This window comes from Salmo salar, chromosome 14 (assembly GCF_965601325.2).
Source record: "Salmo salar chromosome 14, fSalSal1, whole genome shotgun sequence".
Lineage (NCBI taxonomy): Eukaryota > Metazoa > Chordata > Actinopteri > Salmoniformes > Salmonidae > Salmo > Salmo salar.
Genome location: NC_138304.1, coordinates 72,632,373 through 72,776,551, shown reverse-complemented (window position 1 = coordinate 72,776,551; position 144,179 = coordinate 72,632,373). Strand labels below are relative to the sequence as shown.

The 144,179-nt window shown below is 41.6% G+C and overlaps 6 protein-coding genes and 1 long non-coding RNA gene across 25 annotated transcripts; 1 reads left to right on the top strand and 6 right to left on the bottom strand.

The window, feature by feature from the left end:
- Positions 1–2,617: 2,617 nt before the first annotated feature.
- On the bottom strand, positions 2,618–39,978 carry LOC106569936 (H-2 class I histocompatibility antigen, Q10 alpha chain). Of its 17 annotated transcripts, none has more exons than XM_082961160.1 (16): positions 39,713–39,978; positions 37,991–38,263; positions 37,588–37,881; positions 37,200–37,484; positions 36,398–36,517; positions 36,117–36,170; positions 35,732–35,776; positions 30,505–30,549; positions 29,566–29,610; positions 28,518–28,562; positions 26,093–26,137; positions 19,801–19,839; positions 6,620–6,670; positions 5,777–5,815; positions 5,619–5,669; positions 2,618–3,105 (listed from the first exon to the last, which is right to left on the bottom strand). In XM_082961160.1, the coding sequence occupies exons 1-16, from the start codon at positions 39,774–39,776 to the stop codon at positions 3,092–3,094; spliced, it is 1,509 nt and encodes a 502-aa protein (XP_082817286.1). In that variant the 5' UTR covers positions 39,777–39,978; the 3' UTR covers positions 2,618–3,091. The 17 variants fall into 17 exon arrangements, with proteins under 17 accessions (XP_082817286.1, XP_013997179.3, XP_045550631.2 ...); XM_045694675.2 differs by lacking the exons at positions 2,618–3,105; positions 5,619–5,669; positions 5,777–5,815; positions 6,620–6,670 and adding exons at positions 16,077–16,397; positions 16,886–16,963; positions 17,144–17,182; positions 18,208–18,258; XM_045694676.2 differs by lacking the exons at positions 2,618–3,105; positions 5,619–5,669; positions 5,777–5,815; positions 6,620–6,670 and adding exons at positions 16,077–16,397; positions 16,886–16,963; positions 18,208–18,258.
- A 10,958-nt stretch (positions 39,979–50,936) lies between these two features.
- LOC145860389 (H-2 class I histocompatibility antigen, Q10 alpha chain) lies at positions 50,937–76,893 on the bottom strand. The gene is made up of 9 exons (XM_082961168.1): positions 76,677–76,893; positions 75,044–75,316; positions 74,646–74,939; positions 74,244–74,528; positions 66,656–66,709; positions 66,272–66,316; positions 52,885–52,923; positions 52,627–52,704; positions 50,937–52,140 (listed from the first exon to the last, which is right to left on the bottom strand). The coding sequence occupies exons 1-8, from the start codon at positions 76,738–76,740 to the stop codon at positions 52,628–52,630; spliced, it is 1,131 nt and encodes a 376-aa protein (XP_082817294.1). The 5' UTR covers positions 76,741–76,893; the 3' UTR covers positions 50,937–52,140; position 52,627.
- Positions 57,223–73,953, top strand: LOC106569941 (uncharacterized). The gene is made up of 2 exons (XR_014380418.1): positions 57,223–57,570; positions 62,887–73,953. It is a non-coding gene; the product is annotated as an uncharacterized LOC106569941 (long non-coding RNA).
- A 3,100-nt stretch (positions 76,894–79,993) lies between the features above and the next one.
- LOC106569937 (LIM/homeobox protein Awh) lies at positions 79,994–85,226 on the bottom strand. 2 transcript variants are annotated; one of them, XM_014141711.3, is made up of 7 exons: positions 84,702–85,226; positions 84,282–84,414; positions 83,208–83,410; positions 82,805–82,913; positions 81,668–81,797; positions 81,376–81,590; positions 79,994–81,190 (listed from the first exon to the last, which is right to left on the bottom strand). In XM_014141711.3, the coding sequence occupies exons 2-7, from the start codon at positions 84,405–84,407 to the stop codon at positions 80,819–80,821; spliced, it is 1,155 nt and encodes a 384-aa protein (XP_013997186.1). In that variant the 5' UTR covers positions 84,408–84,414; positions 84,702–85,226; the 3' UTR covers positions 79,994–80,818. The 2 variants fall into 2 exon arrangements, with proteins under 2 accessions (XP_013997186.1, XP_013997185.1); XM_014141710.3 differs by having other exon boundaries at positions 84,282–85,226.
- A 140-nt stretch (positions 85,227–85,366) lies between these two features.
- On the bottom strand, positions 85,367–90,367 carry LOC106569940 (histone H3-like centromeric protein A). 2 transcript variants are annotated; one of them, XM_082961169.1, is made up of 6 exons: positions 89,153–90,367; positions 88,040–88,145; positions 87,029–87,196; positions 86,732–86,862; positions 86,040–86,114; positions 85,367–85,810 (listed from the first exon to the last, which is right to left on the bottom strand). In XM_082961169.1, the coding sequence occupies exons 3-6, from the start codon at positions 87,153–87,155 to the stop codon at positions 85,682–85,684; spliced, it is 462 nt and encodes a 153-aa protein (XP_082817295.1). In that variant the 5' UTR covers positions 87,156–87,196; positions 88,040–88,145; positions 89,153–90,367; the 3' UTR covers positions 85,367–85,681. The 2 variants fall into 2 exon arrangements, with proteins under 2 accessions (XP_082817295.1, XP_013997189.1); XM_014141714.3 differs by lacking the exon at positions 88,040–88,145.
- A 259-nt stretch (positions 90,368–90,626) lies between these two features.
- LOC106569939 (proteasome subunit beta type-7) lies at positions 90,627–97,054 on the bottom strand. Its single transcript, XM_014141713.3, has 8 exons — positions 96,754–97,054; positions 92,538–92,631; positions 92,325–92,422; positions 92,018–92,158; positions 91,652–91,767; positions 91,343–91,401; positions 91,108–91,259; positions 90,627–90,984 (listed from the first exon to the last, which is right to left on the bottom strand). The coding sequence occupies exons 1-8, from the start codon at positions 96,816–96,818 to the stop codon at positions 90,873–90,875; spliced, it is 837 nt and encodes a 278-aa protein (XP_013997188.1). The 5' UTR covers positions 96,819–97,054; the 3' UTR covers positions 90,627–90,872.
- A 10,140-nt stretch (positions 97,055–107,194) lies between these two features.
- On the bottom strand, positions 107,195–134,281 carry LOC106569942 (tenascin-R). Its single transcript, XM_082961159.1, has 17 exons — positions 134,161–134,281; positions 130,799–131,423; positions 129,121–130,209; positions 128,536–128,651; positions 121,985–122,138; positions 121,587–121,865; positions 113,751–113,873; positions 113,508–113,651; positions 112,937–113,056; positions 112,505–112,657; positions 112,217–112,359; positions 111,967–112,099; positions 111,716–111,867; positions 109,773–109,869; positions 109,050–109,211; positions 108,690–108,853; positions 107,195–108,554 (listed from the first exon to the last, which is right to left on the bottom strand). Exons 2-17 carry the CDS (start codon positions 131,190–131,192, stop codon positions 108,456–108,458), a joined length of 3,522 nt encoding a protein of 1,173 aa, XP_082817285.1. The 5' UTR covers positions 131,193–131,423; positions 134,161–134,281; the 3' UTR covers positions 107,195–108,455.
- Positions 134,282–144,179: the final 9,898 nt, after the last annotated feature.

The window sequence follows — 144,179 nt, the reverse complement described above, 5'->3', positions numbered from 1 at the left end:
TAGAAGAACATGGAACGATACAAAACACGGGACATGTCTAAAATGGAAAACATAACAAATACTGCCTAAGGCATGAATACAATGGAGTGTAAATAAAGAAGGAGTAATCAGGGAAGTGATGAAGTCCAGGTGTGTCTGATGAGGCGCAGGAATGCGTAATGATGGTTGCCAGTACCGGTGAAAAGTAGACCGGCGGCGCTGAGAGCTGGAGACGGGGAGCGGGGGTAGATGTGACAGCATTTCTGGGATCTTTTATTTCATCTGATGAAATATGGGACCAACACTTTACATGTTGCGTTTATATTTTTGTTCAGTATATTTAAGACGCATACTTTTTCCGAACACACTTCACTCGCGCATAACAGAGGGTGGCTTGTGCTACCCAGTTCTGCACATGCGCAGATCAAATACACAGCTGGAAAAACAAATTAAGCCGTTTACATGTTCTAATAATTCGAAATATTGTTCAGAAAAACAGGTGTTTTAATTGTCGTGTGCTTACTTCGATTATGACCTTATGCCAATTAAGATGAGCAGAGTAATGTGTTTACATGACTAATGTCATAATCGGCAAACTGCCATTATGGAACTATTAGTGTGCATGTAAACGTACTCATTGTTTAATGTGTTGATGTAAGAACTAAGATTCACATGTTATCAAGTTTACCATGTGATTTGTTGAGGTAAAGAAAATGTCTTTGGAAAGTGCAAAGCATTATTAGACACTTTTTTAAACATGAACACTAAGGGCTCAATTCAATGATATACAGTGCATTCGAAAAGCATTCAGACCCCTTGACTTTTCCCCAAAATTTTATGTTACAGCCTTATTCTAAAATTCATTAAATCGTTTTTTTCCTTCATCAATCTACGCACAAAACCCCCAAATGCCAAAGCAAAAACAGGCCATAGAAATGTTTGCAAATATATTAAAAATAAAAACATTTACATACGTTTTCAGACTCTTTACTCAGTACTTTGTTGAAGCACCCTTTGCAGCGATTACAGCCTTGTGTCTTCTTGGATATGACACTACAAGCTTGGTACACCTGTATTTGGGGGGGTTTCTCCCATTCTTCTCTGCAGATCCTCTCAAGCTCTGTCAAGTTGGATGGGGACTGTCGCTGCATAGCTTTTTTCAGGTCTCTCCAGAGATGTTCAATCGGGTTCAAGTCTGGGCTCTGGCTGGGCCACTCAAGGACATTCAGAGACTTGTCCCGAAGCCACTCCTGCGTTGTCTTGGATGTGTGCTTAGGGTTGTTGTCCTGTTGGAAGGTGAAACTTTGCCCCAGTCTGAGGTCCTGGGCTTTCAACATGCATCATATGGGGATGATTTCTGTATTTTCAAAGTTACATATCTTGAAAACTTGATTGCTGACAAGCAAAACATTTTGAAACTATGTCAATGGAACAAATACCAAGTTTTCCTTTAATAATCCTTACATTTTTGTACACCACCTAGCCTGCAATGGTTATTGAAAGAGACCAAACTAAAACGGATCCTGGCTCAACGAAATTCGACTCTATAGGCTAGTCGCACCATAGCATCTCCAAACAATCAAACTGTCCTTTTATGTTTCCAGGTGAGATGGTTTTCACAGGTCTACAGTCAGGTACAGTCAATGGCACTTGGCAGCAACAGGTACAAAATAAACATTGTAGCCCAATTACCTTTACAGTTTTAAGAACTACATTGTAGTTACTAAGTAAATTGTCACACCCTGATCTGTCTCACCTGTCTTTGTGATTGTCTCCAACCCCCCCAGGTGTCTCCCATCTTCCCCATTATCCGCTGTGTATTTATACCTGTGTTCTTTGTTTGTCTGTTGCCAGTTCGTTTTGTTTCGTCAAGCCTACCAGCGGTTTTCCCTCTGCTCCTGTCTCTCGTTTGTTCCTGGTTTCCCGGTGTTGACCACTCTGCTGACCCTGAACCTGCCTGCTGTCCTGTACCTTTGCCCCACCTATCTGGATTACTGACCTCTGCCTGACCTTGACCTGTCTTTTGCCTACCCCTGCTGGATTAATAAACTGTTGTTACTTCGACGTTGTCTGCATCTGGGTCTTACCTGAAACGTGATATAAAATAACACATTCAGAATAATGGTATAATTCAACAGAATAATAAATAATTTAACAAAACATTCCATTTTCACATGACACAATTCAACATGAATCCATGAAATGTGCCTCTATAATAATAATAATTTCTCCAGATGAAAACAAAAAGAAAATGTAGCAACTTGGCCCAAACAACATTTTACTTTCACTTTTAGCAACAATAATGACAACAATAATAAGAATAATAGGGCTAGCTTAAATAAGGTCTGGGTCAAATTCCCCCGTGAGATGCAGTCCGACAACAGTGCAGCTTGGCTTTCTCTGTCAAGTGAACCCCCAGTCTTTCCGCATGGAACATGGTCAAACAAGTTTGGTTGGTTGTGTAAACTGTAATTGTAGCTAGGCCTACATCATGCAATATGCGCATAATCTTATCTTTATTCATTGGTATCTTTTATTATTATAATGACTCAAAAGCACAACAGGGGTCCAATAATTCTTGGAACAGTCAAATGTGGAATGTATTGTTGAACACACAAGTGCTACTGAGGCTTGCACATTGGTTCAAAGCAGTCCTTTATTAATTATTTATTTATTATACTTTCCATAAAAAACAAAAACAAAACATATTTTAAAAGCAGTTCAGTGTGTGTGTGTGTGTGTGTGTGTGTGTGTGTGTGTGTGTGTGTGTGTGTGTGTGTGTGTAAAAAAATATTATTTTAAACTAGAAACCAATAATTTCAATTTACAATAGAAATAGACTAAAGGTTCCAATACCAATAAATGAAAATGTTCAACATATTTATGGATTTACCAATCTATTTGTTGAAAAATCATTTGGTACATTTTATTCAAACAAGGAATTCCACTACGATATTCAAAAGATCAAAATGTTAATAAATACGTTTTTCATATCCAAGCCAATCTGATCAAAATTATTAATGCTTGGGAATGGCCACATCTAGATTGACAATATTTGTTGATTAACAAAACAAAATCACACGTTCTTTGCTGGATTTGAATGCGTTGTCAGTCACTCCCCAATGGCTGAAAGAATAGAGAGTGATAGTCATTATGGGAATGGGTGCTTGCTTTTTATACTCCGGCTACAGCTGCACTAACAGTATGAATGCTAATGACAATAATATACTGAACAAAAATATAAATGCAACATGCAACAATTTAAAAGATTTTGAAGTGTTAAAGTTCATATAAGAAAATTAGTCAGTTGAAATAAAAATAAATACATTTGGTCCTAATCTATGGATTTCCCATGACTGGGCAGGGAATGCCATACACGTGATCTGCGGTTGTGAGGCCGCTTGGACGTACTGACAAATTCTCTAAAACAACGTTGGAGGTGGCTTATGGTAAAGAAATTAACATTCAATTCTCTGACAACAGCTCTGGCGGACATTTCTGAAGTCAGCATGCCAATAGCATGCTCTCTCAAAACTTGAGACATCTGTGGCATTGTGTTGTGTGACAAAACTGCACATTTTAGAGTGGCTTTTTATTGTCCCCAGCACAAGGTCCACCTGTGAAATGATCATGTTGTTTCATCCGCTTCTTGATATGCCACACCTGTCAGGTGAATGGATTATCTTGACAAAGGATAAAATTCTCACTAACAGGGATGTAAGCACATTGTGCACAACATTTGAGAAAAATTATAATTTTGTGAGTAAGGAAAATGTCAGCTCATGAAACATGGGACCAGCACTTTACATGTTGCGTTTACAGTACATTTTTGTTCAGTGTACAATAATTTAGATAACTAAGAATTAGACCTAAGCAAATATATTAACGGAGCAGTTAGTATTACACAGTGGTGGAAAAAGTACCCAATCTTAATAGAAAATAACTAAAGTAAAAGTGAAAGTCACCCAGTAAAATCCTACTTGAGTAAAAGTCTAAAAGTATTTGGTTTTAAATATTGTGGTGTACAGCAGGTGGAGGGGGGAGACTTGTCAGGGGGGAAGGGGAGACTCGTTGAGGCCTGGTGATAGACGGAGTGTACATCACGAGGCGATGGCTCCATCTGCTGGACGTGCCAGGTCTCGACGGACTCTCTGCCCATGACTAATTGGGGAGTTGATGAGTGAGTAATCAAGGGCTGATTGCTCACCAGCTGTACAAGCCCCATAAAGCTGCCAGAAGGGCAGCACACAGGGGAGGACTGGGGAAGTAAGGTGATTTCCATGTAGTTGGAGACGGTGCCCGAGCTGAAACGAGGGAGTTTGAGTGCGAAACAGGATACAGCGGAGCCCAGGAGACGGTATCCAGGAGAGGGTCTCATGGGGGAGACTTATCCTTTTCTTTTGATTTATTATTTAATAAACACCCTTGAAACCGAGCTAGTCATACTGTGTCTGATCTGTGTAAACATCTTGACCAAACCCCCTGGTCTGCCACAATATACTTAAGTATCAAAAGTAAATGTAATTGCTAAAATATCCTTAAGGATCAAAAGTAAAAGTATAAATCATTTTAAATTCCTTATATTAACAAACCCACCAGGCACCATTTTTTTTTGTTTTTTTTTACGGATAGCCAGGGGCATGCTCCAACCCTCAAGTGAGTCTGCCAGATAAGAGGCAGTAGGGATGACCAGGGATGTTCTCTTGATAAGTGTGTGAATTAGACAATTTTCCTGTCCTGCTTAGCATTCATAATGTAACAAGTACTTTTGGGTGTCAGGGAAAATGTATGGAGTAAAAAGTACATTATTTTCTTTAGGAATGTAGTGGAGTAAAAGTATAAAGTTGTCAAATATAAATAGTGAAGTACAGATATCACAAAAAATGACTTAAGTAGTACTTTAAAGTATATTACATCACTGGTATTACATGTCCATGTAGTCTCATGATGCTGATATTTGTAAAAGGATGTTGGTTAATATATGGGTTGTACTTTCATTGGACATGTTAGTTAATATGGGTTGTACTGTCAATTAGCAGGCGCCAGTAGCCTAGTTGGATGCAGGGTGGTATGGCTGGAGGCACCAAATCTGTTAAGTGCTCAGATACATAATAATACACTCAACAACAATTAACACCAGAAAAAAAACTAACTTTCAAGAATGAGATTGTATTACATTATATATACAGTACCAGTCAAAAGTTTGTACACACCTACTCATTCAAGGGTGTTTCCTCAATTTTTACTATTTTCTACATTATAAAATAATAGTGAAGACATCAAAACTATGAAATAACACATATGGAATCATGTAGTAACCAAAAAGTGTTAACAAATCAACATTTATTTTAGATTTTAGATTCTTCAAAGTAGCCACCCTTTGCATTGATGACAGCTTTGCACACTCTTGGCATTCTCTCAACTAGCTTCATGAGGTAGTCACCTGGAATTGCTAATTTTTGGTTACTACATGATTCCATATGTGTTATCTCAGTTTTGATGTCTTCACTATTATTCTATAATGTAGAAAATAGTAAAAATTAAGTAAAACACTTGAATGAGTAGGTGTGTCCAAACTATTGACTGGTACTGTGTATATATATATATATATTATTTTTTTAAAGGACAAATTATATTACCTTCATTTGTCAGCATTGCCTCCCTCTCTAGACGTTCATTGCTGCCTTGACCTGGAACAGCAGAACTAACATCAGCACTTCCCTAGTTTCAGCTGCATTCACTGTCTATGTAAGTAATACACGATAAAATAACTGGCAATACATTTGAAGAACATTACCAGAGTCAGAGGAAGTGCTGCTAGCGCCATCCGTTGTCACTGGGAAAAGAGAATATAATCACTCTTTAGCTAGATGCAGATATACAGTTATCATCATTGGTCGTCTATAGGCATGCATATTCCCAATTGAAATTAGATTATTGAACTGAAAAATCCATCCTCATAACAAACAATGGGCTATTTCTAGTTCATAGGTTGAATTCACTTCCTGATTTGACTGAATTGAAAACTACCCTGGTAGATAGATGTGACTTCTAAAATATGTTCTATTTACTTTCCTACCTTTTTACATTTCACGTCAGTATCATAATATTCCTACTCAGTACAGATCATTCATTAGTTAGTTAGAATTCATTTGTCATGTTGTTTACAGTGTCTAACGGCTTTTAACTCCTTGAGAAGCCTGTTCTTGATTATGACTCACAGTCCTCCTCTCATGTTACAAGTGTATAATTATACCACATGATTTGTGATAAAGGTGATGAAAGCAACCTTTACACTGAAAAGTCAACATGACAGGCCTTGTTGTATTGTTCTTGCCTTCAGAAAACACCATGAAGACGTATTTTATATTAATGCCAGTAATTCATGTTATAATTCAAATGATGTTAGGGGATGTTGGTTAATATACTGTACGTGGTTTGTACTGTCAATGGGCAAGCGCCAGTAGTTGGATGCAGGATTGTATGGCTGCTGGCACCCAATCCGTTAAGTGCTCAGATATGTAATATTACATACAACAACAATTAACACCAGAAAAAACAGGAACTTTCAAGAATGTGATTGGGAGGCCATGATTGTTAGATCATTTAACGAAATGTCAAAAAGGATCAATTATATTACCTCCATTTGTCAGCATTGCCTCCCTCTCTAGACGTTCATTGCTGCCTTGACCTGGAACAGCAGAACTAACATCAGCACTTCCCTAGTTTCAGCTGTATTCACTGTCTATGTAAGTAATTGTCACGTCCTGACCAGTAAAAGGGGTTATTTGTTATTGTAGTTTGGTCAGGACGTGGCAGGGGGTATTTGTTTTATGTGGTTCGGGCTGGTTGTGTTAGTAGTTGGGTGTTCGATTTATTATTCCGGGTTTTGGGAACTGTTCTATGTTAATGTATTTCTATGTTTAGTCTAGTCATTTGTATTTCTATGTTAAGGTAATTGGGGGTTGGACTCTCAATTGGAGGCAGGTGTTTTCTAGTTGCCTCTGATTGAGGGTCCTATAAATAGGTATGTGTTTGTGTTAGTATTTTGTGGGAGATTGTTCTTGTTTAGCTATGTGTGCCTGACACGATTGTCAAGTTCGTTTTGTGTTTTGTATACGTTTTTCCCTTCTTCACTTAAATAAAAGAAGATGAGTGTACATTTTCCCGCTGCGTCTTGGTCACAACCCTATGACATCCGTGACAGTAATACAAGATAAAATAACTGGCAATACATTTGAAGAACATTACCAGAGTCAGAGGAAGTGCTGCTAGCGCTATCCATTGTCACTAAAATAGAATATAATCAATTAGTTAGATACAGATATACAGTATTCAGTGATGATCATTGGTCATCTATAGGCATGCATATTCCCAATCGAAATTAAAATAATTAACTTAAAAATCCTCATAGCACACAACGGGCAATTTAAAAAGTATGAATTTAATTCACTTCCTAATTTGACTGATTCGAAATATACCCGCCTAGTACATAGAAGATGTGACTTTAAATTTCATAATACTCCAATTCAGTACAGATTATTAATTAGTTAGTTAGAATTCATTTGTCATGTTGTTCCCCAAATTGTTCAGTGTCTAACTGCTAGTTGTTCTTTAGGTGTTCCCTTCCTTGAGAAACCTTTTATTGACTATGACTCACAGTCCTCATTTTACAAGTCTATATACCACATGACTTGTGATAAAGGTGATTAAAGCAACTTTTGCACCGAAAAGCAAACATGACAGGCCCTGTTGTATTGTTCCTTGTAAAACTCACCGTTAACTCCATGAAGGTATTTTTTTTTTTTACAATACCAGGAATCAATGTTCTCAGTCAGTTATTCTTAATTGTAATTATAATCTACACTCTGTTGTATGAAATAAATTGGAGCCTTAACTGTAAAATATAATATGACCAGTCTTACCAGGCATGCTCAAAATGGCCGCTCCATTTCCATTGCCTGAAAGTAACAGAGTCATGTGAACAGAATAACTCTGCAAGTCTATAGTTAAGTCTGTTTGATTAACATTTCGCTATATACTGATTGGCATTGTCCAAAACAACAAATAGACAATATGGGGCCACACTACTCATCAGTATGTGATTAATAAACATGATTGATGTGTAAAAATAAGGATTAGGGGGGCTGTCATTAGTCCTCACAAGACATAATTCAATCATTACAATTAACTCTCATAAGATGCCCCATCATTATACACATCCCTACCAGATCTTTGATATTGCTGTGCTACTGATATACAGTTGAAGTCGGAAGTTTACATACACCTTAGCGAAATACATTTAAACTCAGTTTTTCACAATTCCTGACATTTAATCCTAGTAAATATTCCCTGTTTTAGGTCAGTTAGGATCACCACTTTATTTTAAGAATGTGAAATGTCAGAATAATAGTGGAGAGAATGATTTATTTCAGCTTTTATTTCTTTCATCAGATTCCCAGTGGGTCAGAAGTTTACATACACTCAATTAGTATTTGGTAGCATTGCCTTAATTGTTTAACTTGGGTCAAACGTTTCGGTTAGCCTTCCACAAGCTTCCCACAATAAGTTGGGTGAATTTTGGTCCATTCCTCCTGACAGAGCTGGTGTAACTGAGTCAGGTTTGTAGGCCTCCTTGCTTGCACACACTTTTTCAGTTCTGCCCACAAAATATCTATGGGATTGAGGTCAGGGCTTAGTGATTGCCACTCCAATAGCTTGACTTTGTTGTCCTTAAGCAATTTTGCCACAACTTTGGAAGTATGTTTGGGGTCATTGTCCATTTGGAAGACCCATTTGCGATCAAGCTTTAACTTCCTGACTGATGTCTTGAGATGTTGCTTCAATATATCCACATCATTTTCCTACCTCATGATGCCATCTATTTTGTGAAGTGCACCAGTCCCTCCTGCAGCAAAGCACCCCCACAACATGATGCTGCCACCCGCGTGCTTCACGGTTGGGATGGTGTTCTTCGGCTTGCAAGCCTCCCCCTTTTTCCTCCAAACATAACAATGGTCATTATGGCCAAACAGTTCTATTTTTGTTTCATCAGACCAAAAGTACGATCTTTGTCCCCATGTGCAGTTGCAAACCGTAGTCTGGCTTTTTTTATGCCGGTTTTGGAGCAGTGGCTTCTTCCTTGCTGAGCGGCCTTTCAGGTTATGTCGATATAGGACTCGTTTTACTGTGGATATAGATACTTTTGTACCTGTTTCCTCCAGCATCTTCACAAGGTCCTTTGCTGCTGTTCTGGGATTGATTTGCACTTTTCGCACCAAAGTACGTTCATCTCTAGGAGACAGAACGCGTCTCCTTCCTAAGCGGTATGACATCTGGTCCCATGGTGTTTATACTTGGTACTATTGTTTGTACAGATGAACTTGGTACCTTCAGCCGTTTGGAAATTGCTCCCAAGGATGAACCAGACTCGTGGAGGTCTACAATTTTCTTTCTGAGGTCTTGGCTGATTACTTTGGATTTTCCCATGATGTCAAGCAAAGAGGCACTGAGTTTGAAGGTAGGCCTTGAAATCATTCCACAGGTACACCTCCAATTGACTCAAATTATGTCAATTAGCCTATCAGATGCTTCTAATGTCGACATAATTTTCTGGAATTTTCCAAGCTGTTTAAAGGTACAGTCAACTTAGTGTATGTAAACTTCTGACCCACTGGAATTGTGATACAGTTAATTATAACTTCAATAATCTGTCTGTAAACAATTGTTGGAAAAATGACTCGTGTCATGCACAAAGTAGATGTCCTAACTGACTTGCCAAAACTATAGTTTGTTAACAAGAAATTTGTGGAGTGGATGAAAAACGAGTTTTAATGACTCCAACTTAAATGTATGTAAACGTACAACTTCAACTGTACATGTAATTGTTAAAGAAAGGAAAATGACATTGTATCAACAGTACCATTTAGAGGGGCCTGGATCTCAGTAGGTGATAGAGCTCCTGTATTACCAGCACCTAATACAATGGAGCAAGGTGTTAATGCCAAATATAACAGGTTTTTATGAAATGAGTATCAGAAACACTGGGAAGAAACAGTGGAAACACGTGGGTACAATACTTAACTTTGTTTGACCTCCTGACTTGAGATTTAATTAAAGTAATGCCCTGATATCAAAAAAGGTTGCAACATGCCTACTCTCTTCAGAAATGACCATAATCGCTTCAGTTTATCTCACAGAACAATAATAATAAGAAAAATAACAGACTTGAAATTAATTCACAATGTGAGAAACTTACATATTTTGCCTTTCTTCCGAAGAACCAACAGTGAGGTAACCAAGGCTAACAGGAGGACCACCACAACAACAGCAACAATGACAACAACAATGACAACAACTTGGCTACAATCACAGCATTTTCCATCTGCATGGAAGACAAGACAAGAGTACATATTCACCATTAACAATAACATCTTATACAATGAGCTTGAAAAAACAGGAGTCACATTTTAATAATCTGCATTCATGACCTCATAAGAGACTCATAAACGTCTGATTTTACCACAATTGATAACAGCTAATAACGTGTTTGTTGAAAATATGTACAGCACCGGTATATTAAATATAAGGACTACTTTACCCCATTTGACCTCAATTGGCTCCTTCAACGTTCTATGGCTGACATAGCATTCATAAGTTTCCTTGTCAGCCTCTGGAATCTGCACACTCATCCTGATCTGGTAGCTCTCATCATCATTGGGTAAGACTCCATCAGACTGCACTCCATCTTGTTTGGTCAATTGGACGCCATTCTTCTTAATATGCATTAGTACATCTTTGGGATAGAAACCTGTGGCCATGCAGGTCAGTCGGATATGTCCTGCAGTTTTGGCTTTTTTAGCAAACGCATAGACCTTTGGAGGGGCTGAAGAGGGAAGAAAGAGTGTTTTATTTCTGATTTCACATGTACAAATATTCCTTTTCTGTAACCCACATTTACACTATTTGAAGTTCAGATCACCATTCAAATGCTAGCTTTTTTAAAATACTCACAGTGCTTATTAGCCTCTTTCATCAGTACTCACAGTCAGCTCTAATGAATTCTTTGTCCCCATATGCCATGAATTTGGACAGCCAGTCCACACACTCCTTCTCCAGGTAGCCCTTGGTGTACTGGTTGAGGATCTGCACCCCATCCCACTTCCTCTTAGTCGGCAGAGCTTGATCAACTGGTGCCACCCACTGCATAGTGACATCATCAAAGGCCAGGAAGTCGTCACCATCGTAGCTGTATTGATCAGTGCCCTTCATGAATTTCAATGTGCCGTCTGGCTGTGTGTCAACCTCACATCCATGCTTCCACTGAAGGATATGGACATCTGAGAGGAAAAACAAGTAGAACAGGAGAGGGAATGACTTACCTATGGTATGGTCAAGTCACGTCTTTTATTTATTTTTTGGCATTATACTTAGAAGTTAATCTACAGTAGGCTATGTAGAGTGATACAAATGCAAGTGTAGTTTCTCACCAGTGTTGTTGTGCCTCATGCGTTCCATCAGGATGTTGACGTTGACTTTGAACCACTGCTCCTTGCTCTTGCGTGACTGAGTGCCTTTTTCCCAGTAATCTGCTGGCAGCTTCTCCCTCATCCAGTCCTGTTTGGGAATCTTCTTTTTATCCACACTGTCATAGTAGTCGATCTGTTTGTCATTCATCAGACCCATGGCAGTGAACTCATGGATACCAGGCAATTCAACTGGCTTTGAGAGGGCAGTGTAGATGTAATTCAGCGAGTGGATCTCTAATGGTTACAAAGGGGAGCAAATGGGTTAGTCAGAACTCCTGAGTAGAGATGGAAAAGAATTGAGGAAGTGATGGGAATTCAAAACAAAAGGTAGGGGCATGGATCATAAAACCAGTCAGTATCTGGTGTGACCACCATTTGCCTCATGCAACGCGACACATGTCCTTTGCATAAAGTTGATCAAGCTGGTGATTGTGGCCTGTGGAATGTTGTCCCACTCCTCTTCAATGGCTGTGCAAAGTTGCAGGATATTGGCGGGAACTGCAACACGTTGTCGTACACGTCAATCCAGCGCATCCCAAACATGTCTGGTGAGTATGCAGGCTATGGAAGAACTGGGACATTTTCAGCTTCCAAGAATTGTGTACAGATCCTTGCAACATGGGGCTGTGCATTATCATGCTGAAACATGAGGTGATGGCAGCGGATGAATGGCACGACAATGGGCCTCAGGATCTCGTCACGGTATCTTTGTGCATTCAAATTGCCATCGATAAAATGCAATTGTGTTTGTTATCCGTAGCTTATGCCTGCCCATACCATAACCCCACCGCCCCCATGGGGCACTCTGTTCACAACATTGACATCAGCAGAACATCTCGCCCACACGATGCCATACACTGCTGATGCTCTAACCACTAGGCAACCTACCTGGGGCGGCATGTGCCTAGTGGTTAGAGCGTTGGGCCAGTAACCGAAAGCTTGCTAGATCAAATCCCTGAGCTGACAAGGTAAAAATCTGTCGTTCTGCCTCTGAACAAGGCAGTTAACCCTCTGTTCCTAGGCTGTCATTGTAAATAAGAATTTGTTCTTAACTGACTTGCCTAGTAAAATAAAAAATATATAATAATACACAGGGTCTGCGGTTGTGAGGCCGGTTGAACGTACTGTCATATTTTTCTAAAACGACGTTGGAGGCGGCTTTTGGTCGAGAAATTAACATGAAATTCTCTGGCAACAGCTCTGGTGGACAGTCCTGCAGTCTGCATGCCAATTGTACCCTCAAAACATGAGACATCTGTGGCATTGTGTTGTGTGACAAAGCTGCACATTGTAAAGTGGCCTTTTATTGTCCCCAGCACCAGGTGCACCTGTGTAATGATCATGCTGTTTAATCAGCTTCTAGATATGCCCGATCGGTCAGGTAGATGGATTATCTTGGCAAAGTAGAAATGCTCACTAACAGGGATGTAAACACATTTGTGTCAACATTTTTGAGAAATAACCTATTTGTGCATATTGAACTTTTCTGGGATCTTTTATTTCAGCTCATGAAACATGGGACTAAGACTTTACATGTTGTCTTTATATTTTTGTTGTGTGTGTATAGCCTTATCACCTGACACCTGGCAGTTCCAACCAATCAAACTGTCTTATCATGTTGCTGGGTAAAAAACATTTTCTCAGGTGTGCAATCAATGGAACTTGTCAGCGGCAACAAGGAAACATCACAATATAAGGGCTGACATAACTAGCCTACCATTAAACAAAAAGTTGGAGTCGTCATCAATAACATGAACATAACATTAAAAAATATATATATTTTGAAAGTTGTTGAATAATCCTTTTTTTTATATATTTAAGGAGGCAACATATCAAAACATCAACTTCAGTCCACCAACATAATAGGCTAGTCACTGAAATGTTCTTTTTAAGTTTATTATTGACTTGAAAAATAATTTAGGCTATATATGGCTCTGCCAAGAGCTTTTACTTTAACTTATGACACATTTTCTAGAAGTAAAATCATTCTTACCACTGTTCACCGTTGAAAGTGTCCCAAACAAGAGCAAAACTACGACAAAATACATTTCGAATCCTCATGTATTGTAAATTACCCAAAAATATACAAATATCCTAAATTCTGTGTCAAATTCAGAATCCCCCACAGTGCTACGACTGCGCGCTCTTAGCTTTTTCTAACAAGGAAACTCCTGTGTTGAGCCTGATCATAAAGTGGAACAGGTGTTGGTACAAAGTCCAAAGTCTTTTCTTTGATATGACTGTACTTCAAAAGCAATTGTCAGTCATATCCTTTACCTTTTCCACATTTTGTTACGTTATAGCCTTATTCTAAAATTGATTAAATCATTCCCCCATGACTCTACACACAACACTCGATAATGACAAAGTGAAATCGTTTTTTTTTTTATTCTTGCAAATGTATTAAACAGAAATATCTTATGTACGTAAGTATTCAGACCCTTTGCTATGAGACTCGAAATTAAGCTCATGTGCCATTGATCATCCTTGAGATGTTTCTACAACTTGATAGGAGTCCACCTGCAGTAAATTCAATTGATTGGACATGATTTGGAAAGGCACACACCTGTCTATATAAGGTCTCAATGTTGACAGTGCATGTCAGAGCAAAAACCAAGCTATGAGGTTGAAGGAATTGTCCGTAGAGCTCCGAGACAGGATTATGTCGAGGCACAAATTACATTTTTTATTTAACCTTTATTTAACTAGGCAAGTCAGTTAAGAGCAAATTCTTATTTACAATGACGGCCTACCACGGCCAAACCCGGACGATGCTGGGCCAATTGTGTGCCGCCTATTGGACTCCCAATCACGGCCAGATTGTGATACAGATCTGGGGAACGGTACCAAAACATTTCTGCAGCATTGAAGGTTCCCAATAACACAGTGGCCTCCATCGTTCTTAAATGGAAGAAGTTTGGAACCACCAATACTCTTCCTAGAGCTGGCCGCCCGGGCCAAACTGAGCAATCAGGGGAGAAGGGCACCAGAGTTCCTCTATGGAGATGGTAGAACCTTCCAGAAGGACAACCATCTCTGCAGCACTCCACCAATCAGGCCTTTATGGTAGAGTGGTCAGACAGAAGCTACTTCTCAGTAAAAGGCACATGACAGCCCACTTGGGAATTTGCCAAAAGGCACCTAAAGGCTAAAAGGCTTCGGGACAAGTCTCTGAATGTCTTTGAGTGGCCCAGCCAGACCCCAACTTGAACCCGATCGAGCATCTCTGGAGAGACCTGAAAATAGCTGTGCAGCGACAGAGCTTGAGAGGATCTGCAGAGAAGAATGGAAGAAACTCCCCAAATACAGGTGTGCCAAGTTTGTAGCATCATACCAAAGACTCGAGGCTGTAATCACTGCCAAAGGTGCTTCAACAAAGTACTGATTAAAGGGTCTGAATACTTATGTAAATGTGATATTTCAGTTTTTTATTTATAATACATTTTTGCTTCATCAGTATGGGGTATTGTGTGTAGATTGTTGAGGGGGAAAAAACTATTTAATCAATTTTAAAATAAGGCTGTAAAGTAACAAAATGTGGAAAAAGTGAAGGGGTCTGAATATTTTCTAAATCCACTGTACATATATATGGTAGACCCTATTTTGAATGATAGAATGTTCAAAAAACATCATTAAAAAAAATGTCATAAAAAAAAAATCATACAGGAGATTTCAGAAGCATGTACAGGTTATAACCATTGTGTGTGTGTGTGTTTCTGCGTGCATCCGTGGGCATGTAATAAGTGATGTAACATACTGGTCAGTACATAGTAACAGAGCAATGCCATGCAAAATTATTGAAATAAAACAAGAGCCCCTTTAAAAAAAAACGCTGACCAGGTTTCTGGGATAAGAGAAACTATTTAAATCCTGCGCTTCAAGACGACATGTTGGGATTATTTGTGTCCTCGATAAAACAATGTTTACAATGTGATATTAACAGAAATTCCACTACATATTAATTCAAGAGTGTAGCTTTGTCTTAGCTTAGCAACCCAGTGAAATGGTTGAAATAAACAATCTTAAAATATTATATTGCAAATACCAAAAGTATTAACAATACTCCACAATATTAAACATATTTTTTTATATATATTTGCAGGAACTTAAAACAAGATATACAATACAATACAATATGGTTCCCGTGTGGCTCAGTTGGTAGAGCATGGTGTTTGCAACGCCAGGGTTGTGGATTCGATTCCCACGGGGGACCAGTACGAAAAAGAAAAAAAAAGTATGAAATGTATGCATTTGCTACTGTAAATCGCTCTGGATAAGAGTGTCTGCTAAATGACTAAAATGTAAATGTAAAAACAGTCATGAAACACAGTAAATGTGTTGTACAGCTTTTTTGTTACTCAAAATTTTTCGCTAACTCTTTTGAAATGTTATTTAAAAGAAAGGTTTGTCACCGATTGGGCAGAGACCGGAGGAATGAAAACATACTAACATACAGTATACTTCTAGGCCTATATAACCCTGATCTAGTACAGGTCTAGTTACAATCCATGAAGACTGATACAAATACCGTAAAGATGCCTTTTCATTGTGTGTTAACCTCTCTCCATACAGTAACATCCAGTGTAACAGTAAAACATGAAATGTACGACAGAATAAATTCATTGAAGAGAAATGTACACATCGACCCGACCGGTACCTAACCACACACTATTGAGTGTATTTGGAAGTACAGAACCTTACTGAAGAACAGCAAACACTATTAAATGCAGTACTTTTCAGCACATACTAACTGTAACTATAAGTAACTATCATTTCCATCACAAACTTATAAGAATTTAGCAGTGTAACTGAATAACAAGCATTATCAATAGCCATAATATGAAATGAATTGACCGGTCCGGAAGTTAGGCCACCAAGTCATCTAGCCACCTGCACATAAATACACAACATGGAAAAGATGTGCATTATTAGATTGAACACATACATTACAGCGCAATGTTGTAAAACTTTTTCTTATGTATTACAATAAATGACATGAATAACAAGTGAGCTCTAATTACAAATAGATGGTGTCAAATACTGCCGATGGCTTGGCCTCACATGAACCAATCAGTTAGGATCTTTAACTTTCTCTTTTAGTGACAAAACATAAGTGTTGCCCGTTGACATTTTAAAACAAACCGATGTTCCTTATGTTCAAAACTGTCTATTTATCGAACATGCCAACTTTGTAGGATAAACAGAGGGAATACATTTTTTACATAAAAGTAACCACTTCTATGGAGGCAAACTAATGCAGCATTGAAATCCCTTCTTATTTTATGCTATCTTCATAATTACCTCAGTAAATCATTTCTGTATTAAACTGGGGTCAGTTGGAGAAGAGGTGAAAGAAGGGTTGATATCCATCGACTTACTTCAATTAAGCAGCATCGGCGTCTTAACTTCCTCCTCACTGGCTCCGTCTGAAGACCTTTCCTTCTGGCTGCCTTTACCTGAAATAGTGGCAGAGGGAAACTGTCTTTCTACAGTCTCAAAATCATTTGTAAACAAATACAATCTAAGTCTTTGATTGATATTATGTATGCACACGACTGACTGAATGTCACTTTGGATAAAAGCATGTCTGCTATTTTTATTCATTATTATTATGGGTCAAGGGAATATTAGATTACCAGAGTCTGATGAGTTGCTACTTCCACCATCTTCGCCTACTAAAAAGGAGAAAACACAGTCCCTAATTTCACTCTAAATATGACAATAATAAAAAATGTAAACAAAAGCTAACAAAAACAACCATAAACAAGATATGCCATTCTTCCATATTTTTGTTCATAGTGCCACATACAACATATTGTATGTGTGCCTTACATAGCATGTGATGTGTCTTTGTACTGTCTTATTTATTTTACAAACCTCTTCTCTGGCATACTGGCATACTGAAACTAACAGATCTGTTGCCCTGCATGTTTATTATCACAGTGCATCAGACACACAGCTCATAAAATAGACTACAATCACACTAAAAGGGCTTGTTTCTGAGAGTAAGGAAATAAACCTTTAGACCTTTGTGTTTGGTCCATGGTCTGATGTTATTCTATTCGATTCTCCCTGAGAATCTTGTCACTTGAACACTTATCGCACCGTTCTAATTTGTGTGCCGGCCGTGTGGGGAAAAATGTGAAGGTATCACGAGCTGGGACAAAAGCAACTTTCACATAACTGTGGATATATGTTGCCCTTACCGAGTTGTGCAAAGTGGTAGAATCTTATTCAGAATTATTCACATCTGTAATGGCTGCCAAAGGTGCTTCCAACAAGTATTAAATCAGAGGTGTGAAGACATAAGCAATCAAGACATCTTCGTTTTAAATGTTTAATTAATTAAGACCCCCCCAAAAAAATTACATTGAAAATGTGGAGTACCGCTAGGTTGTGTAGGAAATAAATCCAGTTTAATCCCTTTTTAGAATTAATTTAAGGCAAAAAAAAATGAAAACTGTGCAAGGGGTTTGTAAACTTTCACTAGACACTGTATATGGTTTGTACTGTCAATGGGCAGGCACCAGTAGCATAGCTGGATGCAGGGTGGTATGGCTACTGGCACCAAATCCGTTAAGTGCTTAGATGCATAATAATACACTCAACAACAATTAACACAAGAAAAACATGTAACTTTGAAGAATGAGACTGGGAGGACATGATTATATTAATACAAAAATAATATTGATTATATTACCTCCATTTGTCAGCATTGCCTCTCTCTCTAGATGTTCATTTATGCCTTGACCTGGAACAGCAGAACTAACATAAGTACTTCCATAGTTTCAGCTGCATTCAATGTCCATGTAAGTAATACAGTGCATTGAGAGAGTATTCAGACCCCTTGACTTGTTCCACATTTTGTTACAGCCTTATTCTAGAATTGATTAAATAAATGTTTTCCTCAATCTACACACAATACCCCATAATGACAAAGCGAAAATTGTTTTTTGTCTGCAAATGTATTGAAAATAAAAAAACAGAAATACCTTATTTACATAAGTATTCAGACTCTTTGTTAAGAGAATCAAAATTGAGCTCAGGTGAATCCTGTTTCCATTGATCACCCTGTGGTAAATTTAAATGATTGGACATGACTTGGAAAGGCACAAACCAGTCTATATATGGTCCCACAGTTGACAGCGCATGTCAGGGCAAAAACCAAGCCATGAGGTCGAAGGAATTGTCCGTAGAGCTCCGAGACAGGATTAAGTCAGAACACAGATCTGGGGAAGGGTACCAAAACATTTCTGCAGCATCGAAGGTCGTCAAGAACACAGTTCCATCATTCTTAAATAGAAGTTTGGAACCACCAAGACTCTTCTTAGAGCTGGCCACCCGGCCAAACTGAGCAATCGGGGGAGAAGGGCCTTGGTCAGGGAGGTGACCAAGAACCCAATGGTCACTTTGACAGAGTTCCAGACTTCCTCTGTGGAGATGGGAGAACCTTCCAGAAGGACAATCATCTCTGCAGCATTCCACCAATTAGGCCTTTATGGTTGAGTGGCCAGATGGAAGCCACTCCTGTGTAAAAGGCAAATGACAGCCAGGTTGGAGTTTGCCAAAAGGCACCCAAAGGACTCTCAGACCATGAGAAACAAGATTCTCTGGTCTGATGATAACAAGATTGAACTCTTTGGCCTGAATGCCAAGCGTCATGTCTGGAGCAAACCTGGCACCATCCCTACGGTGAAGCATGGTGGTGGCAGCATCATGCTGTTGGGATGTTTTTCAGCGGCAGGGACTGGGAGACTAGTCAAAATCGAGGGAAAGATGAATAGAGCAAAATACAGAGAAATCTTTGATGAAAACCTGCTCCATAGCGCTCAGGACCTCAGGCCAAGACAGCACAGGAGTGGCTTTGGGACAAAACTCTGAAAGTCCTTGAGTGGCCCAGCCAGAGCCCGGACTTGAACCCGATCTAACATCTCTGGAGAGACCTGAAAATAGCTGTGCAGCAACGCTCCCCATCCAACCTGACAGAGCTTGAGAACATCTTCAGAGAAGAATGGGAGAAACTCCCCAAATACAGGTAAAGGGTCTGAATAATGATGTAAATATGATATTTCTGGGGGTGGGGGTTACACATTTGCAAAAATTTCTAAAAACCTGTTTTTGCTCTGTCGTCATGGGGTATTGTGTGTATATTGATGAGGGGAAAAAACCTATTTAATCAATTTTAAAATAAGGCTGTAACGTAACAAAATGTGGAAAAAGTCAAGGGGTCTGAATAATTTCCGAATGCACTGTATAAGATAAAATAACTGGCAATATATTTGAAGAACATTACCAGAGTCAGAGGAAGTGCTGCTAGCGCCATCCATTGTCACTGGGAAAAGAGAATCAATCTTTAGTTAGATACAGTTATATAGTGATGATCATTGGTCCTCTATAGGCATGTATATTCCAAAATGAACTGAAAAATCCTTATAGCAAACAATGGCCAGTTTCCAGCTCATTAATTCCCTGTGGCTCAGTTGGTAGAGCATGGTGTTTGCAACGCCAGCATGGTGTGTGCAACGCCAGAGTTGTGGGTTCAATTCTCACGGGGGGCCAGTACAAAAATAAAAAAATAAAAAATGCATGAAATGAAATGTATGCATTCACTACTGTAAGTTGCTCTGGATAAGAGTGTCTGCTAAATGACTAATATGTAAAAAAGTAATTAAAATGAACTTCCTGAATGGGAAAGTACCATGTGACATCTGAAATGTTATATTTAGTTTTCCCCCTTTTGACATTTAACTTCAGTGTTATAATAATCATACTCAGTACAGATAATTTATTGGTTAGAATTCAGGTGTCATGTTGTTCCCCACTAGGTTGTTGAGTGTGTAAGGGCTTTTAACACTAGAACTGCCTGGCCTTTCAGCATATACAGTGGGGAGAACAAGTATTTGATACACTGCTGATTTTGCAGGTTATCCTACTTACAAAGCATGTAGAGGTCTGTAATTTTTATCATAGGTACACTTCAACTGTGAGAGACGGAATCTAAAACAAAAATCCAGAAAATCACGTTGTATGATTTTTAAGTAATTAATTTGCATTTTATTGCATGACAAGTATTTGATCACCTACCAACCAGTAAGAATTCCGTCTCTCACAGACCTGTTAGTATTTCTTTAAGAAGCCCTCCTGTTCTCCACTCATTACCTGTATTAACTGCACCTGTTTGAACTCGTTACCTGTATAAAAGACATCTGTCCACACACTCAATCAAACAGACTCCAAACTCTCCACAATGGCCAAGACCAGAGAGCTGTGTAAGGACATCAGGGATAAAATTGTAGACCTGCACAAGGCTGGAATGGGCTACAGGACAATAGGCAAGCAGCTTGGTGAGAAGGCAACAACTGTTGGCACAATTATTAGAAAATGGAAGAAGTTCAAGATGATGGTCAATCACCCTCGGTCTGGGGCTCCATGCAAGATCTCACCTTGTGGGGCATCAATGATCATGAGGAAGGTGAAGGATCAGCCCAGAACTACACGGCAGGACCTGGTCAATGACCTGAAGAGAGCTGGGACCACAGTCTCAAAGAAAACCATTGGGAACACACTACGCCGTCATGGATTAAAATCCTGCAGCGCACGCAAGCTCCCCCTGCTCAAGCCAGCGCATGTCCAGGCCCGTCTGAAGTTTGCCAATGACCATCTGGATGATCCAGAGGAGGAATGGGAAAAGGTCATGTGGTCTGATGAGACAAAAATAGAGCTTTTTGGTCTAAACTCCACTCACCGTGTTTGGAGGAAGATGAAGGATGAGTACAACCCCAAGAACACCATCCCAACCGTGAAGCATGGAGGTGGAAACATCATTCTTTGGGGATACTTTTTTGCAAAGGGGACAGGACGACTGCACCGTATTGAGGGGAGGATGGATGGGGCCATGTATCGCGAGATCTTGGCCAACAACCTCCTTCCCTCAGTAAGAGCATTGAAGATGGGTCGTGGCTGGGTCTTCCAGCATGACAACAACCCGAAACACACAGCCAGGGCAACTAAGGAGTGGCTCCGTAAGAAGCATCTCAAGGTCCTGGAGTGGCCTAGCCATTCTCCAGACCTGAACCCAATAGAAAATCTTTGGAGGGAGCTGAAAGTCCGTATTGCCCAGCGACAGCCCCGAAACCTGAAGGATCTGGAGAAGATCTGTATGGAGGAGTGGGCCAAAATCCCTGCTGCAGTGTGTGCAAACCTGGTCAAGAACTACAGGAAACGTATGATCTCTAATTGCAAACAAAGGTTTCTGTACCAAATATTAAATTCTGCTTTTCTGATGTACTTAAAAATCATACAATGAGATTTTCTGGATTTTTAGATTCCGTCTCTCACAGTTGAAGTGTACCTATGATAAAAAATTACAGACCTCTACATGCTTTGTAAGTAGGAAACACTGCCGATTTTGCAGGTTATCAAATACTTGTTCTCCCCACTGTAAGTACCCGATAGAGAACGTTGCCGGGAGTCCCATTTAGCATATGCATGAGATGCATTTCAACCTGCAAGGTGCGCAATCATGCTTGATAAATGGTGCATTAACTATTGTAAAGGATTAATTGCATGAAGAAGTATTCATGGAAATATATATTAAAAAAAGAACAGTAGTTTTGTTTGGGTAGAGTCAAGGATATATTTTGTATAAGTCATAGAAAAAAACGTAGGCCTATCGTTTCCCTTACAATAAAAACATTTGATCACCTTTACTTGTAGATTTGATTAGTAATAAAGACCAGTTACAGCTTCTTTTGACAAAGTAGAAACTAAAAATATGATAATAATATAACCAGCCAGGTGTGCAGGTGAATTATTTGCTGTATTTATAAACAAAAGCACCAGTGCATGAACAATAGTAAAGGATTAATTGCATAAATAAATATTAGTGGAAATATATTCATGACAAGATATAAAAACAGTAATTTGTTGATTGTATCAGACACTGTATTGGGCCCTTATATCTGTGCCTTTACACACAAATCAATCGTGTCTTCTCTTTATGCTTCGGGTCCACAGTCAGCACACAGCTTCGGGGCTTTGTGTGAGCAAGCCCCACAAACAAATCGGTTGCACTGCACAGTTTTCATGGGCCTTGTTTCGTGTGCATCTGCCGACTTGACATTGTGTCTTATTCTTCCCAAGTGGGAACTGTGGTGCTTGGGGGAAAGAGAGAGCAGGACTTGTTGCCTTGGCGGCCTGCTTGACTGCTGTAGCTTCTATCTTGCCGTTTATATGGTTCTCACGAAACTCACATGCCAGATCCAGTGGGATGCATGGTGCTGAGATGCATGGTGCTGAGGATGCAAACACTCTTATTACATCGTGTTGCTTTACCACTCTCCATCACAGATGTGGACTACAGCTCTGCTGGTATGTTGTTTTGCGCAGAGGGGGGCAGCTCCCGCCTTTGTTTGTTCACTGTTCCGAGCGGGCTAGTCTTCTTTGCAATCAACTTGTCTGCCAGGGAAATTGATGTGAACATGGTCACAGTTCTGCCTTTGCCCATGTTAAGGCTCCATGAGTCTCAAAACCACAGTCTCAGACAGTCGCTCACCCGCTAGCCTGGTTTCATCTTTCCTCAGATATGGAAAGCCATTGAGCAAGGCCTTGGTTTTGACATCGGTGGCTAACCAGAACTTAACGGAAGTCAAATGCACCATTATCACTTTCTATCGGGTTTCTATCACCCATTCACGACAGAATAGCATATTTTAATTGTATGTTTATTATGTTACTAGTTTTTGCTTAGTAGCCAGAGGAATGATGCCAGACAAGTGGTCATGTGCTGAATGCATGGACAGCACAGATAATCTTGGGAAAAGTATCATTTGGAAAAAGAGCTGCACCTCTTGAATTTTGAGTTATTTGAAAAAGGAAAGTGTCATAGAAACTGCAGAATATGCTCTTTCAGATACTTTATAAAAATCACAATGTTTTACCTGCATGTGACTCTGAAGGACAATTTGATAAAGCGATGCTCCATTCCCTGCATCTGTCAATTACAAGATGCGCCCATCTCTTCATGTACAATTTGATAGGCCTAATATTCTCTCTCCTCAAGATATTGTCAACTGAATCTTGTCCGTAGGCTAACTCTTATTATGTATGAAATTAGTTTTGGTATAGTTTAGGTGTAGTTTCGATGAGCCGGCTGTGTGGCATTGGCTGACTGGCATTGTTTGTTTCCCGCTCATCAACCTGGATAATAGTCAAGGATATGTTTTACATGTTGCAGTACGCCTTTAGAATAATGTAAGGGAAAGTAAAACATGCTACAATACATTTGATTAGTAATACAGTTATAGTAAATAAAACAGTCCCATAAGAGCGTATTTTTACAAAGTAAAATGTAAACGAGAATGGGATCAATTTAGGCCTAATTTGATTTCGATTGTGAAGTGACTTGTACAATTATCGCCAATTCATCCATTTGTCATTCATTCAGTGAGAAGAGAGAGACGCATTAGCACCTGGCTGGCTACAGCACATTGTCTTGGCGGATTTAGATAGGAATAGTTGTGAAAAAACAGGTAAAAAGGCTCTAAATACTTTTCTGTTTGTAATTTCAAAATTCTGACAAATGAGCAGTGTAAAATACAAACATTTAGGAAGAGTCAGGGAACGAGCAGGACATAGCTTTTTTGAGGGGCTGAATTTCTTTACTTACAAAATCAAACGTCAGTGGCCGTTGGCCTACGGCAGTTCTAGTGTTAAATCCTAGTTCTTGATTATGACTTATTATCCTCCCATTTTAGGTACACACTCTTGGAAAAAAAACTCTAGGGTCTAAAAGGGTTCATTGCCTGTCCCTATAGGAGAAGCTTTTGAAGAACCATGGTCTTCCTGTCTGGGTTGGCGCCCCCCCTTGGGTTGTGCCGTGGCGGAGATCTTTGTGGGCTATACTCGGCCTTGTCTCAGGATGGTAAGTTGGTGGTTGAGGATATCCCTCTAGTGGTGTGGGGGCTGTGCTTTGGCAAAGTGGGTGGGGTTATATCCTTCATGTTTGGCCCTGTCTGGGGGTATCATCGGATGGGGCCACAGTGTCTCCTGACCCCTCCTGTCTCAGCCTCCAGTATTTATGCAGCAGTAGTTTGTGTCGGGGGGGCTAGGGTCAGTCTGTTATATCTGGAGTATTTCTCCTGTCTTATCCGATGTCCTGTGGGAATTTATGTATGCTCTCTCTAATTCTCTCTTTCTCTCTCTCGGAGGACGTGAACCCTAGGACAATGCCTCAGGACTACCTGACATTATGACTCCTTGCTGTCCCCAGTCCACCTGGCCGTGTGCTGCTCCAGTTTCAACTGTTCTGCCTGTGGCTATGGAACCCTGACCTGTTCACCGGACGTGGTACCTGTCCCAGACCTGCTGTTTTCAACTCGCTAGACACAGCAGGAGCGGTAGAGATACTCTCAATGATCGGCTATGAAAAGCCAACTGACATTTACTCTTGAGGTGCTGACTTGTTCCACCCTCGACAACTACTGTGATTATTATTATTTGACCATGCTGGTCATTTATGAACATTTGAACATCTTGGCCATGTTCTGTTATAATCTGCACCCGGCACAGCCAGAAGAGGACTGGCCACCCCTCAAAGCCTGGTTCCTCTCTAGGTTTCTTCCTAGGTTTTGGCCTTTCTAGGGAGTTTTTCCTAGCCACCGTGCTTCTACACCTGCATTGCTTGCTGTTTGGGGTTTTAGGCTGGGTTTCTGTACAGCACTTTGAGATATCAGCTGATGTAAGAAGGGCTATATAAATACATTTGATTTGATTTGATTTTTGGTTCCATGTAGAACAATTTCCACAGAGGGTTCTACATGGAACTGATGGGTTCTGACCTATAAACTTCAAACATCCTTAATCATGTCAGAGAGGGAGAGAGGAAGGCAGGATGTGTAAATGCTGTTAGAACATGTTGTTGTTAGACATCAGGGATCCTATGCGAAGGAGGGGGGCCACAGACTTGTACAAGTCAACAGCACAGCTATGAGTGGGGAGAACTGACGAATGCGGGCTGAGGCAGGTGCAATGAAGTGAGAAAGAACAGTCATCACTGAAGTTCTGCCTAGCAACAAAGATGTATTGGCTGATCATATGTGTGAGGAGGAGACTCCACATAGGAAGGGTAAATACCAGTGCTTGTGTGACTTTGTTTTTTGTTTTATGCATCTGTGTGACCCAGAGGGTGAATACACTTGGTTGGAGCTTTACTAATCGTCCGTGAGTTTTACTCGGTTAATTTAGAACCTAAGAAACTCAAAAGGGTTCTATCTGGAACCAAAAAGGATTCTCCTATGGGGACAGTCGAATAACCCATTTTTCTAAGAATGTAATACATGATTTGTGATAAAGGTGATAAAAGCAAACATGACAGGCCTTATTGTATTGTTCCTTAACCCGCCTCTGGAAAACACCATGAAGCCATATTTGCTTAAATGCCAGGAATTCATGTTATAAGTCAATCATTCTTATTTGTAATCATAATCTTCTCAGAAAATAAAGAAATGGAACATTTTCTGCTTATAGCAACTATTATAACAGTAAAACATAATATGTCCTCTACAAGTATTGAAATAATGTCTTACTTGGTGTGGTGGTAATGTTCAAATTGGTCGCTCCATTCCCATTGCCTGAAAGTAACAGAGTCATGTGAACACAATAACTTTGCAAGTACATGGTTAAGTTTGATTCATTGATATTGTGCTATATACTGATCGGTATTGTCCAGAAAAGCATGTAGACAATATGGGGCTATTCATCAGTATGGGAACATGATAATGTGTAAAAAACATGGATTAGATGGGCTGTCATTAATTGAATCCTCACAAGACGTTATTAAATCAATGCAAATGACAATCATGAGATGGCCCATCATTACACACATCTCTACCAGATCATTGGTATTGCTGTGCTACTGCTATACATGTCAGACTTCTAGGGGTAAAACGCATGATATTGTATCAACAGTACCATTTACAGAGGCCTGGATCCCAGCAGGCGGTATAGCTTCTTGTCCCCATAGGATAACCCTTTGAAGAAACCTTCTTGGTTCCAGGTAGAACCCAATTGGATTCCAGGTAGAAACCTTTCCACATAGAGTTCTACACAGAACTCAAACGGGTTCTACATGTAACCAAAAAGGGTTCTACCTGGAACCAAAGAGGGTTCTCCTATGAGGGTTCTACACAAATAAAAAACGGTTCTACCTGGAACCAAAAAGGGTTCTCCTATGAGGGTTCTACACAAATAAAAAACGGTTCTACCTGGAACCAAAAAGGGTTCTCCTATGGGGACAGTTGAATAACCAATTTTTCTAAGAATGTAATACATGATTTGTGATAAAGGTGATAAAAGCAAACATGACAAGTCTTATTGTATTGTTCCTTAACCCGCCTCTGGAAAACACTGTCATGACGTTGGCCTCTTTTGGTACAGGGAGGACAGTTGACCCCCCTCCCTTTTGCAAAACCACCCCCTACCTTCCCCCCAATCCACCCTGTGTGTAAAGGGTCGTAAAAACTCTAAAATTCCAGGAGAGTCTCTGGCCACATGGCCCATAGAGAGACACAGGAAATTCTTCCAACTCATAGAATTGGAGAGCCAAGCGACATTTTGTGTTCTGGAGAAGGTATGGAAGATTGGTGAAGAATCCAGCTACGAACTGATCCGCTTGGTACAATTTTGTGATACTCAGAAGAGACAATATAGCCATATTACCATAAAACTGTTTATATAATAGCATCATAATGGTTGTATAGAATGTATTAATAAGGATAAAGCTTTTGTAAGACATTGAGATGCTATGTACTGATGTAATGTGATAGAATTGTATTTCTGTAACCAAATCTAACTCAGTCATAGGCACGCCCCCAGGGACCCATACAGGACCAGGCGTCATTTGACAAGCTGTTCTATGGGCACTATAAAACACCCCCTGATTTACATTTCTTCAGACCAGGCCTACACTCCGTTGGCTAATAGGTTTTACCTTCCAATTCCTCTACTGAAAGTGAACCATACCACGTGGTTAACTTTTAGACTATTGATACCGACAGAATAAGAACAAGTCTTTGATATTAATTATTAGTCTGCAGCTAAGTAAATTATATCATCGAACGCGAAGACCAACGAAACAACCATTCTATGACGACATTAATGAATGTCGCTCTGAAAGATCCATTCTAACCGAGAGAGAGAGAGAGAGAGAGAGAATGCGGACAAAACTCCCCAACAGAACAGAACTCTCGAACAAGGATCACGACGACACACTGAGCGTAAATATATATTGATTGCAATTGTTCCCGAATGAGTGAGCCTTCAATTGTCAATTGTTAATATTAATGAACTCTGTGCAACTTCTCAGCGGACCGTTTATGACCCATTGTTCAACAGGCCGACCTGCCTGTTTAGCCCACAAGGGCACATTCCTCTACCAATCCTTTGTGACGATAATTACTGTTTGTATGTTTTTCTGTTAATTACTTAGTGTAGTAAATAAATGATTTTAAGACAATTGATGTATGGATGATTTCAGTAAAGACTGGGTTCGTGCAGATACAACAATTTACGACGTTTGGAATGAGACTGGACTAGAGGTAAAATACACCATTTAAACAAGAAGATAATCGGCCTATACTATAATAGAATATAATATTATAGTACAGGAAAGTTATATTAGGAAAATTATAGCTTTGTAATCTGAATATTCTCCTTGGTGCCCCGATCCCCTAGTTAATTACAATTAAACGATTAATCAGTTTAATCGCGTGATAATAATTACAGGGAGCTAATTGATAAACATATCTTCAGTGTAATGGTACCCCAAAGACACGACAACACCATGAAGCCATATTTGCTTAAATGCCAGGAATTCATGTTATAAGTCAATCATTCTTATTTGTAATCATAATCTTCTCAGAAAATAAAGAAATGGAACCTTTTCTGCTTATAGCAACTATTATAACAGTAAAACATAATATGTCCTCTACAAGTATTGAAATAATGTCTTACTTGGTGTGTGGATCATGTTACAATTGGTCGCTCCATTCCCATTGCCTGAAAGTAACAGAGTCATGTGAACACAATAACTTTGCAAGTACATGGTTAAGTTTGATTCATTGATATTGTGCTATATACTGATCGGTATTGTCCAGAAAAGCATGTAGACAATATGGGGCTATTCATCAGTATGGGAACATGATAATGTGTAAAAACATGGATTAGATGGGCTGTCATTAATTTAATCCTCACAAGATGTTATTAAATCAATGCAAATGACAATCATGAGATGGCCCATCATTACACACATCTCTACCAGATCATTGGTATTGCTGTGCTACTGCTATACATGTCAGACTTCTAGGGGTAAAACGCATGATATTGTATCAACAGTACCATTTAGAGAGGCATGGATCCCAGCAGGCGGTATAGCTTCTTGTCCCCATAGGATAACCCTTTGAAGAAACCTTCTTGGTTCCAGGTAGAACCCAATTGGATTCCAGGTAGAAACCTTTCCACATAGAGTTCTACACAGAACTCAAACAGGTTCTACATGTAATCAAAAAGGGTTCTACCTGGAACCAAAGAGGGTTCTCCTATGAGGGTTCTACACAAATAAAAAACGGTTCTACCTGGAACCAAAAAGGGTTCTCCTATGAGGGTTCTACACAAATAAAAAACGGTTCTACCTGGAACCAAAAAGGGTTCTCCTATGAGGGTTCTACACAAATAAAAAAGGGTTCTACCTGGAACCAAAAAGGGTTCTCCTATGGGGACAGTCGAATAACCCATTTTTCTAAGAATGTAATACATGATTTGTGATAAAGGTGATAAAAGCAAACATGACAAGTCTTATTGTATTGTTCCTTAACCCGCCTCTGGAAAACACCTTGAAGCTGTATTTGCTTAAATGCCAGGAATTCATGTTATAAGTCAATCATTCTTATTTGTAATCATAATCTTCTCGGAAAATAAAGAAATGGAACCTTTTCTGCTTATAGCAACTATTATAACAGTAAAACATAATATGTCCTCTACAAATATTGAAATAATGTCTTACTTGGTGTGGTGGTCAAGTTAAAATTGGTCGTTCCATTCCCATTGCCTGAAAGTAACAGAGTCATGTGAACACAATAACTTTGCAAGTACATGGTTAAGTTTGATTCATTGATGTTGTGATATATACTGATCGGTATTGTCCAGAACAACATGTAGACAATATGGGGCTATTCATCAGTATGGGAACATGATTGATGTGTAAAAACATGGATTAGATGGGCTGTCATTAATTGAATCCTCACAAGACGTTATTAAATCAATGCAAATTACAATCATGAGATGGCCCATCATTACACACATCTCTACCAGATCATTGGTATTGCTGTGCTACTGCTATACATGTCAGACTTCTAGGGGTAAAACGCATGATATTGTATCAACAGTACCATTTAGAGAGGCCTGGATCCCAGCAGGCGGTATAGCTTCTTGTCCCCATAGGAGAGAGAACCCTTTGAAGAAACCTTCTTGGTTCCAGGTAGAACCCAATTGGATTCCAGGTAGAAACCTTTCCACATACAGTTCTACACAGAACTCAAACGGGTTCTACCTGTAACCAAAAAGGGTTCTACCTGGAACCAAAAAGGGTTCTCCTATGAGGGTTTTACATAAATAAAAAAGTGTTCTACCTGGAACCAAAAAGGGTTCTCCTATGGGGACAGTCGAATAACCCATTTTTCTAAGAATGTAATACATGATTTGTGATAAAGGCGATAAAAGCAAACATGACAGGCCTTATTGTATTGTTCCTTAACCTGCCTCTGGAAAACACCATGAAGCCATATTTGCTTAAATGCCAGGAATTCATGTTATAAGTCAATCATTATTATTTCTAATCATAATTTTCTCGGAAAATAAAGAAATTGAACCTTTTCTGCTTATAGCAACTATTATAACATTAAAACATAATATGTCCTCTACAAGTTTTGAAATAATGTCTTACTTGGTGTGTGGATCATGTTATAATTGGTCGCTCCATTCCCATTGCCTGAAAGTAACGGAGTCATGTGAACACAATAACTTTGCAAGTACATGGTTAAGTTTGATTCATTAATATTGTGCTACATACTGATCGGTATTGTCCAGAACAACATGTAGACAATATGGGGCTACTCATCAGTATGGGAACATGATAATGTGTAAAAACATGGATTAGATGGGCTGTCATTAATTTAATCCTCACAAGACGTTATTAAATCAATGCAAATGACCATCATGAGTTGGCCCATCATTACACACATCTCTACCAGATCAATGGTATTGCTGTGCTACTGATATACATGTCAGACTTCTAAGGGTAAAACGCATGATATTGTATCAACAGTACCATTTAGAGGGGCCTGGATCCCAGCAGGCGGTATAGCTTCTTGTCCCCATAGGAGAACCCTTTGAAGAAACCTTCTTGGTTCAAGGTAGAACCCTTTTGGTTCCAGGTTGAACCCAATTGGGTTCCATGTAGTAACATTTCCACAGAGTTCTAAAAAGGGTTCTCCTATGAGGGTTCTACACGGAATTCAAAAGGGGTCTAGATGGAACCAAAAAGGGTTCTCCCATGGGGACATTTTTCTAAGAGTGTAACACATGATTTGTGATAAAGGTGATAAAAGCAAACATGACAGGTCTTAATGTATTGTTCCATAACCTGTTAGGGCTAGGGGGCAGTATTTACACGGCCGGATAAAAAACGTACCCGATTTAATCTGTTTATTACTATTGCCCAGAAACTAGAATATGCATATAATTATTGGCTTTGGATAGAAAATACCCTAAAGTTTCTAAAACTGTTTGAATGGTGTCGGTGAGTATAACAGAACTCATATGGCAGGCAAAAACCTGAGAAGATTCTGTACAGGAAGTACCCTCTCTGACCATTCCTTGGGCTTCTTGGCTCTGTTTATTGAAAACTTAGGATCTTTGCTGTAACGTGACACTTCCTACGGCTCCCATAGGCTCTCAGAACCCGGGAAAAAGCTGAATGATGTAATTTCAGCCCCTGGCTGAAAAACATTAGCGCCTTTGGTAAGTGGTCTATCAGAGGACCATCAGACTGAGGCGCGTGCACAGGGCGACACCATATTTTTATTTTCTCTCTCTTTGTACTAAAACACGATTTCCCGGTCGGAATATTATCGCTTTTTTACGAGAAAAATGGCATAAAAATGTATTTTAAACAGCGGTTGACATGCTTCGAAGTACGGTATTGGAATATTTAGAATTTTTTTGTCACCCTTCTTTACCCTTTCGGATAGTGTCTTGAACGCACGAACAAAACGCCGCTATTTGGATATAACTATGGATTATTTTGAACCAAACCAACATTTGTTATTGAAGTAGAAGTCCTGGGAGTGCATTCTGACGAAGAACAGCAAAGGTAATAACATTTTTCTTATAGTAAATCTGACTTTGGTGAGGGCTAAACTTGTTGGGTGTCTAAATAGCTAGCCCTGTGATGCCGGGCTATCTACTTAGAATATTGCAAAATGTGCTTTCACCGAAAAGCTATTTTAAAATTGGACATAGCGAGTGCATAGAGGAGTTCTGTATCTATAATTCTTAAAATAATTGTTATGTTTTTTGTGAACGTTTATCGTGAGTAATTTAGTAAATTCACCGGAAGTTTGCGGGGGGTATGCTAGTTCTGAACGTCACATGCTAATGTAAAAAGCTGGTTTTTGATATAAATATGAACTTGATTGAACAAAACATGCATGTATTGTATAACATAATGTCCTAAGATTGTCATCTGATGAAGATCATCAAAGGTTAGTGCTGCATTTAGCTGTGATTTGGGTTTATGTGACATTATATGCTAGCTTGAAAAATGGGTGTCTGATTATTTCTGGCTGGGTACTCTGCTGACATAATCTAATGTTTTGCTTTCGTTGTAAAGCCTTTTTGAAATCGGACAGTGTGGTTAGATTAACGAGAGTCTTGTCTTTAAAATGGTGTAAAATAGTCATATGTTTGAGAAATTGAAGTAATAGCATTTATAAGGTATTTGAATAACGCGCCACGGGATTCCACTGGCTGTTACGTAGGTGGGACGAAATCGTCCCACTGGCCCTAGAGAAGTTAACTTCACTAGGGTAGGAGGCACTATTTTCACCTCCGGATGAAAAGCATGCCCAAAGTAAACTGCCTGCTACTCAGGCCCAGAAGCTAGGATATGCATATAATTGGTAGATTTGGATAGAAAACATTCTAAAGTTTCCAAAACTGTTAACATAACGTCTGTGAGTATAACAGAACTGATATGGCAGGCGAAAACCTGAGGAAAATCCATCCAGGAAGTGCTATTATTTTGAAATGGCTGTTTTTCCATTGAAAGCCTATCCGCCATACAAAGACTTATGACCCAGTTCACGATCCCTATGGCTTCCACTACATGTGGCCAGTCTTTCGGCATTGTTTCAGGCTTTTACTCTGAAAAATGAGGGAGAAACACCACTTTCAATGAGAGGACAGTTGAAATGTCCAGACATGAGTCCTGCGCGTGACCGGGAGCGTGCCTTTCTTGTTTTTCCTTTTCGATTGACGAAGCTATTGTCCGGTTGAAAGATGATCGATTATTTATGACAAAAACAACCTCAGGATTGATTATAAACATCGTTTGACATGTTTCTACGAACTTTTATGGTACTTTTTCATTTTTCGTCTGCCTGCTATGACCGCGCTTTGTTCCAATGAATTACTGAACAAAACGCACCAACAAAACTGAGGTTTTTGAATATAATGAGGGACTTTATCGAACAAAACAAACATTTATTATGTAACATGAAGTCTTGGGAGTGCAACCATATGAAGATTATCAAAGGTAAGTGATAAATGTTATCGCTATTTCTGACTTTTATTACTCCTCTACTTGGCTGGTTACTGTTCGTAATGATTTGTCTGCTGGGCGCTGTTCTCAGATAATCGCATGGTTTGCTTTCGCCGTAAAGCCTTTTTGAAATCTGACACAGCAGTTGGATTAACAAGAAGTTTATCTTTAAGCTGGTGTATAACATTTGTATCTTTTATGTATGTTTATTATGAGAATTTCTGTTTTGTTGAGTTTCACGCTCTGCAATTTCACCAGATGTTGTTTGAGACAGTGGATTACTGAACAAAACGCGCTAACAAAATGGAGGTTTTTGGATATAAAGAGGGACTTTATCGAACAAAACTAACGTTTATTGGGTAACTGGGAGTCTTGTGAGTGTAACCATATGAAGATCATCAGAGGTAAGTGATTAATTTTATCGCTATTTCTGACTTTTGTTACTCCTCTACTTGGCTGGTTACTGTTTGTAATGATTTGTCTGCTGGGCGCTGTTCTCATATAATTGCATTGTTTGCTTTCGCCGTGAAGTCTTTTTGAAATCTGACAAGGCGGCTGGATTAACCTCTTATGGCTAGGGGGCAGTATTTTCACGGCTGGATAAAAAACGTACCCGATTTAATCTGGTTACTAATCCTACCCAGTAACTAGAATATGCATATACTTATTATATATGGATAGAAAACACCCTAAGGTTTCTAAAACTGTTTGAATGGTGTCTGTGAGTATAACAGAACTCAAATGGCAGGTCAAAACCTGAGAGATTCCTTTACAGGAAGTGGCCTGTCTGACCATTTCTGGAACTTCTTTGCCATCTCTATCTTTTACTAAGGATCTCTGCTCTAACGTGACACTTCCTACGTCTTCCATAGGCGCTCAGAGCCCGGGAAAAACCTGAATGTCGTCATCCCAGCCCCAGGCTGAAACACATTATCGCCTTTCTCAAGTGGCCGATCAAGGGACTGTGGGCTTAGGCGCGTGACCTGGCCGCCCCCGTCTTTGTGATTTTTTCCTCTGTTTGCCGAAAAGGAGATTCCCGGTCGGAATATTATCGCTTTTCTACGAGAAAAATGGCATAAAAATTGATTTTAAACAGCGGTTGACATGCTTTGAAGTACGGTAATGGAATATTTAGAATTTTTTTGTCACGAATTGCGCCATGCGCACGACCCTTCTTTACCATTTCGGATAGTGTCTGGAACGCACGAACAAAACGCCGCTATTCGGATATAACGATGGATTATTTTGGACCAAACCAACATTTGTTATTGAAGTAGCAGTCCTGGGAGTGCATTCTGACGAAGACAACAAAGGTAATGAAACTTTTGTAATAGTAAATCGGAGTTTGATCAGGGCTAAACTTGGTCGGTGTCTAAATGGCTAGCCGTGATGGCTGGGCTATCTACTGAGAATATTGCAAAATGTGCTTTCACCGAAAAGCTATTTTAAAATCGGACATATCGAGTACATAGAGGAGTTCTGTATCTATAATTCTTAAAATAATTGTTATGTTTTTTGTGAACGTTTATCGTGAGTAATTTAGTAAATTCACCGGATGTTTGCGGGGGGTATGCTAGTTCTGAACGTCACATGCTAATGTAAAAAGCTGGTTTTTGATATAAATATGAACTTGATTGAACAAAACATGCATGCATTGTATAACATAATGTCCTAGGGTTGTCATCTGATGAAGATCATCAAAGGTTAGTGCTGCATTTAGCTGTGGTTTTGTTTTTTGTGACATTATATGCTAGCTTGAAAAATGGGTGTCTGATTATTTCTGGCTTGGTACTCTGCTGACATAATCTAATGTTTTGCTTTCGCTGTAAAGCCTTTTTGAAATCGGACAGTGTGGTTAGATAAAGGAGAGTCTTGTCTTTAAAATGCTGTGAAATAGTCATATGTTTGAAAAATTGAAGTTTTTGTATTTTTGAGGAATTTGTAATTCACGCCACGCCTATCATTGGATATTGGAGCAGGTGTTCCGCTAGCGGAACGTCTAGATGTAAGAGGTTAACAACAAGATAAGCTTTATTTTGATGTATTGCACTTGTGATTTTATGAAAGTTAAATATTTATAGTAATTGAATTTCAATTTGGCCCTCTGCAATTTCACCAGATGTTGGCCAGGTGGTAGCATCCCACACCCCTACAGAGGTTAACCGCCTTTGGAAAACACCTTGAAGCCGTATTTGCTTAAATGCCAGGAATTCATGTTATAAGTCAATCATTCTTATTTGTAATTAGAATCATCTCGGAAAATAAAGAAATTGAACGTTTTCTGCTTATAGCAACTGTTATAACAGTAAAACATAATATGTCCTCTACAAGTTTTGAAATAACGTCTTACTTGGTGTGTAGATCATGTTCAAATTGGTCGCTCCATTCCCATTGCCTGAAAGTAACAGAGTCATATGAGCAGAATAACTTTGCAAGTACATGGTTAAGTCTGATTCATTGATGTTGTGCTATATACTGATCGGTATTGTCCAGAAAAGCATGTAGACAATATGGGGCTATTCATCAGTATGGGAACATGATTGATGTGTAAAAACATGGATTGGATGGGCTGTCATTAATTGAATCCTCTTAAGACGTTATTAAATCAATGCAAATTACAATCATGAGATGGCCCATCATTACACACATCTCTACCAGATCATTGGTATTGCTGTGCTACTGCTATACATGTCAGACTTCTAGGGGTAAAACGCATGATATTGTATCAACAGTACCAATTAGAGAGGCCTGGATCCCAGTAGGTGGTGGAGCTCCTGTATTACCAGCACCTAATACAATGGAGCAAGGTGTTAAAACCAATTATGAGAGTGGACAAAATCAGTGGAAACACATGGGTAGGAAAAATAGTTATACAATACTTCACTTTGTTTGACCTCCTGACTTGAGATTTACTAAAGTCATGCACTAATGCCAAAAAGGGCACTGACAAACCGACTCTGTACAGAAATTACCATAATCGCTCCAGTTTCTCTCATACACAATATAAGAAACTTACATATTTTGCCCTTCTTCGAAAGAAACAGCACGATAATTATGCCAATGGCAACAGAACCACCAATGATGATGATAGCAATGATAGGAACTGTGGATTGGCTAAAATCACGGCATGTTCCATCTGTATGGAAGACAAGAGGACATATTAAGCATTCACTGGGTACAGAACACACCTTCAACATAGTAGTTTGAAGGATTTTATTGTAATGGAATGGGGGGTAGTTGATGTAGTGAAAATGGAGCGTGATGCTCGAGGTAGGTAGAGGTTTTTCTGTCCGTAGAAACAATAACATAGTGGTCACACCGCCTGTATTTTGGTAAAAAGCTGTGCGATGGGCTTGGAGAAATGTAACCACTCCCAAGTTCATAGACAGAGCTATGGATGCAAGGACCGACCATCCACGTTATACAAATTATAGTTTTAACCATGTTCTGAAGCCATACAGTGTTTGACATTACTTTACAAAACACTGGAATAAAACAAGCCTGTATCTTGGGTTCTGATGGAGTACGACAGTAGAACTAAGCTCATGAGGCATTCATAAGTTATATTCTTCAAGATGCAATGGGTATATATAATTCATTTAAGTCCAAAAATGGATGTAGCAACTGAGGATTCCAGCTCTAACAACAAAATCCTATACAATGAGCTTGAAACAACTGTTGATTCACATTTAAATCTGCATTCGTGACCTTGTAACAGACAAACATTTTACCTATTGATTTTACCATAATTGATAACCATGCAAATAACTGGTTTGTTGAAAATATATAAAGTATATTAAATACTAGGACAACCTTACCCCATTTTACCACAATTGGCTGCACCAACGTTATATGGCTAACAGAGCATTCATAGGTTTGCTTGTCTGCCTCTGGGATCTGCACACTAATCCTGATCTGGTAGGTGTCATCATTATTGGGTCGGGCTCCTGTCGACAGTACTCCATCGTCTTCGGTCAGTTGGACCCCATTCTTCTTAAAATGAATTATCACATCTTTGGGATAGAAACCTGTTGCCATGCAGGTCAGGTGGACATTTCCTGCAGTTTTGGCCTTATTAGCAAAAACATTGATATCTGGAGGGGCTAAAGAGGGAATAAACAGAGAACATTCATATTTCATTTCTGATCTCACAGGTTAATTGTTAAGCTACACTATTTAAGGAGATTAATATTCATAAGTACTCACAGTCAGCGCTACTGAAATGTTTCTCCCCATATTCCATGAATTTGGACAGCCAGTCCACACACTCCTTCTCCAGGTAGCCCTTGGTGTACTGGTTGAGGATCTGCACCCCGTCCCACTTCCTCTTAGTCGGCAGAGCTTGATCAACTGGTGCCACCCACTGCATAGTGACATCATCAAAGGCCAGGAAGTCGTCACCATCATAGCTGTATTGGTCAGTGCCCTTTATGAATTTCAATGTGCCGTCTGGCTGTTTGTCAACCTCACATCCATGCTTCCACTGAAGGATACGGACACCTGAAACAAAAAACTAATAATGAAAAAGAAAGTAGACAACTAACTTACACACAATTTAAGAAAAATATAAATGTTGAGCGTAGGACAAAATGCAAGTGTAGTTTCTCACCAGTGTTGTTGTGCCTCATGCGTTCCATCAGGATGTTGACGTTGACTTTGAACCACTGCTCCTTGCTCTTGCGTGACTGAGTGCCTTTTTCCCAGTAATCTGCTGGCAGCTTGTCCCTCATCCAGTCCTGTTTGGGAATCTTCTTTTTATCCACACTGTCATAGTAGTCGATCTGTCTGTTATTCATCAGACCCATGGCAGTGAACTCATGGATACCAGGCAATTCAACTGGCTTTGAGAGGGCAGTGTAGATGTAATTCAGAGAGTAGATCTCTGTAGGTCAAAAAATTAAGATTGGGATAATTTGTCTCAATTTGCCTTCTCTCCATGTTAATCAGCCATGCTGTAAAACATTCAAATTTCACTATGCATAAATAGCTCTGCCATTTCCTGGTTGCTAAAACTCTAATTGTTAACCTAATTTCAGTTTGTGCCAAAATAAGCTAGTATAGTGTGTAGAGAATCATTGTACCATCTAAACCGCTGTTAAATAAATTTTCCATAACCAAAAATATTTTATATTCAGCTTTCTGCCTTGTGTACAAAAACAAAAGTAAAAGAAGCAAAAACCAAACTTAAGAACAGGAAGCATAGAAATAGAGTACATTGAACATATCTACTGCTTCTTAGAAGTTATTTCAATTAGAATGATAGATCAATAACTCACATTTCTATGGGAATTTGGTCGTGTCGCCCAGAAAGTTACATATTGCCACTAGGAAATCACTGTCAAATACTTAGGTCTATCGTTTCTGTAAGGGGCCAACTAGTCAAAAAATAAATGTCTATGAAATATCATAGCAGAGAAGTCATACTATGGCCTTGCATCATGATGTCTAAATGGTAGGTTAGGTTACATTGATGTAGCCCTTATAGGCCTATTAAAATTCAAATCAAACTTAATTTGTCACATACAACAAGTGTAGACCTTACCGTGAAATGCTTACAAGTTAGGTCTACACCTGTTGTATTCGGAGCATGTGACAAATATAATTTCATTCAATTTTTAATAGGCCTATAAAGGACTGTAAGTCGCTCTGGATAAGAGCGTCTGCTAAATGACGTAAATGTAAATGACTACATCAATGTAACCTAAACTACCATTTGGACATCATGATGCAAGGCGTAGTATGATTTCTCTCTGCTATTACATTCATTGCCTATTGAAGTAGTGAAGTGGAACACATTCTGCAATTTATCAAAAACAAATGTATTAACCTAATCATTAATAAATGAACACTATTGATGAAGTTAAACTATTTTCGGAACTTGTTGATTAGGCATGAGTCGTACAACTATTAAGAAAACAATGCATTTCCTGTTTCCTGTGTGAGCGTTTCATATTTTTGTTAAACAGCAGAAGTAATTTAGCTACAATGTAAAATGTCAAACATACCAGCTAGCAATATGATCAGGCAGCAAATGTGTTTTACAAAAGGTTGATCATGGGGGCCTAAGCCTAAACAAAGTAACTGTATCATCTTGCCTTATGGCTGGCCTGTAAGTGCGCATTAGCGAGTAACGGTAATCAATAAAGTGGAATAACGCACATAAGGTTGACTACATACCCTATAAAACGCAATAAATCAAATATATTGTAGACTATGCTACAACAACAGAACGCTCATATCAGTTGGTAAACGATTTTTATTATGCGTTTTATTTTTATCCAGCAGTAAACTTTTACTTTCACCTTTGACATTCGAGTCGTATACAACTTACCGCTTTGGCTCTGAACAATACATTCCGTCGAGAAATAAAAAACAAATAACATAAACGTATACATCCTGTGAACTACGTGTTTTGCAGTTTCCTTGCGAGGTACAGTATATGTTGGAGCCCCAACCTCCACAAAGTCGGGTCTGCAACAACTAATTACTGCCGCGTTCAAGTACTATTCGGAAATGGGACATTTCTGCCTTGCTAACTGGTTGTAGTTAGTTATACGTGCCGTGTTCAATGTTAGCAAATTGGACATTTCAGTTTCCTAGTTCTCCAACTAGCGTGTGAACGCGGCATAATTCGTTGCCTAAAGTCCTTTTATTCATCCAATGATTTTTGAGGACGGAAAAACGTGACCTGTTATCAGGTAAAATAGACGAATATACGTTTCAGTGGCTGTGAAGCCTATTTGTGTCCCTTATTGGTGTCAAATCAAACTTTCTCACATGCGCCGAATATAACAAGTGTATACCATACCGTGAAATGCTTACTTACAAGCTCATAACCCACAGTGCAGTTCAAGAAAGAGTTAAGAAAAATATTTTCCAAATAAACTAAAGTAAAAAATTATAAAAAGTAACACAATAAAATAACAATAAGGAGGTAATATACAGGGGGTACCGGTACCGAGTCAATGTGCGCTCAGGGTACAGGTTAGTCGAGGTAATTTGTACGTGTAGATACGGGTGAAGTGACTGCATAGATAATAAACAGCGAGTAGCAACAGTGTTCAAAACCAACGGGGGTCAATGTAAATAGGTAGAAGCTGTTAAGGAGCCTTTTGGTCCTAGACTTGGTGCTCTGGTACCGCTTGCCGTGTGGTAGCAGAGAAAACAGTCTATGACTTGGGTGACTGGAGTCTGACAATCTTTTGGACTTTCCTCTGACACCGCCTAGTTTATAGGTCCTGGATGGCAGGAAGCTTGGCCCCAGTGATGTACTGAGCCCTACACACTACCCTCTGTAGTGCTGCATGTTCTATTCCTATTCATTAATTGTGCAGACCTGGAGAAAATATAAACACTATGACAATACTGTTTTCACTGTAGGCTTGCATTGATAAATTCAATCATAGACATGAAATACATCAGATTCATTCACATACCCTCAATAATTGTATTATGTAACAATTATGTTAGACTGGATTTTACATTTTGTTTAACTGTTTGGAAGTCTCTTTCATGATACATATCTAATCATAATCTCAAAATTGATTGCTCTGACAACTCATCCCTCTGCCTCACCCATTTCCTAGTTCCCCACCCTCACAATTCTTAGTCCCTCCTCCTTTTTTACTTCCTTCCAAACGGAACCCAAAGCCTCCCTTCTCTCTGCTGAAAGCCTCAGTTGTGCAGAGTGTCCATGGGGTGGCCGGGGAAGGGACCCAGGGGCCTCCTCTCCAGATCCCCCCTCTGGCCCCTCCTCATGCCCTCTTGTCTCCAGCTGTTCTCAGCCACCAGCTCCCTGAGCAAGCCGGGCGTGGGTCCTCTGGCCCAAACTCCAGAAGTGGACCCCTGGGGCGGAAGCCCGCCGCAGCTACAGCCCTCGGGGACATCCAGGGAGTCCTGGAGCTGGAGTAAGGCCGCCTCCAACTCAGGGTTATCCAACGTGGGCAGGATGGCAAGGGGGAAGTGGGGGTGCCCGTGTGCCCCCGGGATGGGAACCAGAAGAGCCAGGGAGAAAAGAGTGAGCATCGGCTGAGAGGCACAGAGAAGGAACGAGGATAATCTCATCTATAGGTTGTTGGAAATATAAAGTAGTTGTGAAATAAATCACAAAATGGAAAAATAGACTGTCAATGCATCAAAGATTGCCAATCTATCCAGATATTCACAAAGCCCTGATTCTTAGGGCCACATTCAAGAAAAAGGCTAAATTAACTGTGTGGAGCAACAAACAAGCATTCCTCCTTCCCACAAATACCCTGAAATAGCACCAAGTGGGTTAAGATAAGATAGGACATGGTGTCTAGCAGCACACCTAACATGTAGATTTCTACAGGTATATGGTTCTATTTACTATGTAAGTACTGAATCATATGTACCTGCTGTACACAGACAAACTGAATATCAACGTCCACACCTGATACCAAAAACATTAGCATTGATGGATCCATTGGCTTACCTTGTAGAATGTGTTTCTGCCTTGACCCTTTAAATACCCCCATAAATGTAAAGAGTTTCAGCTGACAGCATCGTGTCCTCTGTCCCCGATTGGTTAATCGGGCCCTTGACGCACATGTAATGCAACATCTAAATTCTTCTGACTTGGAAACAGGTCTCACTTAACTGATGGATTCGAAAGTGTCCAATTATTGTGAAGTGATTCTTTAGGACTTTCGAAGAAACCTTGTCAAGGTCTCAGTCATTATGATCATCTCACAGGGAGGAAACACACCTGAAGGAATTCCATTGTCCGATTTCCTGACATAATCATTATAGACATTCATAAATACTCTGGATCAGTCACTTTTCTCAATTGAACAATTCAAGTAAAAATGTAATTTAACCATAGACTTCTATAATGATCATACAACACCAACGATGGCTACAATTCCAACACAAAACAACTTATCTTCTGTTTTCTGTTTGCCATGTCAAGTCCTCATTTTATATAGGTAGTTGGATGCATTCGTTTTTTTTATGTTTTCTTATAGGTATATTGGTTTTCAAGTTGTTGGGTGTCTACAAAATATCCTGTATTTTGTGCAGTGGGTAATTGGGGACGTATTTGTGCATATAAATGGTTTGAGCTCACACTATAGATTAAATTAATTACTAAACAGAGCCGTCACCTTCATAGGGGACTGTTCTGTGTGCTTTGTAAATTTACATTTTAAGAGGATTGTAGCCTCGGCGTACACATCACAGACAAGCTGAAATGGTCCACTCACTCAGACAGTGTTGTGAAGAAGGCACAACCGCGCCTCTTCAACCTCAGGAGGCTGAAGAAATTTGGCTTGTCACCCAAAACCCTGACAAACTTTTACAAATGCACAATCGAGAGCATCCTGTCGGGCTGTATCACAGCCTGGTACGGCAACAGCACCACCCTCAACCGCAAGGCTCTCCAGGCGGGGCAAACTACCTGCCCTCCAAGACACCTACAGCACCCAATGTCACATTAAGGCCAAAAAGATCATCAAGGACATCAACCACACGAGCCACTGCCTGTTCACACCGCTACCATCCAGAAGGCGAGGTCAGTACAGGTGCATCAAAGCTGGGACCGAGAGACTGTAAAACAGCTTCTATCTCAAGGCCATCAGACTGCTAAACAGCAATCACTAACTCAGAGAGGCTGCTGCTTACATTGAGACCCAATCACTGGCCACTTTAACAAATGGATCACTAGTCACTTTATACAATGTCACTCTAAATAATGGCACTTTAATAATGTTTACATATCTTACATTTCTCATATCACATGCATATACTGTATTTTATACCATCTATTGCACCTTGTCTATGCCGCTCGGCCATCGCTCATCCATATACTTAAATGTACATATTCTCATTCACCCCTTTAGATTTGTGTGTATTAGGTAGTTGTTGGGGAATTGTTAGATTACTTGTTAGATATTACTGCACTGTAGGAACTAGAAGCATAAGCATTTCGCTACACTCGCATTAACATCTACTAACCATGTGTATGTGACAAATAAAATGACTTCCAGTTGTGAGTGCATACATTTTCAAACTGGTCCCCTGTGGGAATCGAACCCACAACCCTGGCATTGCAAGCACCATGTTCTACCAACTGAGCCACACAGGACCTCATCCTTAACCTGGTCTGTTAAAACCAATCTAGTAAGGTATGAATTATCCTTCTGATCGCTGAAGTATTGTATGCTCCTGTATTATCTGTTGAAAAATGCTTTTAGACAATGAGTTAACAGACAAACTATACTTCCATCAGTTAATACAGCCCATTTATTAAAGTACAAAGAGCTCATAGTCATTTGTGGTGGGATTCAGATACATGATCTTACACATTCCCTGGCACTCAGTGTGTACAATATCATAACAAACACAAGCATCTATACATCTCTAAACAACTTGCGCATATTGATACCATAACAGCCATGACAAACCGTGGAGCAAAACAAGTAGGAGCGAGGAATAATCATAAAATGCTTAATTTACCATAGTATTATTATAACTAAAAGTCTATCAGTTCACAGAGCTGTACCGTCAACATGCCTAACATTGACCACGTTTACATGCACACTAATATCCCTTTATTAAGATGGCGCCGGGGAAGAAGACAGACGTTTTACGTGCCCCAGCCAATTGTGTTTTTTTGTTTGTTTATTTGTGTTGTTTGTAACTTGTTTTTTTACTTATTTTGTACATAATGTTGCCGTTACCGTCTCTTATGTCCGAAAATAACTTCTAGACATCAGGACTGGATTACTCACCACGGACTAGCAGAATCCTTTTTTTCCTTACACGACTCTGACGAGCCTGATGCCAAGGATATCCTGCTTCCTCGGGAACAGGCCCCGATCCCCGTGATCTGCGTGAAGAGGAGGTGGAGAAAGAGGGGCCGAAGGGCGGGCTGCCTTCTGAGAATTTGTAGGCGATCGAATAAACCCCCACTTCCCTCCATTCTGCTAACAAATGTGCAATCTTTAGAGAATAAAAATCGACGAGTTACGCGGAAGATTAAACTACCAACGGGACATTAAAAACTATTACATCTTATGCTTCATGGAGTCATGGCTGAACGATGACAATATCAACATACAGCTGGCTGGTTATACGACGTACCGGCAGGATAGAACAGCGGCCTCTGGTAAGACAAGGGGCGGCGGACTATGTATTTTTGTAAATAACTGCTGGGGCACGATATCTAAGGAAGTCTCGAGCTATTGCTCACCTGAGGTAGAGTATCTCATGATAAGCTGTAGACCACACTGCCTACAGAGTTTTCATCTGTATTCTTTGTAGCTTACATACCACCACAGTCAGAAGCTGGCACTAAGACAGCATTGAATGAGCTGTATTCCGCCATAAGCAAACAAAAAAAACGCTCACCCAGAGGCAGCGCTCCTAGTAGCCGGGAGCTTTAATGCATGGAAACTTAAATAGGTTTTACCAAATTTCTATCAGCATGTTAAATGTGCAACCAGAGAGAAAAAAAAACTCTGGACCACCTTTACTCCACACAGAGAGATGCATACAAAGCTCTCCCTCGCCCTCCATTTGGCAAATCTGACCATAATTCTATCCTCCTGATTCCTGCTTACAAGCCAAAATTAAAGCAGAAAGCACCAGTGACTACATCAATAAATAAGTGGCCAGATGAAGCAGATGCTAAGCTACAGGACTGTTTTGCTAGCACAGACTGGAATATGATCCGGGATTCCTCCGATGGCATTGAAGAGTACACCACATCAGTCATTGGCTTCATCAATAAGTGCATCGATGACGTCGTCCCCAGAGTGACCGTATGTACATACCCCTACCAAAAGCCATGGATTACAGGCAGCATCCGCAGTGAGCTAAAGGCTAAAGCTGCCGCTTTCAAGGAGCAGGACTCTAACACGGAAGCTTATAAGAAATCCCGCTATGCCCTCCAACGAATCATCAAACAGGCAAAGTGTCAATACAGGACTAAGATCGAATCGTACTACACCGACTCTGATGCTCGGCGGATGTGGCAGGGCTTGCAAACCTTTACAGACTACAAAGGGAAGCACAGCCGAGAGCTGCCCAGTGACACAAGCCTACCAGATGAGCTAAACTACTTCTATGCTCGTTTTGAGGCAAATAACACTGAAACATGCATGAGAGCCCAAGCTGTTCCGGAAGACTGTGTGATCACGCTCTCCGCAGCTGATGTGAGTAAGACCTTTAAACAGGTCAACATTCACAAAGTCGCAGGGCCAGATGGATTACCAGGACGTGTACGGCGAGCATGCGCTGACCAACTGTCAAGTGTCTTCACTGACATTTTCAACCTCTCCCTGTCCGAGTCTGTAATACCAACATCTTTTAAGCAGACCACCATAGTGCTGGTGCCCAAGACCACTAAGGTAACCTGCCTAAATGACTACCGACCCGTACCACTCACGTCTGTAGCCATGAAGTGCTTTGAAAGGCTGGTATTGGCTCACATCAACACCATTATCCCAGAAAACATAGACCCACTCCAATTTGCATATCGCCATAACAGATCCACAGATGATGCACTCTATTGCACTCAACTCTGCCCTTTCCCACCTGGACAAAAGGAACACCTATATGAGAATGTTATTCATTGACGACAGCTCAACGTTCAACAACATAGTGCCCTTAAAGCTCATCAATAAGCTATGGACCCTGGGACTAAACACCTCCCTCTGCAACTGGATCCTGGACTTCCTGACGGGCAGTCCCCAGGTGGTAAGGGTAGGTAACAACATATCCGCCACACCGATCCTCAACACAGGGGCCCCTCAGCGGTGCGTGCTCAGTCCTCTCCTGTACTCCCTGTTCACTCATGACTACACGACCAGGCATGACTCCAACACCATAATTCAATTTGCAGATGACACAACAGTGGTAGGCCTGATCACCAACAATGATGAGACAGCCAATAGGGAGAAGGTCAGAGACCTGGCCGTGTGGTGCCAGGACAACAACCTCTCCCTCAGCGTGATCAAGACAAAGGAGATGATTGTGGACTACAAGAAAAAGAGGACCAAACACGCCCCCATTCTCATCGGCGGCGCTGCAGTGGAGCAGGTTGAGAGCTTCAAGTTCCTTGGTGTCCACATCACCAACAAACTAACATGGTCCAAGCACACCAAGACAGTCGTGAAGAGGGCACGACAAAACCTATTCCCCCTCAGGAGACTGAAAAGATTTAGCATGGGTCCTCAGATCCTCAAAAGGTTCTACAACTGCACCATCGAGAGCATCCTGACTGGTTGCATCACTGCCTGGTATGGCAACGCTCCGCCTCCGACCACAAGGCCTAGTACATCACTGGGGCCAAGCTTCCTGCCATCCCCAGGACCTCTATACCAGGCGGTGTCAAAGGAAGGTCCTAAAAATTGTCAAAGACACCGTAGTCATAGACTGTTCTCTCTGCTACCGCACGGCAAGCGGTACCGGAGTGCCAAATCTAGGTCCAAGAGGCTTCCAAACAACTTCTACCCCCAAGCCATAACACTCCTGAACATCTAGTCAAATGGCTACCCAGACAATTTGCATTGCCCCCCCTCTTTACACCACTGCTACTCTCTGTTGTCATCTATGCATAGTCACTATAATATCTCTACCCATAGGTACATACTACCTCAACTAACCGGTGCCCCTGCACATTGACTCTGTATCGGTACCCCGTGTATACAGTCTCGCTATTGTTATTTTACTATTGCTCTTTAATTACTTGTTACTTTTATTTCTTATTCTTATCTGTATTTTTTTAAACTGCATTGTTGGTTTGGGGCTCATAAGTAAGCATTATTTGATACATTATGAATATGGTATTCAGGTGAGGTTATCTATGAGATTATCGGTTTACTGTTGTGCGCATTCAGTTTGTATTCGGCGCATGTGACTAATAAAATGTTATTTTATTTACATGTAAACAGGAGTAATAGTGACCAGTAGCAGGATAAATACCAGTCAAATGTTTGTACACACCTACTCAGTGGCCCCACATTTTTTTTTGGGGGGGGGGGGGGGGGTTGCTTGTTTTGCATGTTATTTGGCATTAATACGTGTCACATATCAGTTTGCAAACAATGTCAAATATATATATATATATATCATTGAGTTAATAAAGCTGCATACAAACAGGCAGCTCCAAAATGCAGGTGTTCCAGCCTAGCTCAGTGCTTTCTGTGGTGGTGGGGCAGGCCAGCAGAAAATAGGAGCATTGCACCGTGATTGGTTCAACATTGCGCTGCGATTGGCTCAGTGTTCTGTCACTCATGGGGACACTTCATCACCCGCCTTTAGTAAGGGTAGACATCAAGAATGTGGGCCCTTTGAGTTCTGCCATAGACTTAGATTAGAAGAATCAAGGTTATTGGCCACAGATAAAATTAAGTGAAATCACGTTATATCTACAGTAGCTTTGATTGGACTGTCAATATCTTACTTTCAAAATCTTAGCTTGCAGTCATCATGAATCAAGTAGACGATCTACTGGCAAATCCTTTTTAATCCTTGTCATATGAAAATAAATAATGAAGATAAAGTGTATCGGTGCTCATCGGCCATAAACATTACACAACAAGTAGGAAATCGCAAATTCAACAATTAGTTGTTTGGAAGGAATCGGTGACAGTGGCAACTCGGAATTGTAAATCTTTCTCTTTCTTTGATGACAAACTTTGCCAACGAAGGACCGCCGCGCACAACAAGGTGAGTCCAAAAATGGCCTAAATGCTGCAATATGCCAGGAAGATATGGTCAGCCATATCAGCTATGTTTTTTAAAAAGACAGTAAACGAGGCTGAATTAATTGTTTCACTGCCAGACAAGGCTCCGCTGATAGCCAGCTGTAGCCGTGGTAAGGATTCACTCCATTGTGCTGGAAAGAAAGCTCTGCTGTTGGGACAGCTTTATGTAGGACAGTTTGTGGGCACCGCTTGTTGCCTTAATAGTGCAATTCATGTATTGTTTAGTGTTGTGTAGTCGCTTTGCTGGCAAGCATCTAAAATTTTGTAAAACCAAGGTTTACATGCTAAAATCGCCACTGCACCTACTCATTTAAAGATTTTTCTTTATTTTTAGTATTTTTTACATTGTAGAATAATAGTGAAGACATCAACAATATGAAATAACACATATGGAATCATAACCAAAAGTGTTAAACAAATAAATATATACTTGAGATTCAAAGTAGCCACCCTTTGCCTTGATGACAGCTTTGCACACTCTTAGCATTCTCTCAACCAGCTTCATGAGGTAGTCACCTGGAATGCATGTCAATTAACAGGTGTGCCTTGTTAAAAGTTAATCTGTGGAATTTCATTCCTTCTTAATGCATTTGAGACAATCAGTTTCGTTGTGACAAGGTAGGGTATACAGAAGATAGCCCTACTTGGTAAAATACCAAGTCCATAATGTGGCAAGAACAGCTCAAATAAGCAAAGAGAAATGGCAGTCCGTCATTACTTTAAGACATGAAGGTCAGTCAATCCGGAAAGTTAAGAATTTTGAAAGTTTCGTCAAGTGCAGTCGCAAATACCATCAAGCGCTATGATGAAAATGGCTCTCATGAGGACCGACACAGGAAAGGAAGACCCAGAGTTACCTCTGCTGCAGAGGATAAGTTCATTAGAGTTACTAACCTCAGAAATTGCAGCCCTAATAAATGCTTCACAGAGTTCAAGTAACAGTGACACATCTCAACATCACCTGTTCAGAGGAGACTGCGTGCGTCAGGCCTTCTTGCTCGAATTGCTGCAAAAAAACCACTACCAAAGGACACCAATAAGAAGACTTGCCTGGGCCAAAAAAACATGAGCAATGGACAATAGACCGGTGGAAATCTGTCCTTTGGTCTGATGAGTCCATATTTGAGATTGTGGGTTCCAACCACCGTGTCTTTGTGAGACGCAGAGCAGGTGAACGGATGATCTCCGCATGTGTGGTTCCCACCATGAAGCATGGAAGAGCAGGTGTGATGGTGTGGGGGTGATTTATATAGAATTCAAGGCACACTTAACCAGTATGGCTACCACAGGATTCTGCAGCAATACGCCATCATATCTGGATTGCGCTTAGTGGGACTATCATTTGTTTACAACATGATAATGACCCAACACACCTCTAGGCTGTGTAAGGGGTATTTGACCAAGAAGGAGAGTGATGGATTGCTGCATCAGATGACCTGGCCTCCACAATCACCCGACCTCAACCAAATTGAGATGGTTTGGGATGAGTTGGAACGCAGAGTGAAGGAAAAGCAGCCAACAAGTGCTCACCATATGTGGGAACTCCTTCAAGACTGTGGGGAAAGCATTCCAGGTGAAGCTGGTTGAGAGAATGTGAGTGTGCAACGCTGTCATCAAGGTGGCTACTTTGAAGAATCTAAAATCTATTTTAATTTGTTTAACACTTTTTTGCTAACTACATGATTCCATATGTGTTATTTCATAGTTTTGATGTCTTCAGTATTATTCTACAATGTAGAAAATAGTAAAATAATTAAGAAAAACCCTTGAATGAGTAGGTGTGTCCAAACTTTTGACTTGTATTGTATTTATACAAAAAGTAATTCCTTCAGAAATTTGGCTGAGACTCGAAATTGAGCTCAGGTGCATCCTGTTCCCATTGATCATCCTTGATGTTTCTACAACCTGATTGGAGTCCACCTGTGGTCAATTCAATTGGACATGATTCGGAAAGTCACACACCTGTCTATATAAGGTCCCACAGTTGACAGTGCATGTCAGAGCAAAAACCAAGCCATGAGGTTGAAGGAATGGTGCACTTCACAAAATAGATGGCATCACGAGGGAGGAAAATTATGTGGATATATTAAAGCAATATCTCAAGACATCAGTCAGGAAGTTAAAGCTTGGTCGCAAATGGGTCTTCCAAATGGACAATGACCCCAAGCATACTTCCAAAGTTGTGGCAAAATGGCTTAAGGACAACAAAGTCAAGGTATTGGAATGGCCATCACAAAGCCCTGACCTCAATCCTATAGAATATTTGTGGGCAGAACTGAAAAAGCGTGTGCGAGCAAGGAGGCCTACAAACCTGACTCAGTTAGACCAGCTCTGTCAGGAGGAATGAGCCAAAATGAACCCAATTTATTGTGGGAAGCATGTGGAAGGCTACACGAAACGTTTGACCCAAGTTAAACAATTTAAATGCAATGCTACCAAATACTAATTGAGTGCATGTAAACTTCTGACCCACTGGGAATGTGATGAAAGAAATAAAGGCTGAAATAAATCCTTCTCTCTACTTTTATTCTGACATTTCACATTCTTAAAATAAAGTGGTGATCCTAACTGACCTAAGACAGGGAATTTTTACTTGGGATTAAATGTCAGGAATTGTGAAAAACTGAGTTTAAATGTATTTGGCTAAGGTGTATGTAAACTTCCGACTTCAACTGTATGTATGCATGCATATATATATATACACACACACACACACACACACACACACACACACACACACACACACACACACACACACACACACACCACACACACACACAATGTATGGTAGACCCTATTTTGAATGATAGAATGTGCAAAAAATTGAGTATTTTATAATTTTTATATTTTTGTGTCACAAAAACAAAAAATCATACAGGTGATTTTCAAAAGCATGTACAGGTTATAAACAATGTGCGCATGTGTGTTTCTGAGTGCATCTGAATGCAAAATAAGTGATACGTGATGTAGCATACTGGTTAGTACATAGTAACAGAGCAATGCCATGCAAAATTATTGAAATCATTCGGCAAAATAAGTTTGTCCACACGTAGCATGCGTAACACAAAAGGCCATATTCAATAAAAAAAAGGTTTTTGGGACAAGAGACAAAATATTTTTTACCATCGCTTCAAGACTGCATGTTGAGATTATTTGTGTCCTGCATAAAACAATGTTAAAATGTGATAGAAACAGAAAATCCAGTACATATTAATTCAAGAGTGTAGCTTTGTCTTAGCTTAGAAACCCAGTGAACGGATTTGAAATGGGCCCTAGGTTAATATAAAGAATCCCCCAAAAATTATACTGCAAATACCCAACGGAATAACAGTGCTATTTTGTTACTCAAATATTACTGAAAATGTACGATAACTATTTTGATATATTACTTAAAAGAAAAGTTTGTCACCGATTGGGCAGAGACCGGAGGAATGAAAACATACTAACATACAGTATACTTCTAGGCCTATATAACCCTGATCTAGTACAGGTCTAGTTACAATCCCTGAAGACTGATACAAATACCATAAAGATGCCTTTTCATTGTGTGTTAACCTCTCTCCATACAGTAACATCCAGTGTAACAGTAAAACATGAAATGTACGACAGAATAAATTCATTGAGGAGAAAGGGACACATTTTAGCAGACGCTCTTATCCACAGCGACTTACAGTAGTGAATGCATACATTTCATTTCATACATTTTTTTTCTGTGCTGGCCCCCCGTGGGAATCGAACCCACTTCCCTGGCGTTGCAAACACCATGCTCTACCAACTGAGCTACAGGGAAGGCTACATTGAACTGTAGTGTATTTGGAAGTACAGAACCTTACTGAAGAACAGCAAACACTATTAAATGCAGCACTTTTCAGCACATACTAACTGTAACTATAAGTAACTATCATTTCCATCACAAGCTTATAAGAATTGAGCAGTGTAACTGAATAACAAGCATTATCAATAGCCATAATATGAAATGAATTGACCGGTCCGGTCAGGAAGTTAGGCCACCAAGTCATCTAGCCACCTGCACATAAATACACAACATGGAAAAGATGTGCATTATTAGATTGAACACATACATTACAGCGCAATGTTGTAAAACATTTTCTTATGTATTACAATAAATGACATGAATAACACATAAGTGAGCTCTAATTACAAATAGATGGTGTCAAATACTGCCGATGGCTTGGCCTCACATGAACCAATCAGTTAGGATCTTTAACTTTCTCTTTTAGTGACAAAACATAAGTGTTGCCCGTTGACATTTTAAAACAAACCGATGTTCCTTATGTTCAAAACTGTCTATTTATCGAACATGCCAACTTTGTAGGATAAACAGAGGGAATACATTTTTTACATAAAAGTAACCACTTCTATGGAGGCAAACTAATGCAGCATTGAAATTCCTTCTTATTTTATGCTATCTTCATAATTACCTCAGTAAATCATTTCTGTATTAAACTGGGGTCAGAAGAGGTGAAAGAAGGGTTGATATCCATCGACTTACTTCAATTAAGCAGCATCGGCGTCTTAACTTCCTCCTCACTGGCTCCGTCTGAAGACCTTTCCTTCTGGCTGCCTTTACCTGAAATAGTGGCAGAGGGAAACTGTCTTTCTACAGTCTCAAAATCATTTGTAAACAAACACAATCTAAGTCTTTGATTGATATTATGTATGCACATGACTGACTGAATGTCACTTTGGATAAAAGCATGTCTGCTATTTTTATTCATTATTATTATGGGTCAAGGGAATATTAGATTACCAGAGTCTGATGAGTTGCTACTTCCACCATCTTCGCCTACTAAAAAGGAGAAAACACAGTCCCTAATTTCACTCTAAATATGACAATAATAAAAAATGTAAACAAAAGCTAACAAAAACAACCATAAACAAGATATGCCATTCTTCCATATTTTTGTTCATAGTGCCGCATACAACATATTGTATGTGTGCCTTACATAGCATGTGATGTGTCTTTGTATTTATTTTACAAACCTCTTCTCTGGCATACTGGCATACTGAAACTAACAGATCTGTTGCCCTGCATGTTTATTATCACAGTGCATCAGACACACAGCTCATAAAATAGACTACAATCACACTAAAAGGGCTTGTTTCTGAGAGTAAGGAAATAAACCTTTAGACCTTTGTGTTTGGTCCATGGTCTGATGTTTTTCTATTCGATTCTCCCTGAGAATCTTGTCGCTTGAACATTTATTGCACTGTTCTAATTTGTGTGCCGGCCGTGTGGGGAAAGATTTGAACGTATCACGAGCTGGGACAAAAACAACTTTTGTGTCCTCCATCGTTCTTAAATAAAAGAAGTTTGAAACCACCAAGACTCTTCCTAGAGCCAAACTGAGCAATCGGGGGAGTAGGGAATTGGTCAGGGAGGTAACCAAGAATCCAATGGTCACTCTGACAGAGCTCCAGAGTTCCTCTGTGGAGATGGGAAAACCTTCCAGAAGGACAACCATCTCTGCAGCACTCCACCAATTAGGCCTTTATGGTAGAGTGGCCAGACGGAAGCCACTCCTCAGTAAAAGGCAAATGACAGCCCGCTTGGAGTTTGCCAAAAGGCACCTAAAGGACTCTCAGACCATGAGAAACAAGATTCTCTAGCCTGATGAAACCAAGATTGAACTCTTTGGCCTGAATGCCAAGCGTCATGTCTGGAGCAAACCTGGCACCATCCCTACGGTGAAGCATGGTGGTCGCAAGCATGCTGTTGGGATGTTTTTCAGCGGCAGGGACTGGGAGGCTGGTCAGAATCAAGGGAAAGATGAACGGAGCAAAATACAGAGAGATCTTTGATGAAAACCTGCTCCATAGCGCTCAGGACCTCAAGCCAAGACAGTGCAGGAGTGGCTTCGGGACAAATCTATGAATGTCATTGAGTGGCCCAGCCAGAGCCCGGACTTGAACCTGATCAAACATCTATGGAGAGACCTGAAAATAGCTGTGCAGCAACGCTCCCCATCCAACCTGACAGAGCTTGAGAAGATCTGCAGAGAAGAATGGGAGAAACTCCCTAAATACAGCCAGGTGTGCAGGTGAATTATCTGCTGTATTTCTAAACAAAAGCACCAGTGCATGAACAATAGTAAAGGATTAATTGCATAAAGAAATATTAGTGGAAATATATTCATGACAAGATATAAAAACAGTAATTTGTTGATTGTATCAGACACTGTATTGTGCCTGTCACGTCCTGGCCAGTATAAGGGTTAATTGTCATTGTAGTTTGGTCAGGACGTGGCAGAGGGTATTTGGTTTATGTGGTTCGGGGTGGTGTGTTTGTTGTAGGGGATTTGATTTATGTATTCCAGGGTTTTTGGGCACTGTTCCTTGTTTATGTATTTCTATGTTGATCTAGCTGGTTGTATGTCTATGTTTGGTTAATTGGGGTTGGGACTCTCAATTGAAGGCAGGTGTTGTCTATTTGCCTTTGATTGAGAGTCCCATATAGTAGGGTGTGTTTGTCTTTTGTGGGAGATTGTTTGTGAGCACTGCTTGTTGAGCCTGCCACACTATTGTTAGTTGTGAGTATCATTTATTGTTTTGTTTTTTCTGTGGATGCCTTACTCTTTTTGTGAATTAAAAGAATGAGTATCCATATACCCGCTGCATTTTGGTCTTCCCTGCAAAACCACGATGAATTTCGTGACAGTGCCCTTATATCTGTGCCTTTACACACAAATCAATCGTGTCTTCTCTTTATGCTTCGGTTCCACAGTCAGCACACAGCTTAGGGGCTTTGTGTGAGCAGGCCCCACAAACAAATCGGTTGCACTGCACAGTTTTCATGGGCCTTGTTTCGTGTGCATCTGCCGACTTGACATTGTGTGTTATTCTTCCCGAGTGGGAACTGTGGTGCTTGGGGGAAAAGAGAGAGCAGGACTTGTTGCCTTGGCGGCCTGCTTGGCTGCTGTAGCTTCTATCTTGCCGTTTATATGGTTCTCACGAAACTCACATGCCAGATCCAGTGGGATGCATGGTGCTGAGATGCATGGTGCTGAGGATGCAAACACTCTTATTACATCGTGTTGCTTTACCACTCTCCATCACAGATGTGGACTACAGCTCTGCTGGTATGTTGTTTTGCGCAGAGGGGGGCAGCTCCCGCCTTTGTTTGTTCACTGTTCCAAGTGGGCTAGTCTTCTTTGCAATCAACTTGTCTGCTAGGGAAATTGATGTGAACATGGTCACAGTTCTGCCTTTGCCCATGTTAAGGCTCCATGAGTCTCAAAACCACAGTCTCAGACAGTCGCTCACCCGCTAGCCTGGTTTCATCTTTCCTCAGATATGGAAAGCCATTGAGCAAGGAATTGGTTTTGACATCGGTGGCTAACCAGAACTTAACTGAAGTCAAATGCACCATTATCACTTTCTATCGGGTTTCTATCACCCATTCACGACAGAATAGCATATTTTAATTGTATGTTTTTTTATGTTACTAGTTTTTGCTTAGTAGCCAGAGGAATGATGCCAGACAAGTGGTCATGTGCTGAATGCATGGACAGCACAGATATTCTTGAAAAAAGTGACATTTGGAAAAAGAGCTGCACCACTTGAATTTTGAGAGTTATTTGAAAAAGGAAAGTGTCATAGAAACTGCAGAATATGCTCTTTCAGATACTTTATAAAAATCACAATGTTTTACCTGCATGTGACTCTGAAGGACAATTTGATAAAGCGATGCTCCGTTCCCTGTATCTGTCAATTACAAGATGCACCCATCTCTTCATGTACAATTTTATAGGCCTAATATTCTCTCTCCTCAAGTTATTGTCAACTGAATCTTGTCCGTAGGCTAACTCTTATGTATGAAATTAGTTTTGGTATAGTTTAGGTGTTGTAACACGGGTCGTATAAAGGGTGTAGAGTGCTCATATTGTAGAGTGCTCATATTTTAATTGAATGAAAACACTTTAACAGAAAACAACAAAACGACCAAACAGTTCCATCAGGTACAACAGAAAAAATGTAAAACAACTACCCACAAAAACCCAGGAAGAAAAACCCCTACTTAAATACGATCTCCAATCAGAGGCAACGAGGATCAGCTGCCTCCAATTGGAGATCAACCCAAACAACCCCAACATAGAAATAGAAAAACTAGAACTAAAACATAGAAATAGAAAACATAGAAAAACCCAAAACACCCCCTGTCATCTTACTAGGGTCAGGATGTGACAGGTGTAGTTTCGATGGGCTGGCTGTGTGGCATGGGCTGACTGGCATTGTTTGTTTCCCGCTCATCAACTTGGATAATAGTCAAGGATATGTTTTACATTATTCTAAAGGCGTACTGCAACACGTAAGGGAAAGTAAAACATGCTACAATACATTTGATTAGTAATACAGTTATAGTAAATAAAACAGTCCCATAAGAGCGTATTTTTACAAAGTAAAATGTAAACGAGAATGGGATCAATTTAGGCCTAATTTGAATTCGATTGTGAAGTGACTTCATCCATTTGTCATTCATTCAGTGAGAAGAGAGAGACGCATTAGCACCTGGCTGGCTACAGCACATTGTCTTGGCGGATTTAGATAGGAATAGTTGTGAAAAAACAGGTAAAAAGGCTCTAAATACTTTTTTGTTTGTAATTTCAAAATTCTGACAAATGAGCAGTGTAAAATACAAACATTTAGGAAGAGTCAGGGAACGAGCAGGACATAGCTTTTTTGAGGGGCTGAATTTTTTTACTTACAAAATCAAACGTCAGTGGCCGTTGGCCTACGGCAGTTCTAGTGTTAAATCCTAGTTCTTGATTATGACTTATTATCCTCCCATTTTAGGTACAAACTCTTAGAAAAAAAACCTCTAGAATCTAAAAGGGTTCTTTGCCTGTCCCCATAGGAGAAGCCTTTGAAGAACCCTTTTTGGATCCATGTAGAACAATTTCCACAGAGGGTTCTACCAGGAACTGATGGGTTCTGACCTATAAACTTCAAACATCCTTAATCATGTCACAGAGGGAGAGAGAGGAAGGCAGGATGTGTAAATACTGTCAGAACATGTTATTGTTAGACATTAGGGATCCTATGCGAAGGAGGGGGGCCACAGACTGGTACAAGTCAACAGCACAGCTATGAGTGGGGAGAATTGAGGAATGCGGGCTGAGGCAGGTCCGATGAAGTGAGAAAGAACAGTCATCACTGAAGTTCTGCCTCGCAACAGAGATGTATTGACTGACCATATGTGTGAGGAGGAGACTCCACGTAGGAAGGGTAAATACCAGTGCTTGTGTGAATGTTTTTTGTCTCATGCAGCTGTGTGACCCAGTGGGTGAATACACTTGGTTGGACCTTTTTATTCGTCCGTGAGTTTTACTATGTTCATTTAGACCTAACAATTGGCGCTGCAAGCAGGGTTCACTGCGATTTACAACCAAACTAAAGAGTCCGAATCAGTGAAGCAGGAGGCGGCCCCAAAAACAAGGTAGGCATAGTTCCTACACATGTTAACACTCATTCTGACATCCTTGGGAGATGAGTCGTTGGCTGAACCTAGGATACTGACCTAGAAAGCCTGAGCTTTTGTTGTATTACGACCGGTCATAGCTTCATGGTATAGGGTAAGTTCCGGAAGGTAAGCCCGAGCAGGCTAGAACCTGCAGAGGGTAAGTCCTAGGTGGTAAATCCAGAGTGGGGTTGGTTCCCTACTAAACCCATAAAGGTAGGGTGAAAGCCCAGCTGTGCTGGCCAGGAGGCTGTAGAGTGTGTGTGTGTATGGATAAATTGTTATGCTTGTGTACTGGTCCTTGTGTACTATTTATGGTGTAGGGTAGGTTCCTTTTAAGGATAGGTCCCAAGTGGAGGTTTTCCTCTGCGAGATCCAGGTCGTAAATATATGCTGTAGGGTAGGTTCCTTTTAAGGACAGGTCCCAAGTGGAGGTTTTCCTCTGCGAGATCCAGGTAAAAATACAGTGTAGGGTAGGTTCCGTATAGGATAGGTCCCTAGTGAGGGTATTTCCCTGCGAGATCTGTAAGGGGGACGAAAGTCCCAGCTGCAGTGGCAGTGAGGCAGCAGAGTGATTATGGATAGGGATAAACGGTTGCCTATAAGTTCTGGAGGACAGCCTCATTCATGGTTAGAAAAGCAGAAAGATATTTGAACGTTGTTTTGAACATGATTTGGGTGTATTAGCAATAGCAATAAGAAGACGTGTTGGTTTATGCCCTATAGGGGCAGAAAATTGTGACATATTTTTTTACATTTTACATTTTAGTCATTTAGCAGACGCTCTTATCCAGAGCGACTTACAGTAGTGAATGCATACATTTCATAAATGTTTTCTCCGTACTGGTCCCCCGTGGGAAACGAACCCACAACCCTGGCGTTGCAAACACCATGCTCTACCAACTGAGCCACACGGGACCACCATATTAGAATTGTGACATATTATGTGGAAATATTTTTGGTAATGTGGGTTGTCAACAACATTGATATTTGAGGCGTAACACTGGAATAAGACATTAGGTCACCTATTCTCCAGTAGTAAATTGGCAGAAGCTTCAAGATTGTGACTAATACAAGGTATCAGGTACAGTGACCAAATTATTAGGTACCGATACCGTGACTACTCTCCGGGAAGTGGATATCACAACCTGAAAAATAGTTGAAATTGGCACGTATTAGAGCGTGGATGCGGAGATTTAAACACCCTGGACACCATCAGGAGAGGCTTAGAAATAATAATAACTGAAATGGCGACCGGCGGCCCCAAGTCTCCCTGTAAAGGGGGGCTAGGGGAAGAACAGTTTAATAAAGCCATAGAGGCGCACAAGCATTCTACCAATTCGTCTTGAATATGGAAGAAATTGAGAACTCAATAAAATTGGTCAGCATTTCACTGCTGATGTAAATTTCCAATCTAATAGAGAGTTCAGAGATGCAATTATGACTTGACACAATGCCATAAAAAGCATCAAAAGCTCAATACACAAGCGTTTTGATGTCAGCATTCTTTCAACACAAAAGACAAACTGATAAACCCAAAATTAGTAGATGTACTCAGCTACAAAAAGACTGGGTACGTGAGTACATTGATAGAATTTGTATGTCTGCGTTGATGGCAGATTTGAAACCTATTATCAAAACGGCTATTGCAGGGGGTAGTGGATGAAATAGAACAGGAGTGGAATCTAACTCCGCTCACTTCGCAGTCGCGCAAGGGGTTAATACAGCCACAGTGAAAGTCGCTAATGGTGGTTTTAATGGCCAAGGTAAGACAAAGAAACAGGGAGTGAAAAGTAGCTAAAAAAACATCAAAGTGTAGGGCGACAGATCCCTGTTTCATTTATTGGAAGAATGAGTGTAGAGTGTGGTAATGGAGCTTACTGCACCCGGTGCATTCTGGGGGAACGCAGCAATGCAAGCGTTTGCATCTTTGACAAAAGAAAAGCAGCAAACACTTAAAGGCAGCGGAGCAGGAAACTTTTAAATAGCGGTGTATGGCCTCGGTTCGATCAATAGTGGTACATAGAGATGAGAGTTTTTATGTGAAGGGAGACAGGAGACCACGTATCACACAACTTTCTAAAAGATGCCTGGAATCAAATATCACTGATTCCTTATGATGAGATATATGCTAAATTTGCAACAGGGAAAATAATGACATTAAGCGGGTAATAGGGGCACCATCTAAGGCGATACTGCTATTAACCATGTCTTTGAACATAGGTCCAGTAACAATGCCCAGATCATTTTACATGGATAGAAGTGGAGCCGATTTTGGGGTTGGATAATACTTGCGAGAATCAAAGACAATGGAGTTTAAAAGGTAACAAGTTTGAATCAGAACGGCAAAATACTCCTTGCAAACTCAGAAAACCTTGGGTGGTTTTTAATCTCGTGAGGCATTTTATGTTGTCTTATTATGAAATAGATTTACATTTTATGTCGTCTTATTCTGAAATAGATTTATAGAATAAGACGAAAGGGTGGATGGGTCATGGGAAATTAGATGGGAGTTAATATCGGGAGTAAGTGTTAGTATAGTTTGAGAGAAGAGATTCTGTCAAGTGACATAATTGGGGTTACCAAACCTAAAATGACCTTTTAAAATGTTTGTTCATGAACATGAAGGGCATTGTAGTGCCGTGGTTATGGAAAATCATGGGGAAAAGAGAAGTCAGTCATTACGGGATTAAATCGCTAGACTCGGTGGCGAGATAAATGTCGCTGTGTCTAAGGGTAGTACATGCTAAATAAAAGATGCATAACCGTTGGGGTAGATTAAAACAAACAATTAATGATTGGAGGGAGGACAGTGGACATTATAATGTTTTATTTGTAATTAAAACTTTTGGGTTGATGATTAAGATGTAGTATAGTGAATATTAACGAAATGTACACTTTCTCATCCAGGAGAATGGGGGTAGTCATTATCTCTCTCTTTGAAATGAGCAGTTAGTGAAATTCTGCAGTGTTATAAGTATAAAGGTATCCGGATTCGGCTGTAGAGGGAGCTCCTAGATAAGTAAGGCCTGGCCATTAGTGTGTTCTTGATCTACATTTTTGTTTTTAAAATGGTTTAAATGGTTTTTAAAAAGTACAGGGACAGAAAATACTTAAATGGTGTTGAATGACCTTTGTCCTGACATTCTGGTGAGGCCTGATCAACCTCACTAGAAATGATAGAGAGTAGGATTTTAAGTATAGTCTATTTTACCTTATGGGATACAATTATTTCCTTACGGAATTATCAATAGTTGTAATTCTAATTGGATGTTAATATTCTAATTTGTTTATTTTTGATTTAATAGGCAGTGTTATTATTTTGGTTCTTGTTTTGATACAAGTTTCACCAGATTGGGTATGTTGTATTGTCGGGATCTCTCCCTAAGGGTTAGCGCTCTAACTCCCTGACCCGGTAGCTGCAGTGAGGTCGACAGTATGATAAGGGAATATAAGCCAATTTATAAAATGGTTTCAACAGTGTGTGGTTATGCTCTTTGACATTTGTTTTAGGAATGTTGTATTAAGGAATTGGGTAGGTAATACTTGTCATACGATAAATAGTTGTTCGAATTTTCTGAATCAGAAATGCCTTAAACTGTTGTTTCGCTCGGTCTTCTCTCAAGTCATGGTAAAGGTGAACACAGATGGTGTCTTGATGCATGGCAGGGATAATTTTACCAATAACAGTGTGAACCTCAACCTAACTAATCGACTGAAGAAATAGCGATCAAGGAGTTCAATACAGCCCTGTCCTGAACCACTACTATGGAAAGCTGAGTCCGAGCCATCAACTGGTGTACGAGTCCGGAGACGTGCATGAGAAGTGAGTATGGAGAGAGATCATGTTCAAACTGCTTGGGACATTTTGATTATTCCCCAGAGATTGAAATCAGGAAATTATCAAGGGCCATCAACTGTGACAGGAATGAGTTCCGTATGTGCCGTTGGGAAGATGAACTGTTACACTATCTGAAGATACGTCAGAAAATAAGTGCCGGGAAGAATGGGGGGGGGGTCAACTGTGCCCGTAAAATGATTTTAGGGGTTGCCCTAAACTGTTTATTTGGGTACATGGTTGATTTTAGAGGTCTAGGTCTATACACTGGGAAATGCATGGTAATCTAGGATAAAATTGCATTGAGATACCGATCTGTCATTAACTTGTCACTCGCGACATTAAAACAGGGACAAACGGGGGCCGTCATGAGAAAAGTTAATATCTGTAATATAAGTAGTACATACTGTTTATATGGTTTCCCTGTACATTCTAACAGTGTAAGTTGAGGGTCTCGAATTCGAGTGGTAAGACTCAACGTTGATGGATCCTGTTCAAATGTAACATGATTCAAGTTAAACTGTAGTTTGTTTGAATCCTGTTTAGTGAATGATTACTGTGAGTATTAATGGATCCTGTTAAAATGTAACATGATTCAAGTTAAACTGTAGTTTGTTTGAATCCTGTTTAGTGAATGATTACTGTGAGTATTAATGGATCCTGTTAAAATGTAACATGATTCAAGTTAAACTGTAGTTTGTTTGTATCCTGTTTAGTGAATGATTACTGTGAGTATTAATGGATCCTGTTAAAATGTAACATGATTCAAGTTAAACTGTAGTTTGTTTGAATCCTGTTTAGTGAATGATTACTGTGAGTATTAATGGAGTTTAGACCATGAAACTGTGTGTATGCTAATTTAGAAAGGTTGACCTAATCAGATAAGAGGAAATTGCCAAGGATCAGAGAGCAGGGTCAGGCCCAGAACAATGAAGATGGACAGGGTGTGATTCTGACATCTAGCTAAACAAAGAAAGGACCATGGACGTTCCACAGGGGAGATAAGGGAAACTCATTGGGGTCATAAAATGTATAGCTGGGGAAGTGACACCTACAAGAGGGTGGTGACCAAAAGGAGGGAAGATTATAAGATTTAAACTTTCTAAAAGTATAAACTCAGCTGACAGCATCCTTGGTAATAAACACTTGAAACTTCAAGCTTTTGGTCTCAATTCCTTATTGCAAAGAGGTTGCAATAGCATTCTTCTTTTTAACAACGTGAAGCACTAAGGATTGTCATTCTAAATTTGGGTTGGATAATTGATCAAATATTTCAATTATGATTCAGATAAAGAGAGTGCGAGGTCTGCTCTTACACGGGGTGGGGAGGGTGCATTTCATTGGAATAGAACAGAACGATTGGAAGGTCCTTTCTCCAATATCACTCGCATCAAGGGTGGTGTGAAATTATTACGCTTGTATTTTCTCTTCCCTGTTCAAGTCAATATGTTTTCTAGGTGTCATGGAACATAAGAGTGATCATTGTTCCAGAGGAGGGAGTGTGTCACGTCTGATTTGAACTGGCGGATAGGCAGAATCAAGTGCAGGAGACAGAGGTGCTGGAGGTGAGTGTCTTTTAATAAACCTGACACACACAAACGCCGAAAAGCACAGGGCGCTATACAAAGTTCACGTATTTTTTAACTGCGCCCATAAAACACAAAATATAATTCCAAGGCACAAAAAGGCAAGGAGCGCAGCCCGGTAAATCCCTCTACAAAACTGTCGATAACACAACGTGGACAATAAACAATCCCGCACAAAATCCCAACTGAAAACACACATTAAATAAGCCCCCACTAATGACACACAAAACAGGTGCGGAACAGACAGACAAAACTAAAAGACACAGAAACAACGATCGGTGGCAGCTAATAGGCCGGCGACGACGACCGCCGAGCGCCGCCCGACCGAGGAGGGGCGCCACTTTCGTTGGATCCTGTGACAGAGTTTTGGAATTTGAATAATTGACTTGAGAATGTTTTCGTATGTTTAATAATTATATACGCAGATTAGTAGTAGTGACTGATGTGTTATGTGTTAGATGGAATGATTTATGTGCAAATGTAGTTATTAGTGTATTCTATGGAGTCCCAAAAGCCAAGGCATTAATGTTATAGGGAATTGGGAGAGTGGAATGGAATGTGACTGGAGAGGAGATCTGGGTGGCTCATAAATTAAGTGGGTAATAGATTCTCTGGGAAACAATATCACTCCTCTGTGTATATTGTTGCAGGGTATAGCTCATAGGAGAGGAAGTACAGCTAACTGTGCACAATATAGAGACTACTATGAATTTTAATTGAACGTTACACAGACCCAGATCATGGTGAGTTGCAGAGATAGTGTTGTTATTTCAGACACTATTGTCAACATTCAATGAGGGGTTTGTCAAAGAACGTATAACACTTGAAAGGAAAGCCACAGATTCAGCTATACAGGAAGCCACCTCACCGGAAGGGAAGTTCGCTGTAATAATATCATCACATCTCCTGAAGAGTGTGATTAAAAGACATGTGACTCACAGTTTTGTTAGGTTGGATACTCTTCCAACGCCACCACAGGACTCATGCCACATGAAGTGGTCACTGGGAGACCGATGGGAGTACCAGGTGCTGTTATTCACGTCACAAATTAGTCATCTGGCCATAATGGGAGAGTCTATGTAGTCCTATTGTCAGGAAATGACCCATGCTTGGCAGTGTGTATCTTCCCAGGTGACAGCTGCACATGAAGAGCAGGAGTTAACAGAGAGCACGGGCTGAATCCTGGAGACCACGGGCTGAATCCTGGAGACCACGGGCTGAATCCTGGAGACCACGGGCTGAATCCTGGAGACCACGGGCTGAATCCTGGAGACCACGGGCTGAATCCTGGAGACCACGGGCTGAATCCTGGAGACCACGGGCTGAATCCTGGAGACCACGGGCTGAATCCTGGAGACCACGGGCTGAATCCTGGAGACCGAGTGTACATCAAGATCCACCGGGGGGGTTGTTTGGACGGCATTGGTCTGGTCCACACACAGTATTCCTTGCAGCACCTGCAGCGGTAAAGACCACAGTCTCTCCTCGGTGGGTTCACACTTCTCACGTGAAGAGAGATCCAGCTGCATAATGGGTGAGCTGGAAGTTGCCATGATAGAGGAAGAATAGATTCCACTGTAGGCATGCAGTTGGGTTGGGTTTGGGAGCTACTTTACCCGCTATAGTTTTTGTGTCAGTTGCTTTAATGGTTAATGCACCATGTAAAAAGGATAGATGTTGGGGTAATTGTACACTGGACAACATTCTGAGGGCATTGACGTGAAACGTATATACAGTGCTGAGTTACCTCAAGAGGAGGTAACGATGATTAGGGCTACCCCAGGTGTATATCAGGTGGCCATGGAGGAAGACGGAGATGGGGAACAAAGTGAAAATGACATGGCTTGGGAACACCTCTTATAACCTGTGGCCGGATGGGGAAGACTGGGGGAAAGCATGAGGTTTTTTAGGGCCTTTATTTGTTTTGGAACCCAGCAGAGAAGTATCCCAAAGGCATAGAGTCAGGTGAAGAGAGTGTGGGAACCGTCATGTTATCAAACTTCGTTTTTTTCTTTAAATATATAATTATGCATAGCTTAACACATTGTTAATACTGTTATGTTTTGTGTTTCTTTTTGCTTTTCAAGTCTTGTGCTATCACTCTCTTAGGAACCAGAAGCTGAAATGGAGGAAGTCAACAGCTCCAGCGGACATGTTATTATCAGTGTTCGATGAGAAATGGAAATAAGATTGTGCATGGTGTGATTATAGAACAGAGACCATAGGTATCTGAGTTAGTAAACCTGTGGCGAAATCCTGCACGGTGCCTTCACCGTGTGCTGCCACTTTAAGAGCGCATCAGCAGTAGGAACGAGGAAATAAAGATAGCGCTTCCGGCTCTCAGAGAAGTAGCTCTCGGTTGGCGCGGCAGTTTGATTGTGTGTGCAATGCTGCAGAAGTCCTGTTTATTTTCAGCGTGCTTAGTTTGTGAAGTGTTTAACTCGATCATCGGTGTTACCGCTCTAGGTCGTGGTTGTTATCTTTTGGGACCGCACCAGTTATTGCTCGCATGGATTAGTAGCAACATTGCTGCGAAACTTTGACATACAAACAAACCATCAGACGGACAGACAGTGCAAGCCTGAAGTCAACAGCTAAGACTTTCTCTCTCTCTCTTCCCTCTATCGCTCCAGTGCTTTTCACTGCAGCAGACTCTTTTTAATGCGCTTCCCTTTGATGTTCAGTGTCGCTGGACTATTATTGCCCTGCTAGATGCTATTGGGTTTACATTTTATTTAAAGGGAGGTTGCTTGAAAGTTATTTGAACTGTATTGAGGGAGTGTGGTAATAATGACATGTGGCCCAGAAGATTTTGGACATTTTAAGGCCTTTGTTTTGTCTATGAACACTTGGTTGGAGATTTACTAATCATCTGAGTTTAATCACAGTTCATTTAGAACCTAACAATCTCAAAAGGGTTCTATCTGGAACCAAAAAGGATTCTACCTGGAACTCAAAAGGGGTCTTCTATGGGGACAGTCAAAGAACCCATTTTTCTAAGAATGTAATACATGATTTGTGATAAAGGTGATAAAAGCAAACATGACAGGCCTTATTGTATTGTTCCTTAACCTGCCTCTGGAAAACACCATGAAGCCATATTTGCTTAAATGCCAGGAATTCATGTTATAAGTCAATCATTCTTATTTGTAATCATAATCTTCTCAGAAAATAAATGGAACCTTTTCTGCTTATAGCAACTATTATAACAGTAAAACATAATATGTCCTCTACAAGTATTGAAATAATGTCTTACTTGGTGTGGTGGTCAAGTTCAAATTGGTCGCTCCATTCCCATTGCCTGAAAGTAAGAGAGTCATGTGAACACAATAACTTTGCAAGTACATGGTTAAGTTTGATTCATTGATGTTGTGATATATACTGATCGGTATTGTCCAGAACAACATGTAGACAATATGGGGCTATTCATCAGTATGGGAACATGATAATGTGTAAAAACATGGATTAGATGGGCTGTCATTAATTGAATCCTCACAAGACGTTATTAAATCAATGCAAATGACAATCATGAGATGGCCCATCATTACACACATCTCTACCAGATCATTGGTATTGCTGTGCTACTGCTATACTTGTCAGACTTCTAGGTGTAAAACGCATGATATTGTATCAACAGTACCAATTAGAGAGGCCTGGATCCCAGTAGGTGGTGGAGCTCCTGTATTACCAGCACCTAATACAATGGAGCAAGGTGTTAAAACCAATTATGAGAGTGGACAAAATCAGTGGAAACACATGGGTAGGAAAAATAATTATACAATACTTCACTTTGTTTGACCTCCTTACTTGAGATTTACTAAAGTTATGCACTAATGTCAAAAAGGGTACTTGACAACCCTACTCTACAGAAATTACCATAATCGCTCCCGTTTCTCTCATACACAATATAAGAAACTTAGATATTTTGCACGTCTTCCACAGCACGATAAATATGCCAATGGCAGCAGCACCACCAATGATGATGATAGCAATGATAGCAACTGTGGATTGGCTACAATCATAGCAGTCTCCATCTGTATGGAAGACCAGAGGACATATTAAGCATTCACTAGGTACAGAACACACCTTCAACATAGTAGTTTGAAGGATTTTATTGTAATGGAATGGGGGGTAGTTGAGATAGTGAAGGGGAAGCGTGATGCTCGAGGTAGGTAGAGGTTTGTCTGTCCGTAGAAACAATAACAAAGTGGTCACACCGCCTGTATTTTGGTAAAAAGCTGTGCGATGGGCTTGGAGAAATGTAACCACTCCCAAGTTCATAGACAGAGCTATGGATGCAAGGACCAACCATCCATGTTATACAAATTATAGTTTTAACCATGTTCTGAAGCCATACAGTGTTTGTTTACATTTACATTATTTACAAAACACTGGAATAAAACAAGCCTGTATCTTGGGTTCTGATGGAGTGCGACAGTAGAACTAAGCTCATTGGAAGCATTCATAAGTTATATTCTTCAAGATGCAATGGGTATATATCATTGTGACGACCCTCCCACTCTGTCTGCCGTATTCTCTCTCTTTGTTCTTGTTTCTTTATTAGGATGCCGGTGGGCGGAGTTGGAAGGGTCGTCAGCTAAATGGGAAACACCTGGGCTCGGGTGTGTCCCAGGATAAAGGCACCTCTTCCACAGTCATTGGGGAGACTCTCTCCACGCAGACACTTTGTTGATTTTGGTTGTGTAGTTTTTGTGGCTTTTTGGTTATTTGCTTTGGCACTTTTCAACACCCTGCATTATTACATTCAGGTATGCAAAACACTCACTTACACTACTGATACCATTGTTAATTACTTAGTTACTTTATTTAATAAATATATATTTTGATACTCCTTGTCTCCACGTTGTCTCCCTTTTGTTGCGAACTCTGAGCCGGTTCGTAACAAGTGGGGGCTCATCCGGGATTTTGAACGGATTGCGTTTGGGAGAAAACGTGGAGGTATGTTAAATTCCGTAGGTACTTTGTTTGTATATTTTGTTAGTTGGAGTTTGGTGCTCAGTACTGGTTACTTTTGTTTGGTTGGTTCGTGTACTGTGTTGGAGAGAGTACATTGGTTAGTTTCCAGGCCCCTGCCCAGCCTGGAAACGCTTGTTCTACTTGCTGTTGGGACATTGGTCTGAGGACGTGAGTGCAATCAGCTGTGTACCTCAGTGGGAGATTTGGATAGGGTAGTGAACCTTACCACCAGGAGCTATAGCCTTTTTCCCCTGATAGGCTTAGCGATGTGTTTCATTTTGGAATATGTTGGGCATTGTTAATGTTTGTTATTTTTGTGTGGTGTCTGTGGACTGAGCAGTTGTCTCGGGGGCACATCCGTGGCTTGGTGGAATCTACCAGCGTGCTGGGGGGTTACTTCCTTGCCAGCGGGCTACAGTGCATAATTACCCACCGCAAATCTGCATGAAGATTAGGGTTGAGTTATTGTAGGTTTTGGGGAAGCTCCATATCTCATCTCTCTTTCTGTGGTGCCAGTGTGATTGTTATTTCTCTTGTTGTGGTCTGGTGTGCTCAGAGGGGTTGAGTGAGATTTTTTTTTCTCTCTCTCTGACTATGGCGTCTAATGTAGACGAGTTCATTCGCTTTCCATCAGAGGAACTGTTAGACTTATGTACTAAAGAACAGCTGTTGAAGGTTGCTGAACACTACAAGGTTGAAATTAGTGATAAACGTCTAAAAAATTCTATTAGGTTAATATTGAAGGCCAATCTGATGGAGAGTGGTATTCTTGACGTTACCACTGGGGCAGCCTCTACTGAGGACTCGCCGTCTCCCCGATATGCTACAATGACCGCTCCATCGGTTAGTCCTAGTGGTCTTCTTTTTGAACAGCAGAAAGAGCTGCTTCTGTTACAGCTAGGGCACGATCGTGTAAAATATGAAAAGGAATTGGAATTTAAACAGGATTTGGAACGTGCTGATCAGTTAAAATATGAAAAGGAATTGGAATTTAAACAGGATTTGGAGCGTGCTGATCGGTTAAAATATGAAAAGGAATTGGAATTTAAACAGGATATGGAGCGTGCTAAAATCAAGCTGCGACTAGAGTTGGTTAGGGAAGGAAAGCTCTCAGGGGAGAGTTTGCTCTGGGAAGGTGACGCAGATTTACTTAGGAATCGTTCCTCTTTTGATCGTGCCCCGGACACATTTGACATTGTTGGGAATTTACGGTTGTTGCCTCAGTTTAATGAAAGGGACCCTGAGACATTCTTTTCGTTGTTTGAGCGTGTTGCTGATGCTAGGAGTTGGCCTGGTTCTGACCGAACTTTAATGTTGCAGTGTGTGCTGACTGGTAAAGCGCAGGAAGCATATTCAGCTCTTAGTGTAGCCGACAGTGTCAGTTATGATAAGGTTAAAACGGCGGTGTTACAGATTTACGAATTGGTTCCTGAGGCTTACCGCCAACGATTTAGAACTTTAAAAAGGGATGATAAGCACACTCAAGTTGAGTTTGCGTGAGAATTATCTTCACAGTTTAATCGCTGGTGTTCCGCCTCTGCAGTTATTACTTTCCAAGGGCTGTGTGAGCTGATTATGTTAGAGCAATTTAAGGACACAGTCCCTGATCGTATAGCGACGTACATTAACGAACGGAAAGTTAAAACTGTCGCTGAAGCTGCGGTTTTGGCAGACGAATATGTTTTGACTCACAAAACTGTTTTTGTAGAGCCCCGTATTCGGAGTGAGTGGAGACGTTCGGAGAGATTTGGACCTCGCTCACCGAGATACTCTGGTTCACGGGCAGAGTTTTATTCAACTAGGGTTGAGCCTGACTCCCATGGTAAAACTGACTTTGGTCAAGAGTGTCACTACTGTCAAAGCTCAGGTCATTGGAAAAACGAATGTCCGGTTCTTAGGTCTAAGGATAAGTTCAGTACAGGTACTTTTGTTAAATCTAAGCCTACGGCGTTAGCTGCGCCTGTTTCACATCAGTTCACTCCTGACACATTGTCTCATGCCCAGGGGCATGTGAAAGTCCATATTGATCCAGACTATTTACCTTTCATTACGGAGGGTTTTGTGTCTCTGTTAGGAAGTAAGAACCTAGTGCCAGTGAAGATCCTAAGAGACACAGGTGCCTCTGAATCATTTGTGTTGGAATCTCTGTTACCCTTCTCTGCTGAGACTGATTCAGGGAATAGCGTGCTAATTAGGGGAATAGGTTTGAACACTCTGTCAGTTCCATTGCATAGACTAATGTTGGATTGTGGACTGGTGAAAGGTGAGGTTGTTGTGGGGGTGCGTCCTTCATTGCCTATTGAGGGTATTGACGTTATCCTTGGGAATAACTTGGCTGGTGAGCGTGTGTGGCCTGTTGTGTCTCCATCTCTAGTGGTTTCCACTACACCGTCAATTGTAGGGATTCCTGATGAGAGTCTGCGGAGTTTCCCAGAGGTGTTCTCTGCGTGTGCAGTGACGCGTTCTATGATCCAGGGCGACCTAGTTACTGCGTCGGTAAATGAGAATACCACAAAGAAGTCTTACTGTTTTCCCTGTTATCCCATTATCTGTACCCCGCTCCGATCTAATCGATGCGCAACGGACTGACCCCACATTAGAGAAGTTGCGTGACCAAATTGTGCCTGTGGAACAGTTGGGAGATGTCGCACATGGATATTTTCTCCAAGAGGATGTCCTGATGAGAAAGTGGATGTCTCATGGTAGTTGTTTTCTGGGGGAGGCGATTAGTCAGGTTGTGGTACCAGTTAAGCTTAGTGAGTTGGTTTTGACCACTTCTCACAATGACGTTGCTGGACATATGGGTGTGAGGAAAACCTACAATCGCATATTAAGACATTTCTTTTGGCCTAGATTAAAGAGAGATGTTTCTGATTTTATCAAAACTTGTCACACCTGTCAATTAACTGGTAAACCTAATCAAGCTATTAAGCCGGTACCACTCTTTCCTATTCCTGTACTCAGTCAACCTTTTGAGTACCTGATTATTGATTGTGTTGGTCCTCTGCCTCGTTCTAAAAAAGGTAGTAATTATTTGTTGACTGTGATGTGTCAGACCACTAGGTTTCCTGCGGCCTATCCTCTCCGGTCTATCACGACTAAGTCTGTGTTAAAAGCTTTGACTCAGTTTTTCTCACTGTTTGGAATCCCTAAGGTCATTCAGAGTGATCAAGGATCAAATTTCACCTCTAATCTCTTTGGTCAGGTTCTCCAACAGCTCCATATTAAACACAATTTGTCTAGCGCCTATCATGCGCAAAGTCAAGGAGCACTGGAACGTTTCCATCAAACACTAAAGTCTTTGTTGAGAGCTTATTGTACTGAGATGGATAAGGAGTGGGAGGAGGGGTTGCCTTGGTTACTGTTAGCCGCTAGGGAGGTTTCACAGGAGAGCACAGGTTTCAGTCCAAATGACCTTGTGTTTGGACATAGGGTGCGTGGACTTTTATCTGTTCTCCAGGATGATTGGAAGTCTCCCGAGCCTCCTCAGTCCCTGTTATCGTATGTGTGTGATTTCCGGCGACGCTTGTTGGTGAAATGGCGAAAGAAAAACTATCATCTTCACAGGAAAGGATGAAGGGCATATTTGATCGTCGAACTGAGCCTCGTCACTTTAGTCCAGGTGACCAGGTTCTTGCTCTGCTGCCAATTGTTGGTTCTCCTTTTCAAGCCAAGTTTCAAGGTCCATAAACAGTGGTGCGCCAGTACACTGAGCAGAATTATGTAGTTGCCACTCCAGAACGGAGAAAAGCACACCAACTGTGCCATGTAAATTTGTTAAAACCCTATTATGCACGTTCAACGGAGACTGAACAGTGGGAGTCTACAGAGGACGGTAAACCTGTTCTCTTGGCTGATACCGTTATATCCTGTGGTTCTTCTCATGCTAGGTCTGTGCATGACGAGGAAGATGTTCCTGGTCTTGACGATTGCATATTGCCAGGTAGATTGAAAAATTCAGAGACACTGGATATTTTGGACGACCTTCTTACTCATCTACCTGTTGATGAGCGAAAAGAGATGGTTGGTCTGATTCGGAAATTTCCAGAGTCGTTTTCTGATACACCAACACGTACAAACTTGATAGAACATGATATTGACATTGGAGATGCTGACCCCATTCGTCAGCGGTTCTATAGAGTTTCTGCAGAGAAACTGCGTTGTCTGGATGCTGAGGTCAGGTACATGCTGGAGAGTAAGATAGCAGAGCCTTCTTTCTCCAGTTGGGCTTCTCCCTGTATCTTGGTCAGTAAACCGGATGGAACAAACAGATTTTGTACGGACTACCGTAAGGTAAATGCTGTTACTAAGCCAGATTCATTTCCTCTTCCTCGGATGGAGGACTGCGTAGATCAAGTCGGAGCAGCTAAGTTTGTGAGCAAATTTGACCTGTTAAAGGGCTATTGGCAGGTGCCACTAACGAGTAGGGCACGTGAAATCTCTGCCTTTATTACACCCTCTGGTCTGTACTCGTATTCGGTTATGAGTTTCGGCCTGCGTAATGCACCTGCCACTTTTCAGCGACTTATGAACAGGGTTGTTGCAGGTCTGGCCGGGTGCGCTGTTTATCTGGACGATGTAGTGATATATGCAGATACCTGGGAGGAACATCTGTCCCGTATTCAAGCCTTGTTTGAACGTCTGGCTGCAGGTCGCCTCACGATCAATTTGGCTAAATGTGAGTTTGCTCAGGCAACTGTTACATACCTTGGAAAGGTGGTTGGGCAGGGTCAAGTGCGTCCTGTTCGGGCTAAAGTGGTAGCTATTGATGCTTTTCCACCACCAACTACAAAAAAGGAACTTATGCGTTTCTTGGGAATGATTGGTTACTACCGTGGCTTTTGTAGGAACTTTTCTACTGTGGTCGCTCCCTTGACAGAATTGTTGAAAGCTAAGGCTGTTTACGTATGGTCTTCTCATTGTCAACAGGCTTTTGAAGATGCAAAGAGGTTGCTTACCTCAACTCCGGTGCTGGCTGCCCCTCGCGTGGATTTGTCATTTACCTTGCAGGTGGATGCTAGTCATGTGGTGGCAGGGGCGGTTTTGCTGCAAGCAGATGAGTCTGGGGTTGAGAGGCCTGTTAGTTTCTTTTCCAAAAAGTTTAACCGTTATCAGTTGAACTACTCGGTCATTGAAAAAGAAGCGCTAGCACTCATTTGGGCGCTACAACACTTTGAAGTGTATGTTGGGTCGGGAGTAGTACCTATTGTGGTCTACACCGACCATAACCCTCTCACCTTTTTCAGGTCCATGATGTGTCCTAATCAGAGGATAATGAGATGGTGTTTATTTTTACAATCCTTCCATCTCGAGGTGCGGCATATCCGGGGAACTGATAACGTGATTGCTGATGCGCTCTCTCGTGCGCCCTGTTCCTGAATATTTACGTGACTGACCGTTGTTTGGTGTTATCAGGTTCTGTCGTTCCTGTCTGTTCCCTCCTGGTCTCGTTTTCTTCTTTCCTCTTAAAAGTTGCTTCCTGTGTAAAGGTTGCTGAGGTCTGGGGAGGAGGTTGGTTGGGGCAGGTGGAACTGTGAACACGTAACCCCTTGTCAATTTGGGACGCAGAGGCTGGTACGTTGTTGGTCCCCGGTTTTATGGGGGGGGGTGTGACGACCCTCCCACTCTGTCTGCCGTATTCTCTCTCTTTGTTCTTGTTTCTTTATTAGGATGCCGGTGGGCGGAGTTGGAAGGGTCGTCAGCTAAATGGGAAACACCTGGGCTCGGGTGTGTCCCAGGATAAAGGCACCTCTTCCACAGTCATTGGGAAGACTCTCTCCACGCAGACACTTTGTTGATTTTGGTTGTGTAGTTTTTGTGGCTTTTTGGTTATTTGCTTTGGCACTTTTCAACACCCTGCATTATTACATTCAGGTATGCAAAACACTCACTTACACTACTGATTACTGATACCATTGTTAATTACTTAGTTACTTTATTTAATAAATAAATATTTTGATACTCCTTGTCTCCACGTTGTCTCCCTTTTGTTGCGAACTCTGAGCCGGTTCGTAACATCATTCATTTAAGTCCAAAAATGGATGTAGCAACTAAGGATTCCAGCTCTAACAACAAAATCCTATACATTGAGCTTGAAAAAACTGTTGACTCACGTTTAAATAATCTTCATTTGTGACCTTACAACAGACTCAAACATTTGACTAACTGATTTTCACCATAATTGCTAACCATGCTAATAACTGGTTTGTTGAAAATATATAAAAGTATATTAAATACTAGGATAACCTTACCCCATTTTTCCACAATTGGCTCCTTCAACATTGCATGGCTGACAGAGCATTCATACATGTCCTTGTCTGCCTCTGGGATCTGCACACTAATCCTGATCTGGTAGGTGTCATCATTATTGGGTCGGGCTCCTGTCGACAGTACTCCATCGTCTTCGGTCAGTTGGACCCCATTCTTCTTAAAATGAATTATCACATCTTTGGGATAGAAACCTGTTACCATGCAGGTCAGGTGGACATTTCCTGCAGGTTTGGCTTTTTTAGTAAAAACATAGATATTTGGAGGGGCTAAAGAGGGAATAAACAGAGAACATTCATATTTAATTTCTGATCTCGTAGGTCATTTTCTGTAAACCAATCGTTAGGCTACACTATTTAAGGAGATTAATATTCATAAGTACTCACAGTCAGTGCTACTGAAATGTTTCTCCCCATATTCCATGAATTTGGACAGCCAGTCCACACACTCCTTCTCCAGGTAGCCCTTGGTGTACTGGTTGAGGATCTGCACCCCGTCCCACTTCCTCTTAGTCGGCAGAGCTTGATCAACTGGTGCCACCCACTGCATAGTGACATCATCAAAGGCCAGGAAGTCGTCACCATCGTAGCTGTATTGATCAATGCCCTTCATGAATTTCAATGTGCCGTCTGGCTGTTTGTCAACCTCACATCCATGCCTCCACTGAAGGACATGGACATCTGAAACAAAAAACTAATAATGAAAAGGTAGACCACTAATTACCCACAATTGAAGAAAAATATCAATGTTGAGCGTAGGACAAAATGCAAGTGTAGTTTCTCACCAGTGTTGTTGTGCCTCATGCGTTCCATCAGGATGTTGACGTTGACTTTGAACCACTGCTCCTTGCTCTTGCGTGACTGAGTGCCTTTTTCCCAGTAATCTGCTGGCAGCTTCTCCCTCATCCAGTCCTGTTTGGGAATCTTCTTTTTATCCACACTGTCATAGTAGTCGATCTGTATGTCATTCATCAGACCCATGGCAGTGAACTCATGGATACCAGGCAATTCAACTGGCTTTGAGAGGGCAGTGTAGATGTAATTCAGAGAGTAGATCTCTGTAGGTCAAAAAATTAAGATTGGGATAATTTGTCTCAATTTGCCTTCTCTCCATGTTAATCAGCCATGCTGTAAAACATTCAAATTTCACTATGCATAAATAGCTCTGCCATTTCCTGGTTGCTAAAACTCTAATTGTTAACCTAATTTCAGTTTGTGCCAGAATAAGCTAGTATAGTGTGTAGAGAATCATTGTACCATCTAAACCGCTGTTAAATACATTTTCCATAACCAAAAATATTTTATTTTCAGCTGTTTGACTGGTGTAAAAAAACAAAAGTAAAAGACGCAAAAACAAAACTTAAGAACAGGAAGCATAGAAAGAGTACATAGAACATATCTACTGCTTCTTAGATGTGCTTTCAATTAGAATGATAGAGCTATAACTAACATTTCTATGGGAATTTTGTTGCGTCGCCCAGAAAGTTACATATTGCCACTAGGAAATCACTGTCAAATACTTAGGTCTATCGTTTCTGTAAGGGGCCAACTAGTCAAAAAAAGAAACTTCTATGAAATATCATAGCAGAGAAGTCATACTATGGCCTTGCATCATGATGTCTAAATGGTAGTTTAGGTTACATTGATGTAGCCCATACAGGCCTATTACAAATCAATTCAAATCAAATTTAATTTGTCACATACAACAAGTGTAGACCTTACCGTGAAATGCTTACTTACAAGTTAGGTTAGATTAGATTTTTAATAGGCCTATAAGGAATACATCAATGTAACCTAAACTACCATTTGGACATCATGATGCAAGGCGTAGTATGATTTCTCTCTGCTATTACATTCATTGCCTATTGAAGTAGTGAAGTGGAACACATTCTGCAATTTATCAAAAACAAATGTATTAACCTAATCATTAATCAATTAACACTATTGATTAAGTTAAACTATTTTTGGGAACTTGTTGATTAGGGATGAGTCGTCAAACTATTAAGAAAACAATGAATTTCCTGCTTCCTGTGTGAGCGTTTCATATTTTTGTTAAACAGCAGAAGTAATTTAGCTACAATGTAAAATGTCAAACATACCAGCTAGCAATATGATCAGGCAGCATATGTGTTTTACAAAAGGTTGATCATGGGGGCCTAAGCCTAAACAAAGTAACTGTATCATCTTGCCTTATGGCTGGCCTGTAAGTGCGCATTAGCGAGTAACGGTCATCAATAAAGTGGAATAACGCACATAAGGTTGACTACATAGCCTATAAATCTAATATATTGTCGACTATGCTACAACAGACCGCTCATATCAGTAGGTAAACGATTTTTATTATGCGTTTTATTTTTATCCAGCAGTCAACTTTTACTTTCACTTTCACTTTTGACATTCGAGTGGTATACAACTTACCGCTTTGGCTCTGAACAATACATTCCGTCGAGAAATAAAAAACAAATAACATAAACGTATACATCCTGTGAACTACGTGTTTTGCAGTTTCCTTGAGAGGTACAGTATATGTTGGAGGTACAGTAACACAATACCTCCAACCTCAAAGTCCGGTCTGCTACAACTAATTACTGTCGCGTTCATGTACTATTCGGAAATGGGACATTTCTGCCTTGCTAACTGGTTGTAGTGATAAACGTGCCGTGTTCAACGTTAGCAAATTGGACATTTCAGTTACCAACTAGCGTATGAACGCGGCATAATTCGTTGCCTAAAGTGCTTTTATTCATCCAATGATTTTTGAGGACTGAAAAACTTAGGCTGCTATCAGGTAAAATAGACGAATGAACGTTTCAGTGGCTGTGAAGCCTATTTGTTTCCCTTACTGGTGTCAAATCAAACTTTGTCACATGCGCCGAATGCAACAAGTGTAGACCATACCGTGAAATGCTTACTTACAAGCTCTTAAATCTTTCTTGAACTGCACTGTTGGTTAAGAAAAATATTGACAAAATAAACTATAGTAAAAAAATAAAAAGTAACAATAAAATAACAATAACGAGGCTATATACAGGGGGTACTGGTACCGGGTCAATGTGCGCCGAGGGTACAAGTTAGTCGAGATAATAAACAGCTAGTAGCAGCAGTGTACAAAACAAACGGGGGTCAATGTAAATAGTCTTGTAGCCATTTGATTAATTGTTCAGCCATCTTATGGCTTGGGGGTAGAAGCTGTTAAGGAGCCTTTTGGTCCTAGACTTGGTGCTCTGGTACCGCTTGCCGTGTGGTAGCAGAGAAAACAGTCTATGACTTGGGTGACTGGAGTCTGACAATTTTTTGGGCTTTCCTCTGACACCGCCTAGTATATAGGTCCTGGATGGCAGGAAGCTTGGCCCCAGTGATGTACTGAGCCCTACGCACTACCCTCTGTAGTGCTGTATGTTCTATTCATATTCATTAATTGTGCAGACCTGGAGAAAATATAAACACTATGACAATACTGTTTTCACTGTAGGCTTGCATTGATAAATTCAATCATAGACATCAAATACATCATATTCATTCACATATCCTCAATAATTGTATGTAACAATTATGATAAACAAAATGTAAAATCTAGTCTAACGGTTTGGAAGTCTATTTCATGATACATATCTAATCATAATCTCACAATTGATTGCTCTGACAGCTCATCCCTCTGCCTCACCCATTTCCTAGTTCCCCACCCTCCACAAGTCTTAGTCCCTCCTCCTTTTTTACTTCCTTCCAAAACGGAACCCAAAGCCTCCCTTTTCTCTGTTGAAAGCCTGAAGCCCTCCGGCGACGTAAGAGCCCTCCTCCCTCTTCTCCCCCCTTTTGGTAGTGCAGAGTGTCCATGGGGTGGCCGGGGAAGGGACCCAGGGGCCTCCTCTCCAGATCCCCCCTCTGGCCCCTCCTCATGCCCTCTTGTCTCCAGCTGTTCTCAGCCACCAGCTCCCTGAGCAAGCCGGGCGTGGGTCCTCTGGCCCAAACTCCAGAAGTGGACCCCTGGGGCGGAAGCCCGCCGCAGCTACAGCCCTCGGGGACATCCAGGGAGTCCTGGAGCTGGAGTAAGGCCGCCTCCCACTCAGGGTTATCCAACGTGGGCAGGATGGCAAGGGGGAAGTGGGGGTGCCCGTGTGCCCCCGGGTTGGGAACCAGAAGAGCCAGGGAGAAAAGAGTGAGCATCGGCTGAGAGGCACAGAGAAGGAACGAGGATAATCTCATCTATAGGTTGTTGGAAATATAAAGTAGTTGTGAAATAAATCACAAAAAGTAAAAGACTCAAATGCATCATAGATTGCAAATCTATCCAGATATTCGCAAAGTGCTGATTCTTAAGAAAAAGGCTAAATTAACTGTGGAGCAACAAGCAAGCATTCCTCCTTCCCACAAATACCCTAAAATAGCACCAAGTGGGTTAAGATAGGTGTGCTGCTAGACACCATGTCCTAACATGCATATTTCTACAGGTATATGGTTCTATTTACTATGTAAGTACTGAATCATATGTACCTGCTGTACACAGACAAACTGAATATCAACGTCCATACCTGATACCATATACATTAGCATTGATGGATCCATTGGCTTACCTTGTAGAATGTGTTTCTGCCTTGACCCTTCAAATACCCCCATAAATGTAAAGAGTTTCAGCTGACAGCATCGTGTCCTCTGTCCGCGATTGGTTAATCGGGCCCTTGACGCACATGCAATGCAACATCTAAATTCTTCTGGTCTCACTTAACTGATGGATTCGAAAGTGTCCAATTATTGTGAAGTGATTCTTTAGGACTTTCGAATAAACCTTGTCAAGGTCTCAGTCATTATGATCATCTCACAGGGAGGAAACACACCTGAAGGAATTCCATTGTCCGGTTTCCTGACAATCATCAGAGACATTCATAAATACTCTGGATCAGTCACTTTTCTCAATTGAACGATTCAAGTAAAAACATCATATAACCATTGAGGTCACACTATAGATTAAAGGAATTACTAAACAGAGCGGTCATCTTCATAGAGGACTGTCGTGTGTGCTTTGTAAATTGACATTTTAAGAAGATTGTAGCCATTTTACATTTTGGTTGTTTAGCAGACAAACTTATTCAGAGTGACTTACAGTTGTGAGTGCGTACATTTTCAACATTTTACGTGCTGGTCCCCCCTGGGAATCGAACCCACAACCCTGGCATTGCAAGTGTTATGCTCTAACAACTGAGCCACACAGGACCTCTTCCTATTCATCCTTTACCTGGTCTGTTAAAACCAATACAGGGTGCCTCCTGAGTGGCGATAAGAAACTCTGCCTCCCGAGTGGTGCAGTGGTCTAAGGTATTGCATCGCAGTGCTAGCTGTGCCACTTGAGATCCTGGTTTGAGTCCAGGCTCTGTCGCAGCCGGTCGTGACCGGGAGACCCATGGGGCGGCGCACAATTGGCCCGGCGTCGTTAGGTTTGACACATTGGTACGGCTGGCTTCCGGGTCAGGCGGGCATGGTGTCAAGAAGCAGTGCGGCTTGGCTGGGTTTCGGAGGACGCACGGCTCTCGAACTTTGCCTCTCCTGAGTCCGTACAGGAGTTGCAGCGATGGGACAAGACTAACTACCAATTGGATACCACGAAATTGAGGAGATAATGGGGTTAAAAATAATCTAGCAAGGTATGAATTATCAGATTTGACCGATTGATCGCTAAAGAACTGTATTATCTTATCTGTTGAAAAATGCTTTTAGACAATGAGTAAACAGACAACCTATACTTCCATCAGTTAATACAGCCCATTTATTAAAGTACAAAGAGCTCGTAGTCATTTGTGGTGGGATTCAGATACATGATCTTACACACATTCCCTGGCACTCAGTGTGTACAATATCATAACAAACACAAGCATCTATACATCTCTAAACTACTTGCGCATATTGATACCATAACAGCCATGACAAACCGTGGAGCAAGGAATAATCATAAAATGCATAATTTACCATAACATTACTATAACTAAAATTCTATCAGTTCACAGAGCTGAACCGTCAACATGCCTAACATTGACCACGTTTACATGCACACCAATATCCACTTATTATTCAGGATACTCAAGTATTCTGTTTTTGAGTTGACTCATATAAACATCATATCCCGATTACAATATCCCGGTTATGAGACACCCGGATAAGAACGCTGGGACATGCTGATCTTGGACGGGATACTGTAGCATGTAAACATCGAATCCCGTTTACTGTTGTTTTTCGCGGTCTGCGCAAGCTCAGTTTCGCATATCATGGGTGAAGTTTTTATCTGATTGTCAAACTCACTTGAAAAAAATAGGCTACCTGTGCAGTTCGATCCATCATAATTCCATAGTAATTTGTTTTGCTGATACTCTGTACCGGACTGTATAGCCTACTGGCTTAGGCTACTTTCACCCATAATTTAGATGCATTTCTGCAGGCCATATTATAATTTCTGACATTTGGTAGGCCATTTGTTTGTCAACTATAGTTAGATACTTGCAGCTTCTTCTGTCATAACTTGTTGTCCTGGAAGACTAAATAGCGTAGTGCTCACCAGAATAATATAAACATGGTCAATAATATGGTTGAAGTACCGTGTCAGAATCGCCTTCTCTCTCCAATCCAGACTCCCCAAAATTATAGGTCATCAAAGGGGAGAGCCTTGGTGCACCCTGGGAATTGTAGTCCAGGAAGAACGAGTCTTTAAAGCCTGCTGATTGGTCGGCGGGGCTTTGGGGCGGGTCACTGAGAGGGGCGGTGAGCAGAGAGAGCTCCAGTTGGTCGATGGTGCTGGTCTGGAAGGACTGTGACTGGTGGGAGGAGGTCACTAGGGACGGGGAGGCTGTAGCCATGGTGTCGAACCTCTGGGGGGCGGGTGAGTTGCTCTGCGACTCGTCGGCTGAGAGGGAACGCCTGAGCTTGGCCCTTGCATTCTGGAACCACACCTGAGAGTGTGTGTGTGTGTGAATGTATAAGAGAGAGATAGAGATGAGAAATCACAATAATTTTAAGCATGACCTAAATGTCCATTGGCGACAGTTTGTCCGCATAATCCTGTACTGATTTTTTGGGGGATCTACTCCTGTCAAAATTTGTTCACAGTTAAAATCCTATGTTCTATGTCTCAAACCTGAAGCACTCTCTTGGGCAGACCGGTCCTGTGAGACAGACAGCTCCAATCCTTGCCATCAGGGTTGTGTTTCAGGGCAAAATAGGACTCCATGGCTCTCAACTGTTCGCTGCGGAAACATGTTCTTATTCGCTTAGTCCGCCTGCGGGCCCGGCCACCTGTAACGCCATCCTCCAGTCGTGGCTCAGGGCTGCTGACAGACTCCTCCCCTTCTCCTGTATCAAGGTAGGTTGATATAGCAGACTGTCCATTTGTAAACGTGAATACCATCTGTCATCTTTGAATAACTCACCTTCTCTCTGCTTGAGGTGGAGCTTGTGAGAGGGTGGAGCACTGCAGTCATCATGGTAATGTGATTGACAGTACAGGCTCTGCCCCTGTTGACTGTATAGGTTTCCAGGCATCAAGGTGACATCACACTCCTATGAAATATAGAATTACCACCATTGATGTAATTAAAAACAGTGCCTGGAGAGAGTGACTTCAATAGCCTCCTATTATGTTCCTATTAAAGTGTATTCAAGCTTACATTTGGGCCTCTTGGCCTTCGTCAGAGCTTTTAAAAGTGAAAGTGTACCCAGGTTGACTAATACAGAATTATTTGATTTTATGCATTTCACATCACCATTACCACAGGTTTCAGTAATAAACAAGAATTCTCCCCCCTAGCTTACGGTGGGGGTAATTGCTCCACTTTATACTCGGAAAGGCTAGGGCAGGGTTTCTTTATTTTCACCCCTTTTTCTCCCCAATTTCGTGGTATCCAATTGGTAGTTACTGTCTTGTCTCGTCGCTGCAACTCCCGTACGGACTCGGGAGAGGCGAAGGTCGAGAGCTATGCGTCCTCAGAAAACACAACCCAGCCAAGCCACACTGCTTCTTGACAATGCCCGCTTAACCCGGAAGCCAGCCGCACCAATGCATCGGAGGAAACGCCATACACCTGGCAACCGTGTCAGCGTGCATTGCGCCTGGCCCGCCATAGGAGTCGCTAGTGCGCGATGGGACAAGAACATCCCTGCCGGCCAAACCCTCCCCTAACCCGGACGATGCTGGGCCAATTGTGCGCCGCCCCATGGGTCTCCCGGTCGCAGTCGAGCTGTGACAGAGCCTGGACTCAAACCAGGATCTCTAGGTGGCGCAGCTAGCCTTGCGATGCAGTGCCTTATAGACCACTGCACCACTCGAGAGGCAGGATTTCTTAAACTATGGGTCGGCATGTGAGAGGTGGATCGCGAGTTATGAAAAGACATCCAAAATCTCACACCATTTCTTCTTAATTTGGGTCATTGGAGGATGCAAATTTCTCATTTGGGCCTTGAGCTGAAAAAGTTATACAGAAGTGTCTAGGAGGTAGGGTAGGGGCTAGTGGTCAAAGTAGAATTGGACAGGTACTGTAAGTGCTAATTATAGATCCAAAATAGCTAACCTGGCAGGAAAAGCATTCAGGGTGAAAGGTCAGATCACCAGACCTCATGACCATTGCTGACGACGGGATTGGCTGGGAGCAGCGGGCACATCGTCCCACACTGAATAACCTGGCCAGTTAGAGAAATAAGATCTCTGTTAGCACTCATCATTCTTGAACAATATGAGGACTGAGCATGTCTTTTACAACATTAACATGTTCCACTAAAGGAAATCCTCTTAGACAGAAGAGAAAAGTGTACAAATAGAAGACTGTCGTCAGTAGCCTACAGAGTATTACCGTACAAGAAAATGAAGATGGGACCAAAACAACCAAATGAGTAGTCTGGTGCAGATAAGTAGGTAGAGGCAGAATCAAAGCAACCAGAACATAAGTGTCTAAAGTGGGTGAAGACTGTAGTCACCTGCAGTAGTCCTGCTGACAGTAGATGCTGCCGTCACGGCAGAAGAGTGTGAGGTGCGTCTGGAGCTCACACTGGCATTGGCTACAGCGGAGACATGCCTCATGCCACGCCCGCCCTGCAGCCAATAGGACAAAGCGGTCGCAAACACGTCCCTCGCAGCCGGCACACACCAACGGCTCCTCTACTAAGCCTGTAGCTGGAGACTGCAAAGCAAGAATAGAAAAAGGTCATTCCAGGTCACAAGGGCTCCGTTGTAATACTTTACAAATGCATCCCTCCTTCCTCCGTTACTTGAGGTAATCACTGATTTGACATGACTGGAGAGGTGTAAACGGACTCATGTCAGATCAATCATTAACGCTAGATAATTTAACAGGGTCACGAAGAGACATTTTAGGGGATCGTGGAGGCCACCACTGTGTATAAAAATAGAGCCACATTTCCTGGTTTCCCTGCAATCGCCATTACCTCCATCAAACAAGACAACTCAGAATGTAGGTCATGGATTTCCTGCTTATTTTGTGTACATAGTGGTTTTGTGGTTGGTCTAACGCACAAACTGAAGCCTGTTAGCTGAAGCCTGTTAGCCGAAGCGTGCACATGCACGTGCATTATGTTGAACCCAGTTTATACCGGGAACAGTTCTCAGACATGCGCTACTGGAGCGGTGCAAAAAAGGAGCAAAGCTTCTCTTTATGGGAAGTCATGAACTATTCATAAAAACCCATAGAAGATAAATGGAGTGTAGGGCCCTTGGACATGCATTGAGACTGTTCTCACAGGACTACATTGTAAAAAATACTATCAAAATGTGAAGATACTTAGTCAAGAATTTATCCAATTCCATATTATTATTATTTGTTTTACAGATACAATGCCTGTTTAGGAATGTTAACAACAAAAATATGGGGCATATGCTATTATTATAGTCCACATATACAGTACTGTATGGGTTTTCGCCAAATCCTCTATTGTTGTCATAACAAGTATGTATGGACGTCAGAACAGTCTGGGACCAGGCTACAGACAAGCATAGTTCATATCTATCCTTGGTTCAGGCTAGCTGGGGCTTACACTGGCTGTTGAATTATCCTCTCCTAATCGTCTGCTCCCCTGGTTCACTGACTCCTCCCCCTCGTCACCATGGAGGCTGCCATACAATAAGCCCTCCATGGTGCTGCTGTCCTCTGGTGACATCATGATTGCCCTTGTGACAGAGGGGAAAATGAGGGATATGGATCACATCAAATAACATTAAGTTCTTGCTGATTCATTACACGACTTCATTATGTTTATTTCTAACACTATCCTTGCAGTTGATACTTCCATCTCCAATCCTAAAATGCACCTTTTACAAACATGTACAATACATGCAAGTAGACAATGTGGAATTAGAACTGATTTAGATTATCTTGGCAAACAAATACATTTCTCTTTAACATAACTATTCAATGAATTGGCTTGACTAGACCCATGAGCATAAAATGATCTTACCTGACGTGTTGATGTCCTGAAAGAATGCACTTCTTCTGGATCCCTGAACAATATCCCCTTTAAAAGGACAACTTAATGTGCATTATGGCACTTGAATGAACCGTACTATTCTCTGTCCAACCCCTTCTCTTTGACTCCAAAAATCCTCATGTCCACACCATTATTGTGATAATACGCTAAAACAGTGTTCCCGCTCCTCTGTAGTCGTTCAACTGGTGTGCCGTTAACTTTAAACATCTAACTCCCTAAATGTTGCCTGGTGTGTTTCTCGGTCCCAAGTGAAGCCTCAGCACACCTGTAAACAGGACCATCAGGAGCTGTTTCAGGCAGGTGTGAGAAGATCGGATTGGCTGCGCTGCCTGCTGGGAAAGCAGGTAGATCAGGGGCCATGAGGCAGCAGAAAGCTGTCCCAAGAGACCAATTAAAAAAAAGAAAAAAAAAAAAAAGAAAAGAGAGCCAAAAGGGGCATCTGGGAACACCACACCATAGGCTGAAAATACAATGAGACAAAGGCGGTGGATAAAACCACATGCACACAAACACCACAGATGCATGTTAAATTTGGGCATGAAATATAACATGAATTTCCAGGTTCTAAGTATGGATCTGTAATCCTACAATAGCTGTATGGGAACAGGTAGACAAATGTGAGGCATTTCTAATAGTTTTTCCTACCGAATAAAAACATTTATTGAAATCCAACATTAAAACATTATTTACAGTAAATCTCATATTTGACCACTATACTAACTTGTCTTAGGTGGTATGAGGACCAAAACACAGATGAACTAAAGCAGTATACCCAACAGTGTTTTTCCTTCAATGTATAAAAATACTTTTTTCTAAAATCAAAACATTGGTCAACAGTCCTTGCCTGGGTGAGAATTTTGTTATAGAATATACTGAGGTTATAAAAATAGGCTATAACAGGCCCACCCCAAGCCACACTGCTCGCTCCTCAATGGCTCATGTGAGTGTTCTCAGAGATTATCCACTCCTCGAATTCGCCGGGCAAGCTGAATGTCACGGGGGAATAGCGTTACACGCTTGGCGTGGATGGTACACAGGTAAGCGTCGGAAAACAGTAAAACGAGGAAAGCCTCTGCAGCCTGGAAGAGAAAGAATGGTGTCAAAAATTGATGACCCGGAAACGTTCATATTGACAACAGTTAATAGGGATACGATTTTATTTTTATTGCAGATATGTAAATAAAACTTTTTTCAAAATAAGTGTACTATGATGTTATTATAATCAAACATTTTAAAACTGTAAGATAAAGGTTTAGAGTATTGATATAACAGTTCTTCAAATAAGCACAGGAGTGGGAACCAAACTACCTCCTGCAATGCCAGAAGAGCATACACCTGCCATCTCATGAAGTCCCTGCTATACGTCTGGCACACCTCCCGAACCTAAGTAGACAACCTGAGTAAACAACCTTGAAATTCACTGAAGATAAATAATCACTAATAGGAAATATTTACTCGGGGTAGTAACTTTAAGTGTAAAAACAAGTATTTTAGTTAATCTTTCTTTTATTTATTCCAAACTAAGACACCACCAGTTCCTCCAGGATTTTGCAGCATTTTATTTATTTATATGGAAAAACGCTGACGTGTGGCTTCATTAGTCTAAATAGCAAGACCCATTTTGAAGTGCGTGATTGGTCATTTTTATGTGATAATGTTGAGATTATTTGACTATTGTATGCAGTAATAGTGCCGTGATAGGTCAAATATGCAAGCTCTCGCATAATATGTGGGGAATTGTCGATTTTGCAAAGAAATATGGAATCGCAAAATCCTGGAGAGACAGGTTTACCCACATACACAGCAGAGTTCACAGTGCTTTACAGGATTAACTATGTATCATCAACAACAAGTAATGTATTGTTAGAGTGGCAGCATCCATCTAAGAATGTAAGGTGCCTATAGACAAAATGGTGGTTGTAAATCGGTCCACAGGAGCCATGTGCTAATCAACCTCTACGAGGCAAGACAGTGAGGCGACAAAGCCAGTGGTATTGTACCAGGCGCGCAAACGGTCCCTTGCGCAAAAGCAAGTCAGTGCTCTTCTGGTACTTTCGAATTTCCATCAGAGCTCGGGTGCCAGGGCGAAACCTCCTCTTATTTTTCAGGGAGGGAGCTGGACCTGCAGGGGCTAGAGAGATCCAAATCATCTTTAAAAACAATGAGAACCTTTTTATTATTATTATAACACTTTCAACTAGTGGTCACATACATAGCTAAACAAAAAGTTTGCTTCAGTGTCAGGATTGAGAAGGCATGAGTCAACCCACATTTCCCCTCCTCCCCATCTTCCTCACCTGATGGTCCGCTCAGCCGTGCTGCCGGTGATGTTGAAGCAGGCGCGGTTGGGGCTGGAGGCCGACGCTTGGGTGTTGCACCCTTGCGCCGGCTTGCAGAAGAGCTGTCAGGATCGCGACGAGGCATCCTCCAATACTAGTTCACAACACTGCGTTAAAGCCACACGCCTGATGGCAAAGAGAATATGGAGAAAAGATGCATTTAGTGACTTGATCCAGTATTGACCATATAAGTTCTTGGACTTCATCATTAATCTTGCATGTCATCATCACACACCTGACCTGTTAGCCAATAAGTAAAAAGGGTTGGTAAAAGGGTTGGACTCAAACTGGATAAAAAAATAAAAGGCATCATTTCCCTTTATGACAAGGGCGTCAAACTCATTCCATGGAGGGCCTGAGTGTCTGCTGGTTTTTGTTATTTCCTTTCAAAATTGTATCCAATTAAGACCTAGACAACCAGGTGCGGGGAGTTCCTAACTAATTCATGATATTACATTAATTAATCAGGTACAAGGGAGGAGTGAAAACCTGCAGACACTCGGCCCTCCATGGAATGAGTGAGGGGTTTCAATTCATCTCGGGCGGGCGCAAGTGTAGGTGTGTTTTGCACTGGCTGAAAGTTGATTGCATTCGATTTGAAGTGAGCCAGGTGCCCCGCTCTGCTGAGGTGAAGTCAGCGCAAAACTAAAAGTTCCATAAGTAAGCACTTGTAGTAATGAGTAGGATTTCACATGCAAAAAGTGATTGATTTGATGAAGGTTTTCTATCTGTCTTCCCAATAAAAAAAATAGTTTTTGGGATGGAAAAACACTTTCAGTGTAAACTTAAAACAACTAAAACCAAATATAAAGCATTTGGAACAAAAATATAAATGCAACAATTTCAAAGATTTTACTGAGTTACAGAAATCAATTAATTTAAATAAATTAATTAGCCAGGCCCAACCAATCAGAATGCGTTTTCCCGTCAAAAGGGCTTTATTACAGTCAATACTCAGCACCCCCTCACCCTCAGATGATCCCGCAGGTAAAGAAGCCGGATGTGGAAGTCCTGGGCTGGCGTGGTTGCACTTGGTCTGCGGTTGTGAGACCAGTTGGACGCGTTGCCAAATTCTCTAAAACGACGTTGGCGGCAGTTTATGGTTGATAAATTAACATTAAATGATCTGGTAACAGCTCTGATGGACATTCCTGCAGTCAGCACGACAATTGCGCACTCCCTCAACTTGAAACATCTGTGACATTGTGTTAGAAAACTGCACATTTTAAAGTGGCCTTTAAATTTGAGAAAAATAAGCTTTTTGTGCATATGGAAAGTTAGATTTTATTTTAGGTCATGAAACTTGGGACCAACACTTTACATGTTTATATTTTTGTTCAGTGTATGTAGAAAAGATAATACAACTTTTTTTTTTAAATACTATAATCTTTGACAACAATCACCAAAATAAAAGCCAAACGTTCAAGGGAATTACATTCCAAAACCAATGCAATTAACAGTATTGATTTTATTTATTCAATTTGGAGCAAAAGAACACAGCATTAGCCATGGAGAAATTCTGAGAATAGCAGGAAATTCTTACAAATGCTAAAATTGCGCACACAAAAATACACAAAGATGGAGGTGTCTGGACGATGCACCATGCTGCCTTGTTGACAAAATGACAGAGGCGCAGATTGATGTTCTATTTGAGACGGCAAGCCTCTCCCCCCACTTTTCTCTCGATAACGTGACCGGCTATACTCCGGTGTACCCATAGGCCAGATTAATCGAACCCCCTCAGTGACACATACTATCTTTGAATGAATGTTGTTTTTGCCGGGGGCAAACTGGAAACAATATAAAAGATAGCTAGCGAACTGGCCACACAACAAGCTAACTTGTAAACGGGCATCGGTATGAAAGCAAAGATCTTGGCAAATCAAGAATAACAAAAGTTAGCTAGCTAACTGACAAGTTCATTTGAGCAAAGAAAGCTAGCGATAGTTCTTCAGAGAGCGTTGGGCATCTAACTTACCCAATTAGGTAGCTCACGTTATATTGAGCAAGCATGCCATATCTAACATAGCAAACAATGCAGAGCTAGCATAACTTTAGAACATGCAAAAATTACACACTTACCAGCCGATACAAAATATTATGTGAAGAACTTTTTGACACTCATATTTTCCGTGACCCAAGGACAAGCTCAAAATTCAAACGACGCTCGTTGTGTCCTTCTCTTTGCAGAGCCAATGAGATTCATGATGGGCTTGTAAAAACGCCCTGTTTACCGTTACACCAATGGGTGGTGTTAGAGTTTGTGGACATGTAACCATCCGTCATATCGAGCATCTGCTTTTCCATGAGGTAAACGAATGTATGGTCACGCTGCTGTCTGTTTTGGACATACAGCATTTACTGCGACCCGGGCCTCTGCAGAAGTCAGAGCTTCGCTCAGCAGCGCAGAGCCATCAACCAATTATGTCAATGCGGAGCTATACAGAGCCCTCTGCATTGTAAACGTTTTTTTGGGGAAGCAATGACGATGTGGTATGGAGCTTGATTTGGCCTATGCAAGCCTCCCGAGGCTCCGCAAATGCGTGTCACACCCTCCATACGGTGCTTCCGGTGCACATTGCCAGATCATGCATAAATCGGGTTCAAATAACAGTAGTAACAGCATATCTAGCAGTAATATGTAATAACTCTACTAATACAAATTATAGACAGAAATATTCCAATTATTAGATTCAGATGTGTGTATGGTTTTGGGGTGGGGGTTATCACAGTGAGTGCGGTTACATGCACACAATAATGTGATTATTGTGGATAGTCAGATTAATATAATAGTTTGATGAAAACGTTTACATGCTTTGCAAGAAGAACGATTTCCCTAATAATCCTGTTTGCATGGACACATCTGAAATCAGGCTACCTGATGGAACTCTGATAAGTGCAGAAAATCGCCAATCAAAATAAACATTGTACCACTTTATTTTTCGGAAGCATATTTGATTCTGAGTTTGGACATATAAAGGATATATGTGAAAACTAATTCTAAGCAGGGGCGAAGGCATGGGTGGGCCTGGGTGGACCCACTGGGGAGCCAGGCACTGCCAGGCCCACCCAATCAGATTGGGCAAAAACTAAAAAAAGAATACATTATTATTTATTTTTTTAAATACTCCTCTGCATAAATCGGTGTTTAGAAGTAGTTTTCACATTAAAGCTTTATGTCCGAACTCAGAATCAAATATTCTTCCCAAAAATAACATGGTAGAAAAACATGGTTGAACGTTTATTTTGATTGGCAATTTTTTCACATTTATCAGAGTTCCGTCAGCTAGCCTGATTTCAAATGTGACCAAATCGTTCTTCTTGCAAAGCATGTGAACGTTTTAATCAAACTATTACATTAATCTGACTAGCCACAATAGTTACATTATTGTGTGCATGGAACTGTACTCAGTGATGTACTATTGCATGCATGTTCTTGTAGAACCTGCTAATACATGTAGGTCTAATAAAAATGTCTAAATGCATTCATTGTATTTTGGTATTACGTACCAGTAAGGCGATCGCAATGCAAATTACCAATGCTTGTTGCTGATACTTAATGCCATTATCGCATGTAAGAAATATTTTATTGCCTTTTAATGTTTCATACACTGCAATACTGTTTTGAAAGTAAATTATTTAATAACAAAAGCTGCCAAGTATGTGTAATAAGCTATGCAAAAACCAATGCCATTATAAATTCATAAGTTCATCTTAGCTATTTAGAATTAAAGTAGATACTTTTGCTAATGAGTGTTGGAATTCACAAGTGTGTTTGATGATGCCTGCAGCAGCATACATTTCACTGAGTGTCCATGAGCTGAATTGATTCATCAACGACATGCAGAGGCAGGGGTGTGACAGTCTTTGTCAAAACTGCAGTGGTGCCAGGCTTGTACTTGTACTGTCCTTCCCTGGAAACAGACAGAGAAAGGAAAGAGAGCAAGAGAGCATATTGTAAATTCCCGTTATGAATAATCAAGTAATATTCACAACATTTTGTTGGTTGTAGCCTAGTAGAAACTTGTATTGCTCACTTTTTCCCCTTCTGGGCAGGTTGGTCATAGCTCCTAAGGTACTGAACCCCTGCCTGGGTGATGACACACAGGTCCACGTTACTGCCAGAGCCCAGGTCACAGAAAATCCCAGCAGCAATGGCATCCCGCACCAGCTTTTTAGCCTCTTCCAGCTGAGCAAGATAGACAGTTAAGACAGGTGAGCAATACATTTTATGAAATGAACAACTGTTCAATGAGAATAACTGCATCTCACCTCCATGTTTGGTCTGTATCTGTCCTCAAATATTGAAATCGCTGCCCCTGCTCCTGAACCTGCAAAAACAACGGCAGTAATGTCACCTTATCTAATGTTTCAATATTCAATACAACTTCACACCATTAGAAGCTCTTCACACGGCCCAGATGAATTATTTGATGGCAATAGACGATTACCAAAGACAAACAATACAGACAACACTACCTGTGATTAGGATGAACTGAAACACATGGACAGATGGTTAAAACAAAATCTCCATCAATGACAGAGTCAAGAATTGACTAGATAAACTAATGGAGAGCATACCCATGGTAAGGAATGGTAGTTTGTCGTAGGAGCCGTGTGGGTAGACGCTGTAGAGGTGAGCGCCAGTCACATCCACACCCCCAACAATCAGAGAGGAGCCAATATGTCCCTGGTACCTGGAGCGGAAGTCACAATTCAGGTGTAGAGCGCTACAATGTAACAGCATCATCAAAATGTTCATGATAAAACCTGGATGTTGTAATCAAATGAGGGATGTGCTATCAACGAAGGCACTGCTGTGTCTGTTATTTTATATTATGGTCTGGAAAGTAACTGGATTGTGAGCATTCAAACCTTGTTATGAGAGTGGCCACTGTAGTGGTCTTATTTTCCCATCGTCACAGACTCATTCATGCTCTCGCTCACCTGAAGAGCATCTGTTTCAGTTGTCGGGTAACCGTGACAACAAGGGGAGGGCGTCCTGTGCTAAGTGAGTGCAGCTCCACATTGGATGACATCATCTGAGTGGTGACTTCTGCGTCTGCAGCCACACCTGCTCCACAACAGCTACAATAAAAACTGAGATTAGTGGGTGAAGCATGGTGGCTCAAATAGACTTCAACAAAAGCCCCAGTCTGTGCCTACCATTGTGCAGGGGCTGATGCTGATCTACATAGGGGTTACACAAGCTACACTATTATACTGTACATGGTGTATTCTTTGTGGCACTTACTAAATGTTAGGTGCAATGTAGTGGATCTTCATGCAATTCTTGTCAGCTACCACCATGTCATCAGTGGCTCTTGTGTCAGCTCCAAGTATCACCCCATCCTGTGGAGGGAGGATACCCAAACTATAATCACACTTAGGGTATTGATTGTGCTGAGCTCAACCCTGAAACAGCTACATCACAGTAAGCAGAAAATGTGTAATGACTGATTCTCACCTTGAAGACTATGCCAGCGATGGTGGTTCCAGTCTTCCTTGCCTTAGGAGAACTGTAACCAAGCTCAGACAAATTCCCCTCCAACACAGCATTCCTGCAAAGTGAGCACTTTTTATGCAATGTTGGGAGTATTTAGAGGAACTGGCATTGTGTTAGCCTATGTAGAGCCAGAACGATATATCGATTCACTGATATTATCAGCCGATTATTGGCCTTTTAATGCTACATCGGTCGATAACTCCACCGATAACCGATATTCAATAAATTGAACAAAAAAAGGGAATTTCGTGCTCATCTGAACACTTGCGGCCATTCTTATGATGTGTCATTATTGTCACAAAGTATGAAATCAACATTTTAAGCATAGTTATTGGATAATTGCTCTTTTGGATGGCAATTTATGAAAATTCAGTATGGGAAAATGGCACTTTTTAATTTCCCTGCTGTAAAATAGTATGTCAGGAGATATATTGGTATCATAAGTTTTGCCCCCCCCAAAAAAAACATATTGGTCGGGCTCTAAACCTAAGCCTACTAAAAGCAGAGATTATTCAGGAAAGCTTCCTCTACAGTCTCTGCTAAAACTATGCATTTACATGGTAACAATATGTAGGCTTGCAGTAATTAACCTGTTTTAAACTGTGCTATATTCTTAGTATAGCACAGTCTGTAGGTTCACAAATTTACAAAAATGACAAAAATGTGTCATATTCAGAATAAATGACATTTTATATCAGTTTCTTTAACAATTTCAGACAGGCACAGTAATTAAAGGACAATTCCGCCACTTTTCAACCTCATTCATCTCCTGCACCAAACCAGTGTCTACATACAGTACCAGTCAAAAGTTTGGACACACATACTCATTCAAGGGTTTTTCTTTATTTGTAATATTTTCTACATTGTAGAATAATAGTGAAGACATCAAAACTATGAAATAACACATATGGAATCATGTAGTAACCCACATTTTTTTAAACAAATCAAAATATATTTTATATTTGAGATTCTTCAAAGTATCCACCCTTTGCCTTGATGACAGCTTTGCACACTCTTCTCTCAACCAGCTTCATGAGGTAGTCACTGTATGTGAAAACAGCACATTTCTATGATATGTGGTTAAAAAGATAAGGTCCTAAAGCATTGTTAATCACAGGGCAGGGTTAAAAGTAAAAAAGTGATTTTCAAAAGCTGCAATGAGTTTCTAGCCCAAGGGAGAGTGTTCTTGCTCCCCACGGCACCGTGAATCTCTGTTTTAACTTTTGATGTCATCGGGTAGAACTTAACGTTATATTTCTTTCAGACAAAACGTACAAATGTGCTGTTTTCACATATGTTGACAATCCAGAGGCGGCTGGTGGGAGAAGCTATAGGAGGACGGGCTCATTGTAATGTCTGGAATAGACTAAATGGAACTGGGTCAAACATGTGGTTGAGATATGTTTGATACAGTTCTATTCATACCATTCCAGGCATTACAATGAGCCAGTAGTCCTATAGCGCCTCCCACTAGCCTCCTCTGGTTGACACTTGTATTGCGCTGGAGATAATGAAAATTAGGTTGAAAAGTGGTCGAGTAGCCCTTTAATTGTGCATGAATTGGGTCTTGACTCGAGCCCCTCACATCCACCTCAAGATCTTTCACAACACTGTGGTACAAACATAACATCTTATTAAACAGAGCTGCCAACTCTCACGCATTGGCCGTGTGACGCATTTGACCCTCCTCTCATGCTCAGACGCCACACCTCATATCTCACGCATTGAAAAGTACTGCTTTTATTTTTATAGTCACGTCCTGACTAGTTAGTGCCTAATCAGTGCGTTGACTTTTCAACTGTGCTCCAAATCGTTTTGAAATCAGAGCATCTGCACCTGCAATTTAACATCACGAGCGGAACCTCTATCATTGTCCTATCACAGCACTGTGCGCCACGGCACTTTGAAGCAGATGATTGGTCTAGTTATGTAAGGGATCAAGAGGATTAATCAAGATCAGAGTGGAGCTGGATGGAGAGAGCAGCACAGCAGCACTGTTTTATGTACAATGCCAACAAAATGAGGTTGCTGTTATGCCTCGATCACACCGACAGCGTCATTGCGCTAAATGGTACGCAGCATCATCTGGATATGTGTGCAACAAAAGTTTAACATTCACCTTTAACTACCTTTTGTGTCAAGCCGTCTATGCATACGGTTTTATGTATATGTTCAATATATCCAACGTACGCACCACACAGAATGCACCGCAACTGCCTCTGCAATGCAATGTCGCAAGGCAAACGCAGCATTCCATTGGAAATAAATGTACTTCTGGTGTACCAAAATGCAATAACGCTATCGGTGTAATGGAGGCGTTGCTCCCGTGCCTATTGCAGAATGCATCTGTTTGACAGTGTTTACTAAAGTCGATTTAATCCACACTTGCATTTGTCCCCTCGTTTGGTGATTGGCATTAAGGCTGTGACAACGATAGGGCAGTAGACAGAGACCTACAATATGTTTTAGCAGGGAAGGTTTGTTAAGGGGACTTGATGTGTAACTATGCCAGTGTAATCACATATTTGAAATCTGATATGCCTACTTGAGCGTTTGAAAATAAAGTATATGAGGCTATGTATTTTTTGCAGCCATTCATGGACAGTTTTGTATAAGTCCTACAAATAAACATCGGATATTAAATGCTCCAGGCCTCAAATATAACTTGACATTTTGGTATTGTGCACATGCTAAGCAGAGATGGTAGGGGGACTCACAACACATAAACACGTCATATTTTGTCTATGTAGAGTACGACAATGGCAAGGATCTTAAACTAGTAGGCATAAATCACCTGAATAGTGATATTCATTCGATTTTTCTTGAAGGTTTGTGATTGAGATATTAATTGTTATAATAAGAACATTTTGAAAAACCCAGCACTTGGGAAACATAGATTGGGGTGGTGAACCCTCCTGGAGAGCAAGCAGGATTTTCTTCCAGACCTATTTTACATTACATTTTAGTCATTTAGCAGACACTCTTATCCAGAGCGACTTACAGTAGTGAATGCATACATTTCAATTCATGCATTTTTTATTATTTTTTGTACTGGCCCCCCGTGGGAATCGAACCCACAACCCTGGCGTTGCACACACCATGCTGGCGTTGCAAACACCATGCTCTACCAACTGAGCCACAGGGAAGATTTTAAAGAAAGTTCACCCAAATTACAAAATGTATGTCCTTAGCTTGAAAGCAGTCTATTGACAAGGAGACTGAAATCTATGATTTGGTTATCCCCTGCCATCACCCATTAATATTAATATTTCCTGTGCAGAGCCTTGGTGTAGTGCAGGGATAATCAACTAGATGCAGCTGCAGGCCGATATTTGTCTGGAGCGGATGGTCGAGGGGCCGGAAAATAATTACAAATAATTTGTAGACTGCGAAATGGCAGCAAGAATGCGAAATGGCAGCAAGAAGCCCAAACAGATTTGTTTGACAAAAACATAATAATTTCAAACCTTGCTTACATTTGTATATGATCACGTGTCTCTCGATTATGTGTGGGAATACTTGGGAGCAGACTTCTTAAGATTACTTGGAGATGATTTCCTGATCTTTTTACAGTCTTTTATGTCCTACAATGAAAATTCCACACAAATGTTTTATTTCTTTTTGCGCCGAAAACTTGGGGGGGCCAAATAAAACCACCCGCGGGCCAAATTTAGCCCACCAATTGGGGAACCCTGGTGTAGTAACACTCCCTGGCACGTACTTTCCACCAGAGAACGGACAGTCCCTGCTTCCAACCTTCCCACGGTTTCTCCCATTTGCCAGTCTCCTCATCTCATTACTGTTTGAATAATGTGCCAAACCACCTAAAAAATATATTTTGCATACTTTAAATGTAATCCCAAAGATCTCAAAGTAACAAAGTTGTACAATTGAGTGTTTATTTAATGTTCAAAGCATCTTGAATACACCTGACCTGTGGTTTTATTTTATTTTCCACCCTGGTCATACAGTAGGCCTAAGCCATATCAAAATATGTAGAATTGCAGGAAATTAGCTTTAAAACTGTAAAACCTGTCTAGGGGTTGTGCCAGAGGGCAATGAAAGTCACTCCAAGATTTCTTAAAAAGTTGACAGCCCTGATTATTATAAAGATGTTTTCGTTGTTGGAGTAAATGTTTATCAAATTACCATGTGGGCCTCAGAGAAATGAACTCACCTGCGAGTGTTTTCGAAGGAAAAACCAGCGCTTTGAGGTTGGTAAGGTCGAGAATTATTGAGCATCTTCAATCAAGATGGGCGAACGAATCCACAAACCGAGACCCCTTGTGAAAGGTGAGACAGCTTACTGCACTTTACTTTTCTACCCCTATTACTTTGTTAAACGCTGTCAAGGTAAACTGTGTTAGCTAAATGTGTCAGCGTTTAGTGGGGAGAACTCTTTCACTTTCAATTTTAACACATCATAGCCTCAGACGAATCAAAATACCGTATAGGCCAGGGAGAACAAAGGGTCATGGCTAGAAGGGATACAGCTTTTGTTAAGTTAACGTCAAAAGTAGTTTCTTTTGTGCATTTTAGCAAACCCTAACCCATTTCCTTAACATTAACCTAATTCTCCTAAACTGCTGCGTAAGTTCTAACCTGCTACGAAAAGTCAAATCTGACAAACTGTATACCATCTTGTCAAAACCGAACAAAATGGATTCTCAATGGCTGGTTGGCTGATAGGAACGGGATCCTTGGGCCGTCCCAACTCGGACGTTTTAAAATGGTTAAGGTTAGTTAAGGGTTATGGTTAAGGTTATGTAAGGGTTACGGCTAGGGTACGGCTTAAGTTTTGAGATGTCCTAAGGATACCAAATAGCACTACCGTTGTAGGTTCACAACCAGCTGTTTGGAAAATGAACAGCTGCATAATTGGTGCAAAACGTATTGAATTATAGAAAATAAAACGAAAGAAGCAATGAATACGGGTGAAGTGTGAATAGGCATACTTTTATATGCATGTCTATGGCGTGTAAAAAAAATTATGCCCTCTACGGTCATACTATAAGTAGGCTATCAATGGCATATCTTAGGCCATTTGCACCATTATCAGTTTGTGGAGTGTGAAACATGTTATGGAAATGACAAGGCCAGTGTAAATATGCTATGTTTAGTATTAGTTTAAAATACAAAACAGTTTCTCAACATAATTATATGTAGGGTAAAGTGAACTTTCATTCTATTTTCTCGCACTTGGTCTTCATGTTGCTCAGGGGAGGATGGACGCTTGGTAGCAGAAACACATGGGAAACAACATCCTGCGCAGGGAGAAGTCTGCCACCAAAGAAGTCTGCCACTAAGCCCCATATTTCAGGAGACTTGGATTCATAGCAGGTATACAGTCCCTTTAGAAAGTATTCACACCCGTTGACTTTTTCCGCATTTTGTTGTGTTACAGCCTGAATTTAAAATGGATTAAATTGAGTTTTTTTCCTCACTTGCCTCGCTCTGTGCAATAAGTGTTTAACATGATTTTTGAATGACTACCTCTTCTCTGTACTCCACTCATACAATAATCTGTAAGGTCCCTCAGTCAAGCAGTGAATTTCAAACAGATTCAACCACAAAAACCAGGGAGGTTTTCCAATGCCTCGCAAAGAGTATGTATTGGTAGATGGGTTAGAAAAATACAAAAGTAAACATTGAATAACCTTTTGAGCATGGTGAAGTTATTAATTACACTTTGAATGGTGTATCAATACACCCAGTCACTACAAATATACAGGTGTCCTTCCGTACTCAGTTGCCAGAGAGGAAGGAAACCGCTCAGAGATTTCAGCATGAGGCAAATGGTGACTTTAAAACACATACAGAGTTGAATGGCTGTGATAGGAGAAAACTGAGGATGGATCAACAACATTGTCGCTATTCCACAATTACTAACCTAATTAACAGAGTGAAAAGGAGGAAACCTGTACAGAATAAAAAATATTCCAAAACATGCATCCTGTTTGCAACAAGGCACTAAGGTAATACTGCCAAAAAATTGTCATGTTTGGGGCAAATTCAATACAACACATTAGAGTACTATTCTCCATATTTTCATGCATAGTGGTGGCTTCATCAATGGAAAGGGAAAGGGGGATACCTAGTCAGTTGTACAACTGAATGCATTCAAGTGAAATGCATCTTCCGCATTTAACCCAACCGCTCTGAATCTGTTATGGGTGAGCTTGTAATCATTAAGGACTGGAGAGTTCTTCAAGCTAAAAAAAAAGAAACAGAATTGAGCTACTCACAGGCAAAATCATAGAGGACAACCTGGTTCAGTCTGCTTTCCACCAGACACTGAGAGAACAATTCACCCGTCAGCAGGACAAGAACCTAAAACACAACGCCAAATCTACACTGGATTTGCTTACCAAGAAGACGATGAATGTCCCGGAGTGGCCGTGTTACAGTTTTGACTTAAATCTATGGCAAGACTTTGTTGTCTAGCAATGGTCAACCAATTTGACAGCACTTTAAGAATTTTGAAAATAATGGGAAAATATTGTACAATCCAAGTGTGCAAAGCTCTTAGAGACATCCCCAGAAAGACTCATGTCGCTGCCAAAGATTTAGTCGCTGCCAAAGGTGATTCTAACATGTATTGGCTTAGGGGTGTGAATACTTATGTAAATTAGATATCTGTATTTCATTTTCAATACATTTACAAAAATATGGGGTATTGTGTGTAGATGGTTGAGAAAAAAATCGATTTAATCCATTTTGAATTCTGTCTGTAACACGTGTAATAAGTCAAGGGGTATGAACACTTTCTGAAGGCACTGTACGTGTAGCTAGGGTGTGGTTTCTGATGGAGTGGTTTATTTGTGTGGTCAGGACAGTACCCCACTACTGGTCAAATGGGAAATAGTGTCCCCCTCTGGCTGCGTTTAGACAGGTAACCAAATGCTGATATTTTTCCACAAATTGGTCTTTTGACCAATCACATCAGATATTATTCAGAGCTGATCGGATTGGTCAAAAGACCAATTGCTAAAAAAAAGATCAAAATTGTCTGCTTGTGCTTCGAGAGGCTAGTCAAAGCCCACATCACCTTCTCCCTCCCTGACACACTAGACCGTCTCCAATTCGCCTACCGCACCGACAGATCCACGGTATCGCCATTGCACTGCACACTACCCTCACACTACCCTCAAAAGGAATGCATGTGAGGATGCTGTTCATAAACTACAGCTTCAATACCATAGTGCCCTCTAAGCTCACCACAAAGCTTGCGGGACTAAACTCCTCCCTATGCAACTGGGTCCTAGACTTCATGACGGGCCGTCCCAGGTGGTGAAGGAAGGCAAAATTACCTCCTCGACACTGATCCTCAACACAGGAGCCCCACAGGGGTGCGTCCTCAGTCCCCTCCTGTATATGCATGACTCCGTGGCCTAACGCAGTTCCAACTCCACCCTCAAGTTCGCTGATGACACTACAGTAGTAGGCCTGATTACCAACAAGATGGCCTACAGAGAGAATGTAGACACTGATGGCGTGGTGCCAGGTAAACAACCCCTCCCTCAACGTCAGCAAAACAAAGGAGCTGATTGTGGACTTCAGGAGGAACCAGGCTGGGCGCGCACCATTCTCATCAGAGGGGCTACCGTGGAGAATGTCAAAAACTTAAAGTTCCTCAGCGTACACATCTCCTGGGAGCTGAAATGGTCAAACCACAAAGACACCGTGGTGAAGGCACGGCAGCAACTCTTCAACCTCAGGTGGCTGAAGAAATTCAGCCTGTCCCCTAAGGGTCCACAGGACGTCCATCGAGAGCATGCTGTACCACAGCGTCAATAAAGGACGATATCCATCCGGACATTTGTCACATAGGAAATGTGTATCACTGGACCTTCTCAAATAGTAGTTGAGTACCCCTGCTCTAGGGGCTTGATAAGGAACGTGAAGCAAAAGACACCACACTGACGTATGTCTCTTTATGTTCAGTTCCTTCCCCTGCTCCAGAATTACAATTAGTAGCTCATTAATGTTGAAGCAGGCCTACATTCTGAGTTTGGCAATTTAGCACTGGGAGCTATCCATGTGCAACAGTGTCCACAGTGTTCATAGGCTAACATGTGAAAGAGGGATTCCACTCGGCCATTGTGCAACTACATTGAGGGCAACAGTTTCCAATCAACACAAAATACCACATTTTTCTAATGTGGTAATATAGCAGTAGCATGACAAAGAGTTTCCAGAAAGGACAATTTGCAATATTTAGGCCTACTGCAAATCTTAACACCCATACTGTTAATAATTGGACATACTAATAATAATGTGTACGGGACTAATTGGTAAAGGAACCATAAACCTGTGATCTCTTTCTGTCCGTGCTGCAGTTTGGGCATCTCTGTGTGCTACTGGCTACCTGACTGTGGCTCTTGGAGACTAAGGGCCCCTTGGACTCCTCTAAACCTCTTTGTGGATGTGAGAGCACTCTCAGGTGACGGCGTTGGTCGTCGACGGCGCTTTGGCCAACAGGCAGTGGTCCCGGAGTGCGACTGATCTCCTGTCCGTTTACTACGGTCATGCTAACTACGAAATTCGCCCATCCACAAAGAAAATTGCAAATGTCCATGTTGAAACCCAGGTCTGTCAGACACTCGTGCTTACTAATGTCCCCCTGCACTCCTTCATGAAATTATCCATGAGGTTATTGAGGACGAGCCCAGTCAGACGGCCAACAATCAAGGTAAACCCGTCCGATGTGTAGTCCTCCCACTGCTTAAAGCCTCTCTGATCGCCAGCATCTTGAATTGAAGCGAAATCAGAGAGATCTACAGGGATCCTTTTAGACTTGTAATCCTGCATACATCATTGATGAATCTCTCTGCCACATTGAGGCAGAAGGGTGTTATGCCAGTTACTTGTTCTAATTTATCCACGTTGTAGCCATGTCGCCTAGCAGCTTCAAATGGGTTGGCAACGGCTTGCTGCAATTAATTAAATAACTGACAGGGATTTTGAAAGTACATGGTTGTTGTCGATTGCTATACAAATGAATATCCTTTGTCACTCTGTTAACATATTATTCTTATGTAGCACATTAGACTCTTAAATGACCTAATACGATACGTTACAGACTTATTCTAAAATGGATTAAATAGTTTATTTTCACTCCTCAATCTACACACAATGCCCCATAATTACAAAGCAAAAACAGGTATATAAAAAAACATAAGTATGCAGACCCTTTACTCAGTACTTTGTTGAAGCACCTTTGGCAGCGATTACATCCTAGAGTCTTCTTGGACAGGATGCTACAAGCTTGGCAAACCTGTATTTGGGAAGTTTCTCTCATTCTTCTCTGCAGATCCTCTCAAGGTCTGTCAGGTTGGATGGGGAGCGTCGCTGCACAGCTATTTTCAGGTCTCTCCAGAGATGTTCGCTCGGGTTCAAGTCCGGGCTCTGGCTGGTCCACTCAAGGACATTCAGAGACTTGTCCCAAAGTCTCTCCTGTATTGTCTTGGCTGTGTGCTTAGGGTCGTTGTCCTGTTGGAATGTGAACCTTCGCCCCAGTCTGAGGTCCTGAGTGCTCTGGAGCAGGTTTTCATCAAGGATCTCTGTACTTTGCTCTGTTCATATTTCTCTCGATCCTGACTAGTCTCCCTGCCCCTGCCACTGAAAAACATCCCCACAGCATGATGCTGCCACCACCATGCTTCACCGTAGGGATGGTGCTAGGTTTCCTCCAGACGTGACACTTGGCATTCAGGCCAAAAGTGTTCAATCTTGGTTTCATCAGCAGATAATCTTGTCCTTTAGGTGCCCTTTTGTCAAACTCCAAGCGGGCTGTCATGTGCCTTTTACTGAGGTGTGGCTTCTGTCTGGCCACTCTACCATAAAGGCCTGATTGGTGGAGTGCTGCAGAGATGGTTGTCAATCTGGAAGGTTCTCCCATCTCCACAGAGGAAATCTGGAGCTTTGTCAGAGTGACCATCGGGTTCTTGGTCACCTCCCTGACCAAGACCCTTCTCCCCCGATTGCTCAGTTTGGCTTTGCGGCCAGCTCTAGGTGTAAGGGCTGTCTGAGGAAGTGGACCAAAATGCAGCAGAGTTAGTGTTCATCATCATTTAATAAAGAGCGAACACTATACAATTTACAAAACAAGAAAACTGACAGCCAAACAGTCCTGTCAGGTGAAACACACTAAACAGAAACAATTACCCACAACCCCAAGGAAAAACACACACTACTATATAGGACTCCCAATCAAAGGCTACTCAACACACCTGCCTTCAATTGGGAGTCCAACCCCAATTAACTAACACATAACACAAAACTCTGCCACGTCCTGACCAAAACTAATACAATTACGCCCTCTGCTGGTCAGGACGTGACACTAGGAAGTGTCTTGGTGCTACCAAACTTCTTCCATTTAAGAATGATGGGGACCACTGTGTTCTTGGGGACCTTCAATGCTGCATAAATGTTTTGGTACCCTTCCCCAGATCTGTGCCTCAACACTATCCTGTCTCTGAGCTCATGCACTGTCAACTGTGGGACCTTATATAGACAGGTGTGTGCCTTTCCAAATCATGACCAATCAATTGAATTTACCACAGGTGGACTCTAATCAAGTTGTAGAAACATCTCAAGGATGATTAATGGAAACAGGATGCACCTGAGTAACATGTCGAGTATTTCAATATTTCTGTTTTAAATTTTTGTACATTTGCAAAAGTGGGGTATTGTGTGTAGATTGATGTGAATAATTTTTTAAATCCATTTTAGAATAAGGCTGTAACATAACAAAATGTGGATACCGTTTACCTTTTGCAATAGGTTCACCACAGGGTTCACCACTGGCCTCACTTGGACTTGCTGATCAGAAACCTGGTTTGAAACAGGAACCTCCACCTGGGGTGTTACAGAATCCCTGTGAAGAGTTGACCAGGTAAGATGGACTCTGTCTGTGTGTGTGTTAGGTAGAAATAGAGGTCATTACCTGGGAGCCTCAGTAGCTTTAGCCAGGATTCTTGTTCTCTTCTGTGTATTGTGAGAAATGTATACACATTGTGAACACACACTTATCGTATTTACATTAGCAGTACATGAATAAACGATAATAGTTGAAGAATAATCTGTAATATCAATGTTTTCTACAATTTTTTATTTGATAATTCTACAACCTAAAAATCATACCTTTCTCCCCTTCCTCAGCATGGTGGATATGAAGGAAATGTGTACCTGTTTGAGGAAATGTGTGTGCTTGGAACATTGCATGCAGTGATACATGAAGTGAACAATGGAAGGTCTATGTCATAATGGTATCAATCCGATAGAATTAAATATTAAAACTCAGTCTACAGAATTAAATGGAACACAGTACATAGGGGCGAAAATCTGATATCAACTTTGGAGGGGACAATTGGAGGGGACATTACATTTTCTCAAGAGCAATTCCTGAGGGGGACACCAAAAGTAGTGCTGTAACACATAGCCTACGTTGTAATATGGTAAATGTATATTGAGGAACCAAAGAAATAAGGTGTTTGCCGTACTCCTAACTACCGGTACCCAAAACTACACAACTAATCACAACAGCAATACCATTGCCTTTAACAAATCTTAGTTCAGTCACCAGTTTAAGTTGAGAGTGGGGGTATCCATGTCATTTTCCAATTATGTTCCTATTTTACAAGTAAAAAAAAATGAGAACCTTTCATAATGTTGCCAAACAAAGACTCAACAAACTAATCTGAGACTCCCTGTCTCTGCCAGTCTGTCCCTGCATATCTGTCCCCAACTCTGCTGTCTGTGTGCCATCTGTTGCCTGCTCTGCCTAATGACATCATTGTGAAACATTTCCATTAGCATTTCACTGCTTTCTTATGAACATTTTAACAACTAGTCTTTGAGATATTAGGCTACTAGGGTTCTTACTTTGCGTTTCGGTGTACTAATAGTTAATATTTGCACGCTAGCTCTGCATATTCAGCTAGTGTGTGTGTGAACCCTGGCACGATTGACTGGATGAACCTCCCGCCAGTTACGTGCATTGAGTGCCTTTCAGACAGTAGACACGAACCCTCTGTTACCTTGCCAACTAAGGAACTGGCAGTGGATCAAACCATTGTGAGGCAAAGGGCGGGGGGGGGTCGCAATCTTTTGAAACTTAAAAACGAGCTATTAAGTGTCTATAATCAGCACAATTGCTTTCATTGCGTATTATTAATATTATTTAAATTACATAGTTATGTTTACAGTGATATATTGGGGGGGACAAATCATATTTTTCCCAGGATGGGGGGGTCGTGTCCCCCCCGTCCCCCCTGGGATTTCCGCCCCTGCATACAGTTGAAGTCGGAAGTTTACATAGACTTAGGTTGGAGTTTTTCAACCACTCCACAAATTTCTTGTTAACAATCTATAGTTTTGGCAAGTCGGTTAGGACATCTACTTTGTGCATGACACAAGTAATTTTTCCAACAATTGTTTACAGACAGATTATTTCACTTATAATTCACTGTATCCCAATTCCAGTGGGTCAAAAGTTTACATACACTAAGTTGACTGTGCCATTAAACAGCTTGGAAAATTCCAGAAAATGATGTCATGGCTATAGAAGCTTCTAATAGGCTAATTGACAACATTTGAGTCAATTGGAGGTGTACCTGTGGATGTATTTCAAGGCCTACCTTCATACTCAGTGCCTCTTTGCTTGAAATCATGGGAAATTCGAAAGAAATCAGTCAAGACCTCCAAAAATAATTGTAGACCTCCACAAGTCTTGTTCATCCTTGGGAGCAATTTCCAAACGCCTGAAGGTACCACGTTCATCTCTACAAACAATAGTACACAAGTATAAACACCATGGGACCACGCAGCCGTCATACCGCTCAGGAAGGAGACGCATTCTGTCTCCTAGAGATGAACGTGCAAATCAATTCCAGAACAACAGCAAAGGACCTTGTGAAGATGCTGGAGGAAACCGGTACAAAAGTATCTATATCCACAGTAAAACGAGTCCTATATTGACATAACCTAGAAGGCCACTCCGCAAGGAAGAAGCCACTGCTCCAAAACTGCCATAACGGTTTGCAACTGCACATGGGGACAAAGATCGTACTTTTTGGAGAAATGTCCTCTGGTCTGATGAAACAAAAATATAACTGTTTGGCCATAATGACCATCGTTATGTTTGGAGGAAAAAGGGGGAGGCTTGCAAGCCGAAGAACACCATCCCAAATGTGAAGCACGGGGGTGGCAGCATCATGTTGTGGGGGTGCTTTGCTGCAGGAGGGACTGGTGCACTTCACAAAGTAGATGGCATCATGAGGGAGGACAATTATGTGGATATATTGAAGCAACACCTCAAGACATCAGTCAGGAAGTTAAAGCTTGTTCGCAAATGGGTCTTCCAAATGGACAATGACCCCAAGCATACTTCCAAAGTTGTGGCAAAATGGCTTAAGGACAACAAAGTCAAGGTATTGGAGTGGCCATCACAAAGCCCTGACCTCAAACCTATAGAAAATTTGTCGGCAGAACTGAAAAAGCGTGTGCGAGCAAGGAGGCCTACAAACCCGACTCAGTTTGACCAGGTCTGTCAGGAGGAATGGGCCAAAATTCACCCAACTTATTGTTGGAAGCTTGTGGAAGGCAACCCAAAACGTTTGACTCAAGTTAAACAATTTAAAGGCAATGCTACCAAATACTAATTGAGTGTATGTAAACTTCTGACCCACTGGGAATGTGATGAAAGAAATAAAAGTTGAAATAAATCATTCTCTCTACTATTATTCTGACATTTCACATTCTTAAAATAAAGTGGTGATCCTAACTGACCTAAGACAGGGAATTCTTACGAGGATTAAATGTCAGGAGTTGTGAAAAACTGAATTTAAATGTATTTGGCAAAGGTGTATGTAGACTTCTGACTTCAACTGTATACGCACTGAGTGTACAAAACATTAAGAACACCTTCTTAATTGCGTTGCATTTAGCGTCAAGTTGGCTGGATGTCTTTTTTGGTGGTGGACCATTCTTGATACACACGGGAAACTGTTGAGTGTGAAAAACCCAGCAGCGTTGCAGTTCTTGCAGTTCACACTCAAACCAGTGCGCCTGGCACCTATTACCATACCCTGTTCAAAGGTAGTTAAATATTTTGTCTCTCCCATTCACCCTCTGAATAGCACACATACACAATCCATGTCTCAATTGTCTCAAGGCTTAAAAATCCTTCTTTAACCTGTCTCCTCCCCTTCATCTACACTGATTGAAGTGGATTTAACAAGTGACCTGGTAAGTCTATGTCATGGAAAGAGCAGGCGTACCTAATATTTTGTACACTCAGTGAATATGTAATAATAGAATGTTCAAATAGATCTGATTGTGGACATGAATCGCCTTGTAGTAGTGGTAATGTTTCATTTGAGTAAAAGTGCAGTAGGTGTTATCTTTGGCGATGAGTAATGACCAGTGGGAATGCATTGGGACTATTTGGGGAGTTTGGTAGAGTGTTGGGTATTCAACATCAAAAATAACTCTGTATTGTCACGCCTTGTCATTGCACAGTTTATCTTCAAGGCCTCCAAATCTATCACCTAGCTTATATCAGTGAAAACCTCCCTTACATACAGTACTTAATCATACAACGGAACACCCAGTGCTTCTGCTGCCCATGTTCCACCATTATTTTATTATTGTATTAACTACAATTTGAGAATTGGGGCAACCGAAAATACAGGACATATAACCACAAATAAGACAAACAAAGGACAATCACCAAAACTCGATAACTGCCAGTCAAGTACAAACAGAAATCTCCATTATTCACCGCTCATTTCCACGGTTGTACCGTCATAGCCAGGGGACAGTGCATACATTTTTACAGCTTACGCAAGGGGTGCCACAACACTTAAGAGTAAAAAAGAAAAGGGAAATCTCAAAGATAATCTAGAAACTGTACAATATAACATACAGATAACTGTCCTCTATACATTTGAAAAAATCAAATTGCTTTAGTCTGGAGAGCAAGGCATTGGGAGATTTTCAAACTAGCTAATAGGTGCATGTACTGTGTATACATGCATGACACTGTGTGTGGTTGCTTGTCTGCTTATGTACAGGTAACTACCAAAATAAAGCAAACACTTGAGTAAATGAGGGATACAAAGTATATTGAAAGCAAGTACTTGCACACAGGTGTTGTTCCTGAGTTAATTAAGCAATTAACATTCTGTCATGCTTAGGGTATAAAAATAGTCTGTTGCCCATTATTTTGGCTTCCATTGCTAGAAGAAGAGATCTCAGTGACTTTGAAAGAGGGGTCTCAAAGGAGTATAGTGTTTATTTTATATATATATATAAAATGTGTGTGTGTGTGTGTGTGTGTGTGTGTGTGTGTGTGTTTTTTTACCTTTATTTAACTAGGCAAGTCAGTTAAGAACAAATTCTTATTTTCAATGACGGCCTAGGAACAGTGGGTTAACTGCCTTGGTTTAAAGGGTGTGTGTTTGTGTCTCAGTCACCAGATCTCAACCCAATTGAACACTTATGGGAGATTCTGGAGCGGCGATTCTGAGACAGCATTTTCCACCACCATCAACAAAACACTAAATTATGGAATTTCTCATGGAAGAATGGTGTCACATCCCTCCAATAGAGTTTCAGACACTTGTGGAATCTAGGCGAAGGTGCATTGAAGCTGTTCTGGCTTGTGGTGACACCAACGCCCTATTGAGACACTTCATGTTGGTGTTTCCTTTATTTCGGCAGTTACCTGGATGTGTGTGTGTGTGTGTGTGTGTGTGTGTGTGTGTGTGTGTGTGTGTGTGTGTGTGTGTGTGTGTGTGTGTGTGTGTGTGTGTGTGTGTGTGTTCATAAACTGTGCCTCTCCCCCCTTCTCATTTTCTGTCCACCACTTTGTCATTATCCCTGAGTTGGAGGGGTGAAAGATGTTGGTCTGAGCTTCATCTCAGTGAAAGGGATGGACAAGTCCTTGCCTTTCCAGGCAGTCCAGATCACACCCTGAGACACAGAGACGATTCAGTTAGCAAACCACCCCGAACATGTAATTGATTGTTCTGGAATAGTTGCCTTGGATTACTTTGGTGATATAGACTCTTAAATAGTGAAATGAGGTATGAAGTCGGCTGGCATTACCTGGTGATTGACACTGGTGTTGTAGAGGCCATTAAGGTTGGCCTCGTGGCAGTTCTTGTACCACCAACCCCCCCTATAGGACATGGCGCAGCGGGTGATGAAAGGCGTGGGGTCTCTGTCTCTGGTAGAGAACATGCGCGCGTTGTGGTAACTCATAGAGTCACCTACCAGGACGAAAAAGTCGAGAGGGAAGGGGAAAAGGGAGGTAGAGTGGAAAGACAGATGGCAGGCGTGAGGAGGGAAACAGTAGGTGTGGAATAGAGGGATAATGAGAAGACAATAAGCCACGGGTTTAATGATTATGTGGAAGTATGCACAATAAGAGGTCAATCATTTTCAGTGGACAGATTCTGTTCATACCTGCTGTACCGCTGTACCCAGACACTTTGAGAGCATAGTTCCTTCTAACAGTGTCCACTGTGAATGCAGAGTACTTGGCAAACACTGACTCGTCCCCTGCACGGAGGTCCACACGTAGGGTCATTGGTGCCATGCTGGTTAGATTGTGTAGGTTCTCATTACCTATAGATGGACAGAGATGAGTGGAAAACAAGGTGTTATAGCACACAAAAACTGCTCACTGCCGAGCTCCTGAAGTAAACTATATGTGTTGCCTCTAGGGGGCGCTGAATACTTATTTTCATCAGATCTACACAGTAGAAATGAGCATGATGCCCCTCAATGTTAGAATGAATAGTGGATAGTGTGCTACCAGTGTTAATGCTCAGCCAATCGCTCCAAAAAAGTTAAAGGGTTTTGAAGAGTGATAGGCCCTCTGCTACTACTCTTGGCTGTCCTTCTGTTTGTGCACCAATAGTGCCAGTAGTCACTTTCTTTCTACCGTCTTGCCATAAATTTCCACATTAAATTGATCCTTCTCATCTGGCGTTATACTGTTTAATTTATCTGCCCAGCAACGGGTCTATTTACAGAGTTGATCTGTCATGAGGGCTTGCACTGTTTACGTAAAAGTGACATAGTTTAGCTTTTGCGTCGTCAATATAACATTTCTGTTTGATGTAACGCTGGTGCACTGCTGCTGAAGTGGGTGAAAACAAACTTAGCGTGACGAATGACTCTCACCCAGCCAAAATTCCCCACTCAGTTCTCCAAAACCTTTGCTGTAGTTTTTCCAGCCTCTGAAGAAGTCAGTTTTCCCATCCATCCTTCTCTGGAAAACCTGTAAAGGACACACGCTCATACAGCGGACATATACCATCCTAAACCAACCGTTAACTCCCTCTCATGTCCGTTAAAGGAAAATACCACTCCAAAACTATTTTGGTATTTGGTATTTAATTAGTCCACTGTTGATCCAGTCCCAAATTGTTTTGCATGTCAGCAATCATGTCTTCAAGATAAACTTATTTTGAAAGTTCGATATCTTGAAAACTTGATTGCTGACATGCAAAACATTTTGGGACTGTGTCAACTGTGGACTAATGAAATACGAAATAGCAAAAGATAGTTTTTGAGTGGTATTTTCCTTTAAGGGACATAGCCATTATGTAGTCAAATGTATTGCATTTGTCACTACTTAAGCTAAATCTATTGTCTACATGTAACGCCCTGGCCATAGAGAGGTTTTTTTTGTTCTTTATTTTGTTTAGGCCAGGGTGTTACATTGGGTGGGCGTTCTATGTTCCTTTTTCTATGTTTTTGTATTTCTTTGTTTTGGGCCGTGTGTGGCTCCCAATCAGGCACAGCTTCACACAATCAGGCACAGCTTCAGCTCGTTGTTGCTGATTGGGAGTCACACATAAGGAGCAAGTTTTTCCTTTGGGTTTTGTGGGTAATTGTTTCTGTTAGTGTTTGCACCTGACAGGACTGTTGGCTGTCGGTTTTCTCTTTTCTTGTTTTTGTATAGTGTTCACGTTGTTCAATTAAATATTAATTGATGAACACTAACTCCGCTGCATTTTGGTCCACTCTCTCTTCAGACAGCCCTTACAGAATTACCCACCATACCAGGACCAAGCAGCGGAGGATATCTGGCGAGGACCGGAGAACATGGCTGGTAAGGGAACCCGAGAGGCAGCCCCAATAAAAAAAAATTGGGGGGGGGGGCACAAGGGCAGTTTGGCGGGGCGAGGATGGAGCCCCAGGCCAGCTCCCCGCACTAGCCCTGAGGTGCGTCAGCCCAGTCTGACTCGGCCTGTTCCCGCTCCCCGCACTAGCCCTAAGGTGCGTGTGCCCAGACTGGCACATCCTGTACCAGCCCCACGCATCAGGCATCTAGTGCTTCAGCCCACTAGATGCCTGATCAGCCAGAGTGGCCCGCCTGCCCGGATCAGCCAGAGTGGCCCGCCTGCCCGGATCAGCCAGAGTGGCCCGCCTGCCCGGATCAGCCAGAGTGGCCCGCCTGCCCGGATCAGCCAGAGTGGCCCGCCTGCCCGGCGCAGCCATCGTCGTCTGCCAGCCGGGCGAAGTTAGGGTCGCCCACCAGACCTTCGGCGCGGCCAGGTGCGCCACCTAAGAGGGCGACGCCAAGGGTGGGGCAGAGGCCACGTCCCGCACCTGAGCCGCCGCCGTAAGAAGGCCCACCCAGACCCTCCCCTTCAGTGTCAGGTTTTGCGGCCAGAGTCCGCACCTTGGGGCCATAGAGAGGGGTTTTTTGTTTATTTTGGTTAGGCCAGGGTGTTACATTGGGTGGGCGTTCTATGTTCCTTTTTCTATGTTTTTGTATTTCTTTGTTTTGGGCTGTGTGTGGCTCCCAATCAGGCACAGCTAAAGCTCGTTGTTGCTGATTGGGAGTCACACATAAGGAGCATGTTTTTCCTTTTGTGGGTAATTGTTTCTGTTAGTGTTTGCACCTGACAGGACTGTTGGCTGTCGGTTTTCTCTTTTCTTGTTTTTGTATAGTGTTCACGTTGTTCAATTAAATGATGAACACTAACTCCGCTGCGTTTTGGTCCACTCTCTCTTCAGACAGCCCTTACACTACATCTGAATACATTTTAAATAGCAATCTCTCTCTTCACCAACAGTATAGACACATGGTCCCTCACACAATCATCTTCTCTTACCGTCCAGCCGCCTCCATCAGTCACCTGGTCGCAGTAGACCAACACTGGATTTCCCTGCCTTCCCTTGGGGAAGATCTCCACCTCTCCAGATTCATGAATCCCGTTTAGCAGCTCCTGGGAACAGTCACTTGGGAAGGGGTATCGGAGATTCCCTGACAGACAAAATCAAAGAGAGAGCCTAACTTTATGAAACTGTGCTTTCGATGTTTTGTTAAGTTTCTTTATAAAGTCAAATATATTTGACCACTTACCTGTGGTGAACTCAGTGGAAATTGTAGCAGTGTAGCTCCCTCCCCTCTCCCCCTGTAGCTGCACGGTGTACTTGGACATGGGATGCAGCCTGGTCAACTTAAACTCTGTTACTGTGGAGTCAATGGTAACCTCCTGTTGAGAAGAAAAAGGCCATCTGTAGACCAGAGTTTGTTGCATTGTGTCCTAATTTACTGTCCTGAATAAAACAGAACGTGTGTCTGTCTCCACCTTTTAATCAGTGTTCCTCACCTGCTTCTCCTGTCCCTCCGTCTGATAGGTAAGCTTGTAGCTTCCCACGGCGGCAGAGGGTGCTTTCCACGTCAACAGCGTTGAGCGAGGAGTCACCTGACTGGCCTTCAGGTCACGCGGGACTTCCCCGTCTCCCCTGGATCCTGCCAGATGGACATGGACACAATCACCAGAAGCTCAGTTGTAAAAATGAAATGAAAACATCAGCCTTCCTTTTCTTCTCGGTCTCGGGTGAGTTGATTGGTTTAAGCATTAGGGTAGTTTGAGAAGGTGTGTGTGCGGACTGACCACCGGTGGTGGTGAAGGCGGTGATGGCGTCAGAGCTGTCCAGGTTGCCCAGCTGACTGGTGACTGTGACGGTGTACATAGTGGAGCCCTGTAGGCCTTTCAGCTGCTGCTCCGCCGCATTGCCCGACACAGTGATCTTGGCATCGTCTGACCCTTGGTTGACACAGAAACAAGTAAGCAGCGGAGAGAGAGCAGGTGAGTAGCAGGGGAGAGAGGTAGGCAGCAGGATTTAATTTATTTCTCAGTGTTTATATTGTAATGCTGTTGGGGTGGTCATAAACTGACTGTCCAATACAAATACTATGATCTCATCTTGCCTGTGGCCTGTGTGAAAGCTCCAACTGGAAAGGAAAGGCTCTAATACGGCTCAGGCTTTTAAAAGCCCCACGGGGTATTGTTGTAATGGATATCCAACTTCTGATACCCCTTTACCTTTTTCAGAGCCATAAACTATGATGTAACGGTCGACTGTTGCCAGTGCTGGTCGCCATAGCAGCAAGGCCTTGGTGTCTGTGACATTAATGGCCCGGAGATCCCTCGGAGGGTCAGGGACTGAGATCGGTTTGGGTTTGAAAAAAATGAAGGCAAGAGAAAGGGAGCGTTAGTTATCACAATGTGAAATCAAATCCTTTCGATACATCATTAGATTCGAATCTCATTCTTGCTAAAAAATTGAAGTTGAATCAGCTCCAGAATAGACCCTTTGAGAAAATTTGAAAATGCACAGATCTTTCCCAGATCCTGCACCTGCTAGAACAATTATGAACACAGACCCCATATAAAATGCAGAGAAAACACCATACACACGAAAGTAAGAAACAAAACAAAAAATACATGTGGTTTTTAATGCTTAACTTAAATTCGTTGACCAAGACACCACCAAGGACCAAAAAAAAGTGGCTGTTGATAGTCTAATTTCCTATAATTTATAATCTGACATCTTCCTGTAAATTAGCATTAATCCTAAAACTGAAAGTCAACAGTATGACTGAAGTAAACGTACGTGTCATAACCAGGTCTTTGATTGCATCGCTCTCGTCCAGTCCAAGGATGGATATCACACTGACCTCATAGGAGGACCCTGGAGAGAGCTTTGACAGTGCCAGAGTGGAATCCCCAGAGTCCACCATTGCGGAGAGAGGCTCCCCTGGAATAGAACGGGCAACTTCCGATGTGAATACACAATGAACTGACGTGACTCAACAGCCAGGATTCTGACCCCCAGAACGTTAGTGTAAGCACCTACCTTCCTGTGTGTGAGTGTAGGTGACCTTGAAGCCACTCACTGGACTTTTTGGCTTGGTCCAGGACACAGAGAGAGACGTCTCAGTCACTTCACTGAAGACAAGACCTGAGGGAGGCTCTGGACCTGGGCATGACACGGGAATATTAAGTGTGATTGAGAGCGAAAAAGAGAAAAAGATAGAAAGACGAACACAGACAGAAAGACGCATGAAAACAAATAAAAACTGTAGGAAAGAAAGAAAGAAAAGTATCAAGAAAGAAACATGATGGACATGGAAACAGAGCTAGAATATATTTGACAAAGAGAAAATGGAGACTTGAGGTAAGTCATACTACATGTGAGGAGAAGAAAGATCAATATACCTTAAAATGTAGGTGCACTCATACTTTTCTTGTTTACTCACGCTGTTATTATTAGTGCTCCATTGAGTTTGGGTATATATGTACAGTGCAAACATATATACAGTATACACAGTACAGCATATACTAAAACAGACAAAGGTGTCACTGTTAAATGCAGATGTTGGACCCTGGAAAGCAGCAAGGGAAAAGGATGAGATATTAATGTTGAGCTGGTCTTTTGATCCTGAAAAAAAAAGAAATTGGCAGGAAAGAGAAAACGCTTAAATGTTATAACAGAAGACAGGAAAAATCGAAGAGATGTTGATAACAAATACATATCCCAAATTATTTTAATACAAGAATAGGAGAGATAAAGCAAGAGAAAGATAATTTCTAAGGAATAAGAAATGTGTTGACCAACAGATTTTCAACCATGAGTGAGCAGAATCCTGCCATAATGATTCCAAATACCATTTGAGACCTCACCCTCTGAAAAAAAACAAAAAAACTAGCTAATCGTTAAAACCTTGTAGAATTTTGTTCTTTTTTTAATTTTTACAAATACATTTAAAAAAGACTCATAGGATTAAAATCTGTACATTTCACGCTTAAGATCAGGAAAAACCATAGGGACCAACCATGGTCTTACCCTGGGTTTTGTGAGTGATGAAGGGAGCCAATGAAGGTTGCTGACTTAAAGCTTACCCTAAGTGAGAGAAGATCAGACCAGCAGTGAATGGCGTTTGTAGCTGAATGGTCTCATGAATATCAGAGTAATTTTCATTAGTACAGTGCCTTCAGAAAGTTTTCATACCCCTTTACTTTTTCCACATTTTGTTGTGTTACAGCATGGATTTTAATTGATTAAATTGAGATTTTGTGTCACTGATCCACACACTACCCCATAATGTCAAAGTGGAATTTTGTTTGTAGAAAATCTTTGAAATTAATAAAAAATAAATCATCTGAAATGTCTTGAGTTAATAAATATTCAACCCCGTTGTTATGGAAAGCTTAAATAAATTCAGGAGTAAAAATGTGCTTAACACATCACATAAAAAGTTGCATGGACTCATTCCGTGTTCAATAATAGTGGTTAACATGATTTTTGTATAACTACCCCAGTTCCTGTACCCCACACATACAATTATCTATAAGGTCCCTCAATCAAGTAGTGCATTTTAAGCACAGATTCAACCACAAAGACAAGAGAGGTTTTTTAATTGCTCACAAAGCAGGGCACCGATTGGTAGATGTGTAAAAAATATATATACAGTGTCTTCGGAAAGTATTTTACTTTTTCCACATTTTGTTACATTACAGCCTTATTCTAAAATTGATGAAATAAAAAAAATATCAGCAATCTACACACAATAACCCATAATGACCAAGCGAATAACAGGTTTTTAGAAATGTTTGTAAATGTGTAAAAATATATATATTTACATAAGTATTCAGACGCTTTGTTCTGATACTCAAAATTGAGCTAAGGTGTAACCTGTTTCCATTGATCATCCTTGAGATGTTTCTACAACTTGATTGGAGTACACCTGTGGTAATTTCAATTGATTGGACATGATTTGGAAAGGCACACATCTGTCTATATAAGGTCCCACTGTTGACAGTGCACGTCAGAGCAAAAACCAAGCAATGAGGTCAAAGGAATTGTCCGTAGAGCTCCAAGACAGGATGGTGTCGAGGCACAGATATGGAGAAGGGTACCAAAACATTTCTGCAGCCCTGAAGGTCCCCAAGAACACAGTGGCCTCCATCATTCTTAAATGGAAGAAGTTTGGAACCACCAAGACCCTTCCTAGAGCTGGCCACCCGGCCAAACTGAGCAATTGGGGGAGAAGGGCAGGGAGGTGACCAAGAACCCAATGGTTACTCTGACAAAGCTCTAGAGTTCCTCTTTGGAGATGGGAGAACCTTCCAGAAGGACAACAATCTCTACAGCACTCCACCAATCAGGCCTTTATGGTGGAGTGGCCAGACAGAAGACACTCCTCAGTAAAAGGCACATGACAGCTCGCTTGGAATTTGCCAAAAAGGCACCTAAAGACTCTCAGACCATGAGAAACAAGATTCTCTGGTCTGATGAAACCAAGATTAAACTCTTTGGCCTGAATGCCAAGCATCATGTCTGGAGGAAACCTGGCACCATCCCTACAGTGAAGCATGGTGGTGGCAGCATCATGCTGTGGGGATGTTTTTCAGCGGCAGGGACTGGGAAACTAATCAGGATCGAGGGAAAGATGAACGTAGCAAAGTACAGGGAGATCCTTGATGAAAATCTGCTCCAGAGCTCAGACTGGGCGAAGGTTCACCTTCCAACAGGACAACGACCCTAAGCACACAGCCAAGACAATACAGGAGTGGCTTCGGGACAAGTCCCTCAATGTCCTTGAGTGGCCCAGTCAGAGCCCGGACTTAACTTTGATCGAACATCTCTGGAGAGACCTGAAAATAGCTATGTAGCAACGCTCTCCATCCAATCTGACAGAGCTTGAGAGGGTCTGCAGAGAAGAATGGGAGAAACTCCCCAAATACAGCTGTGCCAAGCTTGTAGCATCATACCCAAGAAGACTCGTGGCTGTAATCACTGCCAAAGGTACTTCAACAAAGTACTGAATAGAGGGTCTGAATACTTATGTACATTTTATATTTCCGTTTTTTATTTTAAATAAATTTAGAAAAAAATCTAAAAACCTGTTTTTGCTTTGTCATTATGGGGTATTGTGTGTTGATTGATGAGGGACCAAAATTCTTTCATAAATTCTAGAATAAGGCTGTAATCTAACAAAATGTGGAAAAAGTCAAGCGGTCTGAATACATTCCAAAGGCACTGTATATATCCCTTTGAGCATGGTGGCATTATTCATTAGGCTTTGGATGGAGTATCAATACACCCAGTCACCACAAAGATACAGGCGTCCTTCCTAACTCAGTTGCCGGAGAGGAAGGAAACTGCTCAGGGATTTGATCATGAGGCCAATGGTGATTTTAAAACAGTTAAGAGGTTAATGGTTGCGATATGAGAACTGAGGTTGGATCAACAACATTGTAGTTACTCCCCAATACTAACCTAAATTACAGAGTGAAAAGAAGGAAGCCTGTACAAATTCCAAAACATGCATCCTGTTTGCAACAAGACACTTAAGTAATTTTGCAAAAAATGTGGAAAAGATAGTAACCTTTTGTTTGGGGCAAATCCAACACATTATTGAGTACCACTCTTCATATTTTCAAGCTGGGTGGTGGCTGCTTTTCAACGGCAAGGACTAGGGGAGTTTTTTAGGCTAAAAAGAAATAGAATACAGCAATAAGAACAGGCAAAATCCTAGAGGAAAACCTGGTTGTCTGCTTTCCAACAGACACTGGGAGACAAAATCACCTTTCAGTAGGACAATAACTGAAAACACAAGGCCAAATCTACACTGGAGTTGCTTACCAAGATGAATGTGAATATTGAGTGGCCTAGTTACCATTTTGACTTAAATCGGCTTGAAAATCTATGGCAAGACTTGAAAATGGCAGTCTACTGTAGCAATGATCAACAATCAACTTGACAGAGCTTGAAGATTTTTTTTAAGAATAATGGGCAAATATTGTACAATCCAGGTGCTGGACAAAAAGACTCAGTTGTAATCGCCGCCAAAGGTGCTTCTGCAAAGTATTGATTCAGGGGTGTGAATACTTATGTAAAAGAGATATTTCTGTATTTAATTTCCAATAAATTTGGTCAAATTCCTAAAAACATATATTTAATCCATTTTGAATTCAGGCTGTAACACAACGTGGAATAAGTCAAGGGGTAGGAATACTTTCTGAAGGCACTGTATATGCTTAGCACATGGATGTGTTTGGGTTGACATACTGTCCATGTACAAAATGGAAAACACAGGCTGTATATGACATGTCGTATATGGACCCGGGAGGCTATGCAATCACGTGTTTATTGTGTAAGATTTAGCACTGTAATGATTATATATTAGAGAGTATCCCTCAACATAACCTACATTTTGAAGATTATGAACTCATGCTCACATTTTTTTGATGGGATGCGCTTCAGATAGTTTCCCAGTTAGCACCAGCCCATTTCCTCTGGGTGTTTTGGCAATCATACCTGTTTTTCCATAATGCACCCAGTATGAACAACACACATCACAGTTGCACTAATCACTGCACAACATGGTATAAACAAGGGGTTAACACGAAATACAAATGATTAGCACAGATGCATGTTTATTTGGTCATTGCATATTTAAGCAATAAGGCCCGAGGAGGTGTGGTATATGGCCAATATACTACAGCTAAGGGCTGTTCTTTGGCACGACGCAACGCGGAGTGTCTGTATACAGTCATTAGCCGTGGTATATTTGCCATATACCACAAACCCCAGAGGTGCCTTATTGCTATTATAAACTGGTTACCAACATAATTCCAACAGTAAAAATCAATATTTTGTCATACCCATGGTATACGGTCTGATATACCATGGCTTTCAGCCAATCAGCATTCAGGGCTCATACAACCCAGTTTATAATTTGTAATTAAAGTTTTGGATTTATTTACCATTCCTTTAATTAAAAGCTCTTGGTTGTCAAGGGCAAACCAAAAGAAACACAGCTCACGGTATCAATAAGCAGATGATGCAAATTAACGACAGACATTATGAAGTACTGTAATTCAGGAAGTTACAGTATCAAGAGTGTGACAGCTCTTGAAATGGATATGGATCAAGCAGCTGTGCAAGTGTACCTCACCTAAAATGGTGTGAGGATGTACCGGCATCTAACTTGGGTGTCTTGAATAACTTGCATAGTTCAAGAAAAGAGAAGTCCTGTGCTTGAACAATGAGCTAATGAACCCTTGTAGTAGTTGGTAGAGATTTAACTATGGCCAGTACCTGTGCTTACGATGAGTCTGTGAATTTTTGGACCGTAGTCCGGGACCCTTCCCAAATACGGACAGGGAATAGTGTGTCTGTGGATGGAGATTCTGGAATGGGAATGAGCAAGCCGAACCTGGAAGGACTTTGGAGAACTCGATTGTACCCCCGTCACCAACTTTAGCCGTAGTATTACTGTTGCTGTTCTATCTCTGGTTATCACTTTTGCTATTGGTAACAGGGTTCTCCTCCCCTCCCTCCTTACCTTGACTCACCCCCATTTCACTTTCCTCCTCACTATCCTCCTCTGACTCACTCTCCCCCTCCTCCACTTCCTCTTCCTCCGCCTCGTTCTTACTTCCATGCTCTTCCCGGGTTACTATGACATTTCTGTACATCCCCTCTGGTGCTCCTCAAACAATTACGAACCCTCCTGAGGTTACGCTTTGAACCCCCACTGAGTTTAGAGGCTGGCCTGTTTTTCCAGTAGTAGTGGCATGTGATCCATTTATCTGGTTTGGTCTGTCTGTTGAATCAGCAGTCTTACTCAATTGGCTCCCTTTGTCATGATGACCTGTTTTTGAATCTTGGCTCCTTTGGCTCAAGCTACCGTTATTTCTAATATATGTCCGACCTTCTGCTATTTTACCAGCTGTGGCATTTGTTCTCTTGATGAGAGTTTTGGGCTTAAGGTCTGTGTTTGTGTCATTCTGGCTGGTGCTGTAGGTGCCCTGCTCGTCCGGTTGAGTGGTGTGAACGATGATGCCGTTGTCCCTGTTTGTCAGTTTAGGTTGGAAAGGTCTGCGTATGGGACCTCGTGATGGATGCTGAGGGGGTCTCAGGTTTGTTCGTGTCCTGTTTTGGAATGGTCCCATATTTGGGTGTGAGCGGCGTTGTTGGGTCCCCTTTGGAGGTAGATGGCGTAAGGGTGGTGTGCTGCCCACTGTCAGAGTCGTTGTCTCGTTTTGTTTGGTTCCAAACAATCCCACTTTCCTGTGTGTCAATTTAATCTTGTTGACACATTTCTTCCCGTTCAGGTGAACAGTAGTATTTGTTTCTGATGTGGTTGTAGGCTCCAAGCCATCTGTCCCTTGGCTTGGCTCGTTTGTTTCAGTCTCTGTACCCATTTTTCTATCAGGTAGGTCCTTTAAGTCGGGAATCACTGTTGGTTGTTCAGAACCAGAACTCGGAGTGGCATTTTCAGGAAGGATTCCAACAGGATATGTCTTTGCCGAAGTTCCATCTTTTTCTCCAAGAGGACTTGTCTTCAGCTTAGTGTTTTTCACAGTTATAGCTATAGTCCTGTCCCCAACAATGGGATTTTCTGTTTTAGTGTCAGTTTTTAAGGTCTTCTTGACCTTTGGCCCCACCAATGGATTTCTGCTTGAAGGCTTTTTCAGAAGACTGTGACCCACTCTCCTCCCACCCTGGCTTACACTTGTACCATTAAAACGGATAGAGTCTCCAATGTATGGCTTCCTGGGCAAGGTTATTCTATCACCTGGTTTATGTACAACCCTGTATTTTGTGTTGACAAGTGGTCTTTTACTGGTTGTAACAGATAGGTCCTCTTTGGTTCCATTGGTGCCTTTGACTGTTACAGAGCCTGGTCCACTCCTATTCTTTCTACTCTCTGGTTCTTCGCCCTTGGCCTTTGAGTAGTAGATGGCCTTCACAGGCTTTGTATTCCCTGCTGGGTCTTCATGGCTTGCTACTCCTGGTCCTACCTGCATGGTCACCGTGTCCATAGTCACCCTGGATATTGTCTTTGTGGATTTTCCTAAAGGCATGAAGCGATCATTTGGAACCAAAGATAACAATGTGTTTTTTTGATCCGACTACAAGAGGGAAGCACTGTTTGATCGAAATGGAAAAATCAGAAATAATATCTTTGAACTGAACACTTTGAATTATCCTGTTTTCCAACAACACCTGCATTGACATTAGTGCAATAAATAGTTGGCCTATGTGCTGTCCAAACCTGCAGGGAGAAGTGGAAAGAGTATTACATTTGGTCATCAAAACAACCTTGCCATTCATTGTTCGGGTGCTGAAATATTCAATGTTGTGAGTTAAGTGTGTGCCGCTACTGTCGGGAAAGAGAGAATGAATAATGAAAATGAAAATATATTTTACAAAGAGAGATCAGGTTAGCTCCAGGAGCAGTTTTTATATTGTACCTCTATTAATTTCAAGCTATTTTAATTTCACTTCCAATGATCTGCTCTATTGAATAATGATGTGTCTAGACATGTTAACTTTAGTGGGATAACAGTTCACAGGAGCAGGCCTCTCTTGCATATTCATTCACATTGCCAGGGAATCCAATTTGTTTCAGAGATTTCTCTCTCTTTTAAACATAATGATGACTTTCTCTTTCTCTCCTGCTTCTTCTGCTTAGTTCACAATTTATTTGTTGTTTCATGACTGTATAACTCTTATCTTAAAATATTTTATTATTTTTATGGTCTTCATTTCCAAATAAACTAATAAAGAATATGGCCTAATGAATCAAGATTGCTTCTTATAAAATCTAGTCCCTGGATTTTTTCCTATGCAATGTAGTAACTAAAGTAAGCAACCCCCTCATCCAATAAAACTCACCAGGAGTGACTTGGACTGTTGCTGGCTTGCTCTTGATCCCGCCCTTTTCAGCAACTAACGTGATGTCATACAAATGTCCCGGGTCCAAACTGTCAATCTGGGCAGAGTCCCTCTCAGGGGGCAGGGTTAGGTCTTGTCTTCCCTTGGCTGTTCCGTCTGTCTGATTGGGTGCAACAGTTAAGCGATACCTATCGATGTCTCCTTGCGATTGTTCCCATTGGACAACTGCAGATGTTGTGGTTGTCTTCACAACTCGAAGGTTTGTGGGTCCAGAGATAACTGGGTGGTTGGATGGGGAAAAGCAGTGGGGGAAAAAAAATTACTTAGCATTTATATCTATTGATAACCAAAGTAACAGATGCTAATAAGGGGATACAAAATGTGGTTTCCTGACTCACGGGTTGTGAATTCTACTGTGCTCTCAGTGCCCATTCTCCTATTTATTTCTCCCCTGATTGTCACCGTGTACTCCTGCCCGGCCGCCAGTCCTGTTTGGGTGAAGGTCGTGAGCTTCCCTCCAACTTGAGATGTTATCTGTTGATCGCCCTCTTTCTGTGTGGCACAGAAAACGATAAAGTTAATGTTAAAACGGACATCAGCAGGATTATTAATAATTATGATGAAATGGCCTACTGGTATTTCAGTTCATTCTCTAAAGTAATGGTAGTCAGAACCTGTGTTGAAGATTATTTTGAATGGGTGCATGTACCGTATGCTTACCAGCAGGGGGAGAAGGCTAATTTACAAATTCTGTCATGCCGAAGCCTATATTCAGATATTTTGGAAACGTCAACCAAGCCAAGGCTAAATTAGCAACTGGACACAAATGTATTGTCCACAATGGGGCCTCACAATCACATTAGTACAGAACTCAACAGTTATACAGTACAACATCATCAGACAAAATAGAATGATGTCTCTGTTGGGAATTATAACTTGGGTGGGCAGCTTTTCTTTATATTATTATTTTCTTGGCAATGAGATAAACAGCCTCATATTCCAATGATGTAATAGTAGTATTGTGAAAGTATTTCAGTATTAACATATATGGGAAATCCAGTAGCTCACAAAGCTTTGAGAAATGGTGTCACACAAAAAAACATTACAGTATACACAGCATCTGGCAACCCCACTCAACTATAGTCAACCGTTCGCGTTCCAACTTTCACAATATCCTTTATTGGTATGTGATCATTTGAAAAACCAACTTATAAAAGATGCTATTAAAACAAAAACAGTATCAGGTTGTTATTCTTCAATCTATGTATTGGAAAGTGCCAGTATTTCCATTCATTTAAAAGCAGTAGTTTAAGGTTTTACCCAATTACTCCAATGTGGGGGTGTTCTCCAAGTTTTTCTCCATTGTGTAATATATTTTCTCATATGGGAAATCGGACCCAGCTGGGTTGCCAGGTTGCCCAGCATTGATCTTCAGTGTCCGTGTGTCATATGCCTCTAATTCTTTCAGCAGTTATTTCAAGAGATGAGTGTGTTGTTGTGCTTTAATCTTGCACAATGTGGGGTTTGCTCCCCGTTTTGTGTACGTGTGTTGTTATCTGTAAACATGAGATGAATGTGTATCTCTGCCTTATTCATTCTCTTCTGCTATGTGTCACAGCTGCCGACCAATGAAGTCATTTCTGTGGTCAAGGCTATGTTTTTGACAGTGTTTATGGCTGCCCTAGCAACAAGCATCCCACATCTGCATCTTTTCTTCTTCCTTGCTGCCCACTCGCCCTTTCTCCCATTAACCTTCCCTTGACTTTCTCCTTTGCTCATTGTCCTCAGCCCTAATTTTCTCTCCTCTGTTCAGTTTTTATGAATTCCCTGTACAAGGATGTTCTCCCTTCCGCCATATTTCTTCTCACACCTACCCCTGTCATGTATGGAAAAATAGGCTGTTTCCCCTGTTGTTGTTTTGCGATGAGTTTAGGGAATGCGTCCTGGTGCTGATGCTGTGGCCAGACGTCACTCTACTAACCAACAATAGTCTCTATTTACTGTTTTTCTCTCTCTTTTTCATCTGGAACCCTTTTATGAAGAACAATAATCTCATTCACACATTGAAAGAGTTACATTAAGTAGGAAAAAGAGGGGAGTGGGATTTGTGCTAGGTTGTTTAATCTTGGTACCTTTTCCCTACCTTTTCCTCTGGTACTTTTGGTTGTCATTAAGGTGTTTCTCTTTGTTACAGTGTTGTAGATTTGTCTTTTAATGACATAGATACGGCTTCTCGAGAGTGTTTGTGTCTGCTCTAATAGCAAGGTCCAACAACATGTGCATGATGAGTACTAATCCAGTTTGTCATTGTGTAAGTCTGACATCACCTCTCTGTGCAGATTGGGAGCATATGTTTTATTAAAGCTTCAATGCAGCCATTTTTATTTATTTTTTAAATCTCAAATCAAATCATTTCTGGGTATCAATTAAGTATCTTTCAGTGATTCTTTTCAATTTAAATGGTTAAAAATACACAAAATTAGCTTCTTAGCAAAGAGCAATTTCTCAAGCAAGAATTTTGCTAGGACTGTCTGGGAGTGGTCTGAGGAGAATTGAGAACTAGCTGTTATTGCCAGAGAGGTTTGGAACTCTTTCTTATTGGTCTATTAACTAATTTACCGCCAGGTGATATCTCAAACTCCATCCCACATTTGAGTAATTTAGCAGACGCTCTTACCCAGAGCGACTTCCAGTAAGTAGTGAGCGCATACATTTTTATGCTTTTTCATGCTGGTCCCCTGTGGGAATCAAACCCACGACCTTAGCATTGCAAGCGCCATGCTCTACCAACTGAGCCACACAGGAGGACCAAAAACAAGTTGAAATTTAAGGCAGTTTTTTCAAACAGCTCTTACACTAAAAGAGCATTATCATCATTATTATTATTCCAACCACATAGTGTGGAGATATATATAAAACACAGGAAAATCACATTTTTGACTACACAAGGCCTTTAAGGGACAATTACAGTGGGACATTTGCACACATGTCCCGGATATTGTATTAGATCATAAGAATGTACGCTTTTTTTAATACATAGTGTCCAGGCTACTGTCTGTTAACTGAACTGGAACTCAATAGGAAGTTAAGCGTCCAGTACTACATTACATCATTCATGTAGTGCAAATCATTGAAACACTAAAAACATCCTACACTCAAAATAAAGAGTACAAAGGCAGCTTTGAATGCAATTGGTAGCATATGTCTCTGTGAATTCACTGGAATTCATTTACTTCATCCATTAGCTACCTTTGATATTGGAAACTGGATTTGATCTCTTCAATCCACTTATTGATACCATGAGCTGCTGAACAAATTGAATACAACAACACACTTAAAATAGGATCGCCTCCATTCTGTGGTTACTACTATGGCTGTGAATCCAACCATTTACAGTTGAACCAGTATATAATGATATAAGTTGAACCAGTAAAAGCAAACCAGTATTTACTGAGGTGACCGTTTGTTAACGCCAAACGTCATTAAGTAGAAACTGGCAAAATGTCCGCTGCTAATTCTTTTGGCAAAGCGTTTGAATATCTGCACATTTACAGCATCTATAAACCATGTTATGTACTCCAATAGTCCACTAATGGGTTTTGCTCAGTGAAACTCGTGTTTTGCCATTTGAAAGCCTTCAAAGGCTTAGTGAAATGAATGACTGAAGTGAAATTGAAAAACATAATCATCTGTTTCTGACATGGCCTGAGGCTCCCCTGCCAGTAAGTGTTGCGTATGGACTCACCTTTCATTTGTGTGATGGACCTCTGCTGCTCAGCTGTCAAACTGTGGTGTGCTACTGTTCTCAAGATCAATCTTTTTGGATTTATTTATTTTGGCATGATTTCCACTCTTTGGTATAGAAAATGAAGGGCTCTATTGAATCCGTATCGTGGAGGTTCAAGGTAACAACATATCATTTCAAGGCAATGTTCCGGCGTTAGCGGAGACTGCATTTACGGTAAACGCGGCACACACTGACATAGCTCTTTCCATGACATAGACTGACCAGGTGAATCCAGGTGAAAGCTATGATCCCTTATTGATGTCACTTGTTAAATCCACTTCAAATCAGTGTAGATGAAGGGGAGGAGACGGGTTAAAGAAGGATTTTTAAGCCTTGAGACAGTTGAGACACGGATTGTGTATGTGTGCTATTCAGAGGGTGAATGGGCAAGACAAAAGAAGTGGCTTTGAGCGGGGTATGATAGGAGGTGTCTGGCGCACTGGTTTGTGTCAAGAACTGCAACACTGCTGAGTTTTTCACGCTCAACAGTTTCCCTTGTGTATCAAGAATGTCCACCACCCAAAGGACATCCAGCCAACTTGACAACTGTGGGAAGCATTGGAGTCAACATGGACCAGCATCCCTGTGGAACGCTTTCAACATCTTGTAGAGTCCATGCCCCAACGAATTGGAAGGTGTATTAGGAAGGTGTTCTTAATGTTTTGTGCATTCGGAAAGTATTCAGACCCTTTGACTTTTTCAACATTTTATGTTGCAGCCTTATTCTAAAATGGATTAAATTGTTTGTTTTTCTCATCAATCTACACACAATACACCATAATGAAATGTCACATTTACATTAGTATTCAGACCCTTTACTCTGTACTTTGTTGAAGCACCTTTGGCAGCGATTACAGCCTCAAGTCTTCTTGGGTATCACGCTACAAGCTCTGTCAGGTTGGATGGAGAGCGTCGCTGCACAGCTATTTTTAGGTCTCTCCAGAGATGTTTGATTGGGTTCAAGTCCGGGCTCTGGCTGGGCCATTCAAGGACATTCAGGGACCTGTCCGGGAAGCCACTCCTGCTTTGTCTTGGTTGTGTGCTTAGGGTCATTGTCCTGTTGGAAGATGAACCTTCACCCCATTCTGAGGTCCTGAGCACTCTGGAGCAGGTTTTCATCAAGGATCTCTCTGTACATTGCTCCGTTCATCTTTCCCTCGATCCTGCCTAGTCTCCCAGTCACTGCCGCTGAAAAACATCCCCACAGCATGATGCTGCCACCACCATGCTTCACTGTAGGGATGGTGCCAGGTTATCTCCAGATGTGACGCTTGGCATTCAGGCCAAAGAGTTCAATCTTGGTTTCATCAGACTAGAGAATCTTGTTTCTCATGGTCTGAGTCCTTTAGGTGCCTTTTGGCAAAGTCCAAGTGGGCAAAGTCCAAGTCTGACCACTCTACCATAAAGGCCTGATTGGTGGAGTGCTGCAGAGATGGTTGTCCTTCTGGAAGGTTCTCCCATCTCCAAAGAGGAACTCTGGAGCTCTGTCAGAGTGACCATTGGGTTCTTGGCCACCTCCCTGACCAAGGCCCTTCTCCCCAGCGATTGCTCAGTTTGGTCGGGCGGCCAGCTCTAGGAAGAATCTTGGTGGTTCCAAACTTCATTAAAATGCAAATCAATTTATAACATTTTTGACATGCGTTTTTCTGGATTTTTTTGTTGTTATTCTGTCTCTCACTGTTCAAATAAACCTACCATTACAATTATAGACGAATCATTTCTTTGTCAGTGGGCAAACGTACAAAATCAGCAGGGGATCAAATACTTTTTTCCCTCACTGTACATATCTACCTGAATTACCTTGTACCCCTGCACATCGACTCGGTACTGGTAGCCCAGGTGTATAGCAAAGTTAACATTACTCATTGTGTATTTATTCCTTGTGTTATTTTTTCTATGATTTTTCTATTTTTCTCTCTGCGTTGTAGGGAAGCCCGCAAAGGTTAGCATTTCACTGTTAGTCTACACCTGTTGTTTATGAAGCATGTGACAAATACATTTGATTTGTTTTGAAGGCAAAGGAGTCAATGTTTTTTTCCATGGCATGTTTTAATCTACTGTATGTCATCATTGAATTCCCTTGGGCTCTCAGGGAAATGTTAGGCAAACATTTTAGGGATTTGTAATGGAAATAACGCAGCACCATGACTTTTCAACATGACCTTAAATTTGCCCCCAAAACAAGTCTTAAAACCTGGAATGAGAACTGGGCTTCGTGCCATGAGACCATTCTCAGCTAATATAGTGAGCTCCAAAAGTATTGGAACAGTGACACATTTGTTGTTGTTTTGGCTCTGTACTCCAGCACTTTTGAGGGTATTTTCATCCGTATCGGGTGAACCGTTTAGAAATGACATTACTTTTTGTACACAGTCCCCCCATTTTGGGGGAGTTGGGGTGGAATGTAGCCTAATGGTTAGAGCGTTGGACCAGTAACTGTTGCTAGATCGAATCCCTGAGCTGACAAAGTAAAAATCTGTCATTCTGCCCCTGAACAAGGCAGTTAACCCACTGTTCCTAGGCCGTTGTAAATAAGAATTCCCTATTTAATTCAGGACTAGCCGCAATCATGGTAGCATCCACATTAATGTAGAAGGGCTTAAAAACATATTATATTCTTATTTACAATGGAATTGACTCCAAAATGACACACAATACATTATTTACCATTCATTTCTATTGGGCACAAAATCATCTGAAACACAACCAAAAGAAACAGCAAATGGATCCAACAAGTTCGTAGAGTCACAAGCTTCATGTAATCATTGCGTGCTAGGAATTTAAAAAAATTCACTTGTGTTTATTAAAGTAGTCAAAAGTTTAGTGTGTATATATATATGTGAATTTATCCCAATTCCTTTGATCCCCTAATATCGGGGGACTATGTACAAAAAGTGCTGTAATTTCTAAACGGTTCATGCTATATGGATGACAGCTGAAAGTCTGTACTTTAACCTCCATAGTCATTGTATCATTTCAAATCCAAAGTGCTTGAGAACAGAGCCAAAACCAACAAAACATATGTCACTGTCCCGATAATGTACATCTGTTGTCTAAGAGTTGTTTCTCAAGTTCAGTTTACTTTGTGCTTTAGTTAGGACCCAGATTCACAACTCACAACTTCTGAAGAAATTGTGAGTAGGGCGTGTAGGGTGTTGTTACCTGGCTGGTGAAGGTGATGTGGTAGGTGTCATACTGGACTGGAGGTGGGGTCCAGTAGAGGGTAACAGAGGATTCAGTGATGTCCTTGGTGTTGAGCTGGGACACACCAGACATGGCTAGAGACAGGGGAGGGGTTAGATGCTTACTTCCAGTCATTCAAGCCAGCAATGCCATACAATGTTTCCTTGCATTAGCTAAAGGGACTTACCGTGGAATTGATTTGAAAAGCAATAAGCCATCTTTTTGTGCAGCTGGCACATTCTCCCCCATTTAACTTTAAAGTCAATGTAAAATACAGAGTCCTATTTTCCTAAAAGGTACAGGTCCATTAGTCAACTTGTGTCAGCGTCTCAAGCTGCAACATATGGTAGTGGTCTACACACTGTATGTCCATACAGTACTTGAAAGCCTAGCGTGGCAAATATAACAGTATGTGGAATTGGATAGAAGGGAATACTATATTCCACACTATGATATATTAACACTGCCCTGTGGCTAATACAGTACACACTCTTTTTCACTGGACAATATAAAAGGCTATTGCAGCCTTGAGAGAGTTTTAGAGAGAATATTTGGATGACTCACCGGTGCCACAGTCAGCTCCAGTCAACCCAGCTTCACACTGGCTGCAGTCCGGGGGGGCGAAACCACGGCGACACACACACCTCCCCTTCACGCAGCGCCCTTTGTTGCTGCAGTTATCGGGACAGCCCTTAGCGGCGCAGTCCTGTCCGCTGAAGCCCACTTCACACACGCACTTCCCGTTCACGCACCTTCCCTTGTTGCTGCAGTTATTGGGACATGCTTTGGCGGAACAGTCCGGCCCCGTAAAGCCGCGATCGCAGACACATTGGCCGTTCACACACTTTCCACGGTTGCTGCAGTTGCCAGGGCAGGACTTGGTGGAACAGTCTGGGCCTGTAAAACCGCTATCACACACACACTTACCGTTCACACACTTCCCCCTGTTTTTGCAGTTTCCAGGACATGCCTTGGTGGAGCAGTCTGGGCCTGTGAAGCCAGTGTCGCACACACACTGCCCGTTCACACATCGCCCCTTGTTGTTACAGTTTCCAGGACAGGACTCTGAAGAGCAGTCTGGGCCTGTGAAACCTGGGTCACACACACACTGCCCGTTCACACATCGCCCCTTGTTGTTACAGTTTCCAGGACAGGACTCTGAAGAGCAGTCTGGGCCTGTGAAACCTGGGTCACACACACACTGCCCGTTCACACATCGCCCCTTGTTGTTACAGTTTCCAGGACAGGACTCTGAAGAGCAGTCTGGGCCTGTGAAACCTGGGTCACACACACACTGCCCGTTCACACATCGCCCCTTGTTGTTACAGTTTCCAGGACAGGACTCTGAAGAGCAGTCTGGGCCTGTGAAACCTGGGTCACACACACACTGCCCGTTCACACATCGCCCCTTGTTGTTACAGTTTCCAGGACAGGACTCTGAAGAGCAGTCTGGCCCTGTGAAACCTGGGTCACACACACACTGGCCGTTCACACACTTCCCCTTGTCATTGCAGTTGCCGGGGCAGTCAGACAAACTGCAGTCGGGTCCACTGAATCCTGGGAAGCAGACACACTTGCCGTCCTTACAGCGTCCTTGGTCACTGCACTCATTAGGACACTCGTCTCCCTCCGGCTTGATGGAGCACTCTGCACCTAGAGAGGTGGTTCGGACAGACACAGAGTAAAGCAGTAAGACACTACAGCATATTGATATTCTGAACCGGTCAGTGGACACACTATTGGGGCTGTCGCTGAAAGTGTCCCACATTGAGAGAAGGGTGGAGAGCTAGATAAGGAGGATTGTCTTGAGATCACATTGGGCAGCAAGTTAGAGCTGGACCTTGTCCTCTACTTGCTTTGATTGGTCGAGCCCATTAGCAGAGTCCTCATTACTCAGGTTAGTTAGATCATATGAGCATGGCTGTAGTCTGCCAGTTCAAAATGTGATCATGATTGAGGTAAGTGATGGATAGTTTGTTATATTCATGTGAGAGCTGTGTGTGTGTGCAAAATGTGTGTGTGTGTGTGTGTGTGTGTGTGTGTGTGTGTGTGTGTGTGTGTGTGTGTGTGTGTGTGTGTGTGTGTGTGTGTGTGTGTGTGTGTGTGTGTGTGTGTGTGTGTGTTCAAATGAGAACCAGTTGGGTGATTCAGAGAGATGGGAGGAGCTATGAGGGGATGCTGTGTGATGGTCAAAACCAGACCCAGTTGATCAGTGAGTCACCTGGCAGCAGTCCTACTGTACCTTTGCTCTGCTGGGACGTGCAGCAGCCCCCCTCTGGGCCTCCACACTTCTCCCTCAATGACGACACCTCCTTCTCCAGCCTCTCCAGACGGTCTCGCAGGGCAGCAAACTCGGCCTCGCACCCGCCTGCGGACGACCCCGGAACCAGTCGGATCCGATGGGTAAGGACTATAGCAGAACCAGGCTCAAGGTCCAGTTCCTTGCCCTGGGTCTGACTGGAGTCCCCCTGAACACACGCCTCAGAGATCACTACTTTGATTGGCTGCCCGCCACCCTCTGGCTTTGTGTCCCTGGGTGCCCTTTGACCCCCAGGCTGCAGGCTCTGGGAACCTGATGGGGTCAGGAGGGCAGGGCAGGTGAGGAGCAGGATGAGGAAGGATGGGACAAGAGGCATTTTTGGCGGGAAGCTGCCTTCAGGTGGAGGGGGAGAGCAATTGTCTTTGTTTGTTGAAGAGAAACTGATAGTAGATCGCTTCAAAAAATGACAGTTTTCAAGGAAAGGCCGGGGCAGACGGATGAACTCTCTGCTGTGAGAGGTTGTCTTATTCAAGGGAATCTGTAGAACCGTTGCCTCAAAGTGAAGGATATTCAAAGACTCCCTTGCCACTGTATCCCAAGAATTTCCCTAGGAAACAAGACAGTTAAGAATAAACATTCCCCTGAATTGATGTAAGAACAACAACTATCACAGTGGCTACAGTGAGCTGGAATATAATTGTAGTTGTTTATGGCCCTGTCAAGACGGGGCTTGGAAAAAACATCTTTGTCTTGAAGACTAATTCAATATACTCTGTGACCAGCGTTCCTATTTTCCTACAGCAACGTGGTTGTGGCACGTGATGAACCACGGATGGGTTCTGAACAGTTTGCCATTCACTAACAGCCCATTATAAGGATGGGATTCATCCCAAGGCCCAGTTGGTGTGGGTTAGGCTTGTGATTGGACAAGGTACAGCCATGCAGGATAATGTGATTTACCGGTGGGACCCAATAAGGTCACTATCCTTATTCCAGTAGGGGGTTTGGATGCAATGGTCTGACCTGGAGCCAGAGTCTCAATCCGTGCCACGTAGGCCAGAGGCAGTGTACCCACAATCCCTCCCTCTCTCACCTGACTGAACCCTAACCAGCCTATCCTCAGTCCTCTCAGCAATGGCATTTTTCATACCTTCTGTGTATCACAATAAGGAATGCGATGGCTGCCCTATCACCAGCCTAATGCCTCGACCTACTATATGTCCAGTAACCTGTACAATGTATTTTCTAAGTTAACCAGGTTGTCACAACCTACCTACATTCCCCAGAATTGATAAGCACAAATGTGGATCCTGTTCAAATGATCTATGTGCACAAACAGTACAGCTCAAATGACATTCCTCTCAATGTATAAACCAGGTCCTGCCTTTCCCAACCTGGAAATGCAGGACCATTCAAGAGCAGCATAACGTCATAGCACCTAGAGAGTTGAGTGAGGGATAAAGATAAATATATAGAGATAAAAAAATGAGGGGGTGAAATGGTAGTAAAGGAGAATAGGAAACAAAGTAGCAGCGGGAAACGACAACAGGTTATTCCATTTTCGGCAGCCTGCAAAAAGCTCATAAATCGAGGCCCTCGGAGGGCAAGTATCTTGTCAGCATGAGGAGACTCACAGACACTCATCACTCAGGGATAGATTCACTCAGTCCCTCAGAGCTACACTGCCTCCAATCCCACGAGGCTATGAATCTCAGGGTTTACAATCGTATAATATCTTTGGCACGGGAATACCAAAACTTCACAACAGCCTTACTCACAGTCACAACATATGGCTAACATCACAGAGGGAGGGAGGAAGGAAGGTAGGAAGAAGAGGATTAGGCAGAGGAAAAAACACTGAAGTGCACCTAGCTTCTACAGTGATGGTCGCTACTGCGCTAGTTGACTAAACTCAACTCCATGGTGAAGGAAGTTCTGATGAACTCCACCAACGGAGTGGAGCAGAGAACAGGTTTTGTTTAATTCATCTCCAACTACATCACCCCAAGGTCAATACTTCAAAACATTTCAATTATGAAACGCTTACCTTGTACCTATGTTTGTCTTCCGTAGTTTTGTGCCTTTCTTTGTTTGCTGAAATCCATACTTTTTCAATATACGTTAATCAAATACAACCACCGACTGTTTGCTTGTTTCTGTTTCTCGAAGATGGCAACTCAGCGTGAATGCCTAGGTCTCCAAATACCCATTGTCCAATGAAATCACACAATCTAGGCCTAAATCATTTGAGATTAAATTGGCACATGCGCATTTGCGCTGAGTTGCCATCTTCGAGAAACAGAAACGAGCAAACAGTAGGTGGTTGTATTTGATGAACGTTTATTGAAAAAATATGGATTTCAGCAAACAAAAAAAGGCGCAAAACTAAAGAGGACAAACATAGGTACAAGGTAAGCGTATCATCATTTTCATAATTTGACAGTGGCGAATCGATGTAGCCAGAGCTGAATTCCATAATGCCTCATCACTGCTCAACTCCATTGGTGGAGTTCATCAGAAACTTCCTTCACCATGGAGTTGAGTTTAGTCAGCTACTACTGCCCCTACTGCCACCTCTCTGAGTGATAGGTAGCATGGTGATTTTAACAGTGAAGCTGCTGTTTCCAACTCTCTGGGATTTCCATCCTGGTCTGGAACTCAGTAGTAGACTCAAAATACTGACATCAGCCAACAGTTTCCTTATTAATACCTGTCACAGCTGGTAATAACAATATAGTCACAAAATAAAGCAATATATTTTACAGGACTTCTGTCTGCAGAAATCTTAGTCAAATGCACTGTGAAGTGTTTTCCAGTTGCTTTGCATCCTTTTTGGGCTTTTGCAGCATCTTCCCACAACCTACCTCCCTCCCCTCTCCAGCTCTCTCACATTCAAGCACACTCATACACACATAAAAATGTACAATGAAATATATATTTTTAAATGCCTGTCAGTACACCTGTGTAGAGTGGTTTTGGATTGTATAACGGATGGGGATTGCATGATTTTGTATATTGGCACTAGTCCCGCACAATCTTCCATTGATGTCTACATAGACACTGAAATACAGTACATATATATAAAACGTTTACAGGCCAAGGTCATTTGGATTCTATCCTACCTATAACATATTTACAACCATTATTCAGTACTTACACGAATATGCATCGCTTACAACTGTACAAATGTACATATAGGATGATCAGATATTAATGTACTCTGCTCTACTTTTATTAATATAACTAATTATTTATTGATTTATTGTTATTGATAGGCATTTATTGTCAGTATTCATTTTAGAATAAAAGAACTGGTAATGAAAATACAAATGCATAGGGCTTACCTGGATAGACTGTACCTCTCTCCCTGACCAATGTCTGTCAGTCAGTCCAAAGCTCCCTCTCCCTGCTCTTGGAAAGCTCTGATTGACTGACCAAGAGAAAGGGAGGGGGGATAGGAGAGCGGGAGAGAGAAGGAAGGAGAGAGGGGAGGAGAGCAGTAACATTTTCTCATACTTCAAGAATTTTTCCTCCCTCTCTCACTTCTCTCTCTTTCTCTCTCTTCTACCTCTTTCTCTCTGATGTAATTCTATGTGCTTTACGGGTCCCTTTTGGGCGGTGGATTTCGATGGAAAACATCTGAATTTTTTTGATGTTTTGAACGACTGGGACCAATCTTCAATATCTTTTGAACTCATCTTTGTCCTCTCCTTAGACACTTTATGATGTTAGTGAGACATTCCTCATTATCTTCCCTTTGTTCTTTTTTGACAGTTGACAAAACCTACATTTTCATATCAGTCATATTTGCTTCTTTGGACACCACATTTGCACATAGGGCTTGTGAGTGCATCTTTTCTCAGACTTTTGCAATATGCATCCTCGCTGTATTCTCTGTACTCTGTATGGCCGTAATAAAAACAGTCGTAATATATTACATTTGTGCTGTGGATGAAGTGTGGTTTTAGGCTTTTGGGGTATTGAGGGATTCTGGGTGAAAATATGGAATTGTCTGATATCTGTCGTGAGAAAAGGGAAGGCATCTCTAACTTTATGTATTTTATAGATGCATTGTTAAATGTATGAAAAGCTCACGGTAAAGTCAAGTCAGATGGCATAAACAGATAGCACCATGAAGCGTCTATCTACCAACCCATAGCACATCCCCAACTTCCTTCTGTTATTCTCATAGTAAGCACTCTAGTTTTCCAAAAGTATCTCACCCTAGCTGGGCTAGTATCCAGCCCTACCCTCGCATAGTAGACTACCCTCTTTTCCAACTCCGAAACCATAGAAACGCATCTTTAGTCCCACAATAGGCCTTACCGTCGCACTCACTTCTGTCTCCATGAAGTGCTTTGAGAGGCTGGTTAAGGATCACATCAACTCTACCTTACCTGACAAACTAGACCCACTTCAATTTGCTTACCGCCCCAATAGATCCACAGACAATGCAATCGCACTGCCCTATCCCATCTGGACAAGAGGAACACCTATGTAAGAATGCTGTTCATTGACTACAGCTCAGCCTTCAACGCCATAGTACCCTCCAAGCTCATCATTAAGCTTAGGGCCCTGGGTCTGAACCCTGCCCTGCGCAACTGGGTCCTGGACTTCCTGACAGGCCGCCCCCAGGTGGTGAAGGTAGGAAACAACATCTCCACTTCGCTGATCCTCAACACAGGGGCCCCACAAGGGTGTGTGCTCAGCCCCCTCCTGTACTCCCTGTTCACCCATGACTGCATGGCCACACACGCCTCCAACTCATTCATCAAGTTTGCAGATGACACAAGTAGTATGCCTGATTATCAACAATGATGAGACACCCTACAGGGAGGTGGTGAGGGCCCTGGCGGAGTGGTGCCAGGAAAATAACCTCTCCCTCAACGTCAACAAAACAAAGGAGCTGATCGTGGACTTCAGGAAACAGCAGAGGGCGCATGCCCCTATCCACATCGACGGGACCACAATGGAGAAGGCAGAAAGCTTCAAGTTCCTCGGTGTACACATCACTGACAATTTGAAATGATCCACCCACACAGACAGTGTGGTGAAGAAGGTGCAACAGGAGGCTGAAGAAATTCAGCTTGGCCCCTAAGACCCTTACAAACTTTTACAGATGCACCATTGAGAGCATCTTGTTGGACTGTATCACCGCCTGGTATGGTAACTGCCCTGCCCGCAACCGCAGGGCTCTCCAGAGGGTGGTGCGGTCTGCCCAACGCATCACCGGGGGCACACTGCCTGCCCTCCAGTACACTTACAGCACCCGATGTCACAGGAAGGCCAAAAAGATAATCAAGGACATCAACCACCCGAGCTACAGCCTGTTCACCCCGCTATCATCCAGAAGGCGAGGTCAGTACTCTTTAATAAATGGAACACTAGTTACTTTAATAATGCCACTTTAAGAATGTTTACATATCTCGCATTACTTATCTCATATGTATATTGTCACGTAGAGTAGGCCAGAAGGCTAAACTGGAAAACCTAACCTCTATCAAAATAAAAAAGATGGCGGAGCCGCAAAAGTTCTTCGGTGCAATAGTGTTTATTTATATAGTGATTCCGGAAGAAAAACAACAGTACTGCCATCAAAAGTATACCTTATGGGGACAGCTTAAAACAATGCTGCACCATCCATAGCTCAATCCAAAATGCCTCTTTGAACTGAAAGAGAGGCTCCTTTTCTAGGGGAAGCCCCTCCCATCAGAACATAATTAACACTAATTAATTAAGCAATTACCTTTTCAAAGCCTACATTTTCCATTCAGCTAAACATAATTAACTATATACATTGCAACATGTTTTTTCAAGACACAATAGACCAATATAACATTTACAAAATCACATCACTACTGACATGGTGTCTTTCAATATTCCCATTTACATTAACCAGTCATTCGGGACAGGCACTACAAAGTCAGCCCAATTCCCTTAGCTCGGGTCCTTATCCAGAATACCCGGAAGCTACAGAGATGGAGCGACAGAGAGGAACAGAACAAACAAACAACGTGCTCATCCATAACATCGATAAGTATAATAAACATTGCTTACATTAAACATGAATGTATCTGTATACTCTTTATACCATAACCGGTTACTGACGGGAGGTAAGTGTGAAATGTATGTACTAAGATAGGGATGTTAACTTGTGTGTTGACCCACATTATTAACGGAGCTGATAACGGAGCAGGGAGGCGCGATGGATGTGTGTTAGTGTACCAAATGCTGCCCGCGGCCAGTGACGGACGTCACATTCTCCGTCACATTACCTTCCTCCTCTCCAGACGCGACCAGGTTCGGGAGCCGGGATAGGTAGTCCGCCGTGACGTTTTCTTTTCCTGCCTTGTGACGGACAGAGAACCTGAAGGGCTGGAGCTCCAGATACCACCTGGTCACAAGAGAATTCCGGTCCTTCATGGTCTGGATCCAGGTCAGGGCTCTGTGGTCTGTGTGCAGGTCAAAGAAGCTACCCAAGAAGGTAGTAACGGAGGCTATCTAGGGTCCACTTTATAGCCAGGCACTCCTTCTCGATTGTCGAATACCTGGTTTCCCTGGGCAACAACTTCCAACTCAGGTACGGCATGGGAAGCTCTTCTCCTGGCTCCCCTTGGGCCAGTACAGCTCCAAATCCCACAGCCGAAGTGTCCACCTGCACGAGAAACCTCTTCTGAAAATCAGGGGTCTGGAGAACAGGGAAGGAGCACAGTCATTTTTTCAGCATCATGAAGGCTTCCTCACACTCCTCAGTCCACTTCACAGGGTTGCTGGCCACCTTTGAAGTGAGGTTGGTCAGAGGGACAGCGATGGTCGAAAACTGTGGAATGAATCTCCGGTACCATCCTGCCAGACCTAGGAAGGACTTCGCCTGTGTCTTGGTTCTGGGTTGAGGGCTGTTCCTGATGGTCTCCAATTTGTCCACCTGAGGCCGAACTTCACCTTTACCCAGCTGGTAGCCCAGGTACTTTGCCTCCTGTTTCGTCCACTCACACTTCAGGAGATTAAGCGTGAGGCCTGCATCATAGATCTTCCCCAGGACTCTGCTAAGATGCTTTATGTGCTCCTCCCAGGAGTGTCTGTAGATCCCCACATCGTCCAAATAAGCAGCACAGCAATCGTCACAGTCCTGGAGGACCTTGTCCATCAAGGGGCCCCATGAAGACCAAACAGCATAACCTTGAACTGGAACAGGCCCATTGGCGTCCGGAACGCAGTGTAGGCCTTGGATTGTTCGTCCAGGTGCACCTGCCAGTACCCTTTGCAGAGATCCAATGTGGTGATGTAATGAGCTCTACCTATTCTCTCCAGTAAGTTGTCAATGCAGGGCATGGGGTTGGCATCAAACTGGGAGATGGCATTCACCTTACGGAAGTCCATGCAGACGCGCAAAGAGCCATCCTTCTTTGGGACAATGACAATAGGGCTGCTCCATTCACTTGAAGATGGCTCGACAACATCCATCTCTATCATGGTGTGGACCTCTTCCTTGAGGGCTACCACCAGCCTCTCAGGCACATATAATAATGTATATATATAATGGGCTACCATGGTTGGGTGTGGTTCTGGTCCCCCAACTGCTCCTTCAATCAGCTGCTCTTATGACTTTATCTGCTGGTTCAACCGGTAGTTCAAGCGTTTCTGGTTGTGTTTGGCCCCCTGTTCGGGCTCCTAGTTTCTCATAATTGACCTCTTCTTCACCAAACGATTCCATGGTATTCCACCCCGTTTCAACTTTGGGTACCTTTTCTGACAGTTGATGCTGCTGCTGAGAACACAATCCTGTACGCATTCCTTTACCTCTCTTTTTGGAATTCACTGATTTGCGGTGCGCCATCCCACCGCTTCCACCATATGTCACGTAGACTAGGCCAGAAGGCTCAGAAGAGAGGGTGTAAGGGTATGGAACACTAGTCACTAATAATGTCACTTTAAGAATGTTTACGTATCTCACATTACTTATCTCATGTATATACTGTATCCTTTACTATCTATTGCATCTTAGCCGCTCTGTCACTGCTCATCCATATATTTTATATTTATATATTCTTATCCCATTCCTTTACTAGATTGTGTGTATTAGGTTTTTTTGTGGAATTGTTAGATATTACCTGTTAGATACCGCTGCACTGTCGGATCTAGAAGCATAAGCATTTCGCTACACTCACAATAACATCTGCTAACCATGTGTGTGACCAATGACATTTGATTTGAGTACAGGTGCATAAAAGCTGGGACAGAGAGGCTGAAAAACAGCTTCTATCTCAAGGCCATCAGACTGTTAAATAGCCATCACTAGCCGGCTACCACCTGGTTACTCAACCCTGCACCTTAGAGGCTGCTGCCCTATATACATAGACATGGAATCACTGGTCACTTTAATAATGGAACACTAGTCACTTTAATAATGTTTACATACTGGTTTACTCATCTCATATGTATATACTGTACTCTATTCTACTGTATTTTAGTCAATGCCACTCCGACATTGCTCGTCCTAATATTTATATATTTCTTAATTCCATTCTTTTACTTTTAAATTTGTGTATTGTTGTGAATTGTTAGATGCTACTGCACTGTTGGAGCTAGGAACATAAGCATTTCACTACACCCACAATAACATCTGCTAAATATGTGTATGCGACCAATAAAATTTGATTTGACAATAGTGCAACTCCTCATCCATCCACTCATCATTGTCCTCCATACTTTCCCACCTGCAGTATCGTCCACATTCTCACCCCAAAGTAGCTTCTAGTTTTTACAGATGCCGTTTTTCTCACTTGTTGTTACCACTCCCATGTGATTAACGTTCCCTTGCTATCTGAGTAGCCTACAATTGAAGATCTCCATTGACAAGATATTCTGTTGTGGTTAAAACCATCTACCAGGGTAGGGTTCATTCCTTTTTAACATTTTTGATTTGTAGCAATAAATTGAATTGAATTAAAAATGAATTTGAGTGTTTGTCTCGTTCCCATCCTTCCTGCTCCCCACCTGGCCCACCCTCCTGACCCCATCAAGTTCACAGCGACTGTAGACTGGGGTCGAAGTGCACCCAGAGAGGAAGAGGCAAAGCGAGAGGGTTTACGCCACCCAAAATCAGTTCATGAAAACAAGAGTTCAATGAGAGCTTAAAATGTGGTCAACAAAAAATGTAATTGGTAATTTGTTATATGAGGCTTATTTGATCGAATATAAGTTTTGTAATGGTTAGGTTATGTGGAAGCACGTGGCATTTCGGATACTTTGAAAAAAACTGACTTTATATCGGAGATGTGACTGTTGTTCACGCGCGTATCTGCCCTCTCATTGGCTAGAATAGTCCCACCTGATCTCACCTCCTCCCGCCTGCCTTCCATCTTTGAGGACATGTATTTCCATTGTTAGAGCGGTCACTCGTCAATAGAATCAATCATCTTTGACAACACCAGAGGGTGCCAAGCAGCCAATCAAAGTGGTGACGTCAGAGGTGTGTTCCAGTGGTGTTTCACCTCAATTTATGGTTGAGTTTAGGATGGAATGGACATAACCCGGTGCAGAATTTCATTTGGGTGTCCCACTCAGGTACAGGAGTCTAATTTGAGTCAAGTGATATACTTTGTATAGAACAGCTGATGGAAAAGCTCAACTTGGCAGGTAACATTTCTGTTTAATGATAAAAACAGCTCAATAGATGAGGCAAGAGATGAGGAATGATCTGCTGATAGTGAGTTGACAATGTTTGGGGGAAGAAAAATAAACTTGTTGCCAGTGTGTTAGCATGGGAGAAAAGCACATGGGGAAACAAGAGTCTACTGTAGCACAGCTAAATTGTGTTCGTTGTGACCTGTTCAACATTTCCTTAACAAAACACATTTCTCAATTTTGTCATCTATTCACCTTGTTCCATCATTTAGGAAAAAAAAGTATTGTGGACATAAGTTTACGCCTATCTTCCCTTCAACATCGTCATACAGTCTTTTTGTTGTTATCCTAATTATCACTATTATGCAATACCACCACTCATGATCATTATCATCATGATCATCCTCTGACAGTCATCCTTCACTTTCTAATTGGTCTCTGATGAATGACACCCATGTTTCTCCTTTTTCATCTGGATGCATTATACAGTATCATTCATGGGCTGCGTTTACACAGACAGCCCAATTCTGATATTTTTTTCCACTAATTGGTCGTTTGACCAATCACATTAGATCTTTTCACATTTTCAGAGCTGATCTGATTGGTCAAAACGTATTACTGAAAAATGCGTGAAAAAAAGATCAAAACTGGACTGCCTGTCTAAACGCAGCCATGGTGGTCAGACCTTTCTTTCGTCTACATGGTCAGGCCACTTCATCTTTCATCTGCATTTACATTTTTCCACTTCAGATCCCTTACCTCACATAATTCACCATCCTCTGTCATTTGAAGACCTTTTCAAATGCACAGGCATCAGTCTGATCCAAGCACGCAGCGTCCTTTGTTCAAAAGCTTATAACAGGCTCATACTGTGTCAAGTGTACCAGAACAGTTACAGATGTTCCTTCGATATTCATGTCAGTTTTCTGGGGTCACCATGGCAGCACTTTCACCAGCCATGTTTTAAGGAGTGTCTGTACATCAATAATGGGGACACAGAGTGACAAGTAGTCACAAAAACACAATTTACATGGCACTAAGTTATTTTGGTTCATAGTGTGCATATTCATTCCATTGGATCAAACTCCGTATGCGTCGAATTGGCACCTTGTAGTCAGTCCATGGATTAAGTACTGAAGACGTTTACAGGCCTCTGCATATTTGGCGTGGGATAGAAGTTTGAGTCGTTTCAGGCCTAGTGATATGGGCTTAAGGGCAATTAAGTTTATTATTGAGCTCAAACGGATGGTTGTCCTCAACACTTCTTTACGGTCACTATCAATGACAAGACTGGATCTTTGAAATGTGTGAAAAAAGGAAACACGTGGCTTTTTAAAACCCCCATGCAGTCTTTCTAATGACATTTTTGAATCATCACTGTATGTTTAATAAATCAATATATGTTTGCTGTGATCTAGGGTACTATAAAATGTATGGCTCTCCTACTCTCACCATTGTGCCCGCTCCTATTCATTTTACATATTTACATTTTAGTCATTTAGCAGACTCTCTTATCCAGAGCGACTTACAGTAGTGAATGCATACATTTCATGCGTTTTCATTTTTTTTGTACTGGCCCCCCGTGGGAATCGAACCCACAACCCTGGCGTTGCACACACCATGCTCTACCGACTGAGCCACAGGGAAGGCCTATTCAGGGAAGGCTATTCAAAACTAATTTGTATTTTCTAATAGTTAGAAAAATGTTCATCTTAACCTCCTATGCATTTAGATAACATATCTATTTCACTTCTGAATGTATGGTATTGTTTACTAGGTGTTGACCAATGAATATTGACAATTAACTAGTCTGTAACCACTCCCTCTTCAATCAGGGTTGATTGGAAAATGCTTTGTTCAAAAAAATACATTGTATTATCGTATCTTTGTACTCCTTCATGAAGGCCATGCAGCCGAAACACATTGGAGTATTCAAATCTTTGTTCCATTGAACATGTCATACAAATAAAGGCATTTTAATGAATTATATGAAGAGTGCCTTGGTCCTCCTTTCTTTTAACAAAGAGCACCTTCTATCTACAAAGACCCACTATTGCATCCTTGGAGCATTTCCCTTCCTTCTTTTTTCTAAATCAATGTATCAAATCAAATTGTATTTGTCACATGCACCGAATGCAACAGGTGTAGACCTTACAGTGAAATGCTTACTTACAAGCCCTTAACCAACAATGCGGTTTTAAGAAAAATACATAAAAAAATAAGAAATAAAGTAACAAATAATTAAAGAGCAGCAGTAAAATAACAATAGCGAGGCTATATACAGGGGGTACCGGTACAGAGTCAATGTGCGGGGGGCACCGGTTAGTCGAGGTAATTGAGGTAATATATACATGTGGGTAGAGTTATTAAAGTGACTATGCATAGATAATAAACAGAGAGTAGCAGCAGCGTAAAAGATGGGTCTGGGTAGCCATTTGATTAGATGTTCAGGCGTCTTACCAGCTCAGTTGGTAGAGCATGGTGTTTGCAACGCCAGGGTTGTGGGTTTGATTCCCACGGGGGACCAGTACGTGGAAAAAAAATTATGAAATGTATTCACTACTGTAAGTCGCTCTGGATAAGAGCGTCTGCTAAATGACTAAAAATGTAAAAATGTAAATGTTATGGCTTGGGGGTAGAAGCTGTTTAGAAGCCTCTTGGACCTAGACTTGGCGCTCCAGTACCGCTTGCCGTGTGGTAGCAGAGGGAACAGTCTGTGGCTGGAATCTTTGACAATTTTTAGGGCCTTCCTCTGACACCGCCTGGTATAGAGGTCCTGGATGGCAGGAAGCTTGGCCCCAGTGATGTACTGGGCCGTACGCACTACCCTCTGTAGTGCCTTGCGGTCGGAGGCTGAGCAGTTGCCATACCAGGCAGTGATGCAACCAGTCAGGATGCTCTCGATGGTACAGTTGTAGAACCTTTTGAGGATCTGAGGACCCATGCCAAATCTTTTCAGTCTCCTGAGGGGGAATAGGTTTTGTCGTGCGCTCTTCACGACTGTCTTGGTATGCTTGGACCATGTTAGTTTGTTGGTGATGTGAACACCAAAGAACTTAAAGCTCTCAACCTGCTCCATTACAGCCCCGTCGATGAGAATGGGGGCGTGCTCGGTCCTCCTTTTCCTGTAGTCCACAATCATCTCCTTAGTCTTGATCACGTTGAGGGAGAGGTTGTTGTCCTGGCACCACATGGCCTACTCTCTGACCTCTTCCCTATATGCTGTCTTGTTGTTGTTGGTGATCAGGCCTATCACTGTTATGTCATCGGAACAGGTGTTCCTTTTGGACGTACTTCCAAATTCTCTAAAATGACGTTGGAGAATTATGATAGAGAAATGAACATTCAATTCTTTGACAAAAGCTCTGGTGGACATTCCTGCAGTCAACATGCCAATTGCAATCGCTCCCTCAAAACTTATATTTAATGAAAATAACTCCAAAATATATATTTAGTCATTTATTTCCCTGAGCCTCCTTTGGCCCTTCAAATGCTCAGTCTGACCTTGTGGACATTAGGACACAAATTTGAAGATATTTACAAACACAGCCCTGATTGGCTGTTAGGATGGTCTAGAGCCCACTCCCTTACCCAGATGTACAGTCATTGGTCTATTATAATCAGATCACATTGTGATGTCATGATGTGGGAATTATCATCATTTTCAATTTTTCAAAGTGCCATTTCGACCTCATAGTGTGGAATTATCATTCAAAAAAAGTAAAGGAAAATCACA

Coding starts and splice junctions, on each gene's coding strand:
- LOC106569936 (XM_045694675.2), bottom strand. CDS start 39,776: ATGTATACGTTTATGTTATTTGTTTTTTATTTCTCGACGGAATGTATT. Junction 37,882..37,990: donor CATGAGGCACAACAACACTG/GTGAGAAACTAC, acceptor TTTTTGTTTCAG/GTGTCCGTATCCTTCAGTGG. Junction 29,611..30,504: donor TAACATGATCCACACACCAA/GTAAGACATTAT, acceptor TGTTACTTTCAG/GCAATGGGAATGGAACGACC.
- LOC145860389 (XM_082961168.1), bottom strand. CDS start 76,740: ATGTATACGTTTATGTTATTTGTTTTTTATTTCTCGACGGAATGTATT. Junction 75,317..76,676: donor TATTGTTCAGAGCCAAAGCG/GTAAGTTGTATA, acceptor TTTGACCTACAG/AGATCTACTCTCTGAATTAC. Junction 66,710..74,243: donor GCCAATTGTGGAAAAATGGG/GTAAGGTTATCC, acceptor CCATTGTATTAG/GTGCTGGTAATACAGGAGCT.
- LOC106569937 (XM_014141710.3), bottom strand. CDS start 84,407: ATGATGTCACCAGAGGACAGCAGCACCATGGAGGGCTTATTGTATGGC. Junction 83,411..84,281: donor AGGATAATTCAACAGCCAGT/GTAAGCCCCAGC, acceptor CTTGCTTTGCAG/TCTCCAGCTACAGGCTTAGT. Junction 81,591..81,667: donor CCACCTCAAGCAGAGAGAAG/GTGAGTTATTCA, acceptor ACCTTGATACAG/GAGAAGGGGAGGAGTCTGTC.
- LOC106569940 (XM_082961169.1), bottom strand. CDS start 87,155: ATGCCTCGTCGCGATCCTGACAGCTCTTCTGCAAGCCGGCGCAAGGGT. Junction 86,115..86,731: donor AGGGACCGTTTGCGCGCCTG/GTACAATACCAC, acceptor TTGTCTACTTAG/GTTCGGGAGGTGTGCCAGAC. Junction 85,811..86,039: donor CTCTTCTGGCATTGCAGGAG/GTAGTTTGGTTC, acceptor TTTCTCTTCCAG/GCTGCAGAGGCTTTCCTCGT.
- LOC106569939 (XM_014141713.3), bottom strand. CDS start 96,818: ATGCTCAATAATTCTCGACCTTACCAACCTCAAAGCGCTGGTTTTTCC. Junction 92,159..92,324: donor TACATTGCACCTAACATTTA/GTAAGTGCCACA, acceptor TTTTTATTGTAG/CTGTTGTGGAGCAGGTGTGG. Junction 91,260..91,342: donor GATACAGACCAAACATGGAG/GTGAGATGCAGT, acceptor TATCTTGCTCAG/CTGGAAGAGGCTAAAAAGCT.
- LOC106569942 (XM_082961159.1), bottom strand. CDS start 131,192: ATGCCTCTTGTCCCATCCTTCCTCATCCTGCTCCTCACCTGCCCTGCC. Junction 122,139..128,535: donor ACATCACCTTCACCAGCCAG/GTAACAACACCC, acceptor TGTGCCACACAG/AAAGAGGGCGATCAACAGAT. Junction 112,360..112,504: donor CGCCTTCACCACCACCGGTG/GTCAGTCCGCAC, acceptor TCCATCTGGCAG/GATCCAGGGGAGACGGGGAA.